This window comes from Caretta caretta, chromosome 23 (assembly GCF_965140235.1).
Source record: "Caretta caretta isolate rCarCar2 chromosome 23, rCarCar1.hap1, whole genome shotgun sequence".
In the NCBI taxonomy this organism is placed as follows: domain Eukaryota; kingdom Metazoa; phylum Chordata; order Testudines; family Cheloniidae; genus Caretta; species Caretta caretta.
The window spans coordinates 12989492-13119259 of NC_134228.1; the positions used below are offsets into that span (position 1 = coordinate 12989492).

General features: G+C 61.7%; 9 protein-coding genes and 1 long non-coding RNA gene across 20 annotated transcripts; 6 read left to right on the forward strand and 4 right to left on the reverse strand.

The window, feature by feature from the left end:
* The first annotated feature begins 15334 nt into the window (after positions 1 to 15334).
* LOC125627921 (uncharacterized) lies at positions 15335 to 17365 on the forward strand. Its single transcript, XR_007354115.2, has 4 exons — positions 15335 to 15410; positions 16001 to 16029; positions 16354 to 16391; positions 17016 to 17365. It is a non-coding gene; the product is annotated as an uncharacterized LOC125627921 (long non-coding RNA).
* An 851-nt stretch (positions 17366 to 18216) lies between these two features.
* LOC125627912 (suppressor of cytokine signaling 3) lies at positions 18217 to 27547 on the forward strand. Of its 4 annotated transcripts, none has more exons than XM_048832521.2 (4): positions 18217 to 18316; positions 21845 to 21944; positions 23760 to 23794; positions 26083 to 27547. In XM_048832521.2, the coding sequence occupies exon 4, from the start codon at positions 26168 to 26170 to the stop codon at positions 26792 to 26794; it is 627 nt and encodes a 208-aa protein (XP_048688478.1). In that variant the 5' UTR covers positions 18217 to 18316; positions 21845 to 21944; positions 23760 to 23794; positions 26083 to 26167; the 3' UTR covers positions 26795 to 27547. The 4 variants fall into 4 exon arrangements, with proteins under 4 accessions (XP_048688478.1, XP_048688477.1, XP_048688476.1 ...); XM_048832520.2 differs by lacking the exon at positions 18217 to 18316 and adding an exon at positions 21292 to 21485; XM_048832519.2 differs by lacking the exon at positions 18217 to 18316 and having other exon boundaries at positions 21559 to 21944; positions 23760 to 23863.
* A 1780-nt stretch (positions 27548 to 29327) lies between these two features.
* On the reverse strand, positions 29328 to 32773 carry RPS9 (ribosomal protein S9). Its single transcript, XM_048832523.2, has 5 exons — positions 32678 to 32773; positions 31589 to 31711; positions 30981 to 31103; positions 30657 to 30843; positions 29328 to 29581 (listed from the first exon to the last, which is right to left on the reverse strand). The coding sequence occupies exons 2-5, from the start codon at positions 31683 to 31685 to the stop codon at positions 29404 to 29406; spliced, it is 585 nt and encodes a 194-aa protein (XP_048688480.1). The 5' UTR covers positions 31686 to 31711; positions 32678 to 32773; the 3' UTR covers positions 29328 to 29403.
* Positions 32774 to 38584: 5811 nt separating this feature from the next.
* LMTK3 (lemur tyrosine kinase 3) lies at positions 38585 to 59796 on the forward strand. Of its 2 annotated transcripts, none has more exons than XM_048832444.2 (15): positions 38585 to 39317; positions 43186 to 43319; positions 43567 to 43717; positions 47905 to 47981; positions 48461 to 48579; positions 49346 to 49433; positions 49892 to 50040; positions 50804 to 50888; positions 51152 to 51273; positions 51823 to 51972; positions 53112 to 55471; positions 55969 to 56291; positions 57100 to 57214; positions 57702 to 57935; positions 58243 to 59796. In XM_048832444.2, exons 1-15 carry the CDS (start codon positions 39230 to 39232, stop codon positions 58257 to 58259), a joined length of 4212 nt encoding a protein of 1403 aa, XP_048688401.2. In that variant the 5' UTR covers positions 38585 to 39229; the 3' UTR covers positions 58260 to 59796. The 2 variants fall into 2 exon arrangements, with proteins under 2 accessions (XP_048688401.2, XP_048688402.2); XM_048832445.2 differs by having other exon boundaries at positions 49349 to 49433.
* Positions 40033 to 42604, forward strand: LOC142069896 (uncharacterized). Its single transcript, XM_075122651.1, has 2 exons — positions 40033 to 42128; positions 42591 to 42604. The coding sequence occupies exons 1-2, from the start codon at positions 40115 to 40117 to the stop codon at positions 42602 to 42604; spliced, it is 2028 nt and encodes a 675-aa protein (XP_074978752.1). The 5' UTR covers positions 40033 to 40114.
* Positions 59797 to 61029: 1233 nt separating the features above from the next.
* LOC125627880 (BAR/IMD domain-containing adapter protein 2-like) lies at positions 61030 to 75703 on the reverse strand. Of its 6 annotated transcripts, none has more exons than XM_048832473.2 (14): positions 75553 to 75702; positions 72730 to 72805; positions 72450 to 72539; positions 71191 to 71252; positions 70725 to 70796; positions 69999 to 70136; positions 68218 to 68370; positions 67634 to 67792; positions 67018 to 67255; positions 66120 to 66303; positions 65755 to 65826; positions 65262 to 65436; positions 64653 to 64696; positions 61030 to 64509 (listed from the first exon to the last, which is right to left on the reverse strand). In XM_048832473.2, exons 1-14 carry the CDS (start codon positions 75598 to 75600, stop codon positions 64437 to 64439), a joined length of 1584 nt encoding a protein of 527 aa, XP_048688430.1. In that variant the 5' UTR covers positions 75601 to 75702; the 3' UTR covers positions 61030 to 64436. The 6 variants fall into 6 exon arrangements, with proteins under 6 accessions (XP_048688430.1, XP_048688429.1, XP_048688427.1 ...); XM_048832472.2 differs by having other exon boundaries at positions 66120 to 66300; positions 67580 to 67792; XM_048832470.2 differs by having other exon boundaries at positions 67580 to 67792.
* A 2248-nt stretch (positions 75704 to 77951) lies between these two features.
* Positions 77952 to 84015, forward strand: LOC125627870 (uncharacterized). The gene is made up of 3 exons (XM_048832448.2): positions 77952 to 78171; positions 79348 to 82328; positions 83657 to 84015. The coding sequence occupies exons 2-3, from the start codon at positions 79645 to 79647 to the stop codon at positions 83817 to 83819; spliced, it is 2847 nt and encodes a 948-aa protein (XP_048688405.2). The 5' UTR covers positions 77952 to 78171; positions 79348 to 79644; the 3' UTR covers positions 83820 to 84015.
* Positions 84016 to 84131: 116 nt separating this feature from the next.
* On the forward strand, positions 84132 to 94416 carry LOC125627886 (neuronal pentraxin-1-like). 2 transcript variants are annotated; one of them, XM_075122414.1, is made up of 6 exons: positions 84132 to 85536; positions 90479 to 90537; positions 91167 to 91375; positions 92987 to 93234; positions 93484 to 93663; positions 93786 to 94416. In XM_075122414.1, the coding sequence occupies exons 1-6, from the start codon at positions 84985 to 84987 to the stop codon at positions 93993 to 93995; spliced, it is 1458 nt and encodes a 485-aa protein (XP_074978515.1). In that variant the 5' UTR covers positions 84132 to 84984; the 3' UTR covers positions 93996 to 94416. The 2 variants fall into 2 exon arrangements, with proteins under 2 accessions (XP_074978515.1, XP_048688441.1); XM_048832484.2 differs by lacking the exon at positions 90479 to 90537 and having other exon boundaries at positions 91162 to 91375.
* An 842-nt stretch (positions 94417 to 95258) lies between these two features.
* CYTH2 (cytohesin 2) lies at positions 95259 to 105134 on the reverse strand. Its single transcript, XM_048832491.2, has 12 exons — positions 104990 to 105134; positions 103520 to 103667; positions 103248 to 103314; positions 102884 to 103002; positions 102517 to 102597; positions 101985 to 102097; positions 101584 to 101732; positions 101245 to 101356; positions 98912 to 98988; positions 98474 to 98545; positions 97238 to 97392; positions 95259 to 96900 (listed from the first exon to the last, which is right to left on the reverse strand). The coding sequence occupies exons 1-12, from the start codon at positions 105006 to 105008 to the stop codon at positions 96813 to 96815; spliced, it is 1200 nt and encodes a 399-aa protein (XP_048688448.1). The 5' UTR covers positions 105009 to 105134; the 3' UTR covers positions 95259 to 96812.
* Positions 105135 to 108775: 3641 nt separating this feature from the next.
* Positions 108776 to 117717, reverse strand: KCNJ14 (potassium inwardly rectifying channel subfamily J member 14). Its single transcript, XM_048832498.2, has 3 exons — positions 117491 to 117717; positions 110327 to 111052; positions 108776 to 109353 (listed from the first exon to the last, which is right to left on the reverse strand). The coding sequence occupies exons 2-3, from the start codon at positions 110951 to 110953 to the stop codon at positions 108820 to 108822; spliced, it is 1161 nt and encodes a 386-aa protein (XP_048688455.2). The 5' UTR covers positions 110954 to 111052; positions 117491 to 117717; the 3' UTR covers positions 108776 to 108819.
* Positions 117718 to 129768: the final 12051 nt, after the last annotated feature.

Genomic DNA, 129768 nt, shown 5'->3' on the forward strand with positions numbered 1-129768 from the left:
CCCTGTCCCATCTCTGTGCCGCATTGCTCGCCTGAGAATAGCGCCGGTCGCTGTTACGCTGATGTAGTCGTCGGATTTGTTGTTTGTATTTTACGTAACCCTTCTGCCCGTCAGAGCTGGCAGCAACAAGGGCTGGGTTCAGTATCTAGGGGATCCATTCCAGTAACACAATGCAAAACCGGCTCGAGCCCCCACCCAGTGACCTGGGACAAATATATACCACCCCCGCTGGGCGCCTCCAAGAGGCAATCCTTCCCCTCTCGCAAGCACATAGTCTGAGTGTAGCAAAAAGCCTTTTAATAACAGAGAGAAACAATGTGGCATTGTGTTGGGGAAACACCACCAACAGGATTCATAACACAACCCATGAGCAAAAAACCCACCCCAAGCAAATTGGGGCGTGTCCTTTCCCTTTGGTTCTTGAGTCCAGCAACCGAAAATCACTCAAAGTCCCAAAAGTCCAACGACCCAAAAGTCTCTGTCCCTGGTCAGGGCAGCCCCAGAGTTCGAAAGTTTATCTGCAGAGTTTTACCTCCCAACCTGGGTGGAGATTGGGGGGGGGTGGTGGTTTAAGGGGCACCTTACGTGGTCCAAAGCTGATGGCCCCACCTCTCCATGGGGCTCCGCTCTGCCAGCCGCCCCATGAGCTGCTCTAGGCATCCGATAAACTGCTCTGCTCCACCAGCCGCTCTGCTCGCCGTCCCGCAGACTGCTCCGCCATATATCTGCAGGCTCCCCCACTACTTAACACAACACTCGGTGATTTCAGCTCTTTTGCAATTTCAGCTTGTAGCAGAGGAGCCTCAGTGCTGGGGCACCATTAGCCCAAAGTGAACTCAGCTCAGCAGCCTGTAACTAGACTCCTAGTAGAATCAAAATTATCTCTGATATTCCACAGTGGAAAGAGGAGGAAGTGCAATTAACATGTCCCCATACCCCCAAGTTTTAACACCTGTCCCCAGCCTTTCTCTATTCACTGAGTTTTGGAACCCATGTCCCTTGCCTAGCGAGTGCTACTTAGTTGATGGCGAGTCCCTGGATCAGAACAAAAGGCCAAGTGCAGTTCCACTGTCCTTGATTCCCATAATCAGAGTAATAACAATTTATTCTTCCTGCCCCAATAACAGAGACACTGGGGATCCCACAGCAGCCAAAGTGACCATTTGGGCAGCTATGGCCTCATTCTAGGCGGGGTGGGTGTGCCTATGCAAATGAGATCGGCCCCTGAAGTTCTTTTCCACAACTTGCCACACCTCAGCACCAGATGTCAGGGTGGAGCTCATCCTGACTCTGCTTACATCCAGAATTCCCTTGGTTCTTGCTTCCCCTCCCCCACTGGGATCTCGGGACCCCCTGACCCTCCCCCCAATAGATGTTCTGCTGCTTCTGCCTGCACCCTGGTCCCTAGGGCCCTGGGCACCGCCCGAGTGTTGGGGGCAGCAGGTGACGTACCAGTCTCCCCCCGGCGCGCATTTCCTGGCTGTGTTTGGCAGTAGCCAAGATACCCCAGGGATGGGCTCACTGCACAGCAGACAGGCCAGGGCAAAGGTACCTGTGGGGGTGGACAGAGGGGTCCTATGGGGACAGGGAGCTGGGGTGGTTCCCTGTTGTGGGGGGCTAAGACCCTGAGGCTCTGATTGTCCTAATCCCCTGGCCTGGTCCTGGGGTGTCTCAGGGGCAGTTCGTCCACCTGGGAGCCCCCTTCCCAGGGACTCTGAGGCTCAGGCCCCTCGGGGCAGCAGGACGCGGTCTCCCTTGAGGGGGTCTGGCCCCAGGGGGGCCCCAGAGCCGCAGTGCCTGGGAGACTCCCAGAGCAGCGCCAGCTGCTGATCTCCCCATTCGCGCCACCAAGTGACTCTTCCCTTCTCCCAGGAGCAGCAGCCCCCCTGGATTTCACCAACGCCAACATCGCCCGCCTGGTGCTGGGCACCGTGGTCCTGCTTATCCTGGGGTTATCCTGGATCTAGCTGTGCAGGGAAGAGAATCTCCCAGGGGATGAACCGCTTCCCCGTCGGGTGCTGAGACTCCAGCACAAACTCCCCTACCCCCCAAACACCCCTGCCTCGGAGAATCCCGCCCTGCAACAGCTCCCGACCTGAGAACAGCTCCCCAGGATTGAAACCTCGATGTCGTGTGTGACGTTTCACTCCATATGTTTATGGAAAAATGCTTATGGGTGTAAATATAATGTAACCGGAATATGCTTTATGCAAAAGGTCTCTTGTAAGGTGTCAAGGTTCCTTCCCCACTCTGAACTCTAGGGTACAGATGTGGGGACCTGCATGAAAACCTCCTAAGCTTACTTTTACCAGCTTAGGTTAAAACTTCCCCAAGGTACAAAATTATTTTACCCTTGGATTTCCACTGCCACCACCAAACTTTATCTGGGTTTACTGGGAAACGTGGTTTGGACACATCTTTCCCCCCAAAATCCTCCCAACCCTTGCACCCCACTTCCTGGGGAAGGTTTGGTAAAAATCCTCACCAATTTGCATAAGTGACCACAGACCCAAACCCTTGGATCTTAGAACAATGAAAAAGCATTCAGTTTTCTTACAAGAAGACTTTTAATAGAAGTAAAGGAATCACCTCTGTAAAATCAGGATGGTAGATACCTTACAGGGTAATTACATTCAAAACATAGAGAATCCCTCTAGGCAAAACCTTAAGTTACAAAAAAGACACACAGACAGGAATAGTCATTCTATTCAGCACAGTTCTTTTCTCAGCCATTTCAAGAAATCATAATCTAACACATACCTAGCTAGATTACTTACTAAAAGTTCTAAGACTCCATTCCTGTTCTGTCCCCGGCAAAAGCAGCATACAGACAGACACAGACCCTTTGTTTTTCTCCCTCCCCCTAGCTTTTGAAAGTATCTTGTCTCCTCATTGGTCATTTTGGTCAGGTGCCAGCGAGGTTACCTTTAGCTTCGTAACCCTTTACAGTTGAGAGGATTTTTCCTCTGGCCAGGAGGGATTTTTAAGGGGTTTACCCTTCCCTTTATATTTATGACATAAGGTATCATTACAAAGCTAATGATCTACTGAGTGTTGTCATCCTATTTATATGACTGTATCATTCTTGTATCTCAAACTAGAAATAGGAAGTTAACTCTGAGGTCCTCTTGTAATTATGGAAAGTGTGGGCCATTAATGGTGGTTTGGAATCTTGATGGCCCCCATTGAGTAGGACAATGGCTGTAGAGGGTTTATTTACCTGCAAGCCTTCTTGTGGACATGGGCACCAGCCTGTGGGAAATGAAGAAGGAGGTCTCACAGGGACATGTGACCATGTCACCTGATACTGGAATCCATCTTAAATCTGGTGCTTTTCCATTTAGCGGGATAGGTGGGTACCCAGAGAGAGACCAAGGATTCCCGCCTTGGGCTAAAGCTATAAAAGGGGGTGGAACAGAACAAAGGCAGTCAGTCGTGAGAAATGCCCTAGTTATCACCTGAGCTGGAACTAACAAGGCCTGTACCAGGGGAAAAGATTGGGCCCAGACTAGGAAGGAGTCTACTCTGTGAAAGAAGCTTTTTGGAACATCTCTGAGGGTGAGATTTACCTGTATTCAGTTTCTTAAATGTATTAGGCTTATACTTGCGTGTTTTGTTTTATTTTGCTTGGTAACTTACTTTGTTCTCTCTGTTATTACTTGAAACCACTTAAATCCAACTTTTTATACTTAATAAAATCACTTTTGTTTATTAACTGACCCAGAGTAAGTGATTAATACCTGGGGGAGCAAACAGCTGTTTGCATCTCTCTCTATCAGTGTCATAGAGGGTGGACGATTTATGAGTTTACCCTGTATAAGCTTTATACAGAGTAAAATGGGTTATTTAGGGTTTGCATCTCATTGGGGTCTGGGTGCTGGAGACAGGAAACCTGCTGAATGGCTTTCAGTTGAAGTCTGCAGCTTTGGGGGCATGGTTCAGACCCGGGGTCTGTGTTGCAGAGGCTGGCGTGTCTGGCTCAACAAGGCAGGGTTTTGGAGTCCCAAGCTGGCAGGGAAAACGGGCTCAGAGGTACTTTCAGCACGTCAGGTGACAGTCCCAAGGGGGTCTCTGTAACCGAACCCGTCACAGTGGGACTTTAGCAGCAGCCGCAGCAATGCCGGCTCCAGCCCAGCTCTTCTGGTTCCTCTGCCTGCGCCCCCACCCCCACCCCCAGGACAGTCACTAGTATCTCCCAGGCCAGCAGGGAGATGCCCAAACCCGGGGGATTTTCCAGCTAGAGACTCGCTCCAGGGAACGGTGCTGGGGCTGGAACAAACCCCGCATTTCACACGGCGCCTGCCACGGCTCCCCTGGTTCCTGCTCTGCTCGGTCTGTAACAGCCGGTCCCAGGGGTCACTGGGGGAGTTTGCCGTGGGGCTGAGCAGGTTGCAGGCTTTGGACCCCGCCCCCGGCCCGTGTTTAACCCTGTTCAGTGTGGGGCAGGGGCTGGGGCGTGTTCTCATCTCAGGCCCTTTATTGCGTCTCCATGAACACAAGGTGCAGAGCCATTTAGCCGCCAGTGCTTCTGGGCCCCCCCTTGGCGGGTGTTTGGGGGGATCCAGATGGAGGGAGCCAGGAGTTTAGGGGAACAGGCCGGGTAGGAGATGGGGCTCTTTCCCGTGTAGGTCCCTCACACAGCAAAGCTGGGGGTGGGAAGCGGGATCATTTTCACACTAGCTCCCAGTTGAGATGGGGCAGGTCCCGCCAGGTGGAAGGGTGGGCGGCATGGAGGCAACGACCCCCCATGGCCATGGGGCGGGATCAAGAGATGGCAGTTCAGGGAGGCACAGGCTGGGGACAGTCTGGATCAGAGAAGCGGGGAGGTTTGGGGGGGGGGGGGCAATCATTTCCACGCAGCCAGCGCCCCACCCTGACAGTCCGGGGGGCCGGATTGTTCCCTCGCAGACTGATATGTCGGCCATTTTGCCAGGGGGCAGCATGAGAAAGAAAGCGGGCGGCCATGTTAACTGAGGCCAGCCAGAGGCTTCCCTCTCTTTGAGAGCAATGGGAGATGGCGGCCATGTCTGGGGGAAGGGAGGACAAGCTGAGGGGCAGAACAGGGGTGTGAGGGGAACCCCCTTCAATGCAACAGCCCTTCTCAGGGGTCCACTCTCTCTCGGGGGTTAGGCCCCTCCAGCTCCTGGAGCCGCACCTCTCCGAGCCTTAGCACGCCTGTCTCTGCCATGGGCCCCCTTGGGGAGTCCCCTCGCTCTGGACCCCCGGAGCCTGCACCTCCCGAAGGGGACGATGCCCCCCTGTTCTCTAGCCCGGAGCGACTCTCAGCCAGTGTAACACAGGAGGATTTACTGAGCATCTGAACCCAGCACGAGAAACTCTCAGACCCCTCAGGCCTGGCCTCCCTCCGCACAGCACATCCCAGTCTCCCCTGCATCCAGGTGGGCTCTGCCTGCTCCCTCCCTCCAGCCCCGAGCCCCCCTGCTTCCCAGCTGGGCATCTGATCTCACCGGACCCAAGCCCCCCTCTGTCCATTGTCTTCTCTCCAGGTAAACAGGGTCGCCAGGGCCCCCTCTCCCCTCTTCTGTCCTCTGGCCCCTCTGGCTGGAACCGGCTGGTCCGGTCACTGGGGCCTCTCTCTGCAGCCCATTGTCCTCCCACTGGCCGGACCCGGCTGTGACTCCCGAGCTGGGCCTCCTGGTCACCAGGTCACCAGTCGCTGGGATCTCCAATCTCCAGGCCATTGGCCGGGGTCCCAAGTTCCGTCGCGGGTCCCCTGTACCAACCAACTCCCTCTCCCATCACCTCGTGAAACCAGTAACACCCAGGGAAGCTGAGTCCCACCCCCGCTGCATGCAAACCATTGGAAAAACCAAGGAAAAACCAAGAAAACCCCCCACTTCCTCACACCCCCCATCTGGGTGAGCCCCGGCAGGGTGCTGGTGCTCAGGGGAAACGTTACCATCCGCTCTGCGGGTTGGTACCAATCCATGAAGTTCTTTCTGTGTAAAGCTGGACACCCACCCCCAGTGTCAGCCAGGAAGATGGAGGGAGCTACACCTGCGAATATTGCTCCATAACGGAACAGACTCGCTGGTCGAATCCCAGCGACCCCATCGAGATGATTGTAGCAGGTGAGGGAGGGCCCTGGCTCCACTTAATGTGTTTACAGGAGTGATACAAGTTTATATCTTATTCTCCTAACTCCAGATATAGAAATAATACAAGCAAACAAACTTTCTCATGACACCATACAAGGGGTATTTAGCGTAAAGCATATTCCAGTTATGGCATATTCATAAGCATATTTCCATAAAACATATGATGTGCAACATCACAGAATGATCTCCCAGCCACTCAGGAACCATTAATAGGGAGGTTCCAGCCAATTTCCACCAGCTCCCAGCCTTGCACCCCAGATCGGTACCATCCTGCCCTGGTCAGAAACCAGTCTGGTGTAAGTTCATTACATTCGCCCCTCTCTCAGTGTGGAGTGGACACACGCTAGCCTTTGTAAATGGAGCGGAGATTTCCCAAGCACTTCAACCAAAACACACTGTTTTAGGTCAAATATAAACCAGATTTATTAACTGCAGAAGGAGAGATTTTAAGTGGTTATAAGGAGCAGGCGCAGAGATCAGATTTGGCTACTTAAGAAATATTTGCAGTCTAAGTTCTACAAACGAAACAGGATTTGAATCAGGCGGTGTCTTCCCCTGACAGATGGTGCAAGCAGGTTACAGATCCTCAGTACACAGACTGGACTCCATCCCAGCCTGGGACCACCCTTCTCCAGTTCAAAGCCTTTGTCCTCCAGATGTTCCTCCAGGTGTTGATTTGTGGGGAAGAGAAGGCCAAGGATTATGTCCCTTCCCCTCACTGATATTTTTTTCCAGTTTGCTGGAAAGATCTTTGCTGTGACCGGGGGATCAGGCAGTCCCCAGTGGTCAAGCAATCTCCATTGTACCCAGTCTCTGGGATGGTGGGTTCTTTCCTTGAGGGGTGTTGATGAGCCACGAAGGGCGTCTGCCTGGTCCTTTGTTGCAGTTGAAAATTGGCTGTGGGCGTCTGCCAACCTCACGCCATGTTTCAGTAGCACACACAGCAATGCTTCATCCCTTCCCCTACAAGGGTCGCACATACAGTGCACCAGGACAGGAATGTTCAAGGGATCAAGACTTTTAAAATGATGCCTCACAAGGCAACTTTGGACCCAACCTACCATAGTTCTATCGCAGTGGTGAACACGGGGGCTCCACGGTGCTACTCTGAGGTACAGATTGTCACCCTGTGATATCACCCTGGCATGACCAGGGCCTGGGAAACAGACTGTGAACTTCCTTTCCCTTGCAGAAGTGGCTGTCTGTGGTGTCCCCTGCCCACAGGGCGAGGTCACTTGTTTCCTTTCACCTTCCCCATTTTTACTTGTTTTTTATGAGTTGCTGTTTAATAAATTGTACGTGCGCTGAACTCTATGTAATGATCCGTGGGACAGGGAAGCATCCGGTGCAAAGAGAGCGCCCCAGAGTGGGGACAACCTCGCCACTGTCCTAAGTGACCACGACAAGACTGGGGGTCGAGCCCGCAGGGATCCAGGGCCCAGCCCTGCCGGGGTTATGAGGCCTCTGCTGCACGGGAGGGAGGAAGGGGAGCCCTCGAGGTCAGGCAGGCCTCTGGGTAAAGGGAGTGGGAGCGAAGACTCAGATCCTTTTGCCAGTCAATCCCACCGGGGCGTGTATAAGCCAGCAAAGTTCCCCACAATAGCGGGACCATTCCCCCGCTTACACTAGGAGCGGGGTCAGCGGCCGCCCTGTCCGTCCGTCCGGAGAGTGAAATGAACCGGTCCCTCCCCACAAAGCCCGGCTGTTCTGGAAACTAGCGGCTCTGCTCCGGTGACTCCCGAAGGAGCAGGGACTTGGAGCCGGTCTGACTCCGGCTGTTGGCCACGGCTGCTCAGCCCCCGTTTCAATAGACAGGCTGGGTTTGATTCCTTGTCCGGGGGTTTAACCCAAAAGCTTTGCCTTTGAATGGCTGCTGCTGGGGGTTTGCCCAGGAGCCGAGTAGAACCAGGGGCTCGGTTTGAAACGAGCCCCCTCCGGCCCCCGGCCTGTGTGACGCTGGCGAGGGAGAGTTTCCAACCCCCCTGAGCCCTCTGGGCCTGTGAGACCCTCTGCAAAGAGCAGCAGGGCTCCGGAAATTTGGGGTATAGGCCGAGGTTGAGAGGGATGTAGGGGTTAGACGGGAGACGGGCTGAGATCAGGGAGGGAGTGGGGACAGGAATATGAGGGGAGACACAAAGGGGGCAGGTGTGTGGGTGCTGGCGACCGGATGGACGTTTCAGAGGAGATGGGAGAGCGGGAGGAGGTGGAAGGGGAATGGGGGAGAGCGGGATGGGGGGATGGGGATGGCTCCCCCCTCACAGAGACGGGGTCGGCGTATGGGGGTGTGTGTGAAGGGATTTGCTTTTCGGCCAAAACTCCAGCTGAGCTGGGGCACCTCTGGCTGGCTGGGAGTGAGGGGGTGAGCCGGGAATGGAGCCCCCTGACCCCCAGCTTTCTCCTGCCCTGTAGCCAATGGTGTATAAACAAAGCCTGTGTCATGTCCCTCTCTCGGGGCCTGGCCACATAACCACTGACAGGGTCTCCTCCAGCTCAGGGGCAGGGTCTCTGTGGGGGCATTAGAAGGTCCCTGGGTCTCTCCTGGCTGGTGACCCGTTGGGGACCTGGGATGGAATTTCTCTTCCTCCTGTTTTCTTTTGAACCTGGTTGATTTTATTCACACTCTGAGAAAAGCCCCTTCGAACCAGGCGTTATGGTGTAAACCCGTCATCACCGCTCAGCTAGGGCCCAAGGGGCAGGAAATCCAGGCGTCCCCCATCGCGCCCACTCCTCACACGGTGCCACGGCTCCTGTCACAGGTGGGCAACTTGGCAGGCTGAGCGGGAAGGCTGCAGAGTCAAACCCTCCAGCACCAGGAAATGCCACAGTTACGGTTTTCTGAACGACCTTAAGTGTGCTCTCTCATGTAGGTCCATTACAATGCCAGCCTTCAATTGCACGATCATGTATTAACATTACCTACATGGGTCACCAGCCGGGCTTGAACCCAGAATGAAAAGGGGATGGAATTTTCATGGCAATCGTGGTCAGTGGCAGATTGAAGACCAGACCTCGTGGTCGCCCGGCTCTCAGCCTGAGGCACCTTCCTCAAGGCTGCAGGGTGCGTTGCGGGTGACCTGTCCCCCCTCTCCACAGAGACACAGACAAGCTGGGAGCTGCATGATGCTTGGCCAGGCTGACGGTCCCTGGGTTTCTTGGGTTTTGAAGGGACCTCTGCTTACTTTCAATGCACTAGATTTCACCTGCAGATTAGAGACCACATGTGATGGACGGAGGAAGAGACGAGACATCGTCGACTTCCTGTAGCAGCAGCCAGCAGCTGAGTTCCTTATTTGGGTCTCGGTGGAGCTGGACACTGGGGTGTTGGCGGCTTGCGGAGGGGCCCCTCACTGCCCCCATCATGGCATCTGCTCTCACCGTCCTCCTCCTTGGTGAGTATCAGAGATAGCCAGGGCTTGTGTCCATGGGGCGGGGGGATCTGAGCCCAGGGCGTGTGTCCATGGGGAGGGGGGAAATCTGAGACCAGGACATGTGTCCATTGTGGGGGTTGTGAGACCAGGGTGTGTGCCCATTGCGGGGGTGGGATCTGAGACCACGGTGTAGGCTCCCACTGTTCTGGGATCTGGTCCCTAATGGCCCATCTCCTTTCCAGGCTGCTGGCTGGCCGGGCGGAGCGGGGTGTCTGGACGTGAGTATCTGTGGGGAATGGAGCAGCTGGGGGAATTTCCACATAAAGGATGAGGAACATGGGTGGGGGTGAGGGGTGCAGATCCCACAAAGGGATGATCCTGTCAGACCCATGCTCCCTTCCACACCCGGAAGTGGGGACTGAGACCTCGCCCCGCTCATTACAGGGATGGGCACCACACAGCGTGAAGTCCCCTGCACTCAAAGCTCTGCCCCCCAGGAAATACACAGTGAAGGCACCAGCCACCCTGCAGCACCCCTGTCAAGGTTCCTTCCCCACTCTGAACTCTTGGGTACAGCTTCGAGCACATGGGGGAGCTGGCCCACGACAGGGGCTCCTGGTGATTAACACTAGTCAGTAATGATTTTGGTTCTGGTTTCCATGGAGCCAGGCAGGGGCTGTATCTGCGCTCAGGGTCTCGCTGGGCTGATCCTCCCCGTTCTGGGATCCCGGGGGTGCTGAACAGGCCCAAATCCCCGGGTCCTGTCCTCTTCCCAGGGATGTCGGTTCCCTGTATAACTAACAACAGACACCAGGGCTCCAGCTTTCTCATCCCCACACCCCGTCCCTTCCAGACGCTGGTTCTATTCCCACAGAGGGAACCAACCTGACTCAGCCGGGAATGACGCCGGCTGCAACCTGCATAGGCAGCTTCGACCCAGGTACCTGTTGTCACGGAGTCACTGGGCGATGCTCTGGATCTGCTCCCCATGAAGCCAGGCAGGACTCTGGGGAAGTCTCCTCTCTGGGAGCAGCCTGTCTGCAGGGCACATAGCTCACCCGGCTTCCACCTTCCTGGGTCTGACCTCGGAGCATTCAGCCTCCTCTGCCCCTCCGTGCGCTTCCCACAGCGAGTCCGCCCAGGTGGGGTCCTGGGGAAGCCAGAGGGTCCTGCCCCCCAACTCCGCAGTCAGACGTGACTCTCAGCCAGCCAGTAAAACAGAAGGTTTATTAGACGACAGGAACATGGTCTAACACAGAGCTTGTGGGTGCAGAGAACAGGACCCCTCAGCCGGGTCCATTTTGGGGGGCAGTGAGCAAGACAATCACATCTGCCCTTCACTCCATGTCCCAGCCAGCCCCAAACTGAAACTCCCTCCAGCCCCTCCTCCTCTGGGCTTTGTCCCTTTCCAGGGCCAGGAGGGCACCTGATTCCTTTGTTCTCCAACCCTTTAGCTCTCACCTTGCAGGGGGGAAGGGCCCAGGCCATCAGTTGCCAGGAAACAGGGTGTCGGCCATTCGCTGTGTCCAGATCCCTGCCCACACCTGCCCTCTAGGGCTCTGCAAGGATCATACACCCTTACCCCACCCCCTAGATACTTGAGAACTGCCGAGGGGAAACTGAGGCACCCCCACACTATTCAGAGGAAACATTAAGAACAGTCCCGCTTCGTCACAGCCTGTAGTGTGTTAAATTGCTCCCCATAGGAATGTGCTATGTACTGTGTACGATTTACAGCTGCCAGTCCTGGTGCTCTGTGTGTAGGACATTCCTACGGGGAGCAATTTAACACACTGCACCTCTCAGTAGCTCGCAGCCCCGCCTCCCAGAGCGCTGGCGGTGCGGTGAGCTGAGGCTGCCGGGGCAGGGCCGGGGGCTAGCCTCCCCGGCCGGGAGCACAAGTGCCAGGCAGGACGGTCCCACAGGCCGGATGTGGCCCACAGGCCATGGTTTGCCCACCTCTGATATAGAGGGTGATGGACAGATCCATGGGGACGGACGGCCACGGGTCGAGGGGATGTGGGTCCTTGGGAACATAGGGCGGTGGGCAGATGGGAGCACGTCTGGTGAGGGATGGAAAGATGGATCAAGATCTTGTCTACATGATAACTGGATCCGAAATGACGAATCCTGTGTGGTTCCCAACCCCCACTGGTGATCTCAGAGTGAGTCTGGGCTGTCGGAATTCGCGCCCCCTGGGTTCATACAGCCCCGTTGGGCAGATGACGAGCTCACCTGTACCTCTGTAGACACAGGGACGTTCCTCCTCCGAAATAGGGACAGCCACGCCCAGACCTGCTCCACAGTGACTCCAAGGGTGAATGGCACCTGGCTGGGGCGGGGACTGTCTCTGTGTTTGTACAGCTCCGAGCACATGGGGGAGCTGGCCCACGACAGGGGCTTCTGGTAATTAATACTAGTCAGTAATGATTTTGGTTCCGGCTGTTGTGCAGCCAGGCAGGGCCTGTATCTGCACTCAGGGTCTTGCTGGCCCGATCTTTCCCATTCTGGGATCCCCAGGGTGCTGAGCTGGCCCGAGTCCCTGGGTCCCATCCTCTCCCCAGGGACGCCAGCTCAGCCCAGGGAAGAGCCGCGATTGCATTTTGGGGGGAGGAGAGGTTCCCTGTATAACCAACCACAGAGAGCAGGACTCCAGCTTTCTCTCCGCTGTGCCCCACCCCTGACAGACGCTGGTTCTATTCCCGCAGGGGGAACCAAACTGACTCAGCTGGGAACGACGCTGGCTCCCACCCGCCCAGGCAGCACAGGACCAGGTACCAGTACTGGGGGCAGGAAATCGCCATCAACCCCCCCAGAAGCAGGTTTGTGCAGCCCAAGGAGCCGCCCTGAGGGGGAGCCACGAGGGGCTGTCTGCTTGGGACAGGGGCAGATCCCCAAAGCGAATGCCCCATCTGAAACCTCCCCCCTCCCCAATTCATTTCATATGCGGGGGGGAGGGTGTCACTGGAAAGATGCCAGATTAGCTTGGTGGGGACAGGGCCTGGGAGAGCTTCCCCGCAACGGACAGCCTCACTCCGGGGGTCCCACAGACGGGGGAGAAGGAGGGAGCTACAGCTGCCAATATAGTACCAAGTGGGACTCGCCCTTCTGGTCCGAGCCCAGCGACCCTGTGCAGCTGGTGGTAGCAGGTGAGGGTCCTGGCTCGGCGTCCCCGCACGCAGCCCCTCCCACAGCCGGACCCTCAGGGGGTCTTGGCCCCAGTGGGATGCTCAGGGCCAGGCTCTGGCCTGAGCCCTGGACCCAGCAGAAGGGACCCCCCCGGTGGGGAGCGGGGACAGAGTCACTGGGGTTCCCCAGCTAGGGGGCAGCAGCCGCCGCTGGAGTTTCAGGGCTGATGGCTCGGAGCTCGGTTCCCTCCCTCCCCCATCCCAGCCCATGCTCGTTTGCATCCCATTGAGGGAACTGACCCAGCTGGGCCCCAGCAGCCGGATCCCCCACCTGCCCATGGAGCCGGCGGGAGAAGGTGAGTGGGAGAAATGGAACAATTCATCCCCCAGGGAACAGGGCTCCCCGCTCAGATGCCCACGGGGCCTTCAGGCCGTTTGGAGGGGGCTGGTCCCTGCAGACAGAACTGATGGGTTCAATTCTTCTATATAGAGGGTGATGGACAGATCCATGGGGACGGACGGCCACGGGTCGGTGGAGATGTGGGTCCTTGGGAACATAGGGCGGTGGACAGATGGGAGCACGTCTGGTGAGGGATGGAAAGATGGACTAAGACCTTGTCTACGTGATAACTGGACCCAAATGTTGAATCCAGTGTCGTTCCCAACCCCCCCCCGGTGATCTCAGAGCGAGTCTGGGCTGTTGGAATTCGCGCCTCCTGGGTCGATACAGCCCCGTTGGGCAGACGAGCTCACCGGTACCTCTGTAGACACAGGGACGTTCCTCCTCCGAAATAGGGACAGCCACGCCCAGACCTGCTCCGCAGTGACTCCAGGGGGGAATGGCACCTGGCTGGGGCAGGATCTCTGTGTCATTTGTCCGTATAGCTCCGAGCACACGGGGCAGCTGGTTCATGATGGGGGCTCCTGGTGATTAATACTAGTCAGTAATGATTTTGGTTTCAGTTTCCGTGGAGCCAGGCAGGGGCTGTATCTGTGCTTAGGGTCTCACTGGGCCGATCCTCCCCGTTCTGGGATCCCAGGGCCGCTGAGCCAGCCCGAATCCCTGGCTCACGTCCTCTCCCCAGGGACGTCGGCTCAGCCCGGGGAAAAGCCACCATTGCCGGTTGCGGGGAGGAGAGGGTCCCCGTATAACTAACCACAGACACTAGGGCTCCAGGTTTCTCACCCCTGTCCCCTGCCCCGACAGACGCTGGTTCTATTCCCTCAGAGGGAACTGACCCGACTCAGTCAGGAGCTTCCACCTGCCCAGGCAGCACGGGGCCAGGTACCGGGGCTGGTGGGGGGTAATCAACATCAAACCAGCCCTGGAAACAATCCCACCTCGGTGGCCCCACAAACTGGGTTGCTATGCTGCCCACTGGCACCACAAAGCCGCCCGTGTGGGGCACAGCTCAGTGCGTATCCCCCTGGAGAACGGCACTGGGGATAATGATCCCGTGTATCCCATCTGTCTGCCTGAGTCTACAGACAGCCCTGGGGAATGGCTCAGAAGCAGGGATCCCCCTTTGCAGGGGTGCTGCCCAGTATGGCATTATCCCTGGAACCTGTGAATGCAGATAGACATGGCGTTAACACTGGAACCCACTGATTCAGAGTGACATATTGCTGACTCTGGAACCTAATGATGGCTGTTCCAATGACAACACCGTTACATCTTCCGCTGCTGATCACTTCACCAGGGCACAGTTCTCCCAATGATCTCAAAGCGCCCTCTCCGGCCAGAAGCCCCCTCCAACTGCCATCCCCCCACCCATATGGTTCCTATGCAGAAGTGAGCTGAAGCTGCTGAGAAATTCCCAGGACAGGGGCAGGACCCGAGGGCAGGGGGGCGGGTGATGCAGGATCTGGGCCCAGCTGGCTTCACAAGCATGGGGCCTGAGGTAGACCCCCCACACACACTCTGCCCCCACCCCAGTACAGCCCTCTGCCTTTGGGAGGGAACCCCCTGACCCCTATTACCCAGAATCCCCTCTGCTCCTGCCCCTCCCCCCATTAGCCCCACAGAATATTCTGCTGTGGGTCCCTGGGTCCTCGAGGGGAAGGCTCTGGGGCAGCAGGTAACGAACCAGCCGCTCATGGCGCTCACGGCCTGGTGCTGCTTCCCAGGTGGATCGGAACCAAGCGCAGCACCGGATCTGACCCGCCGCATCATGGCCGGGGTGAGTGCGGTGGCCGCCGGCCTCCTCCTTCTCCTCCTGGCCTTCCTCTGCTACAGAAGCACCCAAGGAAGTGAGTGCCCCGCCCAGCGAGGGAAGGGTTAAACCCGCTGCTAAGCCGGGCTGGGAAGGGGTCACGGCTTGGATGGGAGATAGGCCTCAGGGGGTGCTCTCCCCTGACAGTGAGAGAGGGTGACCAGATAGCAAGGGTAAAAAATCGGGACGGGGGGGGGTAATAAGAGCCTATGTGAGAAAACGCCCCCAAAATCAGGACTGTCCTCTAAAATCGGGACTTCTGGTCACCCTACAGTGAGAGCGGGCCCCAGACCCCATGGGCAGCACTAGGGGGCGCTGTGTTGCAGTAAGAAGGGCAATGGGGGCACCAGGGGGCGCTGTGCTGCAGGGGGCAGGGACCTGTCTCTAGGGTATCCAGGCTCTGCAGCTGGAGGGGGCGGGGCTCCCCAGGCAGAGTGGTGTGTGGGACTCCCTCCTGGGCCCCCCATCCCAGCTGCCCTATAGGGCTGGGGGGCAGGGCTGGTACATGGGGATCCAGGTCGACTCATGGACGATTTTGCTTCATGTCCCTGCAGGGAAAGGACCAGACCCAAGACAGAGCAGGTAAGACCCCAGCTCTGCGCCTCACCCCCGATCTACCTGCCCCACGACACAGGACTCCTGGGTTCTCTCCCCAGCTCAGGGAGGGGAGTGGGATCTAATGGTTAGATCAGGAGGGCTGGGAGCCAGGACTCCTGGGTTCTCTCCCCAGCTCAGGGAGAGGAGTGGGGGGAGGGATAGCTCAGTGGTTTGAGCATTGGCCTGCTAAACCCAGGGTTGTGAGTTCAATCCTTGAGGGGGCCATTTAGGGATCTGGGGCAAAAATTGGGGATTGATCCTGCTTTGAGCAGGGGGTTGGACTAGATGACCTCCTGAGGTCCCTTCCAATCCTGATATTCTATGATTCTATGATCTATGGTTAGATTGGGGGCGGCTGGGAGTCAGGACTCCTGGGTTCTCTCCCTGGCTCTGGGAGGGAAGGGTTCTGGGAGGGGAGTGAGATCTAATTGATAGATCAGGGGGGCTGGGAGCCAGGACTCCTGGTTTCTCTCCCCGACTCGGGATGGGAAGTGGCATCTAGTGGTTACAACGGGGGGGGGCTAGGAGCCAGGACTCCTGGGTTCTATCACTATCTCTCTCTCTCTTTCTCCCAGGAGGGAGTCCAACGCTGCAGCCACAGTCTGTAAGTCACACATGAGGGGGCAGCCATGGAGCAGGGGGGAAGGGCGGGTGTCCCCTGGCAGGGGCCGTGTCCTGGGGGGGGGGCAGGGTTAATGCTGATGTGGGTGCACCCCTGACTCACTGTGTACCTTTGGGGGCACCCTTGCCACACTCTGTATCTCAGTTTCCCCTGCTGCACCATGGGGCTAGTGACCCTGCCCCACCCCAGTGCGCTGGGGGGCAGGCTGGCCAGCCTGCAAAAGGCTCAGATGGGGGTGGGGAGCTGGGCCCGGGGTGAGGGACCCAGCCACTCACCGAGGTGTGTGTGTGTGTGTCTATTCCACAGACACCCTCATCGGCGAAGGAAAGGAGCTGGATGTCCTGGTAAGTGGCCCCCACTCCTCACCACCCCCCCAGCACCAATGGACCATCCAGCCTCCCCCCGCCCAGCCACCATCCAGCCCTGCACAGGTCCCACTAGAGCCATGTTCTGACGCTGGCCCCCCAGACTCTGCCTGGTCTCTCACCCTCCCCTCCCCCGTGCCCCCTCAGGGCAGACACCGGAGCTGGGGATCAGCACCGAGGCTCCCCCACGAGAGGGGCGGGAGACCCAGAACACAGAGAATAAGAGCCTGACCCTGCACCCCGCAAACTCACCTTGACCCCCTCAAACCATCCTGCAAACGTTTGCATGAGATTTGCGGAGGGTCAGCGGAATTCCATGGGGGGCAGCTGCCAGGGTGGGGGAATTTCCCTCATCTCTGCCCCATGGGGCTCTGTGGGCTGGAGTGAGCGGGCGGGGAGGGGGGGGTGATCCTGGATTCCCTGGGGGGCAGGGGGAAGAGCAGCTCTCAGGAGCCCCCTGCTGGACAGGACAGAGCGTGTCAGAGCAACTGTGCATGGGGGGCGGAGCTGTGGGGGGCATCGCTGCCCCCTAGTGGCTGGGATCAGAACAGTCTGATGTGTGCGGGTTGGTGTTCGCACCCCGTTGCCTCTCTCCCCTCCCAGCCCCAGGAGCCCGACCCCGACTACGCTGAGGTGGACACCCAGGTGCTGTAGGCCAAGCGGGGGGTGTCCGACCCCTGCCCCCGAGCCCGTCCTGCCATCAGCGTGAGCCGGGGGTGCAGGGGCGCCCCCCACAGCGTGAACCCAGGGGGAGTCATCAGAGCGACGGGACAGGGAGCGGCAGCCACCAGGGGGTGACAGATTGATTCCCCACCCCCAGAGAACGGGCTCGGCTTATAGCCCCCCCGTAGCCCTCCCTCCAGCTGGTGCCGCCCCACCCAGCCCCATGGGTGGGGGGCCTGGAGGGCTCAGCGCCATGAGGGGGGAGGGGACACGCCGTGGCAGCTGTTTGTGTTATTTTGTATCCTGTTAATCTCCAGATTTGTAATAAACACAGAACCACAAACCTGCCCTCCCCCGGGCACCCTGCAGCCCCCCTGTACCCGCGCCGGGAGTGTGTGTTTCACCTGGGGGAGGTGGGATCACTCTGGGGTGGAGCGCGGGGGCTGGGTATCCAGGGACCCCTCGCCCAGCACTGGGACGTGACACCTCTGGGGTGGGGTGCGGCAGCTGTTCCACCCAGAGAGTCAATGGCTGCGAACCGGACGGGCCCGGTGACCGAGCTGGCCGAGCGGCACGGGCAGGAGAGAACGGCCAGCCCGGAAGCAGTGTAACCTGGTGCTCCAGCCCCCCGCCCGCCTGGCCCTTCCCCACAGGGGCCCCGGGCCCTGCCGCTGGGCCGACCGGGGAATCCCCGCTAGCTGGGAGCAGTGTGGGGGCTACGACACAGAGCAGGGCATTCCTGGTTCCCTCCAGCAGGGGGCGGCCAGGACACACAAACATATGCCCCACACTCTGACATCCCCCCTGGCAGCCCCTCCCCGCCCTTTGGCCCTTGCAGGGGTGGGGGAGCTGCTCTAGCAGACCCATTCCCATCCCCACTCATGCACCGAGCTGCCAGGCCTCAGCTCCGGGTTGCCAGGTGGCACCGACACCAAGGGCCGAACAGGGGAGTGGGTGGAGAACCCTCGTGGGCAGGGGGGAGGGTGCTTTGATGGCAATGGGGGGGGGCTCTGGGGAGCGACCGGCAGCCCCCCCCCCCCCCCCCCCCCCCCGCCCGGGCGCACGGCCTTTGTTGTGATTGCTGTTTAGCATTCTGCCGTGTGCCTCCGCTAAGGGCTGCTAGGAAGCCGGCGGCCTTACCGGCATCTCGCCTCTGCCAGGAACCAGCTGCTTGTAAACACCGGGCCAGCCAGAAAGCCCGTGGGAGGGCTCCCCTCCCCACGACTGTGTGTGCCACGGGGGTAAGTGGGCCTGGAGCACCCCACACACACCCCCACCCAGAGCAACATACACAGCTCCTCCCTCCACCGATGCACCCCCATCCCCACCCCCAGCAAGGGGCAGAAGGGACCTCTGGGACTGGGCCTCTCTCTTGGGGTGGAACGGGGGACAGGTGGCACCACGGGGTGTCATGCCTGGGGGGTGGGAGGGAGACACCTGGGAGAGGGGCTGAGACCCAGCGTGAAGGCCACAGAACAGGAATAACACTACTGGGTGGGAGCCGGCACCCCCTAGAGGGGAGACGCCCCGTGCCCCATTCCCCACCCCCCTGAGCCAGCCAGTCCCCGCCCTGGGGCCGGATGGGAGCCGGTGCCCCCTAGAGGGGAAAGGTCCCGCGCCCCATTCCCCGCCCCCGCTGAGCCAGCCAGTGCCCGTGCTGGGGCCGGATGGGAGCCGGCATCCCCAGAGGGAAGAGGCCCCGTGCCCCATTCTGCGCCCCCCTGAGCCAGCCAGTCCCTGCGCTGGGGCCGGATGGGGCGTCCCTCTCGCACGCTGTCCTCTGGGGCCCTGTGTGTGTCACTCAGGCTGGGAAATGAAATGAACTCACTGCCAACCAGCTGCAGCCAAAGGGGAACCTGTCGTGGGGGGTGGGGGGTGAGCAGGGTTCCTGCACATGGCGTGGGGAAGGGAGGGGGGCAAGGAGTGAAAGGGGAAAAAGAGAAGAGGATGGGGGTGGGGGCTGGGAGCCAGGACTACTGGGTTCTATGCCCACCTCTGGGAGGGGAGCAGGGTCTAGTCGTTTGAGCTTGGTATAGTGGTTGTGAGAGGGCAGGACTCCTGGGTTCTCAGCCCAGTTCTGCCACAGCTGTGGACAAATCCATTCTCAGTGCCTCAGTTTCCCCATCTGCCCCATGGGGTGAGGGCTCTTGGCTGGCCCCAGGGGAGGGTTGCAAGAGTTGGTGAATTCCCAGCAAAGGGCCATGGGCTGTGTTCAGGCATCCAGCCCGCATCCGGGAGCTGGCGATGGAGGAGACCCAGCGAGGGCTCAGGACCCCCGGGACCTGGCTCTGAGAACAGGCAGCAGGGAGAACTGAGCACCCAGCCAGGTGCTACTGACACCTGTCAATCATCCGTCAACCCACCTACTCCACCATAGGGCTCTGACACCCCCTGGCCACTCCCCAATACCTCAGGGGTGGCCGAACCTCAGTGGGGGGGATAGCAGGGATTCTCCCTCCGGACTCCTGGGTTCTGCAGAGGTTCCCCCAGACTCTCTCTCTGGGGGACAGGGGCCACTATGCCTGCTGCTCTATTGGAGGTGGGGGGATAGTGGCTGGTATTGGAGGGGTGCCCTCCCCCAGCGGGGGGCACCAGCAGGCCCCCAGATTTTAAATGGTTTTTCGTTATATCCCTTGTTCAGCTCCCATCTGGCCACAGTCCAGGGACTGGCTGGCTCAGGGGGGCGGGGAATGGGGCAGGAAGCCTCTCCCCTCTAGGGGGCGCCAGCTGAGATCCAGCCCTAGATCAGTAGATACCAAAAGTCCTTCTTGGGTGACTCGTGTGTGTAATGAATTTGTTGGGTCTCAGCCCCGCTTCCTGGGCACCCACAATGCGCAGCCCTCTCCTCCGCCAGGTGGTTTAGTGGAGCCCTGGAAGGGCCAGGGATACTGGCCCCTTTTTGCCCCCACCCCCCCGTGTGGGGGGGGGACTTCAGGGATGAGATAAAGAAAGAGAAAAATGTGAAGTGCGAAGAAAGAAAGAAAGAAAGAGGGAGAGGGAGGGGGAAGGACACAAAGGGAGAGGGGTAGGACAGAAAGGGGGGAAAGCACAAAGTAGAAGGAGGAGGGGGAAGGAGGTGGGAGAGGGAAGTGGGGCAGGGGGGAGAACAGTGGGGGGGAAGAGCAGAGGAAGGAGGAGGGGGAAGGAGGTGGGAGAGGGGCAGTGGGGCAGGGGGATTGAGGGGAGGGCAGGGAGGGAAGGGGTAGACGGAGGAGGGGGGAAGGAGGTGGGAGAGGGGAGCGGGCAGGGGCGTCGGGGGGGAGCGCAGTGGTGGGGGAGGAGCAGACGAAGGAGGAGGGGGAAGGAGGTGGGAGAGGGCGGTGGGGCAGGGGGATTGAGGGGAGGGCAGGGCGGGAAGAGGTAGACGGAGGTGGGGGGGAAGGAGGTGGGAGAGGGGAGCGGGTCAGGGGGGACTCAGAGGGAAAGGGCAGTTGGTGGGGGAAGGATCAGACAAAGAAGGAGGGGGAAGGAGGTGGGAGAGGGCGGCGGAGCAGGGGGATTGAGGGGAGGGCAGGGAGGGAAGAGGTAGACGGAGGTGGGGGGGAAAGAGGTGGGAGAGGGGAGCGGGTCAGGGGGGACTCAGAGGGAAAGGGCAGTTGGTGGGGGAAGGATCAGACAAAGAAGGAGGGGGAAGGAGGTGGGAGAGGGCGGCGGGGCAGGGGGATTGAGGGGAGGGCAGGGAGGGAAGGGGTAGACGGAGGAGGGGGAAAGGTGGGAGAGGGGAGCGGGCAGGGGCGTCGGGGGGAGCGCAGTGGTGGGGGAGGAGCAGACAAAGAAGGAGGGGGAAGGAGGTGGGAGAGGGCGGCGGGGCAGGGGGATTGAGGGGAGGGCAGGGAGGGAAGAGGTAGACGGAGGAGGGGGGAAGGAGGTGGGAGAGGGGAGCGGGCAGGGGGGGAAACGGGGGGGACAGTGGGGGGGGAAGGGGCAGACGAAGGGGGGGGGGGGTGAGCTCCGCTCCCAGCTTTTGGGAAGGTCTGTGACCGTCCCCTGTGCTCGGGCGGAAGGGTTAACGCCTGGGCTGTGTGTTTCTTGGCGGGGGCGGGGGGTTACGGGACTCCCCCCAGGAGGGAAAGGGGAGGAAAGCCAGCCCTGCCCCCTCCCCGGTGTCCCTCAGCCCCGTGCAGGCAGCGAGGGGGAGGGACCACGGCGAACATCCCCTCCCTTTTACCAACAGTGCCCTGCACACTTCCAGGAATCACCCTGAGCCTGGGGGGGTTAACCCAGCTCCGCCTGCCAATCACAGCCCAGCCAGCCGGCCCCGAGCACCCCCTGTGGCCAATGGGATGGGGATGGGGCCCATTCACAAAAATAAATATGAGACCCCCCCCACCCCCACCCCAGGATACACCCCCCCCCTCCCCAGTCCAGCCAGGAGAGACTCTGGCCGCGTGTCAATTTCAGCCTGAATTGGTGGGGTGGGGTGTGAAATTGACGAGATTAGGGGCCGGGCTGGGCGGGGGAGGTGGGGGGGAAAGACCTTTCCTGTGCCGCCCCCACACACCCCCCCCCGCCCCAGACCCACAACTCCCAAAGCATCCAAGCCTCCTGCTTGTGCGAAAGGGAAAGTGGTTTTTCCTCCTTCCCCCTGCGGTGCCTACCGCGGCTTCCCGGCAGCTCCCCTCTCCAGGGGCCCTGCTCCCTCCCCCCCCCCGGGAGATTGGGGGGCCGGCTGCCTGGCCAGGATGTGCCCCCCAAGGGGGAGGCTTTCCTGTGACTTGGGGGAGTGGAGTTGATTTGCTTTGTTTCCCTCCCCCCCCTCCCCTGCCCAGAGAGGACTCCAGGAATAGCTTCCCTTCCCATCACGCCAGAATAGGTCTACACGGGCGAGCGAAATCGCATCAATCTGGACTGGTTTGGGATCAGAAAGGGGTGAGTTAAAACGGGCGATTATTTCGGGCGGGAGCGACCGTGGGCAGACACTCACAAAAACTACCCACCAGGGGATTTTGCAAGTAGTTTTTATTTTTTGCCCAGGGGTGGGGGGCCTGGACCTAGGGCACCCCTGGCACAACTGCCCCCAAATTTGCCCCGCTGCCCGCTGCCCCCTGCCCCCCGTCACCCATGGAGCAGAGCAGCCGGCAAGACAATGGGACTTTAGGGTACTTTTAGCAACACCCAACTCCCTGCTCCAAGGAGCTGGGGCTGTTAATGAGGATAACAACAATCCTCATTAAGAAGGGGCCTGCCCGGGAGAAATTGGGGGCTGGTTGATTTGAAGGAAGAGCTTTCCAATGCCTGGTTTAAAGGGATTATTTTAAAGTTTTCAGGGGGTTTTGGTTTTTTTTAAGGGCAATTTTTGTCCTCTCCCCCCCCCCCCTTGGACCCTCCTGACCTGTCTCTTTTTGCCACTGTTTTAATTCTGCCATTCCTTAATTGTTAATTGTTAATATCCCACTGATTTGGGGTCAGTTTACACTTGGGGTTTGTTTTTTAACCTTGGTTTTAGGTTAATTATTTGGGGTCAGTTTCTGGGCTGGTTTGGGGGTGGGGGGGTTAACTGGTTTTAAGTTAGTTATTTGGGGTCAGTTTCTGGGCTGCTTTGGGGGTGGGGGGGTTAACATTGGTTTTAGGTTAGTTATTTGGGGTCAGTTTCCGGGCTGGTTTGGGGGTGGGGGGGTTAATATTGGTTTTAGGTTAGTTATTTGGGGTCAGTTTCTGGGCTGGTTTGGGGGTGGGGGGGTTAACTGGTTTTAAGTTAGTTATTTGGGGTCAGTTTCTGGGCTGCTTTGGGGGTGGGGGGGTTAACATTGGTTTTAGGTTAGTTATTTGGGGTCAGTTTCCGGGCTGCTTTGGGGGTGGGGGGGGTTAATATTGGTTTTAGGTTAGTTATTTGGGGTCAGTTTCTGGGCTGGTTTGGGGGTGGGGGGGTTAACATTGGTTTTAAGTTAGTTATTTGGGGTCAGTTTCTGGGCTGCTTTGGGGGTGGGTGGGTTAACATTGGTTTTAGGTTAGTTATTTGGGGTCAGTTTCTGGGCTGGTTTGGGGGTGGGGGGGTTAACATTGGTTTTAGGTTAGTTATTTGGGGTCAGTTTCTGGCTGCTTTGGGGGTGGGGGGGTTAACATTGGTTTTAGGTTAGTTATTTGGGGTCAGTTTCCAGGCTGGTTTGTGGGGGGTTAACATTGGTTTTAGGTTAGTTATTTGGGGTCAGTTTCTGGGCTGGTTTGGGGTTTTTTTAACATTGGTTTTAGGTTAGTTATTTGGGGTTATGGGGGACTGGATGTCTCGATTTTATAAGGACCATGCCAATATTCAGGGCTTTGTCTAATATCCCCACCTATTACCTTCCACGCCGTCACGGTTTTTCACACTTGCTAGTTGGGGCCAGTTGACGGGTTGGGTTTTTTGACATTTAGTGTAGTTACTTGGGCTCACACTGGGATGCCCGGGCCGCGGGTGCCCGTCACACTGGCTCTGGGCCCCGGTACATCCAAAGAAGTGACGTGCGGGAGTGTGTTTCACTGCAATCAATGGGACAAATCCAAGCGGGTGAGGAAATCTGTGCCAGGCTCGAGGCTTTGACCCGGGAGGGTTTGCATGAGCCTTAGGAAAAGGGTTCCCAGAACTGGGCTCCCCGATTTCGTGGAGCACGATGCAGCTCAGGCCCTTCGTTCATTTCATAGGGTCAGGTTTTTTATAAGAGCTTGGTTTGAAATAATCTACCCGCCGGGTTTCTTGTTTTTTAGGCCCAACAAGAGTTCCTGTTCCCCCGGAGCTGGAGGTTTGTTCCAGCCTCAGGGTTTCCTGGAGGAAGTTGGAGCAGGGAGTGAATTTGGCGCAGCCTTAAAATGTTTGTTCCCCTTTGCCCCCACCCCCCCCACACACACACACACAGAGACAAAGTGGGATTTGCTCCCTGTTCTCTGGGGCTGCTGGGCTGGGGCAGCGGCAGGCAGAGAGCAGAAGAGTTTGTGGTGGTGTGTGTGTCTGTCTGTGTGTGTGTGTACATTTTGAGTGGGGAGGATTGTGTGTGTGTGTGTGTGTGTGTGTGTGTGTGTACATTTTGTGTGGGGAGGATTGTGTGTGTGTGTACATTTTGTATGTGTGTGTACATTTTGAGTGGGGAGGATTGTGTGAGTGTGTACATTTTGTGTGTGTGTGTATACATTCTGTGTGGGGAGGTGTGTGCGTCTGTACATTTTGTGGGGGGTATGTGTGTGTGGGTATGTGTGTACATTTTGTATGTGTGTGAGTGTGTACACTGTGTGTGTGAGAGTGTACATTTTGTGTGGGGAGGATTGTGTGTGTGTGTACGTACATTTTGAGTGGGGAGGATTGTGTGTGTGTGTGTGTACATTTTGAGTGGGGAGGATTGTGTGTGTGTGTACGTACATTTTGTGTGGGGAGGTGTGTGTGTGTACATTTTGTATGTGTGTATACATTTTGAGTGGGGAGGATTGTGTGAGTGTGTACATTTTGTGTGTGTGTGTATACATTCTGTGTGGGGAGGTGTGTGCGTCTGTACATTTTGTGGGGGGGTATGTGTGTGTATGTGTGTACATTTTGTATGTGTGTGAGTGTGTACACTGTGTGTGTGAGAGTGTACATTTTGTGCAGGGAGGAGTGTGTGTGTACTGTGTGTACATTTTGTGTGAGGATTGTGTGTGTGTACATTGTGTGTGTGTGTGCATGTGTACATCTTGTGTGGGGAGGGGAGGATTGTGTGTGTACATTTTGTAAGGGGAGGATTGAGTGGGTGGGTGTACATTTTGTTTGTATATGTTATGAGTATGTTTGCATATTTTGTTGGTGTGAATGTACACGTTTTGTCCATGAGTGTGTTCCACACACTCCTCTCTGTGTGTATATATATTGTGTGTGTGTGTTTATGCCTCTCATGCTTTGTGTATAATGTACACAAAGAAACCAGACATACAGGAGATATACATTTATCTTTGTGTTTACCATATCTGTGTGCATTTGTATGTTATACGTGTGTGAGAGGGTGTGTGTATGGGTTGTTGTGAATGCTTGTGTTTGCACAGGTGTGTTTTCAGTGTGTGTATAATTATATGGAATAATATGTTGCGTGTGTAGATCTGCGATGGGGTTTCTGAGGAGTGTGTTATAAGTGTGTGGATGTGGGGGTGGTTTGTTTGTGTGTATATTTTGTGGGTGCGTCTTAAGTGTATGGTGTGTATACAAACACACACAGTGCAGAGCTCATCCCCTCCAGCACGGGGCGGCAGGCGTGCACCCACACACCATAGATTTTTAGGTATGTTCTTCTGTGGGGTGTGATTATGTGTGTGTATCCCTGGTATGCAGAGGTGCTTCTGGGAGTGAGTGTGTGTATGTTTTGTGTGTGTTTGTGTGTAACTGTATGGGGTGCAGTTTGCTGTGTGTTGCTGGCTGGCCACAGTGTGACGTTTGTGTACGTGTGTGTGTGTGTGGTGGACGTTGTAGGTGACTCTAAGGGTATGTTTCTGTGGGGTACATGTGTGTCTGAGCCTGCTTGTGTGCACCTTTGTCGCTGTGTGTGTGTGTGTGTGTGTCCTGCACAGAAATCCCAGCACGCAAGTAAGTGTACACACACCCCTTTACACCTGGAGGTGATTCCAATACTAGACTGGTTAGAGAAGGGGGGCTGGGAGCCAGGACTCCTGGGTTCTCTCCCCAACTCTGGGAGGGGAGTGGGGTCTAGTGGTAAGAGCAGTGGGGGCTGGGGGCCAGGACTCCTGGGTTCTCTCCCCGACTCTGGGAGGGGAGTGGGGTCTAGTGATTAGAGCAGTGGGGGCTGAAGGCCAGGACTCCTGGGTTCTCTCCCCGACTCTGGGAGGGGAGTGGGGTCTAGTGATTAGAGCGGGGGGGGGGTGGCTGGGGGCCAGGACTCCTGGGTTCTCTCCCCAGCCCCAGGGTCGTTAGATCGTGAGGAGCGTTAATAGCCCGTGTTGGATTCTGTGCGAGACCTTGCAGGTACCTGCCCTGAGACGCCCCTCGCTCCCGACCCGCAGCCCCGGGCTCCCCCCCCCCCTTTCCATTGACCCCCCTCCCCCCTTCTCTCCACAGATGATCCCGCGGGAGGGACCCCGGTGAGCCGGAGGACTCAGCGGGGTGGGCGGGGGGGGGAGGAGAATCCGGCCTGGGCAGCGCCATGGTCCCGCTGTGTTGGCCCTGCGTGCGCTGCTGCCCGGACCCCCCGGCCGCCATGAGCCGGCCCCCCGCCCCGCGGCCCCCCGGCCCGTCCTACCGCTACCGGAGCTTCTGCGGGGACTTCGAGCGGGTGGAGACGGCGCTGGAGCGGCTGGAGGCCAGCGGCTTCTACTGGGGCAGCCTGTCGGGGGCGGAGGCCAAGCGGCTGCTGAGCCCCCACCCGCCGGGGGCTTTCCTGGTCCGCGACTCCTCCGACCACCGGCACCTCTTCACCCTCAGCCTCCGCACCGGGGCCGGCATCACCAACCTGCGCATCCAGCAGCGGGGGGCCGCCTTCCACCTGGAGACCCAGCCGGGGGCCCCCGGCCCGCCCGCCTTCGCCTGCGTGGTGCAGCTGGTAGAGCACTACCTGGGGCGGGCCGGGCACCCGGGGGCCCCCTGCTACCTGGAGGCCCGGGGCAGCCGCCCCGAGCCCCTGGCCCTGGCCCGCCCGCTGCGCTGCAAGGTGGCCTCGCTGCAGGAGCTGTGCCGGCGGGCCGTGCGGGCCAGCGTGCGGGCAGGGACGGGGGGCCCCGATCTGGAGGGGCTGCCCGTGCCCCGGGCCCTGCGCAACTCCCTGCGCTGCTAGGGGGCCGCGCCCCAGGCCCTACCGAACTGTCGGCCCAGCGGGAGGGGAGGGGAGCGAGGGGGGACTCCCCCCCCCCCGACGCTCATGGGAGGCGGTGGGGGGGTCCAGGGAGCCTCCCGTAACAGGTGGGGGAGGGGAGGAAACCCCAGAGCAGGACCCCCTCTGGGACACCCCCGCTATTTCCAGCGCAGCGGGAGGAAGACCAGGGAAGGGGTCTGTACCCCACACCCTGTGGAAAACCCAGCACCACAGGGTTGGGAGAGACCGGGGGGGGGGGGGGGCAGACTGGCATCAGCCCCCTGGCAGCTCCGGCGTGTGGGAGAGACGGGACTGGAGGGGGAGAAAGGCCTGGAGTGGATGGGGCTCTTTGGGCCAGGGCTGCGACCCAGGATAAGAACTGGGAGGGGGACACAGGAATTGGTGGGGACTGGAAGCCAGGACTCCTGGGTTCTCTCTCCAACTCTGGAGAGCGGGATCTAGCGATTGGAGGGAGGGGACTAGGAGCCAGGACTCCTGGGTTCTCTCCCCAGCTCTGGGGAGGGCATGGGGTCTACATCCCACCTATAGCCAGAGGAGCCAGAGCGGACCGTGGCCCCGTGTTGGGGCTCCCACCTCATCCCCCGGAGGGCGTCCCGCCAACCTCACGGACCTCGTCTTCCCCCCAGGAGCGCTTGTGGCCCCGTCACTACCAGCCGGGCTGGGCCGTGGGCTTGTACCGCTGCATCGGGACAGAATAAACCTCGGTCTGCTGCACCCTGCCTCCCGCCACTGCTTTGGGGCTGCCTGGGACCCGGGGGATACAGGGGCAGCCCCTCAGAGCCCCCACACCCTAAGAGGGAAAAGCCCCATGAGCCAGCCAAGACCCAGGCCTGGGACCAGAGCCGGGCTGGTGCCCCCCAGAGCAGTGGCTGCAGCTCAGCGCTGGTTGAGGGATCCTCCTGTAAACGGCCCCCCCGGGCCCCACCCCAGGGGCTGCTGCATCTAGAGTTGACCCCGTCCTGACCCCCTTCCGCGCCCGGCTGTTCCCGTAAGGCTCTTGGCACCACATCCGCTGACTCAGGGGAGCAAAGTTACTGAAAGTCGCTCCACGGTTCAGGAAAAAACCCAGCTGCTTCCCCCCCTCCGGCTTTCGTTTCCCCCAGCAGCTGGGCTGAGGGTCAAGGGGCCGGCGTGGGGGGCCCCCAGCTGCACTGTGCCAGTTATCACAGCCCAGGGCTGTTCCCCCAACCCCCCCTTTCCCATCCCTGGCCCAGCTCCAGCCTTTCACCTTCATTTCCCAGCAGGTCCCAGCCCTGGTCCCACCTCCCTCTGGGGGGTGGGGCTCCCCCAGGTGATACAGCACCAGGTGCTGGGGACAGGGCAGGTCTCACCCCTTTCTCCTTAACCAGCCCCCCGTAAAGCCACCGTCCAGCCAGTTGCTTGCTGCCCCGTTTGCTTCTCAGCCAGGCAGGGGCCCCAGCCCCCTTCTCAGGCCGGGAGGACTCCTGGGGGGAGCGAAGAGCAGCCAGACTGGGTCAGACCAAAGGTCCAGCTACCCCTGGACCCCAACTTCTGCCAGGGCCAGGTGCCCCCCAGGGAATTGAACACAACAGGTGACCACCCACTGATCCATCCCGGTGTGCCCACTGCCAGCTTCTGGCACAATAGGAGGGGAGTGAGGTCTAGCTGACAGCAGCCTGGCATCCCCCAGTGCCATGAGGCAGGAAACAGCAGGGCAGGGGTCCCACCTCAAGTCCCTCAGAGAATGGGCCTTCCCCCTCTTCTTGAAGCCCCCAAGGCCATGGCACACCTCCTACCCATGTGCCCAGACCCCAGCACATCTCCCCCCCCACCCCACCCCCAAGCTTGGCTGGGGCAGCATTGGGCCAGAGGGGCTAGGACCCAGAGGACCATTCAGTGTGAGGGAGGGGTACTCCTCTTCACCCCCCCCCCAAATGCCCCAGTCTAACCCCAGAACAGAGGCATCCTAGAAATGTCCCTGAAGCAGCCAGCACCTGGAGAACCCAGCCCAGGGCACAAACAGGCCAAGCTCCTCCCCCAGTGTTGAGCTGGGGGGCAGGGAGAGGGAGGGCCCAGCCATACTGAACTGGGCCCTATGGCCTTTGCAACACAGCCCCCAGCTACTTCCCCTTCCTGCCCCTCCCTGGGAGTAGCCTCCACCCCCATTAGCATCAGCCAGCCACTGATCAGGGTTAACCCTCCAACCCAACCACACCCCCAGTGTGGAAACAGGCAGCAGGTCCATGCCCCAGTTTTATTTCCAAGGGCCGGTGCAGCCTGCAGGGGGGAAGGGCAAGCAGCAGGCAGGACAGGGCTCACTTCCAGACAGAACAAGCTGGGGAAACTGCCTGCTGCAGGGCCCAGGAGACACTGCAAAGGGCCTCCCGCTCACAGCCCAGAGCCGCCCGCCCCGCCCCCCAAGTGAGGCACAAGAGAGGTCTGAGCATTTGCTGTGAGGCTGGGGTCCAGCAGCCCTGATGCCCCAATGCAAGGACCCCACGAACAGTCCAATCCCAGGGCGGGGGGAGTCCAGTTCAGCTCCACTCCAAACTGGTTTATTGAGAGATACAGCAATGCAGGCTGCCCAGCAAGGGGAGCCGCCCAGGCCTTTAATCCTCCTCTTCCTCATCCGCCCCACCAGCGCCACCCTGCCCCTTCTTGGCGTTCTTCCTCTTGACACGGCCAGGCCGGCCGCCCCCATAGGGCGAGCGCAGCGAGAAGTCGATGTGCTTCTGCGAGTCCAGGCGCACGATGAAGGATGGGATGTTCACGACCTGCTTCCGCACACTGGGGAAAGGGAGAGGGGGTGAGGGCAGGCACAGGAAGCCACCTACCCACAGTGCTCTGGGGCAACGGGACCCCTCAGGATTTAACATGCAACCCCTGGGGAAAATGCTCCACCCCTTCGCCATCTCTTAGCTCCTCCCAGACACTCCCCAGAGCCAGCTGCACATCAGCTGCTCCTAGATTCCCAGTCCCCTCCGCCCCACCCTCCAAGCCAGCTCCTGCTGTTACCAGGTGTGAATCCAGAGTCCAAAGAAAAGGGGTGACCCTCTGGATTGATGCTAGGGGAGCAGCGATCAGAAGCCAGCCCTATTCCCACTGCAAAAGAGGAGTGACTCCAGATTGACACCAGGGGAGCCAAGATCAGAACCAGGTCCCACTGAACCAAGCTCCATTCCCAGGTAGCCCTGGGATCCAATCTCCATTGGCAGACCCCTCCCAGCGTGGGGCACGGAGCAGGCAGTGGCTCATTACCTTTGCAGCAGCCCCAAGCGCAGGGGGCTGGTGGAATGGCCTGGCCCTTCGCAAGGTGTACGGCTCTGCCGCAGTGAGCCTTGCCGACATGGGCGGCCCTACCGCCCACTACCCGGAGCGCAGGATTAGACCAACCGGGGGGTTCCCCAGGCCAGAGCCTGCCCCTCTGGGCAGGGGGCTCCATGCACCTCACAGGCTCATCCAGGAGGGCTACACAACACAGCAAGAGCAAAGCTTTAGCACGGGGAGGGTCGGAGCAACAGCCAAACTCCCCACGTCCTTGGGATCAGCTTTGCCCTGGGTCCTTGGCAGGGTCAATCACCGAGAACGGGGCCACTGACCTGCCTGCCACATGGCCCCTCCTCACGAACTCACCAGCCGGGGGAGATACCACCCCAGCAGGTCCAGGTGGCAGAGTCAATAACTGAACCCAGGAGTCCTGGCTCCCAGCCCCCACCCCTACTGTAACCCACTACTAGACCCTCCCCTCCCAGAGCCAGGGAAGAGAACCCAGGAGTCCTGGCTCTCAGCCCTCACCCCTGATGTAACCCACTAGACCCCCCCACCCCCCATACACACAGAGCGTGGCACACAGCTGCCCTACCGGATGTGCCTCTGGCGGATCAGCACCCGGGCATGGTGGATGGACTTGGCCAGCCCCAGCTTGAAGACCTGGGTCTGGAGGCGCCGCTCCAGGAAATCCTCAATCTTGAGGCCAAGGATATAATCCAGCTTCATCTTGCCCTCATCCAGCACCCCGATGCGCACCAGCCGTCGCAGCAGGGCATTGCCTGGGGGAGGGGGGGGGTGGTGAGACAGGAGTCAGATCCCAGGGACCCTGCCCCTTCCCCTCCCAACTTCAGACATCCACTGGGACCAGCTCCCAGCACCCCCCACCATGTCACCCCCCCATATCCTGCCCCCCTACCTTCAAAGAGGCGCTTGGGGTCCTTCTCATCCAGCGTGAGCAGCTCACGGGCCGCCTTGCGGATCTTGGCCAGGGTGAACTTCACCCGCCAAACCTCACGCTTGTTCCGCAGCCCGTATTCACCTGGGGAGGAGCAGGGCTGTTACCAACAGGCAGCCACTTCTGGGGTGGGGCGCAGGGGCTGGTTATATGGGGGACCCCTCACCAGGCACTGGGACACAGTTCAGGACTGTATCCTACTGACTAGAGAGGCAGCAGGTTGAATATTACCTGGCTTAATGGGGTTAAATCTCCTAAAGATCAGAAAACAAATCACTGGGCCATTAATGCTGCATCTAACACAAGCTGCATATGGTGGCACAGCGCCCCCTAGTGCCAGCCCTGACTGCAAGTGAGAGCGCCCCCTGCTGAGTCCCCCCACCCTGCTTCCTGCAGCCCAGCACCCCCTAATGTAGCCCCAGGGCCAGCCCTGACTGCCAAGGGAGAGCACCCTTGACCCACTCCCTGGAGCAGTGCCCCCTATGAGCCCCCCCCACAGCACAGTGCCTCCTGCTAAGCTCCAGCCAGGCACCAGCCTGATTCCCCCCCACCCCACCCCCAAAACTCACCAATGAGCTTCAGCTCCTGGTCGAGGCGGGATTTCTCAAAGGGGCGCCGGGGGGTGACATAGGTCTTCCGGCACACCCAGCTCCTAGCAACGGGCATCGCGACCAAGGCTGTGGGCTCCGGCCCTGCGGGAGAGGCAGAGGGAATGAGCTAGGAAGAGACAGGACAATTCTGCTGCATCCCCAGCCACCCCACAAACCCAGGGTGCAGCTTTTCCCGGGAGAGAACAGCTGTCAGACCAGGACACTCGTTTGGAGAAGGGGGCACATACAGCCCCTGGCATAAGGGTGGGGGATTGCTGGAGCCCGTGGTGGGTGCAATGAAGTCAGCAAAGCTATGAAGCCGGGACCCACAAGCCCTAGGAGGGGGAGTCTTTGTTGGGGATCTGTACAGCACCAAGCGCAGCAGTTACACAACCCACTGCACGGTGCTGCGGACCCAACCCTCGTTACAGGAATCAGGGGCAAGGGTGACACCATGCACGAGGACAGGGGCCCCAGGGCTGCCAGGCCCCTGCAGCCAGCAGAGCCCAGGGCCCCTCCCGTGCCGGGGTGAAGAGGGAGGCGCTGCGGGTCAGCCCGCAGCAAGGCTGGAAGCGACAGGGGCATCTGCGGGGTGTGTAGGGGGTGCCCTGGGGGCCGGCACGGGGGCAGCTTCGGCTCGGGGCGCAGCTGGTCTCTCCTTCGTAGCCCTGTTTGCGAGAACCCCGCAGCGCTCCGGGCGCTTTGCAGGTGGGGAAACTGAGGCACAACAGGGGGAGCCACTTGCCCGACCCCGCTGCACCAGGCGGGGGGGGGGGGGGGGCAGGGAGACGAATCCCGCCCCCACAATGCACGGGGCTGGGGGAAGGAGCCTCCCGGGCCACGTGCTGTGCCCCTCCCCCCTTGCAAACCCCTCCCGCTGCAGCAGCAGCGCGCGCCAGGCCCAGGGGCCGCACGCGCCCGTGTCGCTAGCGCGCCGGCCGCCTCTGCGCATGCGCGCCGGCCCCGCAGAGAGCCCCGCGCTCGCCCCCTCGGCCCAGCCCGGCCCTCCTCCCCCCTGCGGCCGCCCGTCCCCCAGCCCCGGCCCAGCGCGCCCCGCCCTGGCCTCACCTCACACGAACAGCCACAGCGATGGCGGATGAAAAAAAAGAGAGCGGCGTACCCGGGGGCTGCCTTATATAGGGCACGGGAAAGGCTCCGCCCTCCGAAGCGTTAACCAATGGCCGGGCGCCGTCGGGCCCCGATGACCAATGGAGGGGCGGTGCCTCGCGCCACCCGCTGGCCAATGACTGAATGCTCCCGGGGTCATAGAGAGAGACTCCTAGAGGGTCGTACGCGCGTGGGCGAGTGGCTGGGTGTGGCCATTGCTATGTGGGGGTGAACCCTCCTCCCGTCCCAGGGGGGAGCGGCCGCCATTGCTGTGTGGGGGTGAACCCCCTTCCCGTCCCAGGGGGGAGCAGCCGCCATTGCTGTGTGGGGGTGAACCCCCTTCCCGTCCCAGTGGGGAGCGGCCGCCATTGCTGTGTGGGGGTGAACCCCCTTCCCGTCCCAGTGGGGAGCGGCCGCCATTGCTGTGTGGGGGTGAACCCCCTTCCCTTCACTAAGGCAACCCATCTAGAATCTCCCTGCGACCCACTGGTGGGTTGGGACCCCTTGTTTGGGAAATGATTCCCTAGATAACGCAGCCTCTGTATGGCCCGTGCGTCTCTCCCCAGACCGGGGCTAGTCCTGCCCCCCCATGAAACCCACAGGGGTTTTGCTCTAGATTCAGTGGGAGCAGGGTGAGACCTCGTAAACCAGAGCACGACCCGTGGGACCAGGTCCCTGGCTGGCATAAATCGGCCTAGCTCCAGGGAAGTCACCGGCTGGAGAACTGACCCATCAGTGGGCGTTTCCCCGCTGATTTCGGTGGGCATTGCATATGGACCTTGCTTGAATTAATTGGTGCTCGGCGCACCTGGGGCAGACTGATACTGGGGGTGTGATGCGTCCGGGCTGGTTTATTTTAGTTGCCAACCGACCGTGGCCTGTAGATCGTAGACTTGCTCCACCCAGTATGAGCCACAGCCGGTGGGAGGCCAGAGCGTCTGGCATCACATGGGAGGTGCCCTGCGTGTGGTGGGGACCCTGGCATGGCCACCCATGGGGTGGGATTGAGATCAACTTCCAAAGAAAACGTTGGAAGCCGTTGAGTGTATGATAAAAGGAAGAGAGGGGTTGCAAGCACCGGATCCCCCCCATCTCACGCCAAACCTTTCGCAGGGTTTGGGTCTGTCTTAGGGGAAGTTTTGGAGGGAAAAAAAGCAGGAGGAAAAAGGCAGCAGAAAGGAGGGGGTAGAGGGACCATCTCAATGGAAATGGACAGTGGAACTGGAGTGGAGAGAATAATGTTAACGAATCCTCCCGTCCCAGGCCTGGGTCTGATTGCGTGGATTTTATACTGGTCTAGCTGAGATCAGAACCCAGCCCTGCCCCCGCTGCAGTCAGGGGTGACTAGTCTGAAGGGCCATGTGTCTGTAGCCCTTTGAGGTCTGGCCGGTTCCACTTGGCCCGCTCCCCCATCCCAGACACAGCCCGTGGCTGGTGGCCCAGGCTGAGCCGGGAGCCTGTAAATCTCCCTTTTCATTGGGGAAGCTGTAAAGTGCCCAGCCGCCGCAAATGGCAGAGAATTAAGCTGCTGATTTACTGGGTGTTTTTCTCCTAACCTGGTATTTGTGTGAGAAGCCGACTGTGCTGAATCCCCAGCCCCCTTGCTCTAACCACAAGACACCACTCCCCTCCAGAGCCAGGTATAGAACCCAGGAGTCTGGACCCCCAGTCCCCCTGCTCTAACCACTAGACCCCCCCCCGCCCTGCCCAGAGACGAGTGAGATGCAGACAGGCAGTAGCAGGTGGTATTTGTCTGTGTGCAGTCAGTGTGGGGGAGTGGCTGTGTGTGAGGGGGGACGGGTGTTTGTGGCGGCTGTTTTCTTCATGCGCACTTGGGGTGAGGGGGGCGGGGTTTGTGTGTCTCCTATGTGTGTGGGAATGTTTGTGGCTGTGTGTGGGGGCATCTCTGTGGCTGTGCACACTCGGGTCTGTGTGGGTGCATCTGTGTGGGTGCATCTGTGTGTGTTTGTGTGTGTCTCTGGGTGTGTATTTGGGGTTGTAGGTGCATGCATACACATGTGTGTGTGTTTGGGGTTGTCTGTGCATGTGTGCATGAGTATGTGGGGTTGTGTGAGTGTCTGTGTGTTTGTGTTTGGCATGTATATTTGGGATTGTCTGTGCGTATGAAAGTGTCTGTGTGTTTGGGGTTGGATCTCTGTGTTTGGGGTTGTTTCTATATTTCTGCGTGTTTGGGGTTATATCTGTGTGTTTGGGCTTGTCTGTGTTTGGGGTTGTGTGTGTGTGTGTGTATGGTTGGGGTTGTGTGTCTGTGGGGTTTGGAGTGTCTGCATGGTTGGGGTTGTGTATCTGTGTGGTTGTGGGTGGGTGTGTCTGTGTGGTGGGGATGTCTGTGTGTGTGTGTGGTTGGGGGGTGTCTATGTGGTTGGGGTTCTGTGTATTTGTGTCTGTGTGGCTGGGATTGTGTGTGTGTGTGGTTAGGGGTGTGTGTGTCTGTGTGGTTGGGGGAGGGTGTCTATGTGGTTGGGGTTCTGTGTATTTGTGTCTGTGTGGCTGGGGTTGTGTGTGTCTGTGTGGTTGGGGGGTGTCTGTCTCTGTGGTTGGGGATGTGTGTGTCTAGACTGTGTGCGCACGCGAGTCTGCCTGTCTGTGACAATGATGACATCACATTCCTCTCAGCTCCCCCCCACCCCCCGCCTGTGCCCCATCTAGAAACTGACTCAGCTCCCCGGGGTCTCTCAGCTCAGCGATCCCCTGGCGGGGCTGAGCAGTGGGGCTGTGGGTTCTATGCTACCCACTCAGCATCGCGGGGTGGGGGGCTGTGATAGAGGCCAGGGGTGCAAAGTGGGATCCCAGCAGAGGGGGGCTGTGGTGTGGAGGGGAGTGGGATCCCAGTGGAGGGGCTGTGGGGTGGAGGGGGAACCCAGCAGGGGAGGGGGCTGGGAGGGGAGGGAAGGGGGGATCCCTGCTGGTGGGGGGGCTGTGGGATGAGGGGGGATCCCAGCATAGGGGTGCTGGATGCATGAGAGATGTTTGCTCACATTCGGTGCTGGTTCCCTGTGTGTGTGTGTGTGTGCACGTGGGGGTGGTTTTCAACTGCACCCAACACATCTTGCGCCCCCAACCAGGATGACTACTGGCCTGGGACTGCGCCCTCCGCCCCTGCCTGGCTGTGTTGGGGGTGTGTGTGGGTGGCTGTGTGTGTGTGTCTGATGCCATGATTCCTAGGTTCATAGATTCATGGCCAGCAGGGACCCTTGCGATCAGCTCATTTGACCTCCTGTATGACCCCACCCAGGGCGCTGCCCTGAATTCATTCCCGGTTGACGAGAGCAGATCCCCAAAACCAGCCACCTGGGCTGAGTAATTGCCAGGGCAGGAGAATCCACCAGGCCCCTTGGTAACTTCCCCTCCCTCTTCAAAACCCGGCCCCGATTTGCCATCTGAATGCGTCTAGCTCCAACCTCCAGCCGTGGGATCAGGCTCCAACCATCCCTTGCCAGGCTGAGGAGCCCGTGATTAAATATTTGTTCCCCACATGAGAGAACTCTTCTCTGGCCCTCTCGCCGATTGATGGGGCCCTACCAAATTCATGGTCCATGTTGGTCAATTTCATGGGTCATAGGATTTTAAAAATTGTAAATGTCGTGAGTTCAGGTATTCAACTCTGAACTGTCATGCTGGTGTAATTGTAGGGGTCCTGACCCAAAAGGGGGGGTCACAAGGTGATTGTAGGGGGGCCGCGGTACTGGCTACCCTTACTTCTGCGCTGCTGCTGACAGCAGCCCTGCTTTCAGAGCTGGGCCCTCAGCCAGCAGCTGCTGCTGTCCAGCCACCCAGCTCTGAAGGCAGCACAGAAGTAAGGGTGGCGATAACGTCACCCCCCTACAATACCTTGTGACCCCTCCCCATGACCCCCTTTTGTCTCAGGCCCCTCAGCTGGAGAAACGCTGGTCTCCCCCGTGAAATCTCATATTACCTTATGCTGTACCGATTTCACGGGGGAGACCAGATTTCACGGTCCGTGCCACGTTTTCCATGGTTGTGAATTTGATAGGGCCCTATCGACTGAGCACCGTCCTTCTTGGAGTCCAGCCGCGGTCGCACCAAGGCCAAACCCAGAGGTGAAATAAACTCTTCGAGATCCCCCTGTTTGTGCACCCCCAGCTGGCCTTACCCCTTTGGGCCGTAGTGCCCGTGTGGTCAGCTGATTCTCCAACAAGACCCCAGATCTTTTCCAGATGCCGCGTCCTGGCACCGAGTCCCCGCCCAGTCCAATAGCACGGGCCTTGGTTCCTTGCTCCTGGGCAGAGGACTCTGCATTTCACCGAAGCCCAGTGCATGTTTTTTGTGTGCCCCCAGCGATCCTGGTCGCTCTGTCTCGGTGGCCTGTCCTCGGCGGCATTTACCGCAGCCCTCATCAGCGGGTCGTTGGCGTTATCGGCACGGGGTGCTCTGTTTGCTCCCGGATCATTGATAATAAACATGTCCAAGAACCGAGCCTGGTGCCCCCCCACACCCACTCAAGGAGGGTGCCCTGTTTTCAGGGGCATTTGGAGGCCCCTTGCTTAGCTAGTGTGATACACTGTGTGTGTGTTTGTGTTTTAGACTTGGTGTGTGTGTGAAAGAGAGAGAGAGAGACTATGTCTGGGTACGTGAAACTTCACGTGTGTGTGTGATTCTCTGTGAAAGGGAGAGAGAGACTGTGTGGGTATGTGAAACTGTGTGTGTGTGTGACGCTGTGTGTGTGGGGGGCCTTGTGAGTATGCAGGAGCCAGGATGTTTGTGTGACACTCTGTGTGTGTATGAGACATCACATGGACATGTCTGCGTGTGAGGGTGCAGTGTGTGTATAAGCCACGTGTGTGGCACTCTGGGTGTGTATGAGCCAAGTGTGTGTAGCGCTTAGTGAGTGTATGAGGCATGTGTGTGTGACACTGTCAGGGTATGTATGAACTGTGTGTGTGACACTGTTGGGATGTGTACAAGCTGTGTGTGTGTGTGTGTGTGTGACTCTGTCAGTGTGTGTATGAGCTGGGTGTGTCTGTGTGACAGTCAGTGTGTGCATGCAAGCTGGGTGTGTGTGACACTGTGTGTGTGAGCCACATATGTGTGACAGTCAGTGTGTGTGCAAGCCATGTGTGTGTGACAGTTAGGGTGTGTATGAGCTGTGTGTGTGCAAGCCATGTGCGTGTGACACTGTCAGTGTGTGCATGAGCCATGTGTGTATGTGACACTGTCAGTGTGTGTGAAAGCCATGTGTGTATGTGACACTGTCAGGGGGTGTGTGTATGATACTGTCAGTGTGTGTGCGAGCCATGTGTGTATCTGACACTGTCAGGGTGTGTGCAAGCCATGTGTATGTGACACTGTCAGAGTGTGTGTGAGCCATGTGTGTGTGACAGGGTGCGTGCGAGCTGTGTGTGTGTGACAGTCAGGGTGTGTGTGAGCCGTTTGTGTATCTGACACTGTCAGGGTGTGTGCGAGCCGTGTATGTTCGTGTGTGTGTGTGTGTGTGTGTGTGGCCCATTGTGTATGTGACACTGCGTGTGTTTGCACATGACACCTCCACCCAGCTCTCTCCCCACACTCTGGCTTGGGGAATCCCCCGGCGGCTCCTCCCAACACCCTGCACCCCCAAACTCCACCCTCTCCCCAAAATACCCCCCCCAACACACACACACCTTCCCTCCCCATCCCTCTCCCACAGTGCCCCAGTGCTGCTGAGGCTGGTACCAGGGAGAAGGTAACCATGGAGACGCTCCCCCCCTCCATCTCCTGCATCTCTCCGCCCTCCCCCTCTCCCTTCCTCTCTCCTTTCTTTGGGCTTCTGGCCCTGACGGACAGCTCCTAGGCCCAATCAGCGAGCCCGGCGGTGACTGGGGGGGGGGTCTGTCCGAAGGGGGTGGGTCTTGTCTCCATCAATTCCAGCAGCCCCGCTCCCCAGCCAGGCGGATGCCGAAATCAGCCAGCCTCCCATTGGATTTGATCCTCCTTTTCTTCTCCCCTTCCCCTCCTCATCCACTTCCCCGCCCCCCCCATCCCTGGAAAAGGGGGGGAAACCCAGACGTCGGCCGGGATCTCCCCCCCCCCCGCCCCAGTCTTCCTTTCTGCCCTGCATCCCACCCTCCCCAATTCTTCTCTCCCCACTCTATTGTTGGCATGGGCATAGCCCGTGCCTGATCCTTCCTATCGCTTGGCCCCCGCCAGCCCTCCGCTGGGCGGATTGGCCCCTTCCCTCCTTCCCCTGGGGGCCCTGAGGCGGAGGAAGGAAGGAAGATGCTTCGGGATGAAAACCCGGTAGCAGCCCAGGCCAGGCCGGCCCATCTTCCCGGAGATGCGAAGCCGGGGTGCCCTCTGGCCCGGGTCCCCCTCGTCCCGTCGGATGTGTGAAAGCCACCGGGCGCGCCCCCCCTGTCCCGCGCACCTCCCCCGTTTCAGGCGGCGGGGCCCGCGCCTGGCTTCCCTACCCCGGGTCCCCCCCGATCCCTTCCCAGACCTAGGCCATCTCCCCGCCGGTGGCCCCCGCCGATCGATGCCCGCTGAGCCCCGACAATGCTAAGACAGGGGCCTGTCGTCCTGCTGGCCGCCTCTATGTCGTATTTCAACCCGGACAGAGCCTTGGCAGCGCCGCTGGAGAACGGTGAGCCCCGGGCCTGGACGGCCTCCCCGGTGTCTGGGCATGCGGAGGGGACAGATCCCCTGGCGGATCCCCCCCCTCCGGTCCTTCCACCTCTTCATCCCTCCTCTGCTTCCTTCATCCCTTCTGTCGCTGTAACCTGCTTACCATCCCTCCTCCATCCCTTCCTTGTTTGCTCTAACCTGCTTTCCTTTCTTCTGCCATCCCTCCCTTCACTCCCTCCCTCCGCCATCCCCTTCCTTCGCTCCCTCCATCCGCTGTCCCATTCCTCCTTCATCCCTCTGCCATCCCCTTCCTCCTTCATGCCTTCCTTCGCTCCCTCCCTCCGCCATCCCGTTCCTTCGCTCCCTCCGTCCACCGTCGCATTCCTCCTTCATCCCTCCGCCATCCCCTTCCTCCTCCATCCCTTACTTCACTCATTCCATCCGCCGTCCCATGCCTCCTTCCTCCCTCCGCTGTCCCATTCCTCCTCCATCTCTCCCTTCACTCCCTCCCTCTGACATCCCCTTCCTCCTTCATCCCTCCGCTGTCCCATTCCTCCTTCATCCCTTCCTTCACTCCCTCCGTCTGACATCCCCTTCCTCCTTCATCCCTCTGCTGTCCCATTCCTCCTTCATCCCTTCCTTCACTCCCTCCGTCCACCGTCCCATTCCTCCTTCATCCCTCCGCCATCCCCTTCCTCCTTCATCCCTTCCTTCGCTCCCTCATACGCTGTCCCATTCCTCCTTCATCCCTCTGCCATCCCCTTCCTCATTCATCCCTTCCTTCGCTCCCTCCCTCTGCCATCCCTTTCCTCCTTCATGCCTTCCTTCGCTCCCTCCCTCCGCCGTCCCCTTCCTCCTTCATCCCTTCCTTCGCTTGTTCCATCCGCCACCCCATTCCTCCTTCCTCCCTCCGCTGTCCCATTTCTCCTTCATCCCTTCCTTCACTCCCTCTGTCCGCTGCCCCATTCCTCCTTCCTCCCTCCGCTGTTCCCTTCCTCCTTCATCTCTTCCTTCGCTACCTCCCTCCGCCATCCCTTTCCTCCTTCATCCCTTCTTTCGCTCCCTCCCTCCAACGTCCCCTTCCTCCTCCATCCCTTCCTTTGCTCCCTCCCTCTGACATCCCCTTTCTCCTTCATCCCTTCCGTCGCTGTAACCTGCTTACCATTCCTCCTCAATCCCTTCCTTGTTCACTCTAACCTGCTCTCCATACTTCCTTCATCCCTCCCTTCTCTACTTCCCTCTGCCATCCCTTTTCTCCTTCATCCCTCCCTTCGCTCCCTCCCTCCACCATCCCCTTCCTCCTCCAGCCCTTCCTTCGCTCCCTACCTCTGCCGTCCCCTTCCTCCTCCATCCCTTCCTTCACTCGCTCCTTCCGATGTCCCCTTCTTCCTTCATCCCTCTGCCGTCCCCTTCCTCCTTCATCCCTCCCTTCGCTACCTCCCTCTGCCATCCCTTTTCTCCTTCATTCCTTCCTTCTCTCCCTCCCTTCGCCATCCCTTTCCTCCTTCATCCCTCCACCATTCCATTCCTCCTCCATCTCTCCCTTCGCTCCCTCCCTCTGACGTCCCCTTCCTCCTCCATCCCTTCCTTTGCTCCCTCCATCCACCGTCCCCTTCCTCCTTCATGCCTTCCTTCACTCCCGCCCTCCACCATCCCCTTCCTCCTCCATCCCTTCCTTCGCTCCCTACCTCTGCTGTCCCCTTCCTCCTCCATCCCTTCCTTCGCTCCCTGACTCTGCCATCCCTTCCTCCTCCATCCCTTCTTTCGCTCCCTCCATCCACCGTCCTCTTCCTCCTTCATCCCTCCCTTCACTACCTCCCTCCGCCGTCCCCTTCCTCCTTCATCCCTTCCTTCGCTCCCTCCATCCACAGTCCCTTTCTTCCTTCATACCTCCGCCGTCCCATTCCTCCTCCATCCCTTCCTTCGCTCCCTCCCTCCGCCGTCACCTTCCTCCTCCATCCCTTCCTTCGCTCCCTCCATCTGCCATCCCCTTTCTCCTTCATCCCTCCGCCATCCTCGTCCTCCTCCATCCCTTCCTTCGCTCCCTCCCTCCGCCGTCCCCTTCCTCCTCCATCTCTTCCTTTGCTCCCTACCTCTGCCATCCCCTTCCTCCTCCATCCCTTCCTTTGCTCCCTCCATCCGCCGTCCCCTTCCTCCTCCATCCCTTCCTTCACTCCCTCTATCCTCTGTCCCCTTCCTCCTTCATCCCTCTGCCATCCCCTTCCTCCTTCATCCCTTCCTTCGCTCCCTCCCTCCGCTGTCCCCTTCCTCCTTCATCCCTTCCTTCGCTCCCTCCCTCTGCTGTCCCCTTCCTCCTCCATCCCTTCCTTTGCTCCCTCCATCCGCCGTCCCCTCCCTCCTCCATCCCTTCCTTCGCTCCCTCCCTCCACCATCCCCTCCCTCCTCCATCCCTTCCTTCGTTTCCTCCCTCCGCCGTCCCCTTCCTTCGCTCCCTCCCTCCGCCGTCCCATTCCTCCTTCATCCCTCCGCAGTCCCATTCCTTCTCCCTCCCTTCCTTCGCTCCCTCCCTCCGCCATCCCCTTCCTCCTTCCTCCCTTCCTTCGCTCACTCCCTCTGCTGTCCCCTTCCTCCTCCATTCCTTCCTTTGCTCCCTCCCTCCGCAGTCCCATTCCTTCTCCCTCCCTTCCTTCGCTCCCTCCCTGCCATGTCCCATTTCTCCTTCCTTACTTCTGTTCCATCTGCTTTCCACCCCTCCATCGAGCAGCACCTGTTTGCGCGCCCGTCCCCTCCGCCGACACGACCCCATCTCTTTGTGTGTCATTTGGGGGGCTGGGTCGGGATGGGGGTTTCCCTCCCCCGTGGCTGGGTTGTAAGTTTCTCTTCTTAGGTGGCCAGGCCTGTCCCTCCACAGAGCGGCTTAGTCAGCCCCGGGCTAGTGACATGTGTTTGTGTGGCGGCAGGAGGGTGGGGATGGGGTGTTGGGAGTTGGGGTGCTGGTGGGGGGGGTGCGTTATGGATTTTGCGGGGAGGGGAGAGGTCCACATTTTGGGCGGCTGGGCCTGTGGCACCCTGGTATGACGGGAGTGTGTGGGACCTGGGCCTGGTTCCCAGCAAGTTGGTTGAGGGGGCGTGTCTGGGTCCAGTCCCCAGAGCAGGTGTTTGGGGGTGGTTTTGGGTCAGGTTTCGGGAGGGGTAATTTGGGGTACAAGAGCTGTCGGCCTGGTGCCCGGTGGGTGAGTTGCAGGTAGTGTCTTGGCCCGGTTACTAGTGGGGCAGTTGGGGATCAAGGCCCAATTCCTAGTCAGTGATTTGGGGAGGGGTCTTGGCCCAGTTCCTGATGGGTGAATTCGGAGAAGTCTGTCTGCCTGTCCGCGCTCCACATCCATTCATCCATCCCTCGCCCCCTCCCTAAATCATAGAATCATAGAATATCAGGGTTGGAAGGGACCCCAGAAGGTCATCTAGTCCAACCCCCTGCTCGAAGCAGGACCAATTCCCAGTTAAATCATCATTTGCCACGAATTACCATTTCAACGGGGACTGGGCGTTATTTGCCCTGTAACGCCCGGAACTGGTAGCGGTTCCAATGGGGTTTTCCCCACAGAGCTCAATCACGACAGTCCCAGGAATGGGGGAGGGTCCGGACCACTGGGGCATGTTGTGACGGGGGGAAGAGGAGTCTGGGCAGTGGTCTTCAAGAGCGGGGAGGGGGCCTGAATTAACGACCGTGTGGGAGCTATGCAGAAATGAGCTGTTATATCAATAGCTGAGCACAGTGGTCTAACCAGTCCCCCGCCCTGCCCCAGAGGTGGCCGCATCTCAGTGCCATGCAAGGGATCCCTGTATAACCAGCTCCCATGCCCCGCCCCAGAGGGGCTGCATCTCAGCGCCGGGCGAGTTCTTACTCTCATTTCTCTCTCCCCTAGATGGTCTGTCCCAAGGCCGGTTCCCTCTTGCACCCCCATATGCCGTGGTCTTGATCTCCTGTTCGGGTCTCCTGGCCTTCATCTTTCTCCTGCTCACCTGTCTGTGCTGCAAACGGGGCGATGTTGGCTTCAAGGTGAGAGGTGGCTGGGGCTGGGGAGGAGCACAGCTGGGTGTCACAGGGCATGCTGGCCTTTTAAGGGAAAACCACACACCTGGAACACCCCTGTTCTGAGCCCGGGACCACCTGCCTTCCACCCCTGGGATTTGTGGTTCCCAGGCCCTGTGCCTAGAGAGACATAGGCCCTAGAAAGGAGGGGGCAAGTGGAGAGAGACACGACACCCCAGGTCCTCATGCGTCCCTGTCTGCTTGCACCCTGCAGGAGTTCGAGAACCCGGATGGGGAGGAGTATTCAGGGGAGTACACGCCACCCGCCGAGGAGACCTCATCGTCCCAGTCCATCCCAGACGTCTACATCCTGCCGCTCTCTGAGGTCTCGCTCCCGGCTCCCAGCCAGCAGATGCCCAAGACAGGTAGAGGACATGTGTCACGGAGTTCCTGGGCGATGCTCTGGAACTGCTCCCCATGAAGTCAGTCAGGACTCTGGGGTAGTCGCCTTTCTGTGAGCAGCCTGTCTTCAGGACACACAGCTCACACAGCTTCCACCTTCCTGGGTCTGACCTCGGAGCATTCAGCATCCTCTGCCTCTCCGTGCGCTTCCCACAGCGAGTCCGCTCAGGCGGTGCTCCTGGGGAAGCCAGAGGGTCCTGCACCCCAACTTCGCAGTCAGACGTGACTCTCAGCCAGCCAGTAAAACAGAAGGTTTATTAGACGACAGGAACATGGTCTAAAACAGAGCTTGCAGGTGCAGAGAACGGGACCCCTCAGCTGGGTCCATTCTGGGGGGCAGTGAGCCAGACAACCACGTCTGCACTTCACTCCATGTCCCAGCCAGCCCCAAACTGAAAAACCCTCCAGCCCCTCCTCCTCTGGGCTTTGTTCCTTTCCCGGGCCAGTAGGTCACCTGATTCCTTTGTTCTCCAACCCTTCAGCTCTCACCTTGCAGGGGGGGAAAGGCCCAGGCCATCAGTTGCCAGGAAACAGGGTGTCGGCCATTCTCTGTGTCCAGACTCCTGCACACACATGCCCTCTAGGGCACTGCAATGATCATACACCCTTACCCCACCACCTAGATACTTAAGAACTGCCTAGGGGAAACTGAGGCACCCCCACACTATTCAGAGGAAACATTAAGAACAGTCCCACTTCGTCACATCTCTCCCCCCTTCGAGATCGAACTGAGCGGGGTCACTTTAGCCGGTGACCTGGGGAAGTTCGAAGCCACCAACATTCCCATGGATGCCCCAGCATCTCTCCCATTCCTTGGTAGGAGTTACACCAGGCCCTTCCAGTTTCACGCCCTCCCTTAGGTCAGGGGTGGTCGATAGCACTCGCAGGCCGCATGTGGGAAGGTTTATGCAGCCCATGCCCTTTGGCCACCCCAAGAATGTCTCCCCATTGACCATCACCTTCTGCTCCCACTGGAGGTCCGGGGGGCCTGGCCCCAGGAAACTCCACACAGACATATAGGTTGGGGTCAGGAGTGGGAGCCTGTCCACATCCCCAACCATCTGGCTGACGGAGTCTGTGGCCTTGGGACCCAGCAAGGGAGCTAGACACCGGGGCTTTTCCGCAGGGTCCCCTTGGTTCAAATCGCCAGCCTGCTCAAAGGCAGTGAGGTGGGCATCCACACCCCCCCCTCCTTAACCAGGGGCAGCAATTTAGTCTCGAGGTTCCCTGCGGAACTGGCCCCCCGGGATCTATCCCCACTCACCCCGGGGAGGTCCCCTAGGCCTCTCCGCTCCCCCACCGCCAGTTCATGCTGCTGCTGCTTCTGCAGCTCTTTCTCGGGCTCTCGCTGTCTCCCACGGTCCTCTTGCTCTCTCAGACTCAGCTCCAATCCCATCCGTCTTGATCCCCCGATGGGGAACCCGATCGTGAAGACCCTCGTCTGGTCGGGGACAGGAGTCTTGGCGATGCCTGGCTTCCGCTTCAGCTGCTCCCAGATCCTGCTATAGCCCCAGTTGGGGTCAGGAATCTGTTCCTTAGAGCGGTCATCCTCCTCCAGCTGCACGATTAGCTCTGCTTTGGTGAACTTTCCAATGCTCAACCCTCTCTTTTTGCACAGGGTTACAATGTCCTTCTTAAGGAGACGGTGACAGGCCATCACTCCGCTCCTCCCAAGTTGTTGTGGACTCACAGGCCCGTGTGTTCTCAGCTCCCCACGGTTTCCAGGGAGAACCCCTAGTGTGCCAGCCCTTCTCGAGGTCACCACCTCTTTGCCAGGGTCGAGCTGCAGACTCCTCCGCCCCTGAGACTGCTCACTGCAGTCCCCAGGGGGACCCCATTACTGCACAGTACTTCTCGCTGGTCACACACTCCCAGGGGTTAACCGCCCCCCGAAACCGCTCCTTTCTGAGCCTTCAGCAGGCCTGGTCCTCGGCAATCCCCCTTCGTGTTACTGCTCCCCAGTCACTTACTGCAGGAAGCGCCATCCACGGGGTGCAGTACATCCCACCGCTGCCACCAGTTGTCACGGAGTTCCTGGGCGATGCTCTGGAACTGCTCCCCATGAAGTCAGTCAGGACTCTGGGGTAGTCGCCTTTCTGTGAGCAGCCTGTCTTCAGGACACACAGCTCACACAGCTTCCACCTTCCTGGGTCTGACCTCGGAGCATTCAGCATCCTCTGCCTCTCCGTGCGCTTCCCACAGCGAGTCCGCTCAGGCGGTGCTCCTGGGGAAGCCAGAGGGTCCTGCACCCCAACTTCGCAGTCAGACGTGACTCTCAGCCAGCCAGTAAAACAGAAGGTTTATTAGACGACAGGAACATGGTCTAAAACAGAGCTTGCAGGTGCAGAGAACGGGACCCCTCAGCTGGGTCCATTCTGGGGGGCAGTGAGCCAGACAACCACGTCTGCACTTCACTCCATGTCCCAGCCAGCCCCAAACTGAAAAACCCTCCAGCCCCTCCTCCTCTGGGCTTTGTTCCTTTCCCGGGCCAGTAGGTCACCTGATTCCTTTGTTCTCCAACCCTTCAGCTCTCACCTTGCAGGGGGGGAAAGGCCCAGGCCATCAGTTGCCAGGAAACAGGGTGTCGGCCATTCTCTGTGTCCAGACTCCTGCACACACATGCCCTCTAGGGCACTGCAATGATCATACACCCTTACCCCACCACCTAGATACTTAAGAACTGCCTAGGGGAAACTGAGGCACCCCCACACTATTCAGAGGAAACATTAAGAACAGTCCCACTTCGTCACAACATGCTTGTCTCCCAACTGGGTGTGATACATGCCTGGACTGTGGGGATGGGGTGGATTGGAAAACCAGGTTCTTGGTTGTCCAGTGGGAATGGGCTATGTTAGCTTGGTTCTAGGCTAGTCAATGGAGACTGGGTGCCTCTGGTTCTTGGTTAGTCAATGGGCAAGGGGGAGTTCTGGTTCTAGACTAGTCTATGGAGGTAGGGAGACTCTGGTTCTAGGCTTGTCAGTGGGATTGGTGGTACTGGTTCTAAGCTAGTCCATGGGGAGGCATTGGTTCTACACTAGTCAACTGGGATGTGGTGACTCTTATTTTAGGTAGTTGACGAGGATGAGAAAGCTCTGGTTCTAGGCTAATCAACGTGGAAGAGGTTATTCTGGTCAGTGGAGATGGACTGACTCTGTTTCCAGGCTAGCCAATGGGGATGAAATGGCTCTGGAAATAAGGTTCTAAGCTACCCAGTGAGTGTTGAGACACTATGTGTAGACCCACCAGGATCTAGATCAGCCACTAATTATTTATTAGGTCAAAACTAGACCTGACAAAGGGGCTGAAATGGCTGCAGCCTTGAACTAGCATCCGGGACACAATGGCATTAGATGCCACATTCTGGATCAGCAGATAGGGCAAAAGACCACAGACCATGTTCTAGACTACCCAATGAGGACGCAGAGATTCTGGTAACCACATTCTACATTAAACAGTGAAGATTCAGTGACTGGAGGCTGGGATCTAGAGTAGCCAATGGAAATGCAGCAAATCAAGAAAGCAGGTTCTAGACCAACCAATGAGGCAGCAGTGACACTGTAAAGCAGACTCTAGACTAACCAAATGTGGAAGTAATGACACTGGGAAAGAGGGTCTAGACTAACAATGATCTAGCTCTGGAAATCTCTTTATAGACAAGTAATGTTCTAGACTAACTAGTGTGGACAAAGCAGCTCTGGACACCATGTTCTAGATTAGTCTATGACACTAGGGGTATATTCGAAAAAAAGTTCTCAGGCGCAATGACTCTCGCAACCCGATTCTAGACCAGTGAGGTTCTAGATGAGTGGGTGCAGATGAAGCAACTCTGGAAAGCACATTCTAGACTAGCAATCGAGGTGTCCGCTCCATTCGAAGCCATGTTCTAGATGACCCAATGGGGATGCAGCGACTCTGGGAACATGGTTCTAGATTAGCCAGTGATTCTGGAAGCCGTGTTGCGGAGGAGCCGATGACCCAGCCTCCTGGGGGCCTCTGAAGGAGGATTGCGACCCCCTGGTCCTAACCTCTTTCCTGCTAGGAGGAGGGATCGGATGAAGGTGGGTAGAGGGCCATCACGGGAGCTCCCTTCTCCCCAGTGGAGGTGCTGGCAGGGTTCAGCCCCTCCTCACCCTCCTGTGTCCCCTTCCAGACCTAGTGAAGCATCTGGGCTTGAGCCGGCAGCACCTCAGCTACCTGCAGGAGATCGGGAACGGCTGGTTTGGGAAGGTGAGTGCGCCTCCCCTGCCACTTTGCTACCTGCTCCCCGCCCCCCCGGCCTCCACAGGTGTCACATCCAGGGAGAGCCGGTTCCCACCTGTCCCCAGGGCGGGGACTAGCTGGCTCAAGGGGGCAGGGAATGGGGCATGGGGCCTTTCCCCTCTAGAGGACGCCAACTCCCACCCCGCCCCAGGGCGGGGACTGGCTGGCTTGGGGTGGGAGTGGGAATGGGGCTCTGGGCCTTTCCGCTCTAGTGACGGGGAGCTGTTCCCATCTGACACGCCATTTTGTTGCCCCTGTGTGAAACAAGTTTGCGGGGTCTCAGCAGCCCCCACACCAGAGAGGCCGAGGGCTGGACGGGCCTCAGAGACTGCACGCTAATCTTCCCCCCTAGTGGGGGCCCCCCACCACAGGCGGAGGCATGGGGGGGGGATTGGGCCCCACTGGGGTGCAGACCCTGTGGTATGACTGTCAGATCTGTCTCCTAGGTGATCCTGGGGGAGATCTTCTCTGACTTCACCCCAGCCCAGGTGGTGGTGAAGGAGCTCCGGGTCAGCGCCGGACCCCTGGAGCAGAGGAAGTTCCTGTCGGAGGCTCAGCCCTATCGGTAATTAGGGGATGGGGGATCCCCAGAAGTGGCTGCATCTCAGCGCTAGGCGAGGGGTCCCCGTATACTCAGTCCCTGTGCCGCACCCCAGAGGTGGCTGCATCTCAGTGCCGGGCGAGGGGTCCCCGTATACCCAGGCCTCGCGCCCCACCCCAGAAGCAGTCACATCTCAGCATCCTTAGAGCACAAAGATAAGAGGAAACCTGTATCATGCAGTGGTGTGAAAGCAGCCCATGGTGGTCCTGTTTCAACCCAGACTTACTGAGATTGGGGGCAGGGCTTGCCACACCTGTGTTTAAAGCCACAGCGTCGAGATAAAAGTCCCACCGCTAAAAATCACCACACACACACACACACCCCCACGCCTCCTTCCCCAGCCCGTCAGTATGGGAGGATCTGGGAAGGGTTTGGAGGAGCTAGTCACTGGGATCGTCCCCCACCCCTCTCCACTGAGGATCCCACAGCATTTTCCAGCCCTTTGGGAAACTTTCTGCCCCCTGTGGAAAGGGCAGGAGCCTCCCCCCCACACACACACTTTGCGGAGGGGGAAATCGAGGCACGTGGGGGAGGGGCTTGCCCAGACTAAATCATTGTCAGAGCTGCCGAGAGAACCCAGGAGTCCTGGCTCCCAGCCCCCTCCCCACTCTAACCACCAGACTCCCCTCCCCTCCCAGAGCCAGGATAGAACCCAGGCATCCGGGTGCCGCTGTTGCCATGGGGAATGACAGTGCTCTCGCTCTCTCTCTCTGTCCCCCCGGCTTTGAAGAAGCCTTCAGCACCCGAACATCCTGCAGTGTCTGGGGCTGTGCACGGAGACCATCCCCTTCCTGCTCATCATGGAGTTCTGCCAGCTGGTGAGCGCGGGCGGGGGCTGCGTGGGGATGGGGGGGGGCGCAGTGCTGTCCCCTCGTGGCTGGGCTCAGCCCTGTGGGGGTGTGTGGGGGGGGTGTGTGTCCTGATGGCTTTGTGTGTGTGTGTGTCCTGATGGCTGGGCTCAGAATGGCTCTCTTTGTGTGTGTGTCGTCCCACTGCTCTCTGGTGGCTGGGAGCAGAACTCCCCGCTGTGCGTGTGTGTGTCTGTCCGAGAAGGGGAGTGCGCCCTCTCCTGGGGGCAGTGCGCACTGCCGACCTGTGTGTCATAGCCCCATGCTGCCGGAAGCTGGGTGGGGAATCCCCACTCTACCAGCTGCTGTGGGCTCCGAGGTTGCTCCCGGTTGCTGGAGGGGCACGGTGGCCCCCGCGGGGTCCCCGGTGCCCTCATCTGTGCCCCGGCCTGCCTGACCTCCCCCCCATCCCTCCCCCGTTGCCCCAGGGCGACTTGAAGCGCTACCTGCGAGCCCAGCGCCAGGCCGAGGGGCTGACCCCCGACCTGCTGACCCGCGACCTCGGCACCCTGCAGCGCATGGCCTATGAGCTCACCTTGGGGCTGCTGCACCTGCACAAGAACAATTACATCCACAGGTGAGCACCCGGACGCCGGGGTTCTCTCCCGGCTGCGGGAGGGGAGGGGATTCAGGGGGTTAGTGCCAGGAGGGAGGACTGGGGGCCTATCCCACCTCCGAGAGGGGAGGGGGGGTTTAGTGGTTAGAGCAGGGAGGGCTGGGGGCCAGGACTCCTGGGTTCTATCCCACCTCCGGGAGGGGAGGGGGGGTTTAGTGGTTAGAGCAGGGAGGGCTGGGGGCCAGGACTCCTGGGTTCTATCCCACCTCCGGGAGGGGAGGGGGGGTCTACTGGTTAGAGCAGGGAGGGCTGGGGGCCAGGACTCCTGGGTTCTATCCCACCTCCGGGAGGGGAGGGGGGGTTTAGTGGTTAGAGCAGGGAGGGCTGGGGGCCAGGACTCCTGGGTTCTATCCCACCTCCGGGAGGGGAGGGGGGGTCTACTGGTTAGAGCAGGGAGGGCTGGGGGCCAGGACTCCTGGGTTCTATCCCACCTCCGGGAGGGGAGGGGGGGTTTAGTGGTTAGAGCAGGGAGGGCTGGGGGCCAGGACTCCTGGGTTCTATCCCACCTCCGGGAGGGGAGGGGGGGTCTACTGGTTAGAGCAGGGAGGGCTGGGGGCCAGGACTCCTGGGTTCTATCCCACCTCCGGGAGGGGAGGGGGATGGAGGGATTAGAGTGGGGGTGTCTGGGAGGTAGCGCTCTCCCCAGGGCAGGTGTGACACAGGTGGGGTGTCCCCAGGGGAAGCTGCCGGCTGCTGACTGGGGTCTCCCCACGTTCCCCCACAGCGACCTGGCCCTGCGGAACTGCCTGCTGACCTCCGACCTCACCGTCCGGGTCGGCGACTATGGCCTCTCGCACAACAACTACAAGGTGCGAGCCCTGGGGTGGGACGGGGACTGGCTGGCTCAGGGGCGTGGGGAATGGGTCATGGGGCCTTTCCCCTCTAGGGGGCGCCGGCTCCCACCCGGCCCCAGGGCAGGGACTGGCTGGCTCAGGGGGGTGGGAAATGGGTCATGGGGCCTTTCCCCTCTAGGGGGCGCCGGCTCCCACCCGGCCCCAGGGCAGGGACTGGCTGGCTCAGGGGACTCGGGGGGGGTTCCTGCCCGGTGCTGACCCCTCTCCCCCCCGTGCAGGAGGATTATTACATCACCCCCGACCGGCTGTGGATCCCGCTGCGCTGGGCGGCGCCGGAGCTGCTGGACGAAGTTCACGGGACGCTTGTGGTGGTGGATCAGAGCAAGGAGAGCAACGTCTGGTGAGTCCCGCACTGTGTCCCGGCACCCTCTGCCCCCTGCCGAGCCCCCGGGCAGCCGGGGCCGCCCCCAGCCTGAGGGGCAAAGGGTCAGTAAGGGGGAAGCTTTGGCGGGAGCACTGTCTCAGAGCTACCTGTTCTACGTGGCTGTTAACCCGCCCCCGCGCCCAACCCCAGAGGGGCCGCATCCCAGCACCGGGCAAGGGGTCCCTATATAACCAGCCCCCACACCCCACCCCACAGGGGCTGCGTCTCAGCACCAGGTGAGGGGTTCCCATATACCCCCGCCCATGCCCCACCCGAGAGGGGCCGCATCTGAGCACTGGTGAGGAGTCCCCGTTTAACCAGCCCATGTGCCCACCCCAGAGGGGCTGCGTCCCAGCGCTGGGGTCCCGTATACCCAGCCCCTGCACTCCACCCCACAGGGGCCACATCCAAGCACCACACGAGGGGTCCCCGTATACCCAGCCTCCGCGCCTCACCCCAGAGCAGCTGCATCTCAGCGCCGGGCGAGGGGTCCCCGCACTCACCCCGTAACCCTGCTTTGCCCAGGTCCCTGGGGGTGACGATGTGGGAGCTGTTTGAATTCGGCAGCCAGCCCTACCGGCACCTGTCGGACGAGGAGGTTCTCGCCTTCGTCATCAAAGAACAGCAGATGAAGCTGGCCAAGCCACGCCTGAAGCTGCCCTATTCCGACTACTGGTGAGCGCTGGCTCCCTGCCCCACAGCCGCCCCAGCTCCCCGGCAGGTCCCAGCAAGCGGCTGGGTCTGTGGGGAGCTAGCTGGCCATGACCCTAGCCTGGTACAGCCGCTCCAAAGGGCTGAGGACCACCGGACTCGGTGTGCGCCTGACGGGCTCTTCCATCGCTGACAGCCGTGGGTGGTTCCTGGCTGGGCTGTTGCTGGGCCCCATCACTGCTTCATTTCGCCGTTCATCTTGTCCTGCTTTGCTCTGTGTCTCCGGCTGTTGTTTTCTGACTGTTCTTCTTTCTCTCTGACCGTTGTTTTCCGAATGGTCCTCTGCCTCCCTCTCTCTAGCTGTGTTTTTCTGACTGTTCTTCCGTTTCCGACTGTTTTTCTGTCTCTACAGATTTTACTTTCTACTTTTCTGTTTGTTTGTTTTTTCTGGCTGTTCTTCTGTCTCTGGCTGTTTTCCCTTCTCTTGCTCTTTCTGACTTCTGTTTCTCCAGCTGATGCTTCTGACTGTTCTCTGTCTCTTTGGCTGTTATTTTCAGCCTGTTCTCTCTTTGGCTGTTTTCTGACTGTTTTTTTCTGTCTCTCTTGATTTTTTCTGTCTTCTGTTACCAACTGGTCTTCTGTCTCTACAGCTGGTATTTTCTTACTGTTCTTCTGCCTCTCTTCCCAGCTGTTCTCTTCTCTGGCTGTTATTTCCTGACTGTTTTCTCTCTCTCCAACGGTTCTTCTGTCTCTCTCTGACAGGCTGTTTCCCCCCCGACTGTTCTTCTGTTTCTGCCTGTTCTTCTGTCTCTCTCTGAGTTTTTTTTCTGGCTGTTCTGCTTCTTTTTGACAGTTCTTCTGTATCTTTGGCTGTTACTTTCTGACTGCTCTGTCTGTTTTCCAATTCTTCTGTCTCTTTCTGGCAGTTGTTTTCAGACTGTTCTTTCACCTCTCTCCAGCTGTTTCTCTGGCTGTTGTTTTCTGCCGGTCCTTCTGTGTCTCTCTGGCTGTTCTTCGGTCTCTACAGCTGGCTTATTCCTGACTCTTCTCTCTCTCTCCCTCCGGTGCTTCTTCCACCTCTCCAGCTGTTTGTTTTCCGACTGTTCTTCTCTGACTGTTCCATCCCTCCCTGCCCTGACTGCCCCCTCTCCCTCCCATTGCAGGTACGAGGTGATGCAGTCCTGCTGGCTGCCGGCGCCACAGCGTCCCACGCTGGAGGAGCTGCACCTGCAGCTGACCTACCTGCTGACGGAGCGCTGCCATGCGCAGGCGGAGGAGAGTTTCGAGTGGCGCTGGAATGCCCTGAAGCCCAAGCGCTCACCGGCCGCCTCCCCCGCAAGCCGGCGCCGCTCGGAGGAGATCTCGGCCTACCCGCTGCTGGATGGCTTCCAGGGGGCCGACCTGGACGATGTCCTGACGGTCACCGAGAGCAGCCGGGGGCTGAACTTCGAGTACATGTGGGAGAAGGCCCGGCTGGGGCGCTGGAAGGCCGGGGCTGCCCCCTCCAGCAACGGCGGCCTGGCCGTGCCCGGCGCCAACCCCTTCTACGAGGCGCCGGCGCGGCAGAGCCTGGAGACGCCCAGCGTGGTCCCGGTGATTAGCGCCCGCAGCCCCTCGGTCAGCAGCGAGTACTACATCCGGCTGGAGGAGCACGGGGACGGGGAAGGGCCCGAGGGCACTGTCTGCACCCCCAGCCCCGTCTACGAGCGCCAATACGGGGTGCCCGGCTCCCCGCCAGAGCCCCTCTTCCCTTCCGACTGGGACCCCATTGAAGCAGGCCGGGGCAGCCCCCCGCCACCAGCCCGCCGCCGCCTCCTGCCGGAGGGGCCGTCCAGCTGGGCCCCCGGTGCCACCAACCCCTTCATCTCGGCGTCCCGGGAGCCGGTGGGGCGTGGCGCCAACCCCTTCCGGGCCGAGATCCAGGAGACCTCGCTGACGGAGCCGGCGCCAGGGGGCGTCTTCCTGGGGGCGTCGCTCCTGCACGTGTACCGGGGGCTGCAGGAGCAGCAGCACGGCTGGGACTGCGAGGGGCTGGAGGAGCGGGGGGCCGGGGAGACGCTGGCGGGGGACCCCTCGGAGTTCCGCCCCTCGCCCCCCTGGGACCGGGAGCCCTCGCTGATGGAGGAGCAGAGCTCAGCCGGCAGCACGGACGGGGAGGACGCCAGCAGCGGGGGGGGCGGGCGTCGCAACCCCCTGCTCTGCCCGCTCTGCAGCCGGGGCGGGCGGTGCCGCTGCGCCCCGGGCCGGGGGGAGGTCGTGAGCGGCTGGAGCAACCACGCCCCCATCCCCCGGCCCCACCGCGACAGCTACGGCACCGAGGACGACTCCTCCCTCAAGGTGGAGCGGGGCTCCCTGGCCGACTGCCCCATCCTGCTGGGAGAGGGGCCCCCCGGGGCCGGAGAGGGCGGGGCCGGGCCGCTGGCCCCGCCCCCGCCCTCGGCGTTCTACGACCCGCTGATGGGCGCGGCCGTGGTGAGCTACGAACTCCAGGACTACCCCAAGCGGGGGGCGGCCGGGCGGCCGCCGGGCTCGCCCTTCCCCGGCCTGACGGCCGCCTGCTGCAGCGCCATCGTGCCGGTGGAGATCCCGCCCCTGGCCACGCTGGCGGAGAGCACCGACGAGGAGACCATCGCCATCGTGCCCGAGGCTGCGGACGGCTTCGCGGACGGCCCCCAGATCGGCCTGGCCCTGGCGGGCCGGCCGAAGGGCCCGCTGGACTCCGGGGACTCGCTGGACCTCCCCTCCAACGCCAGCTCCTCCGAGGGCTGCAGCCCGGCCTCCCGCTTCTCCTCGCCGGGCCAGAAGTTCCCCGACAGCGGCTACGAGACGGAGAGCACCTTCTCCCCGGAGCTCCTCGTCCGGGAGGCCGAGGAGCGGACCGAGGAGGAAGAGGACGGGGAGCTGCCCGGCCAAGGGGACGCCCCCCAGCTGCCCCCCACGCCCCTCTCGGAGTCCACCAGCGACCTGACACTGTCGGAGGCGACGCCGGGGATGGAGGAGGAGGTGGACGTGGGGCGGGGGCTGGCCTGTTTTTCGGACGGCGAGGCAGAGGGGGGCCAGGGGGAGGAGGAGGTGCCGGCAGCGGGGCAGGGCGGGGGGCAGCTGGCCAAGACAGAGGCCGGCTTCGTGGTGCAGGTGTGCAAGGAGCAGCTGCTGGTGTCGCTGCGGGAGAACATCACCCGCAACCTGCTCTGCAGCTACCGGGACCCAAGGACCCCGGCGTCCGGGGCCCCAGCTGCCAAGGAGGAGGCCGTGATCCGGCTCTGGGCCCTGGAGCCCGAGGGGGCCCAGGGCACCCAAGACGAGGAGGAAGGGGGCAGCGGAGAGGCGGCAGGCGGGCTGCCCCAGGAAGAGGAGCAAGGGGCGGAGAGCGAGGAAGGGCAGCTGGACGGCCAGGGGGCGCCGGAGCTGAGCGGGGAGGCCCCTGTCCCCAGCCCCGAGGGGGCCGACCCGGCGTCTGAGCAGCCGCAGCCCCACTCCGACTTCAGCACGGCGGGGAGCCCAGGCAGTGAGGACATCAAAGGTGGGGAGACGCCAGGGGCCGGGGATGCCATCGGAGGGAGGGGGCAGGGACCGTCTGGGGGGAGGGATGGGGCCATCTGGGGGAAGGGATGGGGACCATCTTGGGGGGAAGGGGGTGCCATCTGGGGGAAGGGATGGGGACCATCTGGGGGAAGGGATGGGGACCATCTTGGGGGGAAGGGGGTGCCATCTGGGGGAAGGGATGGGGACCGTCTGGGGGAAGGGATGGGGACCATCTTGGGGAGAAGGGGGTGCCATCTGGGGGAAGGGATGGGGACCGTCTGGGTGGGGAAGGGGGTGCCATCTGGGGGCAGGGAGAGGGACCGTGTGAGAGGACAGAGGAAGGGAGGTGTGGGGGGGTGGAAGGAGGGAGGATGGGGGTGTGGGGCGGCGGGGACGGTGGCAGGGATGGATGGGGGGGGAGGCGACCCTGACCTCTCAACCCTGACCCTGACCTTTGCCCCCCCTTCTCTCCCCCTGCCCCATCCCCGCCTGCAGCCAAGGTCTCGCGCCTGTCTCTGGCGCTGCCCCCGCTGAGCCTGCAGCCCTTCGCCGGCCCGGGGGGGCGGAAGAGCTGCGGGGGGCTGGCGCCGGAGGAGGAGGGGGCCGGGCGGGGGGCACCGGGGCCGGGCGAGGAGGAGGAGGACGAGGAGGCGCCGGGCGCCGGGGGCGTCCCCATCGTGGTCAGCGACTCGGACGACGGGCGCAACCTGCGTGGGCTGCTCAAGTCCCCGCGCTCGGCCGAGGAGGCTGCCGAGCTGGACCGGAAACGCAAGATGGTGTCCTTCTTCGACGACGTCACCGTCTACCTCTTCGACCAGGTGAGGGCGGGGCCCGGGGGAGGTGGGCGGGGCCGGGGGAGGTGGGCGGGGCCCGGGGGACTGGGGCTGGACCGGAAACGCAAGATGGTGTCCTTCTACGACGACGTCACCGTCTACCTCTTCGACCAGGTGAGGGCGGGGCCGGGGGGAGGTGGGCGGGGCCCGGGGGAGGTGGGCGGGGCCCGGGGGACTGGGGCTGGACCGGAAACGCAAGATGGTGTCCTTCTTCGACGACGTCACCGTCTACCTCTTCGACCAGGTGAGGGCGGGGCCGGGGGGAGGTGGGCGGGGCCCGGGGGACTGGGGCTGGACCGGAAACGCAAGATGGTGTCCTTCTACGACGACGTCACCGTCTACCTCTTCGACCAGGTGAGGGCGGGGCCCGGGGGAGGTGGGCGGGGTCCGGGGGACTGGGGCTGGACCGGAAACGCAAGATGGTGTCCTTCTTCGACGATGTCACCGTCTACCTCTTCGACCAGGTGAGGGCGGGGCCCGGGGGATGTGGGCGGGGCCCGGGGGACTGGGGCTGGACCGGAAACGCACGGTGGTGTCCTTCTTCGACGACCTCACCGTCTACCTCTTTGACCAGGTGAGGGCGGGGCCTGGGGATGTGGGTGGGGCCTCAGGGATGTGGGCGGGTCCTGGGGGATGGAGGGCGGGGCCAGGAGAGCAGCAGGTCGAGTCTGGTGTAGGAAGGCGGGGATAAGGAATAGGGAGGAGCCATGGGTGTGGGGGTGATGGGAAGGGGGCGGGGCCAGGCCGGGAGTGGGCGGGGCCTATGGATTAATTTTCCCCCGTCTGCTCCTAGGAGACACCCACCAACGAGCTGAGCTCACAGAGCGGCCCGGAGGGCGAGGGCGGCACCACCCAGGGCCCCACGGGGCAGCCTGCCCTCGAGGCCTTCCCGCCCGCCGACGGATTCAGTGAGCCCCGCACCACGGGGGTGGGAATGGCTCCCCGGGGGGTGGGCGGGGCTAAGCCATCACCAATTATTTCATGGGCTCATTTGCTTATTTTAAAATGCTCATTTGCATACAGCCATAAACAGCAGCTGCCGGTCGACACCCCCTTGCCAGGGTGCCCCGAGGCGGGCGGCAGGGGAGGAAGCTGAGCCAGGGGGAGGTGGGTGCTCAAGGGGGCTCAGGAGGAGATGGGGGGCTAGACACAGGCCACATATCCATGGGGAAGGGGGCCTTGGCTGCGTTGCCCAATGGGGAAATGGGCGTTGGTCGTGCTAACCAATTGGGGAGGGGACATCAGCCATGCTGACCAATGAGGGGAGGGGAGGTCAGCTGTGCTGACCAATGGGAAAAGGGGCATCGGCCCCAGTGGGGATCCCTCCCTGAGGAGGGGCCATTGGCAGTGGGGTGGGGCTGGCCATGCCCCCTCTCACCCTCCCCCTGCCCCCAGGTGGCAGCTTTGAATGGGACGACGATTTCCCGCTGATGGCCCAGAACCCATCTTTCGTCTCCATGGTGACGGACCCCAGCTCGGGGGCTCTCCCGACGCCGCCCCCCGTGCTGCTCCCAGCCAAGGGGGCAGAGCCCAGCCTGATGGATGCCCTGCGCTTCTCCCGCTTCACCGTCTCCCCCGCCCTCGAGCCCCACCTGGCCCCCCGCGAGGCCGAGCTGGCACCCACAGCCAGTGAGTGAGACGGGAGACCAGGGTGATGGGCCTCTGGGGCTCATCCAGGGACAGGGAGGTGGCGGGATACCAGGGTAGATGGGCCCATGGGGCTCTCCAGGGGCAGAGAGAGGGCAGGATACTGGGGTGATGGGCCCGGCCCATGGGCCTGATCCAGCGGGGCAGGGAGGAGCAGGATACTGGGGTAGATGGGCTCATGGGGCTGATCCAGGGACAGGGAAGGGGCCGGGTATTGGGGTGATGGATGTGTGGGGCTGATCCAGGTCTTTTTGCTCTGTCCTTCTGCTCCTCTCTCTTTCTCTTCCAGACCCCATTGAGAACTGAGGCGGGGACCCACCCCGCAGCAATCAGGGACTCCATGGGGTGGCGCCAGGCCATCGCCCCCCCCGCACCCTCACCCGCTAGCCTGGCTGGGAGACGCATGCGCCAGGCATGTTCTGGGGGACACAGAGACCCATTGGCGCCCGGACGGGGGGGGGCACAGCCAGCATTTTGGGGATCCCTCCCCCCACGAGTGCCCCCACAAGAACTTGCTTCTCTGGACAATTTTTTTACAGTGACTCAGACGATGGGGGGCAAGCAGGGGGGCAGCCAGGCTGCTGAATGTACCTGCCCCACCGTGCCCCTCTCTGCCCGCTTCCCCCCACATGGGAGTTTGCTGTCAAAACTCTGTCTTGTGCCAAATCCAACCTCGAGGGGCAGCGAGCTACGTATCAGGGTGGGGGGCTCAGACTGCCCCCCCCGAGCGGCGTGGGGGTGGGGCCTGGAATTGGTCCCCCTACCGGTTTGTTTAACTCTTTGTGTCTCAAGCAAAGAGGGGAAATGCCCCATAACTCATCAGCAATGGGGGGATCCCCCCAACCAGCCCTGCCCCCCCCCCACACTGTGGAATGTAGGCCCCAAAGCTGCCACCTGCTTCCCCCTCCTGGCACCAGATGCCACCTGATGGATGGACAAGGGGGGGCATCATTATACAGACACCTTCGTGGCCCCCCCCCAGGATATGCACTGACAATGGAGCATCCCTCCCCCCTCCCCTGCAGCTGGAGATCAGCTGGGGCCCTGGGGTTCAGCGGGGAGGGGGAATGGCGGGGTGGGGGGAGATGGTTTGTCTTAAAAGGTCTGACGCTCACTGGTTTGTACTGGGGGCAGAGTGGAGACCCTGGGCTGGGGCAGGCGGCTGCTGGGTTATTACCAGCACTGGAGGGGGGCACCACCGGTTTATACTGGAAGCCTGATGGAGTCCGTGGGGGTTACAGAGCCTTTTGGGGGGAGGTTCACTGGGTATATTTTCTAGTCCGTGGGGCCCATCCCCTGCCTTTTGCCCATTGGGGTGCATGGGGATAGGCTTAGTGAATGGGGCACGGGGCCTTTCTCCTCTAGGGGCTGCCAGTTCCCATCTGGCCCCAGGGTGGGGGGACTGGCTGGCTCAGGGGGGCAGGGAATGGGACATGGGGCCTGTCCCCTCTAGGGGGCTCATCTACCTGGTATCCTGCCCCCTCCCTCACAGATCAGACCCATGGGTCTCTCTAGCCTGGTGTCCTGCCCCCCTGGATCAGACCCACAGGTCCCTTTACCCATGGGTCCCACCCCCTCGCCTAGCCCTATCTGGCCTGTGTCAGAAGTGGGGCTGGGCCTGGATTTCACCGGCACCCTCCAGCGTGCGTTTCTGGATCAGTTTGTCATTAATGGGGGGATCCACCTGCCCCCTCCGGCAAGAACTGAGCCTCCCCCCCACCACCACCTGCCAGGCAGCTGCCAAACAAGGCCGGGTCTGTAAATACGTGGGCATGGGTAGACCTTTGGCCTGCTCCCAATTTGCCAAAATGAACAAAGAGATTAAAAAAGAGTGAATATTAAACCCCAAGTGTCTTCTACCCACGAGCGAGCGAGTCACGAGGGGAGGCTGGCCCCATGGATGGAGGTGGGGTTGGGGGGGCGAGGTGTGTGTGTGTCGGGGGGAAGGAGGCTGTGGGGTGATAGATGGAGGGATCGAGTGCTGCATTGTACGGGATAGCAGGATGGAGTGGTCGGTGGGGGGAAGGATGGATGGGGAGAGGTACATGGGGGGATGGCGGGGGGGGAGATGGCTGGACAAACAGAGCAGGTAGAAGGGATGAGATGGGCCGGCCATGAGATGCTCCCCCCCCGTGTGGGGCAGTTCTCCCAGCCACTGGGGGGCAGCACTGCCCCCCCCCCCAGTTCAGCGAGGCCTTGGGGAGGGATTTAAATTAAACTTTATTAATGGTGGGGTCAGAGGCAGCATTGTCCAAGCTACTGAAGGGCTTGCTCCAGCATCATCCCCCCCCACCCCAGTGCAGGGCCCGGCCCTCCAGCAGGGGGCGCCAGGGACACACACGGCGCAGGACCTGGCCCCTCCAGCAGGAGGCACCAGGGGGACACACACACACACACAGAGCACAGGACCCAGCCCCTCCAGCAGGGGGCGCCAGGGACATACACACAGCGCTGGGTCTGGCCCCTCCAGCAGGGGGCACCAGGGACACACACAGAGCGCAGGACCCAGCCCCTCCAGCAGGGGGCACCAGGGACACACACAGAGCACAGGAGCCAGCCCCTCCAGCAGGGGGCGCCAGGGACATACACACAGCGCTGGGTCTGGCCCCTCCAGCAGGGGGCACCAGTGACACACACAGAGCGCAGGACCCAGTCCCTCCAGCAGGGGGCTCCAGGGACACACACACACACACACAGCGCAGGACCCGGCCCCTCCAGCAGGGGGCACCAGGGACAGCCAGACACACACACACACAGCGCAGGACCCAGTCCCTCCAGCAGGGGGCTCCAGGGACACACACACACACACACACACACAACGCAGGACCTGGCCCCTCCAGCAGGGGGCTCCAGTGACACACACAGAGCACAGGAGCCAGCCCCTCCAGCAGGGGGCACCAGGGACAGCCAGACACACACACACAGAGCACAGGACCCAGTCCCTCCAGCAGGGGGCTCCAGGGACACACACACACACACACACACACACACAGCGCAGGACCCGGCCCCTCCAGCAGGGGGCTCCAGTGACACACACAGAGTACAGGAGCCGGCCCCTCCAGCAGGGGGCGCCAGGGACAGCCAGACACACATGCAGTTTAATATCAGTCTAGGTGTAATTCCCACAGCAGCATCAAGGCTCTAACAGCCACCACCCCCCGCCCCAGCTCACAGCCTGGTGCTGCCCCCCCATGTGCCCAGCAGGGGGTGCTGCCCTCCTCCCAGGAGCGGGGGTCATCCATGGTTCCGTTTGATGCAGTTCTGAATACAGCATTCTCCAGCCATCGTCTTGGGGCGGGGGAGAAGAAGAGGGGTTATAGGGCTCAGCCCCCCCCCCCCCAGCTGTAGGGCTAGGAACGGACAAGGCACTTTTCAGGGTGTCATGGGTTGTTCCCACCCCAGGCAACTTGTGTCAGCTGGAGAGGGCTGGACATAGAGCGGGGTGTGCTGGGATGGATGGATAGAGGGGGCAGGGGATGGACAGAGGGGGTGTGGAAGAAGGGATGGATGGATACAAGGGTGTGGGGGATGGATGAATAAGGGAGTGGGGGGGAAGATGGATGGATAGATAGATAGATAAAGGGGTGGGGGTGGATGAATAGATAGAGGGGTTGGGGATGTATGGATAGATACAGGGGTGGGGGAAAGATGGATGGATGAATAGAGGGGTTGGAGGATGGATACAGGGGGGTGGGGATGAATAAGGGAGTGGGGGGAAGATGGATGGATAGATACGGGGTTGGGGGATGAATAGAGGGGTTGGGGGATGGATACAGGGGGGTGGGGGATGGATGAATGAGGGAGTGGGGGAAAGATGGATGGATAGATACAGGAGTGGGGGATGGATGAATTAGGGGGTTGGGGGCGAAGATGGATGGATAGATACAGGGGTGGGGGATGAATAGATAGAGGAGGGTGGGGGATGGATGAATAAGGGAGTGGGGGGAAGATGGATGGATAGATAGAGGGGTTGGGGGGAAGATGGATGGATGAATAGATAGAGGGGTTGGGTGATGGATGAATAAGGGGGTGGGGGGGGAAACGGATGGATAGAGACAGGGATGGATGGATAGAGGGGGTGTGGGGTGGAAGACGGAAACATACCTATGATCATATTGATGGATGGCATGAGGAAATGGGAATTTGCTGTAATATTTTTGAGACCCATGTTTCCCTCTGTGCTTCGCGCTGCTCCCCTGTGGGGGCCGAAGGGTTACAGAGCCGGCGCCATGGGGGTGGGGCCACGGACCGCAGAGGGTGGGGTGAACGGGGTGTTAAAAGGGCAGCTGGAAGCGACCCCGATCGACGGAGGAACCACATAGCCAACGGGCCCCCGCAAAAGAACAGCAGCGCTGGGGCCAACAAAAGGTCCCGCCGGCCCAGTGGCTTGTTGCCACCAGTGGCCGGAGCCTGGTGCGTCACGGAGAAGGAACAGAACAAGGTGTCGCGTAAGCACCCCATCGACCGCTCCTGGCTTCGGGCAGGCAGAGGTTTAGGGACACCCAGAGCCTGGGTTGCCTCCCTGCCCCACCAGTGCTGGACCCACTCTCGAACCCTGTTCAACTTGTGCCCTTTCCAGCATCCCCCGGCAGGGAGTTCCCCAGGTTGACAGGGCTGCCCTTGGTTTGTTTTCAACCTGCTGCTTGGTCATTTCATCTGCTAAGCCCTGGTTCTCGCCTCATGTGAAGGGGTAAATAGCACGTCCCTGTTCCCCAGCTCCATCCCCGTCACGATTTCACAGCCCTCTCTCACATCCCCCCTTCGCCGTCTCTCCCCCAACCTGAACAGTGCCCGTCCTTTTCATCTCTCCTCAGCCAGAAGCTGTGCCAGCCCCACATCATTTCTCTGACCTTCTCCACACCTTTCCCAACGCTAACAGATCTCTTTGGAGCTGGGGCGACCCGAACTGCCTGCCGAATTCAAGGGCTGGGCGCGCCCTCAGTTTATAGAGCGGCATTAGGGTATTGTCGGTCCGATTCTCCCCCCTTTCCTCGTGGTCCCCAGCCTCCTCTTACGTGGCGTTTGCTGCGACCGATCCTGACTCCACCATCTCTGTCTCGGCAACTCTAGAGCCCTTCCTCACGTGGGTACGGCTGGGACAACGGTTTCCCACGTCGCATTTATCAACGCCCCGTCCCCCTGTCTGTGAGATCTTTTGGGGGGCTCTTCACCGGGCGCTTTGGACTTAATGATCCGGAGTCATTTTGTCTCGTCTGCACGTGTTCGCTCAGCGTTCGCCCCTTTTGCCTTTCTGAGTACGCTGCACAGCGCAGACCCCTGGGGGACCCCCCCGCTCGACCGTGCTCCGGTCTGAAAACGGCCCCTTTCCCCTTTGTCTCCTGTCTTTTCACCAGCCACTGCACCACCAGCCCCCTTCCCCCTGGGCCCGGCCTGCTTTGCTTCAGAGCCTTGTCCAAGGACGCTAGACCCACCCGCCCCCTTGGCCACATGTCAGGTGCCCCCCTCGGATTCCAGCCGCTGGGCGAGAGAGGGATTTCCCTTCCCCACTGACCCGCCTTCCCCCACCTCTCAGCGCCTTCTGCTCTGCCCTCGAGTTTCACCCTGTGGGCCTGGCATTGATGCTGGGCTTAAAAACCAGCCTCCCATTAGCCACCTGCCCCAGTTACATGTTGGACAATTAACCCCCAAGGAGGGGACGCTCCAGCCTGGAGCCCTGCAGGGACAATGGGCCGAGGCGGCGGTGGGTGGCGAACCTCGGGGCTCCCCACATCCGGGCAGCGCTGCCAGGGGGCACTGCAGAGGGTGAGGGGCTCCCCCCAGCGGCTGGCTCGGGCGGGCCAGCTGGGCAGAGCTCCCGGGAGGAAGCAGGGGGGCTGGAGCCCAGGGGCTCAGTCTCTGAACGGGGGAAGGGCACGGGGCCTGGCACTGACGGGTTGCTCCGAAGGACTGGTGAAAAGCTAGGGCACAGCAGCCCCCCTGGGGGAGCTGGGACCGATGGATAGGTGGGAGGGCAGGGGGGCGGATGTGTGCACAGGAGGACAAACAGATGGATGGGCGCATGGGGGGTAGACAGAGGGGATGGATGTGTGTAGGCGGATGATAGAGGGGTGCACGGGGGGATGGACAGATACACACGTAGCCCATAGAAGTGGTCGCTTTAGGGCAGGCAGAGCCCTCAGGAGGCATTTCTGTCTTGGGGGGCAGCCTCTCCCCCTCCCTTCTCTCTCCCTTCCCCCACCCCCACACACACTGGCTCCCCAGGGCCCAGCTCCGTTCCTGCCTCCCCCTCCAGGCATCTCCGGCGGGATTCGAACCCCGACCCCCTCCCCTCCCCGGCCGCTGCGCAATACGGGGCCTGGCTTTTGGGATGCTCTTCTGCAAAGCAGCCACTAGAGAGAGCTGCAGGCTGCATTTGGGGGGGAGGCCCCCGCCAGCTCCTGAGTCCTTCCTGAGCGGGGGGGGGGCTCCTGGCATCTCTCCCCCAGGGGGCTGTCGGCGGGCGAGGCGGGCGCCCTCAGGGCCTCACTGGATCAGCGGGGCCGAGCGGTCATTGGTCACAGTCCGCTTCAGCCTGACGTGAGCGAAGGGGTTAGACCTGGGGGGGGGGAGGGGGGAGAGAGAGAGAGAGAGAGGGCAGGGGTCATGGGGCCTCCATGGCAGTTGTAGGGGGGATAAATCCAGGTGCTAGTTCCCGTGGGGGGGGGGATCCTGATGGGTGGGGGGCCTCGCTGCTCTCACCTGGACGGGGAGGAGTTCAGGGGGCTCCCAAATTCGTTCGCTAACTGGGAAGAGGAAGGAGAGAATCACATTAGCCGGAAGGTGAGGTTGGAGGGGGGGGTTGCAGGGGGCAGGACACGTGGCAGTCACCAGGCTGGCCCTGCAATACACACACTTGCCCCCAGATGGCAGCTGGCAGAGGGGCCTGCAGAAGAATGTGGGGGGGGGTTCCTCAGTGGGACCCCCTTGGTGGCAATTTGGTGGCACTGGACAACCGACCAATGCGCTCCCTGCCTCGGTGCCATGCTGCCGGCCCCCTGCGCCCCCGGCCTGGCTGGCACCCTGGGGGCGGGCAGGCCAAGCGCCACCCACGGAGGGTCATCGAGGCGAAGTGCCCGGCCATTGCAATGGAGCGGCTCCGGAGGGCTACTGCCCCTGGAGGGGTGGCTGGGTGCCGCGGAGGGGAGCGGGGGGGTCTCAAGGGTCGGGGCACGCTCAAGGCTGGGCAGCAGGCTTCAGGGGGGAGGAGACTGGGGGGAGGAGCTGTGCCCCGAGAGGAGCCGAGGGACCCCAGGTCCAGCAAGTGGCCAGCAGGGGGGCACTCACCTGGAAGCTCCTCCCCCAACTCACCTGTGACAGGTCAGGGTTCATCATGCTGTAGGGGCGCTGGCGGAAGGTGCTGGGGCGGGGGGAGGGGGTGTAGCGCAAGGCGTCCCCCCCATGGCCCCCCTCCGGGCTGGGGGCCACGCACCCCGCTTTGTCCAGGGTCCCCGTGCTGCAGCTGTTGAGTTTGCTCAGGGGAAAACTGGGGGGGGGAAGGGGGAGGAGAGGTGGGGGTTAAAACGAGGCCCTGGAGCTGCACAGGTCCCCCCAAAATACTTCCCCCCAGCCCCAATCTCCCCCTCTCTGTGCCCCGCATCCTGCCACCAGCTCAGCACCACCCTCTCCCCATCCCGCTCTGCCCCCTCTCGTCCCCCAGCTCAGTACCACTGCCAGCCCCCCATTTCCCCCCATCCCCTCCAAGCCCCCTGCCTCCCCAGTCCCAACCCCAGCCTCCTCCATCTGTCGCCCCCTACTCCTCCTCTCCCCTCCCACCACGTGGCACACCCAGCCCCCAGCTCACCTGCCATGGGGTTTCTCAGGGGTCTCGGCAGGGGGGACGGGACGGGTGTACGAGAAGGGGAACCAGCCTTTCCTGGGGGTGGGGGGAGCAGAGGTCAGGCAGGATGGAGACATGCCCAGACCCTCCCCACAAAGGGCGGCTGAGGTCACAGCCCCACAGAGGCCTGCGAGGGCCCCGCTGGGACCCGGATCTGGACCAGGGACTTAGAACCCAGGAGCCCGGATCCATCATCCCCGGGTCTGGGAGGGGAGTGGGGGCTAGTGGTGAGGGGGGGCTGGGAGCCAGGACTCCTGGGTTCTCTCCCCAGCTGTGGGAGGAGGGGAGGGGAGAGGGCTAATGGTTAACAAGGGGAGGGGGGCGCTCACATGTGCGTGGCCTCGTTCTCCCCGTAATGCCAGCCGTCCCGGGCCTCGGCCACCAGCAGCGCAATGACGTCGCCCTCCTGGAAGTTGAGCAGGGTGCTGCTCTCACCGGGTGCGTGGGAGAACACGGCCTGCACCCGGCGCCGCTCGACCCACACCCCACTCCGCGGCAGGGTCCTGTTCTCTGCTGGGGGGTGGGAAAAGGGGGGGAGGTCAGGCTGGGGATTCCTTGCCTTCCTGCCCCTGGAGAGGGGCCAAGAGACTGAGAAAGGGGCACACGGGGGATATATGGTGGGGGGTCTTATAGGGGGGCATCGGTTGGGGCTTGGGGTGTCCCAGGGTACACACAAGGAGCCTGGGGGGGCACCAGCGGATAGAGATAAAAGCTGGATTGGGGGGGAGAGGAGAACTCGGGGGGGGGGGGCGCGTTGTGTGTAACTGGCCAGGAACCCGCAGAGCCCCCCCACACAGCCCCAATCTCCCTCCCAGCCCCGGCCGGGTCAGCCCAGGGTATGAAATCTGAACAAGCCGCTCAGCGCTGGACTGTTAATTGGCTTAGTCTGGGCAAAGCGCCCAGACCTGGGGGGTGGGGGTGGGGCAGTTTCCCCCCAGAATGGGGTCACCCTCCCCCCCCAACAACCCCCCACGGAGCCTGCATCATGTGCCAGGGAGGCTGGAAACCAGTGGGGGCTGGGACACCCCCATCTGGGGGCACATGTGAGACGAGCCGGTCAGGCTCAGCTCCAGTAGCAAATGTGTCTGAGCTGGCCAGCTCAGACCAGGGCTGGGCTAGCAGGGGGCTGCGGGTCGGGAGTGAGGGGCACCGGCAGGGCTCGGGGGGGGAAGGGGTGGGCTAGCAGGTGCTGCGGGTCGGCAGAGAGGGGCACCGACGGGCACTTACTCAGCGTGGCGAGGCGGGTCTCCGCAGAGGCTTTGCGGGGGATGGGCAGGGTACAGGAGTAGCTGTCGCTGGCCCTGGGCGGCGGGGGGGTCTGCGTGGCTGGTGCAGGCTGTGGGGCCGGCAGGCCTAGCGGGACGGTGAGGGGCTCTCTGGCAGGCGGGGGCCCCAGGTCACGGGAGCCCCGGGTGCGGTGAGAGTCGCCGTTGGGGAGCGGAGTCGCTTCCTGCAGTGAGACGCGCTGCGGAAGGAGAGACGGGGGGCAGGGGGAGGGGCTCTGCTCACTGGGGATCAGGGACACCCACCCAGCTGGGCTTGGGGACCCAGGAGTCCGAGTCACCCTCCCAGGGGCTCTGCCCTTGCAGAATGAACCCAGGAGTCCGGGTCACTGACCTAGCTGGGGATGAGGACCCAGGACACAAGGTCACTGCCAGGGGGACCCTACCCCTCTCCCGTAGTCCCCAAGTCACCATCCCTGTTCGGAAGGGGACCCAGGAGTCCGGGTCTCTCCCGAGGGGCCCCACCCCCTGGCGACAGCGGCCCTCCCCCATGGGCAGAGACATACGTGGTTGAGGGCCAGCCCCCCACCCCCCAGCAGGGGCGCCAGCTCCGGGGGCACCTCCAGGGGCTGGGGGGCGGGCAGCGGGTCGGAGACGGCGGGCGCGGCGGGGCTGTTGGCCGTCTGCTTCACCAGGGCCAGAGCGCGGTCAGGCAGGCGGGTGGGCTGGACACAGGACTGCTGCCAGCCGGGCAGCTTGGCCCCCAGCAGCTCCTTCACCTGCGGGGGGGGGGGGCAGAGATGAGTGAGGGGGGCGGAATGGGGGGGCCTACACTGCCCCTCGTGCCCACCCAGGGGACCCCCACCCTCTACGGGGCTCCCACTCCCCCCCACCCAGCCCACAGCGCGACCCCCAACCAGGGCCCCGTAGGAACTACACCACTCCCCCCTCCGTCCCCCTAACATGGGGCCTGTGGGGGCGGAGGGATACGGGGCGGAAGGATATGGGGAGTGCGTGACCGCACCCCAGTGGGTGGAGGGATACGGGGCGGAAGGATATGGGGTGGAAAGCCCCCTCCCCAGCAGGCGGAGGGATACGGGGCGTGCGGCCCCCTCCCCAGCAGGTGGAAGGATACGGAGCGGAGGGATACGGCGTGTGCGTGCCCCGCCCCTGGGGGCGGAGGGATACGTGGAGGGCGGCTCACCTTGGCGTGGTAGGCACCGAAGTGCTTGGACACAGCGCACTGGCGATCCACCAGGAACGAGTACCGGCGGCGCTCCTCGGTCAGGGCGCCCTTGTATCCCTCCGCCACAAAGCAGTCCAGCTCGCTCTGCTTGGCGCTCATCACCTCCACATACTGGGAGCGGGGGGAGAAAAGAGTCCCAAGGGGGTATCAGAGCATGGGGGGGGGGGCTGAATCACCCCTATATCAGACCACACCACCTCAGAGTTAGGCCTAGATATCAACCCTGCATCCGACCACAGATAATCCCCCCCATATTGGCCTGACACCCCATATCAAACCCCATATAGCCCTCCACATCAGACCCTGACACCCCACATTGGACCCCAAATAACACCCCACATCAGACTTGGACACCCCATATCAGACCCCAAAACCCCCCCACATCAGACCCTGACACCCCACATTGGACCCCAAATAACACCCCCCATCAGGCCCTGACTGGATTCGGTGGGGGAAGGGTTAACACCCCCCACACACTCCTCTGCCCCCCCCTCCCCGTAGCAGGCCCTGCTGGGGGGAAGGGTTACCACCATCCCCCCCTTGCCTGCCCCACTTCCCCCTCCTCCCCCTGGCAGCCTGTAGAATGGGGGCCGTGACCCCGAAGTAATGGTTCCCCAGGCAATGGGTGTTGACAAAGGGGGGCCTTCCGGAGCCAAGGCGGGGAGTGGGCAGGGGGGAGGGGAGGGAGCAGGCGCCTGACATGCTAATGAGGGGGGAGGGGAGTGAATGGGGGGGACCCTTGAGCAGAGGCGAGGGGGGGGCAGAGAACTACGGGGGGGGCCCAGGAGACACTTGCCAGAAACTCTTCCACTCTGCATCCCCCAATTGTGTCTCCTCCCGCCCCCCATGTGGGCGCCCTCCCCAGCGTTCCCCCCCCCCTTGCGCATTCCACCCCCCCCCCCCCCCGAGTCCATCCACCCAAAGCCCCTTATGGAGATTAGGGTCCCAGGCACCAGCTGGCCAAAGAATGTTAAAACCCTTCGGAGCCGCGAGCCCCTCAGGTCCCCGATCCCGCCCGCGCCCCGAGCCACCGTTCCCAAGACAGCAACGCCCGCCTCTGCCCGCCGGGGGCGCCAGAGAGAGCAGGGTGGGGGAGCTCCTGGCCTCCCCCCGCCTCCAGCGGGACATCCTGCTGCGGTTTCCGGCCGGACGTGACGGCCCCGTGTCTCCTGCGGGAGCCTGGCCGATCCCATTGTTTTCCCAGGCTCTGCCCCTAGCTGCCAGGGGCCCCTTGGGGGGCTGAGGGAGAGGGGGGTTGAGGCCTGGGGTCCTTTCTGCCCCCCCCCCCCAAATCAGCCAGCCCTGGAGGTATCGAGGCTTTGGCCAGTGTCTGTGTGCCCAGGCATGTGCCCGCGGGTGTCTGTCACGTGTGTACCGTTCGTGACATTCCAGCCCGGGGACACCGTGTGTGCCACGCGTGTTAGCGTTTCCCCGTGTTCGAGCGTGTCGGGCTCACGTGTGGGCGTGTTCGGGGCGTCTCCGCTACTGTCTAGCCCAGGCCGAGCACGCCGCGCGTGCGACTGGGCAGGAACATCACCACGTGGGGGGAAGGGGAGGGTCTCGGCCCTGTGGGGCAGACCCCTATCCCAGACCTTGCTCCCAGATTAAGTGCCCCCCCAACCAGATTTACAATCCCCAGCACCTCCTGGTTCCCACCCCCCTGAGAGCCCCTCCCCCTGCAGTCCCCCCTCCCCTGCACCTCATGGTCCCCCCCACCCCAGCCCTACTCCCCCCCTCACCTGCACCTCGCGGTCCCCATATTTCTGGGGGTTCTTGCTGCTCTGGCATTTCTTGCGCAGTTTCTTCAGCTCAGCTTGACACTTCTCAATGGCCTCCACCTTGGCCCGGTGCTCGCTCTGGTACTTCTTCAGGGTAGCCTGCGGGGGCGCCGGAGAGCGGGGCGGGGGGGGGGGGGGGAGTCAGCTCGCCCCAGGGATGGGGCAGGATGGGGGTGGGGAGAGAGGGAACGGGACTTCCCAGGACCCTCAGCAGGGCCAGCTCGGTCTGCGCAGCGCCCGGTACGAAAGGGACCCCCCCACAGATCTCAGTCAGAGGGGTTCTATGCACCGTGATGGGGACCTCCCCCAGTCCCGAGTCACTGGGGCGGGGGGGGAGTGCGGGTGAGTGCAGTGCCCAGTGTGACAGGGACCCCAATCTGTGTCTGAACTTATGAATGGTGCAACTGGAGAAACTGAGGCAGGGAGAGGGCAAACGCCTTTCACGGCCACAATGGGCAGAACCCTTTGGTGGGGGTGGGAAATTGAAAAGGGGAAAATGGGGGTCACATGGGGGGGCTGGGTGGATAGGGGCGCAGGGAGGGGCAGATGCCGGGCTGGGGGGAGTCAGGGGCACCGGGGTGGGTGCAGGGGGGCTGGCAGGCACTGGGGGGGAGCAGGAAGGGGCAGGCACCGACCTGGGGGGGCCCTGCAGGGCTGGGGAGAACCCTATGTGGGGGGGACTCTCACCAGCAGGTACTTGACATCCAGCTCCAGTTTCTGCTCCAGCTGGGCCAGCAGCTCCGAATGGAAAAGCTTCAGCTACAAGAGGGTGGGGGGCACAGAGTGGGGGGGAGGGTGAGAGGGGGACAGTGAACGAGGGATCCCCTCCCCCTCAGTACATCTCCCCCATGATATCCCCCCCCATGTCATCCCAACCCCCTTGGTATCCCCCTCCTCCCCTGGTATCCCGCCCCCCCACCCCGGCCTCGGCTGAGAATGCAGGGTCCCATCCCCACCCCCGACTGTTCTCCGGGAATGAAAAGTTCTGGGTGCAGGGGGGGTCTCGTGGGTGGGGGGGGGACTGAGAAGGCAGCAGGGCTGGGTGGGAGGCACCCCAGGGCTTTGGGGAGGTGGGGAGCTAGCTGGGGAGGGGAACCGATGGGTGGGGGGGGGGGAGAGATAACGCGATGGGGGGCGGGAGGGAGATACTCACAGTTTCCTCCAGCTGCACCTGGATCTGCCGATGCACCTCAGCCATCTGGAACAGGGTGTCCCCTGCGGGACGGGGAAACGACAGGTGTGTGTATATGGGGGGATGGGGGAGCGTTAATCCATCCCATAATCCCCCACGTGGCGAAAGGGCCCATCCCCGTCTGCCCCCCACACCCAAGGCCTCGTGCGCCATTTCCACATGTGTGTGAGCAGGGCCCCCCACCCGTTAACACACATGCCCGGTGCTCACACGCTAGCCGTGGCGAGTGGGGCCGGCTCCCTCCCCCACCGGGTCACACAATGCGGAGGCTTCCTGCCGTCACCCCCACGCTGCCCTACAACTCGCACCCGTTGGTGCACGCCCGCCTCCCGGTTCCTGCCATCTGCGCGCACCCTCACACCCACAACCTGTGCACACCTGCCACGATTTGCACACACACAATCCCCTCTCCAAATTCCCAGACACTCCCCACTGGCTACACCCCCGCACACCCCTCTTCACACGCTGCTCACCAGCCGCACACACCCCTGCTTGCACCCCCCCCATTGTGCACACAACCCCCCATGCATGACACATGCCCCTCAGTGTGCACCCCATTGGCCCACGCCCCCAATGTGCCCCATGGCCCCCTCCCCCAGAGGCAGAGGGACACAATCCCCCCTTCAGTCCCCCTCACTCCACCCCACCACCTATTTGAGCCCCCCCCCCTCTCAACTCCCCCTTCCCTCCGCCCAGGCAGGTCACACCCTGGGGGAGGGGGAATTTGGGCTCCGGCAGCAAAGTGTGTGTGGGGGTTGAAAGGTGTGTGTGGGGAGCTGGCCCCCCAGGCCGTGAAGGGTTAAAACTGGAACCTTGGGCGGGGGGGGGGCGGGGTTGCTAGGCAAGGCGAAGGGAGAGGAAAGGGGATGGCTGGGCCTTGAGCTATGGTAGTGGTGGTGGGGGGGGGCATTTCTCAGGACACATATCTCCCCCCCACCCACCCAGTCTGCAAGGCCGGCCCAGCCCCGGACAGGGGAGGGGAGACAGGAGGAAATCACAGCTTCCAGCAAGAAAACAGCAGCTTCCTGCAGCAGGAAGTCCCCAGCACGGAGACCTGGGGGGTGGGGTGGGATGCCAGGGGCGATGGGCCCATAGTTCTGATCCAGGCGGGCAGGGAGGAGGCACGACACCGGGGTAGATGGGCCTGTGGGTCTGACCTGGAGCAGACGGCCCAGCCCTCTCCCCCCGTCCCACAGCCATGTCCCCCAGGTATCACCTACCCAGTTCCTTGGACCCTTGGCTGTCGCTGGCCAATTCCCCCAGCTTCACCAGGGCGTCGAAATAACCCTTGGCCGCTACGGTCACCCCTGCTGGGACAGAGAGAGCAGGAGGGAGTGAATGACACGGGGCCTTTCCCCTCTAGGGGGTGCCGGCTCCCACCCGGCCCTAGGGCGGGGACCGGCTGGCTCAGGAGAGCAGGGAATGGGGCATGGGGCCTTTCCCCTCTGGGGGGCGCTGGCTGGATGGGCTGGGGGGGTCCGTGGGAAAATCGCAGTTTACCTGAGAGCGCTCGTTGGTAACTCTTCCCCATTGTGACAAAACTCCTCAGGCCGGGGTTGAACTGGTCCAGAATCACCTGCACCAAACAGAGTGGTGATCACAGCTCGTGCTGTCACCAGGCGCCGGGATATGGCCCCTCTGGGGTGGGGCACGAGGGCTGGGTATACAGGGACCCCTCGCCTGGTGCTGGGATGCAACCCCTCTGGGGTGGGGCGCAGGGGTTGGGTATCCTGGGTGGGGGGGTGGCACAGGATTTACATTGCACTTGCATCTGAAGAAGTGGGGTATTCACCACGAAAGCTTAGGCCCAAATAAATCTGTTCGTCTTTAAGGTGCCAGCGGGCTCCTCATTTTTGAAGATTTACATTGTAAGACACCAAGGTATTATATTCCTAAGCAAAGTGACACTTGGAGGGGTGAGTGGGGGGCTAGGAGGAGGAGCGAGGAACGGATCTGGGGAGTGTGTGGAGAGGGATGGATGGGGATGGACGGAGGAGCACATATGGGGATGGACAGATGGACAGGTGGGTGGAGGGGCGAGTGTGGGGATGGACAGGTGGGTGAATGGATGGATAGAGGGACAAATGAGGAGGTGTGTGGGCATGGATGGATAGAAGGGTGGAGGTACAGATGGATAGAGGGGTGGACGGACGCATAGAGGGGTGGACGGACGGATGGAGAGAAGGATGTGTGTGAAGATGGATGGACAGATGGATGATGTGAGGGGGGGACAGACACCGTACTGAGCCCCAGGACTCTGGCACCCCTAATCCCCAGCAGGCGGCAGACGGGGCCAGCTGAGGGCCGATCAGCACCAGGCCCAGCCCAGCAGGAGGGCGGCTGGCTGGGCGAAGGCCCCTGGGCGCTGGGCCGCGGCCGACTGCCCACCCTTCCCCGCCCGGCGCACGGGAGCCCAGCACCAGCTCAGCCCGGATCAGTCGGCTCAGCTCGATGGCTTTGGGGTCAGCGGGTCGGGCGCAAAGACACTGTCCCCCGGGGCGGGGCGGTGGAGCCAGGACCCCTGGGTTCTCTCCCTGTCTCGGGGAGGGGAGGGGGAGGACTAGTGCTTAGAGCGGGGGGCAGAGAGGCTGGGAGCCAGGACTCCTGGGTTCCCAAGCAACCCTACAATGGTAAAGCAGCCTACAATAATGAAGCAAGACATGTAGCAATCGCTAGACATGTAGACGCGGACAGATGGACTGATACCCCTCATGGAAACACTGGAGCCAGAGGGGTGTAGCCGGGGGGCCCTGAGCTGGGGCTGTTCCCTGGCCCCCAGGCCCTGTGGGGGGAGGATCCAAGAGGCATCTGGAGCCCAGCCCGATTTCTCTCGGCTCCCACAGGCTGTTTCCCCGGGAACGAGTTAGCCTTTTAAAAGAATCTGATCCAGCCAGAAATTGCAGTCCCCCCCTGCCCCCGCACATTTAATCCCCAGTCAGCTGGGACAGGGGGCTGGGAATCCACACAAGATGCAGCCCCCCCGCAACAGTGCTCTGCACCCTGGCCCTTTGGGGGGGGTCACATCCCATCCTGGGGGGGACCCCCGATTGGGGGCTGCATGGAGGGGAATGGAACGAGGGGTCCCAGGGCCGGAGCCGTGGCTGGCATAACTGGGGGGAGGACAGAGTGATTAGATTGGGGGACGGAGAGGTGCAGACAGGGATGGAGGGGTGCATGGGAGGATGGATGGATGGATCGAAAGGAGCCGAGACCCCAGCGCCCGACCCTCCCCACGGATGCCAGATGAACCCCTCAGCGACATGGGCAGGAAACCATCCCCCCGACCCCCTCCCTCGCCCCAGCATTTGCGGGTTCATTTTTCCCCTTCGTTCCCTGCTGAGCAGGAACAAGTCCAAGCTCCCGGGGGAATCCTCCGGGCGGAGCTGGGTGACTGAGATCAGAACCTGGCCCCGCTGCAAACAGGGGTGACTCCGGATTGACCCTGAGAGGGAGCTGGGATCAGAACCCGGTGCCATTGCAATCAGGGTTCACTCCGGATTGACACCAGAGGGTCTGAGATCAGAATCCGGCCGCGCTGCAATCAGGGGTGACTCCAGTTTGATGCTGGGATCAGAACCTGGCCCTGTTGCAATCAGGGGTGACTCCAGATTGACCCCACCCCCTCAGGGCTGCCCCATGGGCTGGGGTTAAAACCCATAGCCCCAGAAAGAGCCAGAAGCTGAGGGGACCAGACCCTGGCAACCGACCCATCCCCATCGCTCAGTGGAAGTCTGGGTGAGCGGCAGGGCCCCCAGCACCCCAACCCCCACGGGGAGGCGGAGCAAACGGGGGACAACGGAATCTCAGGCCCCCCACCCCCTCAGGCCCCACTCCCCCCTCACCATCTACCTCCACACATGCACCCTCCACCGCAACCCCCCTCCCCAAAACACTTCCCCAGACGCTTCCCTGCCAGGCTAACAAAGGGGCTCCAGACTCCAGGGGGTGGGGGGAGTGTAGAGAAAAGCTCCAGGCCAGGGAGATGGAGGGAATGCGGGGGGGGGGGGGTATGGCCGGGGCCAGGGAGTAGAATAACTGCGCAGGCAAGGGGGCGCAGAGGAAGCGGGGGGAGCAGGGAAGGGACTAGAGGAGTGGGGGGGAACCGACGGGGGGAGCAGGGAAGGGACCGGCGCGGGGGGGGGGCGGGAGCCGGCGGTGGAGCAGGGAAGGTGCCGGGAAGGGACCGGCAGGGGGGACCCGGAGGGGGAAACTGGTGGGGGGAGCAGAGAAGGGACCTGCAGGGGGGGGGAGCCGGCGGGAGGAGGAGAGAAGGGACCGGCGGGGGAGGGGGGAGACCGACGGGGGGGGGCCCGCAGGGCTCACCCGGTAGACACTCTCCGTGAGCCGGTTGACCTCGTCCGAGCGGGACATGCTGGCGCCGGGGACCGGCCGGGAGCTGGGACGCAGCGAGCCCCGAGGCAAGGACCGGAGGGCGGGGTGGGCAGCACCAGCGGGTGGGGGAGGGCGGAGTTGGGGCTGGGGGGCCAGGGGCTGGGGAATGGGGGGGGGCAGAGTTTATGGGGGAGGTGTGGGAGGGATTCTAGGAGGGGGAGGAGGAGTTGCGGGGAAGAGGGGGCTTCTGGGGGGCGGGGTGCTGCGGGGGAGGAGTTATGGGGGGTGCGGTGGGGGGGCCACTGAGAGAGACAGACAGGAAAAGGTCCTGCCAAAACGCCAGCCTGAAAATAAACTTTCCAGCCAATCAGGAGTCGCCCGTGACCGCCCCATCCTTCCCCTCCCCTCGAAATCTGGGCCACTTTAGCATGAATGGGCGTGGCCTCTTTGGCTCATTTCCATATTTAAAGAGACAGGCTAACGCGCCCCCTCCCCCCCCCCGTGAAATACGCCCCGCCCCGGACGAGACGTGTTGGCTTCACTGGAACCAGCTCGATAGATGGACCCAGCGGCGCTGGGCTGCGGGGAGCGGGGCGGGGGCAGCAGAGGGGGGTGCTGGGCTGCGGGGAGGGGGGCTCTGCAGGGGGCGCTGGTGAGCGGGGTGGGGGGCAGTAGGGGGCGCTGGGCTGCGGGGAGCGGGGCGGGGGAGCAGCAGGGGGCGCTGGGCTGTGGGGAGGGGGGCGGGGGGGCTCTGCAGGGGGCGCTCTGCCTTCTAAGTACTAAGGTCAGTGGCCAAATATGAATGGTCATTGTAACATATGTCTCAGATGCGCAATGGGGACTGGGGGTCAGGAGTGACGGGCACCGCCAGGACTGGGGTGGGGGAGCCCAGGGCTGGGCTGGCAGGGGGCTGCGGGTCGGGAGTGAGGGGCACGGGCAGGGCTCTGCCCTCACCCTCTCTTCCCCCATCTCCACTCCCTGGGTTCCCTGACCCGGTTCCAGACGCCAAGACGTGTCTGCTGAAGCCTCCACTTCCCTGGATTCCTGGTGCCCACCTCACCCCCAGGTCTGCGTGACCCCGTCCCGCCCCCCGGACCTGGCGTTAGCAGCATCTCCCCTCCCTCTCCCCCCCGGGGCTGGCGGGGCTCCCAGGCACGTCCACGGTGCTCTGGGCTCCCCGTTCCCATGGGACTGCAGCCAGCATCTCTCCGGCACCGCAATCTCACAGCCCGGATTTGGATGGTCTCGGGCTCAGCCCGGAGCCTGGGGTCAGACTGCCCCCTGCTGCCCACCCCCTGCCACTGCAGCTCCCCAGCAGTCAGGGTTGGCCTCAATGCCCCAGCATGGTGCGAGGGGCCACTGGGCTGCAGGGAGCAGGGCAGGGGGCTCAGCGGGGGGCGCTGGGCTGAAGGGAGCAGGGCGGGGAGCTCAGCAGGGGGCGCTGGGCTGCGGGGAGCAGGGCGGGGGGCTCAGCGGGGGGCGCTGAGCTGCCGGGAGCGGGTGGAGGGCTCAGCGGGGGGCGCTGGGCTGCTGGGAGCGAGGCGGGTGGCTCTGCAGGGGGCGCTGGGCTGCGGGGCGGGGGGCGCTGGGCTGCCGGGAGCGGGTGGGGGGCTCAGCGGGGGGCGCTGGGCTGCCGGGAGCGGGGCGGGGGGCTCTGCAGGGGGCGCTGGGCTGCCGGGAGCGGGGCGGGGGGCTCAGCGGAGGGCGCTGGGCTGCGGGGAGCGGGGCGGGGGGCTCAGCGGGGGGCGCTGGGCTGCCGGGAGCGGGGCGGGGGGCTCTGCAGGGGGCGCTGGGCTGCCGGGAGCGGGGCGGGGGGCTCAGCGGAGGGCGCTGGGCTGCCGGGAGCGGGGCGGGGGGCTCAGCGGGGGGCGCTGGGCTGCTGAGAGCGGGGCGGGGGGCTCTGCAGGGGGCGCTGGGCTGCGGGGAGCGGGGGGGGCTCAGCGGGGGGCGCTGGGCTGCGGGGAGCGGGGCGGGGGGCTCAGCGGGGGGCGCTGGGCTGCGGGGAGCGGGGCGGGTGGCTCTGCAGGGGGCGCTGGGCTGCTGGGAGCGGGGCGGGGGGCTCAGCGGGGGGCGCTGGGCTGCGGGGAGCGGGTGGGGGGCTCAGCGGGGGGCGCTGGGCTGCGGGGAGCGGGGCGGGGAGCGGGGCAGGGGGCTCAGCGGGGGGCGCTGGGCTGCGGGGAGCGGGGCGGGAGGCTCAGCGGGGGGCGCTGGGCTGCGGGGAGCGGGGCGGGGGGCTCAGCGGGGGGCGCTGGGCTGCCGGGAGCGGGTGGGGGGCGCTGGGCTGCGGGGAGCGGGGCTCAGCGGGGGGCGCTGGGCTGCGGGGAGCGGGGCGGGGGGCTCAGCGGGGGGCGCTGGGCTGCCGGGAGCGGGGCGGGGGGCAGCAGGGCGGGGAGAGGCTCAGTGGGGGTCAGTGACCCCTGTGGGGGAGGGCGCCCCCTTTTGCACACCCTGCGCATACGCCTGGGTGCTGCAATTTCCGCAGCAAGTTTCTGATGGTGTCGGCGCGTTGCACAGTGAGGAAGTAGCGGCCAGCGACGCCCGGAGACAAGTTTTGACTCATCCCAGGAGTCGGGACAGGTGGTGCCGAAAGTCTGAGCTCTGAGATAGCAGGTGAGAGAGAGGCAGGAGGCTGCGGGTCGGGAGTGAGGGGCACCAGCAGAGCTGGGGGGGGGCTGGGGGGGGCAGGAGCTCAGGGCTGGGCTAGCAGGGGGCTGCGGGTCGGGAGTGAGGGGCACCAGCCAAGTTGGGGGTCTGGTCACATAGACATCCCCCCTCCCACCATGCACTTGCAGGCCCCTAGATGCCCCCAATCCCCCCCTCCACCTTCCCCCGGCAGCCCTCAGCAAGGATGGGACAGCTTCAACCCAGACCACGAAGGCCCTTGGGGAGCCCATCCCCCAGCTGAGACCCCCCCCCGACGGCATCCCGGGGGACAGTGTCCCTCGAGGTGCTGGGTCAGAGCCCTGGCGGGGGGGGGTGGCGGCAGTGGGGGGGGGGGGGGTGACGACTCAGTTCCCAGAGCTGGTTTCATTTGCAACCACAAGAAAGGTAGAGCGAAGAGTGGCGGGGGGGGGGGGCAGGGGGGATCAGCAGCTGCGATTTCCTGCCACTAGGGGGCACAATTGCATCCAAAGACCCCCCCCCCCCCAAAACCCCTCCAGCCTGGCCAGGAGGCAGCCATTATCTATGCCCCCCCCCAACAGCCCCTGCTCTGGGACCGGATGGGAGCCGGTGCCCCCTAGAGGGAAAGGCCCCGTGCCCCATTCCCCACCCGCCTGAGCCAGCCAGTCCCCGCCCTGGGGCGGCTGCCAATACTGCCCCTGCTTAGCCCGGATTTAAGCCCTTTCCGGTCATTAGCTCCCTGAGTCCACGGACCTCCGGGCTGCAGAGCGAATTTCCTGTGCCCGGCTTTGCAGAAGGGAAGTGAAATGGAGAAATTACGTCTGACCCCGTGAGGTCACACACAGATGGTGTTAGCTGAGGGAACAGGACCCAGTCCCCCTCTAACCACTAGCCCACCCCTCCTCTCCCTGAGCTGGGGAGAGAACCCAGGAGTCCGGGCTCCCAGCCTCCCCCCTCTAATCACTAGACCCCACTCTCCTCCCTGAGCTGGGGAGAGAACCCAGGAGTCCGGGCTCCCAGCCTCCCCCCTCTAATCACTAGACCCCACTCTCCTCCCTGAGCTGGGGAGAGAACCCAGGAGTCCGGGCTTCCAGCCCCCCCCCCCCCCCCCCCCGCAACTCTAACCACTAGTGACGGGAGTGCAATTTGTTTTTCTCGTTGCAGGTGTCTGTGTGCCGGGTCGCTCGGCTCAGCCCCAGCCGGGGGCAGGAAACGGGGGCTCTTTTAAGGCGCCTGCCATCGGATTGGGGTGGCAATCCTTGGGAGTGGGGGGGGGTGTAGCTAGAAGCCCTGGCCCCAGGTCACTCGCTGCCGGGAGTGGGTGGAGGTCACTGGGTGCGGGGGTCAGCGGGTGGGGTGGGGGGCGTAAGCGGGGCGTGTTCTGTGCTGTGCCAGTCCCAGGCGTGCACACACACAACCAGCAGAGGGCAGCACACACAGCCCCCCCCGCCCCCCTCCGCCATGCCCCTGGCCCTGCCCCTCTGGCTCCTTGCAGCCGTCCTCTGTGCCCGCCATGCCAGCGCCTTCGGCTTTGCCTGGTGCCAGCTGCCCTACGAGCTGCCAGGCTACGCCAGCTGCGCCGGGCACGGCATCACCCAGCTGGGCCCGGCCATCGCCCTGCTGCCCAACTCCACCCTCTGGCTCAACGCCTCCCAGAACGCCCTGCAGGACCTGGCGCCCGCCACCTTCGCCCACCTGCCCCGCCTGCGGGAGCTGCGGCTCGACCTCAACCGCCTCCACGCCCTGCAGATCGGCGCCTTCCAGGGCCTGCAGGAGCTGGAGCTGCTGGACCTCAGCCAGAACCGGCTGGCGGCCCTGGGCCCCGCGGCGCTGGCGGGGCTGACGGGCCTGCGGGTCCTGCTTCTGAGGGGCAACGCCCTGGCCGCCCTGCACCCTGCCGCCCTGGCGGCCCAGCCCGGTCTGCAGGAGCTCCAGCTGCCCCACAATCAGCTCTCCCGGCTCCAGGAGGTGGCCGCGGTCGCCAGCGGCTTGGTCAACCTCTCCCTCCTCAACCTGGACTCCAACCGGATCTCCGCCCCGTGCCCTGGCCCCGGCCTGCTCTCTATGCCCTTCCTGCGGGACCTCAACCTGAGGAACAACAGCATCGCCTGGCTGGACCTCGCCCACTGCTCCCTGCCCAGCCTGCGCTCTCTCAACCTGACCCACAACAACATGAGTCGGCTGGAGGCCGGTTCCTTCGGCGCCGTGCCCGGCCTGGAGGAGCTGAGTTTGGACGAAAACCCCCTCAACATCTCCTACCTCCTGGGCCTGCCGCTGCCCAACCTCACAGCCCTGCACTGGTCCAGCATGCGCCCGGTGCTGGACGCGGACCTCGGGCTGGCCTGCCAGGTCTTGGGGAGCCTGCCGGCGCTGACCACCCTGGACATCAAACACTCCAAGCTCCCGCCGTCCCGGCTGGGCCAACTGGGCGCTTGCACCAACCTGACCTGGCTGGACCTGTCCACCACCCCGCTGAGCCAGCTGGAGGGGGGCGTCTTCCGCTCGTTCCCCCGCCTGGAGTCCCTCTCGCTGGACAAGTGCAAGGTCAAGCGGCTGAAGCAGAGTGCCTGGGGCGGGTCGCTGCCCTGGCTCCGGGTCCTCGTCCTGCGACGCAACCACCTCACCAAGCTGGAAGACCGCGTCTTCCGGCCCCTCGGCAGCTTGGCCCACCTGGACCTGTCCAGGAACCGCCTGACCTACATCTACAAGGGGTCCTTTCTGGGCATGACCTCCCTGAGGACCTTGCTTCTGCAGGGCTGCCAGCTGGCGGCCGTCACCCGCGACACCTTCGCCTACACCCGCAAGCTGGAGACCCTGGACCTGAGTGACAACAACCTCCAGTACATCAAGACCTCTGCCTTCCTGAGCCTCCACCGTCTCCGCACCCTGCTGCTCTCCGGCAACCGCATCCTCACCCTCCAGAAAGGGGCCTTCAAGGGCCTCACCTCCCTCCGCCACCTCTCGCTGGCCCAGAACAGCCTCTACAAACTCTCCCAGGGCTCCTTCCTGGGCCTGAAGGCCCTGGAGACCCTGGACCTCAGCCGCAACCGCCTCCTGGCCTACTGCAAGTACGACTCGCCTGCCCCCTTCGCCAGCCTGCCGGCCCTGCGGGGCCTGGATCTCAGCTCGCAGGAGGCCCGGCCCCCCGTCCGGCTGCCCTCCAAACTCTTCCAAGGGCTGGGGAACCTCCAGGAGCTCAGCCTGAGGGACAACCCCAGCGGCGTCTTCCTCAACCTCTCGCTGGCTCCCTTGGCCAGCCTCCGCTCCCTGGATCTCTCCGACATCTACCCCGGCCGGGAAGGGCTCTTCAGCCTCCGCCCGGGGCTCTTCCGAGGCCTGGGCGGCCTGCGGCGGCTCCAGCTGGACGGCAGCTCCCTCCGGGACCTGCCCGGCGAGGTCTTCTCCAGCCTGGCCTCCCTGGAGTGGCTCTCGCTGCGGGAGAACGGGCTGCGGAACGTGAGCCGGGCCCCGCTGGCCCACCTGCCCGCGCTGCGCTACCTGGACGTGGCCGGCAACCCCTTGGCCTGCTCCTGCGAGAACGCCTGGTTCCAGAACTGGTCGGCGGCGGAGCCGGGGGTCCAGGTGGCCCTGCTGGGCTCCTACCTCTGCCTGGGGCCCGGCGTGAGCCAGGGGCTCTTCCAAGCCCACGATCTCGCCTTCTGCTGGGCGGACCTGGGCGCGGTCTTCTTCGCGGGGTCGTTCGCCGCCACCTTCCTGGCGCTGGCGGGGTCCCTGGCCGGGGCCAAGCTGGGCTGGACCCTGCGCTACGGCTACTACCTGCTGCGGGCCTGGGGCCGGGGCCGGCTGCGGCGGGGCCGGTGGGGCTACCAGTACGACGCCTACGTCTCCTGCTGCCCCGAGGACGAGGCCTGGGCGGTGCGCACGCTGCTGGCCAAGCTGGAGGAGGAAGGGCGGCCCCGGCTCCGGCTCTGCTTCGGGCCCCGCGACTTCGCCCCCGGGGCCTATTACCTGGACAACGTGCAGCAGGGCGTGAGCAGCAGCCGCAAGGCCCTGTGCCTGCTGAGTGCCCGCGCCCTGGAGAGTGAGTGGTGCTCACTGGAGATCCAGCTGGCCTGCGCCCGCACCTACGACCAGGGCCACGACCCGCTGGTCGTCGTCTTCCTCGAGGACATCCCCAACTACCGGTGAGGTTCCCCCGGCGGCTAGCCTGGCCCCACCTCTCCCAGCTGGGGGCGCTGTGGGGAGTGGGAGGGGGGAGCTGGCGGCGGGGGGAGCTCCCGGGGGCGCTGTGGGGAGCCGTGGGGGGGGGGCTGGCAGGAGGGGGAGCTCCTGGGGGCGCGTGGGGAACGGGAGGGGTGCTGGCTGTGGGGAGTGGGAGGGAGCTGGCTGCGGGGGGAGCTCCCAGGGGAGCTGTGAGGAGCCGGGGGGGGGGGGCGCTGGCTGCGGGGGGAGCTCCCGGGGGCGCTGTGGGGAACGGGAGGGAGCTGGTTGCGGGGGGAGCTCCCGGGGGCGCTGTGGGGAGCCGGGAGGGGGGTTGGCTGTGGGGGGAGCTCCCGGGGGCGCTGTGGGGAGTGGGAGGGGGGTTGGCTGTGGGGGGAGCTCCCGGGGGTGCTGTGGGGAGCCGTTGGGGGGGGGCTGGCAGGAGGGGGAGCTCCTGGGGGCGCGTGGGGAACGGGAGGGGTGCTGGCTGTGGGGGAGCTCCTGGGGGCGCGTGGGGAACGGGAGGGGTGCTGGCTGTGGGGGGAGCTGTGGGGAGTGGGAGGGAGCTGGCTGCGGGGGGAGCTCCCGGGGGCGCTGTGGGGAGCCGGGAGGGGGGTTGGCTGTGGGGGGAGCTCCCGGGGGCGCTGTGGGGAGTGGGAGGGGGGTTGGCTGTGGGGGGAGCTCCCGGGGGTGCTGTGGGGAGCCGTGGGGGGGGGGCTGGCAGGAGGGGGAGCTCCTGGGGGCGCGTGGGGAACGGGAGGGGTGCTGGCTGTGGGGGAGCTCCTGGGGGCGCGTGGGGAACGGGAGGGGTGCTGGCTGTGGGGGGAGCTGTGGGGAGTGGGAGGGAGCTGGCTGCGGGGGGAGCTCCCGGGGGCACTGTGGGGAACGGGAGGGAGCTGGTTGCGGGGGGAGCTCCTGGGAGCGCTGTGGGGATCCAAGGAGGGCGCCGGCTGCGGGGAGAGCTCCCGCGGGCGCCGTGGGGAGCGGGAGGGGGGCGCTGGCTGTGGGGGGAGCTCCCAGTGGCGCTGTGGGGAGCGAGAGGGGGGCTGGCTGCGGGGGGAGCACCTGCGGGCGCCGTGGGGAGCGGGGGGGGGCGCTGGCCTTGGGGAGCAGGAGGGTGGGCGCTGGCTGCGGGGGGAGCTCCCGGGGGCGCTGTGGGGAGCGGGAGGGTGGGCGCTGGCTGCGGGGGGAGCTCCCGGGGGTACTCTGGGGAGCAGGAAGGGGGCTGGCTGTGGGGGGAGCTCCTGGGGGCGCCGTGGGGAGCGGGTGCCATGGGCCTTGGGGCTCAGATCTCGGCCTCTTGCCCCCGCAGCCTCTCCCCCTACCACCGCCTGCGGAGGCTGGTGAAGCAGGGCAGCTACCTGCACTGGCCGGAGCAGCCCGAGGCCCAGGCCGTCTTCTGGACCCAGCTGCGGGAGGCCCTGGGGGCCAGCGAGGAAGCCGGGGGGATGGTGCAGTTCAACCTGGCCGAGTAACCCCAGCCGGGGGCTGTGGGGAGAGAACCACACCCCAGCCTCTGCAGCCGGTGCAGTCCGAGACTCCCCTTCAGCCTGGAGCGGTACGAGGACGATGACACGGCGGCGTGTGGGGCTTGTTCCAGCCAGCAGGAGGCAGCGACCCCCACCACAATGTATGTAGGCGCTCTACAGAATAAAGCTGGATTGTTTCCTGTGTTATAGCCAACAGCCCATGGCTTGGGGGGGGCACGGGGGAGGGCTTAACTGGCCCAAGGCCCCCTGGTGCAAATCTGGACTACCTCCAGTGCAGTCAGGGGTGACTCCGGATTGACTCCAGGGGGCTGAGATCAGAACCCGACCCTGCCCCCCGTGCAGTCAGGTGTGACTCCGGATCGACCCTGGGATAGCAGAGATCAGAACCCGGTGCTGTCCCCACTGCAATCAGGGGTGACAATGGATCGACCCCAGGGGGCTGAGATCAGAACCCAACCCTGCCCCCTGTGCAGTCAGGGGTGACTCCGGATCGACCCTGGGATAGCAGAGATCAGAACCCGGTGCTGTCCCCACTGCAATCGGGGTGACAATGGATCGACCCCAGGGGGCTGAGATCAGAACCCGACCCTGCCCCCTGTGCAGTCAGGGGTGACTCCGGATCGACCCTGGGATAGCAGAGATCAGAACCCGGTGCTGTCCCCACTGCAGTCAGGGGTGACTCCAGATCGATCCCCGGGAAGCTGCGCTTGAGTCTGGGCGTGCACCCCCTCCCGCGCCGTGCTGGGGGCTCATCCCCGCTGTCCCGGCGTGTCACTTCCCCTCCCTAAATCCCTCCCAGTTCGTTAGCATCCTTTGAGCTGCCAAAAGCCCCTGACCCCTGCCAGCTTGGCTGTAGGACGCCTGGGTCCCGTTGCCAGAGGCGGAGGGGTGGGGGGAGCTTTGCCACGGCTCCTTAAGCCCATTAACCTGCCTGTCTAATTCCCCCGTCTCCGGGGAGACGGGCACCCTCCGCCCATCACCAGGGGATTTGGGAAATCAAGGCGGACGGGACAGTAGCGGGGGTGGGGGGTGGCGAGAAAAAGAAAAGTCCCAGCTGCTTGCCGAGCCAAGCGGCCGCGGGCACAGATTGTCCGGGCGCCTCCGTGGGAGGAAGGCTGGGGCGGTGGCGAGGGGTCCGGCGGGTGCCGGGATGCGGCTGGCCTGGGCTCTCCTCTGGGCCCTCTGCTGGGTGCCCGGCGGCAGGGGGGAGTATGCCCTGCCCAAGTTCGTCTGCAGCCCCATGCCCCTGGAGCCGGAGACGGGCTGCCAGCAGGCCCCGCAGCCGCGGGCCGGGGGGCACTGGGCGGGCACGCTGGAGGAGGCCAAAGAGACCATCCTGCACCTGCGGGAGACGGTGGTGCACCAGAAGGAGACCATCCTGGACCAGCGGGAGACGGTGCGGGAGCTGACGGCCAAGCTGAGCCGGTGCGAGGGCCGGGCGGGCGGGGAGCCCGGGCTGGACGGGCACGAGGACAACCTGAGCCACGGGCACCGGGAGGGGGCCGGCCGGGAGAACGAGTACCCCCACTTCGGGCACCGCGAGCACCCCGAGTCCCTGGGTGGTGCCGGGAGCGAGGCCGCCTTCCGCAAGGCCAGCGCCACCCCCAACACCATGGAGGACCCCCCCCGGGAGGTGCCCGCCGGCCCCCCCCAGCTGGAGCGCATGCTGGAGTCGCTCAAGGAGAGGCTGGAGCACCTCCAGGTAAGGGGGGGATTGGCCCCCCCAGCCAACAACCCCCCCACTAACCCCCACCAACCCAACCCTCCCATCAACCCCCTCCTCGCTGACCCCCAGCCCCCCCACCATCAATCCCCCTCCTCACTGACCCCCAGGCCCCCCAACCCTCTCATCCACCCCCCTCCTCACTGACCCCCAGGTCCCCCAACCCTCTCTTCAACCCTTCTCCTCACTGACCCCCAGCGCCCCCAGCCATTGACTCCCCCTCCTCACTGACCCCCAGTCCCTCTCCCATTTACCCCCTCCTCCCAACCCTCCCATCAACCCCCCTCCTGACTGACCCCCAGCCCTCCCGACCACTCCCACTGACCCTCACTGACACCCCAGCTCCCCCCACACCCCAACCATTGACCCCCATCCCCTTCCCATGGACCCATCCCACCTCTTTGCCTCCCCCTCTTACCTTCCCCAGTGACCCCAGGCCCCTGCCTATTAACCTCTCCCCTTTGCCCACTGACCCCTATCATCTGCCCCCCCCACCAGTGCCCCCCCTCCACACCCTGGACTCATTCTAGGAGGGGCTGGAGCATCAGCAGATACTGTGGGGCCCCATTCACCCCCCCCCACGCCCCAGCCACCTCCTCCCTAAATGCTGCAGTGGCTCAATGAGCAGCCCGCTCCCCCCCACCCCACCCTATCAGTCCCCAGCTGTCACCCCCATAACCTCCCTTCTCACCCTGCGGCAGGATCACCCCCTATGATAGGGTAGGGTCAGCCCCCTACCCCATCCCCCTGCATCCTTGGCCATTGCTTGCCCAGCCCCTCCCCCATTACCTCAGTTTACACCCCCCACCCCTTCCTCCATCTCAACCTCTCTTATCCCTCCCCCAATTAGGAACCTCATGGCCTGCTGCCCCCACCCCCCTGTGATCACTCGCCCCCACCCCCCTCCCAGAGCCAGAGATAGAACCCAGGAGTCCAGGCTCCCAGCCCCCTGCCTCCGGCTTTAACTAATTAAGTAGAAACAGCCCCCAAATCCGAGCCCGGAGGAATTACCTGATTGATCCTATTTCAAGACCATCTGCCAAGACCCCAGTTAAGACCCCTTTGCCCTTGAATTACTGGGACCGTTCTGGAAGACTAACGTATTCCATGGGGTCCTGGGATGCAGCCAGCCAGTCCCTGCCCTGGGGCCGGATGGGAGCCGGCGCCCCCTAGAGGGGACGGGCCCCGAGCCCCATTCCCCGCCCCCCCTGAGCCAGCCCACCTGCCCTGGAGCAAATCAGAGCTGGCGCCCCCAGAGGGCAAAGGCGCCGTGCCCCATTCCTCAAGGCGCAAGAGACGGGAGTGGGGTCTAGTGGTTAGAGTCGAAGCTCCAAGGCCCGAGGCCGGCCCCCAGCTGGTCCCAGGGCCAGCGTTCAGAGGAACAGCCCAACGCTGCCGGTGAGGGAGAATCCACCGCCCGCCCGGCCCGTCGTCCCGCTGGTTAATTCCTCTCCCCGTGAGAAATGTGCACATTGTTTCCCGCGGGAATGTGTCTCGCTTCCACATCCAGCCCTGGGATCGGGCTCGACCTTCCTCTGCTACAGGGGAGAGTCGGTTACTGAATATTCGTGCCCCACGGAAGGAAGGGCAGCTGGGAGTCAGGACTCCTGGGGTCTCTCCTTGGCTCTGGGAGGGGAGTAGGGTCTAAATGAGGATCAGGCTGCCTGCCCCCCAGCACCGTACAAAGGCTGCTCAGGGGGCATCAGTGGGTTTGGGGCACCTGCGTGGGAGGAGGGGGATGGATTAGCGGGAGCAGCTCGGGTCCCAGACGGAGCATTCAGCTAAATATAAACCCCCTTGGCTTCTTCCTTCCTGCTTGTCCCTTCTTAGCGCGTCTGGGAAGCGTAAACAGCCTGGCTCGTGGGGGGAAGGGGTCAGATTCCCCCCCCCCATGACAGGGGTGTTTGGGGAGGAGATCAGGGCCTCAGCTGGGCACTGGGCCTAAATACCAGGCCAGGCGGGTCTGGGGGGGTCTCCCTTAATGTTGCGTCCGGCTGGGTTAGATCTCGGCTTGACGGCTCTGGCCGGCCTGCCCCCACAGCATGGTGGGAGGGGAGTGGGGCCTAGCGGAGGAGCTTCTCCCAAAATCAGGATTCTGAGGGAAAAAATAATGAAGCAAAGGCTGTGAGGGGAGAAAAAGCCTTGAGTTGCCTGTATAGCAAAGCTCGGCGCCTGGGCAACAACCAAGAGGCCTGGTGGATGAAAGGGAAATCCACGCCACCAATGGCACGCCCTGTTTCCGCCTCAACACGGAAGGAAATGATCTACGCTTTGGGATCAATGGCCTAACAGATAAAGAACAAGAAGGGTTATTAGTTGGAGTCTGCTACAGGCCCCTCAAATCACACTAGGGACCAGAGTGAACAACAACTTATGCCCCCTATAATGTATAGGAACAAAAGCTGCATGATCACTGGGGCTTCAATTTGGGTAATATACTCTGGAGGCCATGTGCTGCCAACACAAAATCATTCTGGGAATTTCTCAACATCTTAGCTGACAATTTCCTATCTCAAATGCTGTAGCCACTGACATGGGAGAATTCTGGATAAAATTTCATCCTAACAGAGAATGAGGAACCGATCACGGAGCTAGACATTAATGATGGCTCTGGTACAAGGGACCCAGGCTTTATGGTATTCATAATGTGCAAACAGAGTAAAGTCCAGAGTCCAAAGCTGAAAATAATTATAAGCCAAATGAGCTGGAAGGAAGAATTTAATCAGAAAAATGTGAATGATCATTGGAAATTGCCTAAGAACACTAAATCAGAAGGCCAAAAACCACAGCTGAGGAAGAAGGCTGTGCTGGTTAACAACACAACCTTAGAGCGGAAGTGAAGGCAGATAGCGAGATTGATAGGTATAACAACTAGAATTTAGGGGAAGCTCATAGTAATGCATATAAATCAGAAGCAACGGGGAGGTTGATAGTAATGAATATAAATCAGAAGCAAAGGAGAAGCTGACAATAATGAATATAAATCAGAAGCAAAGGAGAAGCTGACAGTAATGACTATAAATCAGAAACTATGAATTGTAGAAAATTGATAAGGGAAGCAAAGAGACAGAAGTAGCTAGGTAGTAGTAGCTAACTCCAGCAGAGTTAGGTGCAAAAAGAAGGAAGTGTTTTTAAGTATATTAAATATAAAAAGAATCCTGGCAATGGAATTGGTCCATTTCTAGATGGAAATGGTAGAATTATGAACAATAAAGCAGAAAAGGTAGAATTGTTCAACAAATATTTCTGTTGTGTATTTGAGGAAAAATAGATGATGGCCTATCATATGATACCATACTTTCCATTCCACTAGTATCTCAGGAGGATGGTAAACAGCAGCAACTACAGTTAGACTTTTAAAATCAGCAGGTCCAGATAACTTGCAACCAAGAGTTTTAAAAGAGCTAGCTGAGGTGCTCTCTGCACCATTAATGTTGATTTCCAGTAAGTCTTGGAGCACTGGGAAAGTTGCATAAGACTGGAAGAAACCTAATGTGCCACTATTTAAAAAGCATAAAGCATATGACCCCGGGCAGTTCCAGGCCTGTCGATCTGACATCAATCCCTAGCACGTTAATGGAGTCAAGTATCAGAGGGGTAGCTATGTTAGTCTGGATCTGTAAAAGCGGCAAAGAGTCCTGTGGCACCTTATAGACTAATAGACATATTGGAGCATAAGCTTTTATGGGTGAATACCCACTTCGTCAGATGCATGTAGTGGAAATTTCCAGAGGCAGCTATAAATATGCAAGCAAGACTCAGGCTAGGGATAACGAGGTTAGTTCAATCAGGGAGGATGAGGCCCTCTTCTAGCAGTTGAGGTGTGAATACCAAGGGAGGAGAAACTGCTTTTGTAGTTGGCGAGCCAGTCACCGTCTTTGTTTAATCCTGATCTGATGGTGTCAAGTTAATGGAGTGACTGATACAGGACTCAATAAAGAATTGAAGGAGGGCAATGTACTTAAAGCCAATCAGCACGGGTTTATGGGAAATAGATCCTGTCAAACTGACTTGATCTCGCTTTTGGCTGAGACGACAAGTTTGGGTGCTAACGATAACCGAGTTGCTGTAATATACCGCCACTGCTGGGCGGCGTTTCGCGCGGTAGCACACGGCATTTTGATTAAAAACTCCAGGCCGCTATAAACCAGCACGGCCCACGCAGACGTGGACTAAAAACCGGCCAACGCTAAGTCTCAAAACATGACTGCAAACAGGGCGTCGCCATCGAGCGGGCGTTTCTACTGGGGTCCCGCAAGGATTGGCCCTGGTCCTGAGGCGAGTTAACGTTTTCGACCTGGAAGAAAACGTGAAATTGTCACTGGTGACTTTTACACAGGACACGACAGCTGAGGATGGGGGTTAACTTCGTAAAGGACAGGGCGCAGCTACAGAGCTGGCTGGATCACTTGGTAAACTGGCCGCAAGCAATGTGGGTTTTCACATGGCTCAATGTCCCTGTATCCATCTAGGAACAAATGCTGGCCGGACTCCCAGGATGGGGCAGGGGGCTCTCTTCTGGGAAGCAGGAACTCTGGAAAAGATTTGGGGGTGGGTCGTAGCGGCCAATCAGTTGAACCTGAGCTACCCTGTGTGATGCGAAGGTCAAAAGGGCTAATGGGAACCTGGGAAGCATCCCCAGGGGAATCTCGAGTAGGAGCAGAGAGGTGGTTTGGCCCTGGGGCGACGCTGCGGGGCTCCTGCATCCGGTTCTGGTGCCCCCCCATCCAAGGAGAGCGTTGCTCGGTTGGCGAGGGGGCAGAGAAGAGCCACGGGGGTGATTAAAGAATTAGAAAACCCGCCTTAGAGCAAGAGGTGCCAGGAGTTCCAGCTATTTAGCTCGACAACGAGAAGGGGAAGGCGGGACTTGATCCCAATATGGAGGGGGAACAAATATTTAATAATGGGCTCTTCCGTCTAGCTGAGGACCCGATCTGTTGGCTGGAGGTTGAACCAAGACCCAATTGGACTGGAAATAAGGTGACAGTGAGCGCCATTTACCCAGGAGCGTGGTGGTTTCTCCATCACGGCCACGTTTTCAGTCAAGCGGGGCAATTTCTCTGAAAGGTCTTCCCTAGGAATTATTGCAGGGCAGGTCTCTGGCCTGTATGATACAGGTCAGACTAGGTGAGCACACTGGCCCTTCCTGGCTTTGGGATTTATGACTCTATGATCCAGGAGGGTGGCAGGGGGTGGGATGCTGGGCTAGATGGGCCAATGGGGCTAATCCAGGGTAGCAGGGACGGGGCGGGATACCAGGGTAGATGGGCCCATGGGGCTGATCCAGAGTAGCAGGGATGGGGCGGGATACCAGGGTAGATGGGCCCATGGGGATGATCCAGAGTAGCAGGTATGGGTGGGATACCAAGGTGGATGGGCCCATGGGGCTGATCCAGAGTAGCAGGGATGGGGCGGGATACCAGGGTAGATGGGCCCACGGGGATGATCCAGGGTAGCAGGTATGGGTGGGATACCAAGGTAGATGAGCCCATGGGCTGATCCAGGGTAGCAGGGACGGGGCGGGATACCAAGGTAGATGGGCACCGAGAGGATGATGGGTCTTGCTCACAGTCCCCTCCTCCCACCCCCACCCCCACCCCCCAGCGCAGCCGCAACAGTTCCCTGTTCTCCATCTCCCTGCGTGACGCCCTGCAGAAGAAAATCAGCATTTTGGAGCATCAGATCCAAGAGAAACTCAACGCCACCAAGCACCATGACCACAGCCACGAGGAGCCGCACCATGGCCACGGGGAGCCGCACCACGGTCACGAGGAGCTGCGGTGGCACAAGAACAGGGTCCACGGGCCTCATGAGAAGGGTGAGGGGCAGGGTTGCAGGGGCATCGACAGATGGATAGCGGGTGGTGGTGGGCATCAAAGGATCCAGACTGCAGCTGTGGATGGATGAATAGGACTCGCGGCAGGGATAGACGGGGGATAACGGAATAGACAGATGGGTGGAATTGTAGCTACAAAGCGAGATAGTTGCATGGATGGACTTATGGATGGCTGAATTGATAATTGAATGGATGGATGGAATCACTGATGGGTGAAGCTATGGATGGAGTGTTGAATGGATGGAGGAAATGGTACCTGGATGGATGGATGGATGGAGCATTGAATGGGTGGATGAAATGGTACATGGATGGATGGATGGATGGAGGAAATGAGGGATGGATCGATGGATGGAGCACTGAATGGATGGATGAACTGGTACCTGGATGGATGGATGGAAGGAGGAAATGAGGGATGGATCAATGGATGGATGGAGGAAATGAGGGATGGGTCAATGGATGGAGCGTTGAATGGATGGAGGAAATGGTACCTGGATGGATGGATGGAGCATTGAATGGGTGGATGAAATGATACATGGATGGATGGATGGAGGAAATGAGGGATGGATCGATGGATGGAGCGTTGAATGGGTGGAGGAAATGGTACCTGGATGGATGGATGGATGGAGCATTGAATGGGTGGATGAAATGGTACATGGATGGATGGATGGATGGAGGAAATGAGGGATGGATCGATGGATGGAGCACTGAATGGATGGATGAACTGGTACCTGGATGGATGGATGGAAGGAGGAAATGAGGGATGGATCAATGGATGGATGGAGGAAATGAGGGATGGGTCGATGGATGGAGCGTTGAATGGATGGAGGAAATGGTACCTGGATGGATGGATGGATGGAGCATTGAATGGGTGGATGAAATGGTACATGGATGGATGGATGGATGGAGGAAATGAGGGATGGATCGATGGATGGAGCACTGAATGGATGGAGGAAATGGTACCTGGATGGATGGATGGATGGAGCATTGAATGGGTGGATGAAATGGTACATGGATGGATGGATGGATGGAGGAAATGAGGGATGGATCGATGGATGGAGCACTGAATGGATGGATGAACTGGTACCTGGATGGATGGATGGAAGGAGGAAATGAGGGATGGATCAATGGATGGATGGAGGAAATGAGGGATGGGTCGATGGATGGAGCGTTGAATGGATGGAGGAAATGGTACCTGGATGGATGGATGGAGCATTGAATGGGTGGATGAAATGATACATGGATGGATGGATGGAGGAAATGAGGGATGGATCGATGGATGGAGCGTTGAATGGGTGGATTAAATGGTACATGGATGGATGGAGGAAATGAGGGATGGATCGATGGATGGATGGAGGAAATGAGGGATGGATCGATGGATGGAGCACTGAATGCATGGATGAAATGGTACCTGGATAGATGGATGGATGGATGGCTGAAATGAGGGCTGGCTACTTGAAGGAACAGCTGGAAGGAATGATGATTTGATGGATGTAGCAGTGCATGGGGAGATGGCTGACTGGCTATTGGCCAGAGTCCCCTCTCCCCCAGGGCTGGTTGTGTCTGGCCGCCCCGGCACTGACCTTGTCCCTCTAGGGCACAAGGCGGAGAAGCCAGACGAGGTTTTCCGTGTGGGCTTCCCCCTCCGCACCAACTACATGTACGTCAAGGTGAAGAGGACACTGCATCACGAGATCTTCGCCTTCACTGTCTGCCTCTGGCTCAAGTCCAGCTCGGCGCCTGGTGTTGGCACCCCCTTCTCCTACTCCGTGCCTGGCCAGGCCAACGAGCTGGTGCTCATTGAGTGGGGCAATAACCCCATGGAGCTGCTCATCAATGACAAGGTGTGGGGCTGGGGACTGCCATGGTCAGCAGAGGATGCGATGCTGCAGGGAGCTCAGCAGGGGAGCACTGGGCTGTGGGGCGGGGGGCTCAGCGGGGGGCGCTGGGCTGTAGGGAGCGGGACAGGGGGTTCAGCAGGGAGTGCTCAGCTGCAGGGAGCTGGGCGGGGGGGGCTCCCATCGTGGGTGGGGTTGGTGGGGGAGAGGCGAGCACTACCCTTAACCCTTTCCCCCCCACGCCCCAACCCCCAGGCTGCCACCTTGCCCCTGGCCATCCACGACGCCAAGTGGCACCACATCTGCGTGACCTGGTCGACGCGGGACGGCGTCTGGGAGAGCTACCAGGATGGGGTGCGACGGGGCAGCGGCGAGAACCTGGCCCCCTGGCACCCCATCAAGCCAGGGGGCATCTTCATCCTGGGGCAGGAGCAGGTAAGAGACCCCCCCACACACCCCAGGGCGAGAGCATCTGCTCCAGGGTTAGCCCCCTTGTCGGGTGGCTTGTGCCCTCCCTGGTCTACCCCTGGCCTCTCTGCTCTCCCCCCCCCCCACAGGATACGCTGGGCGGCCGGTTCGATGCCACGCAGGCCTTCATCGGGGAGCTGGCCGACTTCCACGTGTGGAGCCACGTCCTGGCGCCGGGCGAGGTCTACAGGCTGGCCACCTGCGCCGGCCACGCCCACGGGGACATTGTGGCCTGGGCTGAGGGCACCATGGAGCTGCACGGGGGGGTGGCCAAGCTGCCCTTCAATGCCTGCCACTGAGCCCTGGCCCACAGGGGGCTGGAGGCCCGGATGCCTGGGTTCTCTTCAGCTCAGGAAGAGGAGTGGGGGCTAGTGATGACAGCGGGGGAAGAACGGGGGGCTGGAAGCCAGGGCTCCTGGGTTCTATCCTTGCCTTTGGGAGAGAGGGGAGTGGAGTCTAGTTGTGTGAGGGGCTGGGAGGACGCCTGGGTTCTTTCCCCAAGTCTGGGAGAGGAGTGGGGTCTAGTGGTTAGAGCAGGGGGGCTGGGAGACCCCCTTCCTCTCCTGTTGTATACAGCTGTGGCTGTTGGCCTGGGGCTGGCGGTACATACGCGGTGTCCCGTGTCGTGTAGCTCGGCGCTGTTTTATGTAGGATTCGATGCTATTTTCTTCCTCGGAAAGGACAGAATAAACCTGCCAAGGGAGCAGCAGCTGCCCCAGCGCTGTGAGTCAGTGCTTTGTCTGAGTGCGCCAAATACCCAACACGCCCCACCCCAGAAGTGGCCGCATCCCACCAGCGGGCAAGGGGTCCCCCAGTGTTCCCTCTACTTTTTTACCTCAATCTGCAGAATGAACTACAAAACTCATGCGGCACGGGTGGGCCTGAAGGGTTTGGAGCATGGTGGGAGGCTCAGGGCTGGGGCAGAGGGTTGGAGTGTGTGGGGGGTGCAGGCTCTGGGGTGGGGCCAGGGATGAAGGGGTTGGGGTGCAGGAGGGAGCTCAGGGCTGGGGGTGTGTGAGGGCTCCAGCGGGGACTGCAGACTCTGTGGTGGGGCCAGGGATGAGGGATTTGGGGTGCAGGCTGCCCCAAGGAGAGAGGACTCCCCCCAGCCCTGTCTCGCCACAACAGCTGGGGGCCGGGGAGAGGCCCTTGAGAGTCTGCTGCCCGCGCAGCTTAGAGGGAACGTAGGTCCCTGGCTAAAGAGCCCCACGCCCCAGCACCCGGCCCCCGCCGCTGGCTGGAGGCAGGGGGGACGGACAGAGGTCAGCCAAGCTCATGGTGCCACGGGGTGCTCAAATCCTGAAGCCACCTGCATCATCCAGCCCCCCAGCTCAGTGTAATAGAACCCAGGAGTCCTGGCTCCCCGCCACCCCCCTGCTCTAGCCACTAGGCCCCACTCCCCTCCCAGAGCCAGGATAGAACCCAGGAGGCCTGGCTCCCAGCCCCAAACAGGGTTTAAGCTGCTGCTGGTGCCAGGCCAGTTCGGTGCCCTTTCCCCATGCTGGCCCTGGATGTCTGATGCCCTGAGTGGATACCCCCCAGACACCCAGCGGCCCCCTGGCTGTACTCAAGACTGTAGTGTTTTTATTCCGTTGAAAGTTGCATCCATTAAATCCTTAAATAACAATTACAAAAACCTGAACCCGCCCTGGAATCCCGTGGCAGGCCCGGGGCTGGCGCCCGCCCCTCTCTGTCCACACCAGCGCCTGCGGTGGGGTGAAATCCCCCTGCGCCGGGAGGAGGCAGCAAGTCCGGGGGGTCCCAGGTGTGGGAGGAGATGGGTCCCGCCGGCTTGGTCCTGTTGCCACGCAGTTGCCTCTGGGAGCCGACGATCCGGGGGTTCCTCCCAGGACGCCCTGCGGGGGCTGAGCCAGAAAGGTGGGGAGGGGGCCCAGGGATTGGTCCTGGTGCGGGGGCCCCACATCTGCTCCCGGCGGCGCCAGGCCAGGCTTTCCGACGGTGCCTCGCGCTCGTGGCAGGAGAGTAATCAGAAGGACGGGATTCCACAGCAGGCGAAAGCAAAGGGCTTTCGACCTCAGGGGGCGCTCCCCAGCCCCCCCCAGTCCGTAGTGTACGTTCCTGGAGCCCAGAGGGGGTGCATGGAAATAGAGGGGCTCCAGATGGACCCCAAGCTCTAGAGCCAATAGTGTATACATGGGGGTAGGGGGGGCTACCCCCCGTTGGGAAGATTTAAAGATGAGCTGGTGAGGGGCAGGCCACGGGGCGGGCTAAAACTCCCCCTCCACTAGCTGCCCCGAGGAGGGAAGAACTTCAGTTCCCCCTGCTGGCTGCCAGGGGGCGCTGCAGAGGGCCCGTTGGCATTGCCGGTGGGGGGAGGGGGGGAGGAATGCCCCCCACCCCATGCCTGGCATTGCTGGAATACGCGGGGGGGGAAGACCCCAAAGACAGCAGCGCAGCTGCACCAGTGCACCATGGGACCCCGCTAGCCCCTGGTGCTGAGCGCCATGGTGGGAGCACAGCATGGGGGGGAAATTCCCAGCCAGCTGGAAGGGAAGGGGCGGCTGTCTCAGGGGTTGCTAGGCAAGAGCTTATTGCATCTCGGGGCTAATTAGTGTAGAGAGGAGCTTGGCGTCAGCCAGTGAAAATCCAGAGACCCGTGAAGGAAAGTGCTGAGGATACGGAGTCAGGGCCAAGCCGGAGTCACTCCTGTTTGCAGTGGGGGCAGGGCCAGATTCCAGAGTCCCTCCTAATTGCAATGGGGGCAGGGTTGGATTCTGATCTCGGCTCCCTCAGGGTGGATCTGGAGTCACTCCTGATCAGAACCTGCTGCAAGGTCCTGAGCCCAGGGCATGGCAGAGGCCCCCGGCCCAGGCTGCAGCCCCCACGGGCGAGGAAGGGGGTGCTGGCCCATGGTACCCAGTGGCTCCTGGAGAGGGGCTGTATCCCAAAGTAGGGTCCCTGGGGGGAGTGGGGGTGGGGAAGACAGATCCGGCTGGCGGTGCACACAGATGCTGGGGGAGGGGAAGTCAGTGCTGCTCTGTCCGTCTGTCTGTCCGTGGCTGGGCCCCCCCTGGCCCAGGGGGGTGTCAGTTTTAGAGGCGCCCAGGGAGGTGGGTTGGGGGGGCACAGAAAGGCAGCCTGCTGGCCAGCCCAGCTCACGCCTGCTCCTGTTTCTTCTTGACTGAGATGCGCTTCTTGCGGGCGGCCAGCATCTCGTAGAAGGGGTCCACGCTGACGGCAGCCCTGTGGGGAGCGGGGGGTCAGTGGGGGGCAGGGAATCTCGCTGCAGCCAGGTGCCTGCGAGGGGGAGGCTGAGACAGACCCCTGGGCTTGGGGGAGTCACACCATGGGGGCCGCACGGCCCCTCCACCATTGCCGGGAATGCCCCTGCCCGCACATGCCCTGTCTCCCCCCGCCACCAAATGGGATGGATCAGACTTCACCTGCCGCCACCCCCCCCCCCCCATCACAAGCTGGAACCATCCACCCACAATACCCTGGGAAGGGGTTGGGAGCCAGGACCCCTGGGTTCTATCCCCAGCTCTGGGAGGGGGTGGGGGCAGGTGGGGGTGCTCCTCACTTGATGGATTTGATCCATTCGTCCTTCTCCTCCTGCGTGGGGGCCGAGATGCGATAGACCAGGTGGTTCCCTTCCACCACCCGCCCGTCGGCCTCCGTCTTGCAGGCCTTGATCAGCTGGCCCTTGTTGTTGGGAATGTACAGCTCAAAGCAGTTCTGGGGGGAACGGGGGGAGACAGAATCAGCCACGGGCTCAGGTTGCGTCGATTCCCCCCACCCCCTCCCCCCAACCCCAGGAACGATTCGCCTCCCCCAGTACACCCAGGGATGGGCTCAAGCTCTCAGCGGGCTCAGGCCACATCGGTCACACCCAGGGATGATTCCCCCCAGCCCGCAGCGATGGGCTCAGGCTCTCGGCAAACTCAGGCAACGTCAAGTCATTTGTGCTTGAAATGAAAGGTTGGAGTTGAGAGCACAATGCGGGTGGAGCCTGATCTACAAGGGTCAAAAGCTGCAGGAATGGATGGAGGAAAGAAGGGGGATGTGGATGGAGGTGGGGGTGCGTGCATGGATGGATGGAGGGAGGGAGGGGGGGAAGGGGCGTAGGATGGACGGGGGGTGTATGAATGGATGGAGGGAGCGAGGGAAGGGGGGAAGGTGCGTGGATGGATGGAGCGAGGAGGGAGGGATGGGGAAGATGCGTGGATGGATGGAGGGAAGGGTGTGGATGGATGGAGGGGTCAGGTGCGCAGATCGATGGGGGGAGGGAGGGATGGGTAGGATGCACGGATGGATGGAGCGAGGAAGGGAGGGATGGGGAAGACGTGTGGATGGATGGATGGAGCGAGGGAGGGAGGGATGGGGAAGACGTGTGGATGGATGGATGGAGCGAGGGAGGGAGGGATGGGGAAGACGTGTGGATGGATGGATGGAGCGAGGGAGGGAGGGATGGGGAAGACGTGTGGATGGATGGAGGGGCGGGTGCGTGGATGGAGGGAGGGAGGGGGAAGATGCGTGGATGGATGGATGGATGGATGGATGGAGAGGGCGTGGATGGATGGAGGAGGCGGGGGCGTGGATGGATGGAGCGGAGGAGGGATGGGGAAGATGCGCGGATGGATGGAGGGGTGGATGTGGATGGATGGAGGGGGCGGCCGCGCGGATGGATAGACAGGAGGAGGAGGAGGAGGGCGGCCATGAAGGAGAGGATAAGGACAGGCTGACGAAGGACAGACAAGGTGAATATCGGGGGCAAGAAGGCCCTGAGGGGTGGGGGAGCAGGGGGCGCTGCACTCACCGGCTTGCGGGGGTCCTCCACCTCCCGGATGCTCAGGTTCTCCAGTGGGATGATCCCCCGCGGCTCCTTGTCCTGAGTGGGGAACAAAGCTGGAGTCAGGGGAGATGAGGAGCGGCCTGCGGGACTCCCTGCCACTGGCTACGGAGCTAAGTGGGGAGAGCTAGGGAGCCCCAGGCCCAGAAGGGCGAGTGGCAGAAGCCCCTGGGTTCCTGCAGGGGCTGTCTGTGGGGCCCAGCCCAACCCCATAGTGACTGGGGGCAGGGGGCTCACGCAAGGGGCAGGCGATTCCATCACTGACCACTAGGGGAGCGCTTGGGTCTTCCTCTGAAGCCGGCAGCGCTGGGCATTGTCAGAAACCAGGTACCAAGGAGGGGGGGTGGGGGGGGGGCCTTGTGGGCGGACCCCGTGGGGGCTGCTCCGGGGGGCTGGGGGGCTCACCGTGGTGTACTCGAAATAGTACAGGCAGTTGTCCGTCAGAATGAACCAGCGTCTTTTCCATGTTTTCACGCGCCCGCCTGCAGGAAAAGCAGAGATTGGGGGCTCAGTGATGGGGGCTTCTGGGGGGGCAGCTATCGATCCTGTTGGGCCGGTCCACCCAGGGGCAGCGTGAGAAGAGGACCAGGCCTGCCCCAGGGCATGCTGGGATAGACACAGTACCCTCGCCTGGGCACATGGGGGGGGGGGGGGGGGAGACAATTTCAGGCATAAGACCCCACGCAGCTGCCCCTTGACTCCAAGCGGGTGACCCGCAGGGCGGAGGGAAGCCTGAGAAACTGTTGTCACTGGCAGAACTCTCCTCCCAGAGCTGGGGAGAGAACCCAGGAGTCCTGGCTCCCAGCCCCCGCCCCCCCACTCTAACCACCAGGTCCCATTTCGGGGGACCCCGTGTGGCACGACTGTCCCTGAGACAATCCCTCATCCGGGACCTTTGCAACCTGTGCGGAGATTCCAGGGGGCTTCCGGCAACCCCCCTGCCCTCAAGGGGCCAGACCCGCCCCCCCGCACCCAGTTCCAACACTCCGGGGGGTCAGGCGTTGGGGCGAATCTCTACTGCGGTGATGCGGCCCTAACGGGGCGAGGCGCTATTTGGGGCTGGGATCCCCACCCCCCATTCCAGCAGCGGCTTCCCCCTCCGTTACCTACCTCCTGGGGAGGAACGGTGAGACCCGAGCACAAGTGGCATCAGCGGCGTGGGGGGGTGGGGGTGGGGGGGCCGTGGGGGGCGGGAAGGAAAACGGGGGAGGGAGAGAAAGAAAGAGGGGAGCGGGGGGAAGAGAAGAGAGAAGAGAGAGAAAGAGGAAAAATCAGTTATATCAATGTGAGGAGGAAAAAACACGGTCAAATAACACCCCTGCCGCAGGGATCAGCGCGGAGGGGGGGAATCTCGGGGAGGGGGGAGGGAATGTCCTTTTTGCTGGCTGTGGGGGGCCACAGGGGTTTGATACACAAAGCGAGGGAGTGGGGGGGTGGGAGGGCTCTGTCCAGCTTTTCCCTGCGAGGGACAGCACCCATCGTCCCGGATGGCCATTCCCTGCCCCGGGGGCTGGGGATAAGATTAAATAGGTCCCAGGAGTCCTGGAGCCCGGCACTCACCTCTAACCCGCAGCTCTAACCACTAGCCCCCCACTATCCTCCCAGAGATGGGAGGGAACCCAGACGTCCTGGCTCCCAGCCCCCTGCTCTAACCACTAGCCCCCACTCCCTTCCCAGAGCGATGATGGAACCCAGGCGTCCTGATCCCCAGCCCCCTTCCTGGCTCCTGGGAGCTGATCCCTGCTCACCCCCCTCCCAATAGCTCTCTGCTGCCCCCTAGAGGCAGCAAGGGGGTCAGGCCTCAACCAAGGTCCATCCAGGTCTGTACCCACCTCCCTTCCCCATCACCCCCCATAGATCCCTCCGCCTACCCCCCCACCGCAGCGACCCTCCCAGTCTCCAGAACAACCCCACCCAGCTTTGGACACCTCCCCCGTACCCACCTGTGACCCCAATCCCCCCAAATACAGCCTGTGCTTCTGACTGAGCTGCCATGGGGTCCGTGTGACCCCCATCCTGACCCCTCATGGCCCCGCTAGTCTGGGAGGCACCTGCCTTGAACCTGGGGGTGCTGTGAACTGGGATCCCAATGCCTTGGGGGTGGGGGGCTCCCCCTATAGCTGTGTAGCGCCCCCCCGGAACACTCAAGCCTGGGCGGGGGAATTGAGGGGCGGGGTGGTGCCCTCAAAGGCCCCGTGGGGAAGGAAGCAGAGTCAGACTCAGGTGGCCTAGGGGAGGCCCAGCGAGCGGGGCAGGGACAGATGGACACAGACAGGGGCCAACTGAAGGCTGGAGGGGTGGGGGGAGGGGACCCAGGAGCCCTAGCTGAGGCCGGGGTAGGGGGCAGACCCAGGAGCCCTAGCCGGGGGAGATGGGGGGGCGGACCCAGGAACACGAGCCAAGGCCGGGAGGGAGCAGGCGGACCCAGGAGCCCTAGCCGAGGCTGGGGTCTGCGGCGGGGATGGACTCAGGAGTCCTAGCCGAGGCTTGGGAGGGGATGGATCCAGGAGCCCTAGCCAAGGCCGGGGTGGGGGGACGGACCCAGGCATCCTAGCCCGGGCTGGGCGAGGTTGGGGGGCGGGTATTATTCCTGGAGCTGCGGAAGGAAGGTCGGTGCTTTGAGGACACAGCGGGAGGTCGGTGGGACACAGAGAGAGGAGAGCGCAGAGGCATGCAGAGATCGCGGGGGTGGGGATCGGGGAGTGTAGGGGTTCGGGGGGGGGGGTCCCTGCTCTCACCCAGCTTCAGCAGCCAGCCCTCCCGGTCTGGATTGAAGAACGTGTGGGTCAGGTCGTTCCCATCGTCCTCCGGGATCTTGAACGGCTCATTCCGGATGCTGTCGTACAGGTTCTGGGGGGGAAGGGGGTGGAGTCAAAAGAGGCCACGCCCCACTCAAGGGGTGCAGTCAGAATAAGGCCATACCCCCAACGACAACAGTCAGAGCCCATACCCCTTTTCCTGAGGGGTGGAGTAAGACAAGCCACACCCCGTCCTCACCAGCAGGCCAGACCCATGGGCCCATGTACCCCAGTATCCCGCCCCCCGGATCAGACCCCCGCCCGGTATCCCGCCCTCACCCGCAGCAGCTCCTCGGGCAGGTCGCCCCCGTCGTTGATGCCCCGGTTCATAGTGATGAATCTCTCCACCGTGGGTTTGTCCCGCACGTTGGGATTGTGCAGACTGGTGTTCAGCATGATGACGGCGAAGGAGAGCACGTAGCAGGTGTCTGGGGGACGAAGGGGGGACGGTAGGAGGAACGCACCCACTAGACCCCACCCTCGTCCCAGAACAGGGAGAGAACCCAGGCGACCTGGCTCCCAGCCCTCCCCTCGCTCTAACCACTAGCCCCCACTCCCCTCCCTGAGCTGGGGAGAGAACCCAGGCGTCCTGGCTATGAGCCTCCCCCTGCTCTAACCATTACGCCCTACCCCCTTCCCCGGGTCGGGGAGAGAACCCAGGCGTCCGGGCCCCGCGGTACCTGTGGACTGGAAGACGCCGGGGTTGCAGAGACAGTAACGCTGGGCGAAGGCCTCCATCATGCGGTCGATCTTCTGGGCCTCCCCGGGCAGGCGGAAGCTCCATAGGAACTGCCTGGGGGGGGGGGGGGGGGGGACGTAAGTAGGGGACCCGCACCAGCCTCCCCACCCCTGGGATAAAGGGGAGGGTGAGCTGCCCCCCGAGCCCCCTCTCCCCGATCCCGCTCTGCCCCCAAACCTTCCCACCCTCCCCCTCCACATCCCCCTCCCCCAGCCCCCCGATCCCGCTCTGCCCCCAAACCTTCCCACCCTCCCCCTCCACATCCCCCTCCCCCAGCCCCCCGATCCCTCTCTGCCCCCAAACCTTCCCACCCTCCCCCTCCACATCCCCCTCCCCCAGCCCCCTGATCCCTCTCTGCCCCCAAACCTTCCCACCCTCCCCCTCCACATCCCCCTCCCCCAGCCCCCTGATCCCTCTCTGCCCCCAAACCTTCCCATCTTCCCCCTCCACATCCCCCCCCAACCCCAGCTCACCGCAGCGCCTGCACCAGGTTGAGGTCAGTGAACTCGTGCAGGTCGACGAAGGCGTGCAGCACCGCGATGTTAAAGTCCTCCCTGCGGGGGGCGGGGCCGGGGTCAGAGGTGAAATACCCTCCCCCACCCCGGTCTGTCCCCCTCCCCATGAGACAGAACTCCCAGAGCTCCCATCCCTGGCAGAGCCCAATGGCTGCAGCCCCTACCCACAGGCCCACACCCCCCCCGGCTAGTCCCTGATGCCCCCCCCCCCAACACAGCTAGTCCCCAATGGCTCCACCCCCGCCCATCTCCCCCCGGCTAGTCCCCAATGGCCCCAGCCCTTCCCTTCTCCCCCAGCTAGCCCCCGATGGTCCCGCCCCCTCACCTCTCCCCCAGGTAGTCCCCGATGGCCGTCTTGTTGAGCCCCTCCCCCTTGTAGAGGAACCGGGCGATCTCCTCCGGCGTGTTGTGCAGCAGCTCATTCTCCACCAGGAACTGGATGCCCTGTGCCGAGGACCAAGCGAGTGGAGTCAGGTGCCTGACCGCACCCCTTGGCTCCCAGCCCCCCGCCCCAGCCATCACCTCCCCTTCCACCGGGGAAACTGATGCACACGGAGGGAAAGGGACGAGACATATAGCTCAGGAGTCCTGGCTCCCAGCCCCCGCTGCTTTGCCCACTGGCCCCAACTCCCCTCCCAGAGCTGGGATAGAACCCAGGCGTCCTAGCTCCCAGCCCCCTCCCCTCTTACCTTTTTAGGATCCATGTTGAATTTCTTGCGGCCCATCCCTATCTTCCGGTTCCTCTGAAGGGTTTTGCTGTAGGTTGGATGGAGAAAAACCACAGGATTCAGCACTTGGAATAGCCCCAGCAGCGTACAAGTCCATGGTGGGGCAGGGGCTTGGTATACAGGGGCCCAACGCTGAGATGCGACCCCTCTGGGGTGGGACATGGGGGCTGGGTATATGGGGATCCCTCGCCCGGCGCTGGGACGCAGCTCCTCAGGATCAGCACATTCATTACCTGCCCTCATTCGCCTCCAGACCTTCCACCTCATTCATGGCCTCGCTCAGCTCATCCCGCAGCCGCTGGATTTCCACCAGCAGCTCTTGTTTCCGCCGCCGGATGTTCTCCAGCTCCAGCCGCTCCTCGGGGGTCAGGTCCGGGGGCACTGGGATGGAAACCAGAGGTTAGCCTGAGGCAGGAACCCCCTGTTCTAGGAGCGAGGGAGGAAGCGGGATGCATGTGAGTGTTTCTTGAATTTCATGTGACACCTGCAGGGTGAGGTGGGCAGAGGGGCTGTTTATACAGGGATCCCCTGCCCAGTGCAGAGACGCAGCTGCCATAGGGGGCAGATGGGGGGCATGGCCAGGGTGCCCTGCACTGCAGCTATTTCCTGCCCCTGCAGGGCCCATAGGGAGCGGTATTTTTACCAACATGGTTAGACCAGCGCAAAATCTGTGCAAGTTCCAGGCCTTAGCTGTGGCAGGAGGCTGAGAGCTCAGGTTTAGTTGCCTTCCGATGTGACGTCCCAGGGCCTTCCAGGATACCAGCCCCGTCCCATTGTTTATTTGCAGTGCAGGACCACTGCAAGCCCCAGCCCCGGGCCCCACGGCGCCAGGAGCTGTACACGGGTATGTATTATTTGGATCCTGTCGGCCCCTGGGAGCTCCAGCCCCGGATCAGGCCCCACGGCGCCAGGAGCTGTACGGGGGTATGTATTAGTTGGATCCTGTCAGCCAGGGGTTGTACAAACACAGAACAAAGCCCCCTGCCCCAAGGAGCTTCCAATTCATAAATGCTGCTAACAATCCGGGGGGGCGGGCGAAGGACAATGCCGGGGGGGGCAGGGGAGTCAATGGAGAGGGGTGGGCAGGTGGGGAGCAAGTGGTAATGGTTCAGTCCGACACCACCCTCCCCATAGGGGAATAAATGGTTCAGCCCAACCCTTTCCTCCCCACCTCCCCCCAAAAAGGAACCCACTCTCCATTATGAGCATTGGTACAACCCAGCTCCTCCATAAGCAAGAGAATGGTATCGCCCAAACACCGGGAATGGTTCAGCCCAACCCCCCTCTTCATTTCCGGAATGGCACAGCCCAACCCTCTCCTCATTCCCCCTCTGGGAGGGAATGGTTGAGCCCAACCCCCTCCTCAACCCCTCCCACTCTCCATTATGGGAAGCAATGGTACAGCTCACGCCCCATAAGGAAAAGAATGGCACAGTCCAGCCCTACACTGTAAGGGGGCAAGCTACCCATTCGGGGTGGGAATGGTTCAGGCCACCCTTCCCCCCCCCATTAAGGGGAGGAATGGTACAGCCCTGCCACCCCCCCACCAGCAAGAGAATGGTGCAGCCCAAACACCCCTACAAAGGCGGGAATGGTTCGGTTCGCCTAACCCAGCCCCGCCCCCCCCAACAGCCAGCCGTGAATGGGCGGGTCCCCGGAATAGTATGGCCCGCCCCGAGAGTGGTACAGTCCCAGGCCCCTACCATAGACTCCGTCCTCCATGGCGCCCGCACCGGCTGCCGGGGCTGCTCCGGCCCCTCGGCTCGTCCCGTCTCTCCTGCCGCGGCGGCGGCTGCTTCCTCCTCCCGCAGCCGCCCGGCCCGGCACTGAGGAGAACGTCCCGCCTCCTTCCCCAGAACCAACCAATGGGGGAGCGGAATGCCAAGAAACCCGACCCCTGCCCGCTGGGGACAACCAATGGGAGGCGGCAACTCCCGTCTGAACCCGTCAGCTTGTAAGAATGATAGATAGAACAACCAATGGACTCCAGAGGTTTGGTTAAACTCCGCCCACTTCTGAGATTGAGATGTAGATCGACCAATGAGACCCCGCAACGAGTTCAACAGCCTGCCCTATTAGTTATTGACATTCAGACCGGCCAATCAATGCCTAAGATCCAACAGGCTCACCCCCTTGGTTAGATCGACAGCTCAAGCAGCCAATGGGAGTCCGAATAGTCATAATTCACTCACTTTGGCTGTCAATCACTATAAATGACAGACAAGCCAGCCAACAGAAGATCGAATCAGCCATTCCCTGGCCTCCGCCCCTAACAGTGTCCAGATGACAGATTTGAAAGAGAACAATCTGTTACTAAGGGCCTACTGGGGCCTTGGCCGTTGCTAAGGGCCTATCTTTATGAATAATTAATCAGTGTATCGTGAATATTAATGATCCCTTATTAATATTCAGCGTACAGGTGGCATGAGCCCTGCCCCCCCGACCATCCAGGGACCCCGTCACCAGGGCAACCCGGTGTCCCCCTGCGCCCCCCCGGGCCCGGCCCCCCCGGCTACACGGACAGAGACAGACCCCCCCAGTGACACCCCATAACCCCCCTCTGCCCCATAGACACCCCCAGTGACACCCCCATAGCCCCCCCTCTGCCCCATAGAAACCCCCAGTGACACCCCCAGTGACACCCCCTCCCCCACAGACACCCCCAGTGACACCCCCATAGCCGCCCCTCTGCCCCATAGACACCCCCAGTGACACCCCCATAGCCTCCCCCTCTGCCCCATAGACACCCCCAGTGACACTCCCATAGCTGCCCCCCCGCCCCATAGACACCCCAGTGAAACCCCAGTGACATCCCCTCCCCCATAGCCACCCCCATAGCCACCCCCTCCTCCATCCTCCACCCCATAGACACCCCCATGGACACCCCCTCCTCTGACCCATAGACACACCCCCAATAACACCCCCTCCCTCCTCTGCCCCATAGCCACCCCCTCCCTCCTCCACCCTCTCTGTCCCATAGAAACCCCCATAGCCACAGTCTCCCTCCTCCACCCCATAGCCACCCCCTCTTCCCCATAGCCAGCCCCATAACCACCCCCTCCTCCCTTCTCCACCCCGTCTGCCCCATAGACACCCCCATGGACAGTCCCATAGACAGCCCTGCCATGTGCCCGTGAGGCCACCAGGGGGCGATCTGATCTCACTTGCGGGGGTCTCTGCGGGCTCCAAGGGGACCAGCCGGGAACCTAGCTTAGATCCAGGGGCCCCGTCTACCCCCTGGGCTGGGAAAATGGGGGTGAACCCCCCCCAGCTGCAGCTGCCTGTCCCTGGGCTATTCTGAGAAATGGCTATTTTGTGGGGGGAGGCAGAGCTCCCAGGGGTCTGAAATGACTCGGGGCTGGGGTGGGGGGGCGGGGAGGACCACTGGCAGAGCTTTGGGGTGGGGAAGGGCTGGCCTAGAGGGGGGCTGTGGGTGGGAATGAGGGGCACCGGCAGAGCTGGGGGGGCCTAGCGGGGGGCTGTGGGTCGGGAGTGAAGGGCACTGGCAGGGGCAGCTGGCAGCATCTGGCTGGCAGCCTGTGCCCCCATCGCCCTGCCAAGCCCCGTGTCCCTGATGACGAGGGAAGGACCAGGCTGGATGCCCAGGGATGGAATTAGCAGCTGGGGCTGGGGGGGGCTGGGGGAACAGCTGGCCGTGTCCCCCCCCCCCAACACACACTAATCCCCATCTCTGATCTCCTGCCCTCAGGCTCAGGAGGGGGGAGGGCTGGATTTGGACCGGGTCCCTTTCCCCGGGGTCACCCCTTGTTGCGGGGTGGGCCCTATCAGACAGCGCCGCCCCTCCCCCCATCCCATGACCCAAGATTAGGGGCACTCGAGGGGTTATTTTGGGCCTGCCCCTTATCGCCCGGACAAGGTGTGAGAGAGTTGCCCGCGGCGGCGCCGGGCAGGGGCTGGAGTGGGTGCTGAGCACCGAGGTCCCCACACCCTGCCCCATGGATAGCCCGGGCTGGGGGAGGGGGATTGGCCCGGGCTGGGGGGACGGCGGGGGGGGGGGTGGAAGGAGCCAGGCTGGGCGGTGTTAATAGGGCGCACTCTCCCCGGCTCGGGGGCCGGGATTAGTGATTGAAACTCTGTCAGCTTTAGCTGAGCTCCCAGACCTCCTCCAGCTTCCCTGAAACCCTCCATCAGCCCTCCCTGCATCCCTCCATCATCCCTCCTTCCCTCTCTCCCTCTCTCCATCATCCCTCCCTCCCTCCATCATCCCTGCGTCCCTCCCTCCATCCCTCTATCAAACCTCTCTCCATCCATCATCCCTCCATCCCTCTGTCCATTATCCCTCCATCATCCCTCCATCCCTCTGTCCATTATCCCTCTATCATTCCTCCCTCCCTCCCTTTATCATCCCTCTATCATCCCTCCGTCCATCCCTCTATCATTCCTCCTTCTATCATCTCTCCATCCCCCCTCCATCCTGTCTGTCATCCCTCCTCCATTCCTCAACTCTCTCCAAACTTTCCATCACCCGCCCCCCCTCCCGCCGGGAATCTCTATTTCTAGTAAATGGGTTCTGCTGCTGGTTATTTTGGGCATCTGAGTCCTGGCCAGGAACCACCTGAACAGCCCCCGCCCGCCCGCTGCAGGGCTGGGGAGAGGGGGGTCCCTGGGGTGGGGCTTCTGGGGGGGCAGCGTTGGCTGATGGTATGGGAGGGACCCTGTGGGGGCAGCGTTGGCTGACAGGGGAATGCAGGGGGGCAGCGTTGGATGACAGGGTTTGGGGAGTCCCTGGGGGGTAGCATTGGCTGATGGGATGGAGGGGTCCCCGGGGGGCAGCATTAGCTGACGGGGTGGGGAGGGTCCGGGGGGGGGCAGTGACACCCACCAAACCCCGTTCACCACCCAATAATCAGACGGAGCCAATTTCCCTCTCCAAATCCTCTTTATTTCTGTGTCACCAGTTGTCGCTTTGGGGCCATGTGGGGGGACAGACAGGTGGACGGACAGACAGGCGGAGTCAGGATCTGCCCAGTCAAGCTGGGGCTGCTCCTTCCATCCCAGCCCCAACAACTAGCCCCCAACGTCTGCCCCTCCAGCCCCCCAGGAACGGACCCCCCCCAACAAACACCACCCGGAAACTGACCCCTCCCACACCCCAAGGAACTGACTCCCCCAAAAGCCAGTTCGCCAGGAACAACCTCCCGCCCAACAACCAGGCCCCCAGGACCTTCCCAAAACCCAGCCCCGAGAAACTGCCCCCCAACACCCAGCCCCCTAGGAATGGACCCCCCAACAACCAACCCCGGGAACTGCCTCCCCAGCCCCCCAAGAACTGAACCCCCCTGACACCCAGCCCCCCAGGAACTGCCTCCCAGCCCCCCACCAAGAACTGACCCCCAATAGCACCCAGGAGCCAACCTCCAACCCCCAAGGGAACTGCCCCCCAGCCCTTCCAACACCCAGAAACTGACTCCCCCAACCTCGCCTCCCCCCCAGGAACTGACCCCCAACCCCTCTCCATCCAGCCCCACGGAGCGGCGCCCTACGAGCCCCCTTCCCCGCAGGGGCCGTCCCATCACGTCTCCGTGGCCCCGTGGCCGCCCCTGGCCCCGTCCTCCTCCTCCTCCTCCTCCGGCTGCTGCTCGCGCAGGGCCAGCTCGTTGACGTAGCAGAAGGAGGCGCGGGGGGCGCCGGCGGGGCCGGGGCCGGGGCTCTGCTGCCCCAGCTCCCGGGCGCTGCAGCGGGGGGTGCCGGGCACCGGGTAGGTGCGGTGGAAGTGGTGGAAGTCGACCTGGTAGCGCCCGCGGTGGCAACGGGCCAGGACGGGGGCGAAGCAGTGGCCCCAGAGCAGCTCGCCGGGCAGGTAGGAGGTGCGGCACTGCGTGGTCATGGCTGTGGCCTCCACCATGCCTTCCAGGATGGCCACCAGCTCGAAGTCGGCCCGGGCCAGCTGGGCCGGCCCCAGCCCGTAGAAGGGGCTGGTGTCGTCGATCCGGTGCACCACGGTGAGGGGCGAGACCAGGAAGAGGCGGTCGGTGCCGCTGTCGAAGCCCACGTCCACGTCCCGCTGGTCCAGGGGCAGGAACTCGCCCTCAGGGGTCACGCGGGGCTGCGGGGTGGCGACGGGGTGGGTTAGTGATGGGACGGAAGCGGGGAGACCCACCCCCCACCCCGTCAGCTCCCCGTCCTCGGCCACTGGAGCCGTATCCCTGCACGCTTCGGCCCCCTGACCCCACTCCCCTCCCAGAGCTGGGGAGAGAACCCAGGAGTCCTGGCTCCCAGCCCCCTCCCGCTCCAACCACTAGACCCCACTCCCCTCCTAGAGCTGGGGAGAGAACCCAGGAGTCCTGGCTCCTAGCCCCCTCCTGCTCTAACCACTAGACCTCCCCTCCCTTCCCCTCCCCTCCCAGAGCCAGGGAGAGAACCCAGGAGTTCCAGCTCCCAGCCCCCCCCCCGCTCTAACTACTAGATCCCACTCCCCTCTCAGAGCTGGGGAGAGAACCCAAGAGTCCTGGCTCCTAGCCCCCTCCTGCTCTAACCACTAGACCTCCCCTCCCTTCCCCTCCCCTCCCAGAGCCAGGGAGAGAACCCAGGAGTTCCAGCTCCCAGCCCCCCCCCCCGCTCTAACTACTAGACCCCACTGCCCTCCCAGAGCCAGGGAGAGAACCCAGGAGTCCTGGCTCCCAGCCCCCCCCAGCTCTAACCACTACACCCCACTGCCCTCCCAGAGCCGGGGAGAGAACCCAGGAGTCCTGGCTCCCAGCCCCCTTCTGCTCCAACCACTAGACCCCACTCCCCTCCCAGAGCCGGGGAGAGAACCCAGGAGTCCTGGCTCCCAGCCCCCTCCCGCTCCAACCACTAGACCCCACTCCCCTCCCAGAGCTGGGGAGAGAACCCAGGAGTCCTGGCTCCTAGCCCCCTCCTGCTCTAACCACTAGACCTCCCCTCCCTTCCCCTCCCCTCCCAGAGCCAGGGAGAGAACCCAGGAGTCCCGGCTCCCAGCCCCCCCCCCCCGGCTCTAACCACTAGGCGCCACTCCCCTCCCCGAGCCCTCGTCCCCCCCCACGCCCGCCGGCCCCCACCTGCAGCAGCTGGGCGCGGACGTGGGCCTCCACCAGGTGGCTGCGGCGCAGGTTGGCCACGCGCCACATGAGGCAGAGCTTGCCGTCCCGCAGGGCCACCACGGCGCAGCGGCTGAACAGCAGCGTCTGGTTGCGCTTCTTGGGCCTGGCCACCTTGGCCACGACGGCCCCCAGCAGGAAGGCGTCCAGCAGGCAGCCGGCCACGCACTGCAGCCCCACGGCCAGCACGGCCGCCGGGCACGCCTCGGTCACGCTGCGCGAGCCGTAGCCGATGGAGGTCTGGGTTTCCAGCGAGAGCAGGAAGGCGCCCAGCAGGCCGGTGACCTGGGTGAAGCAGGGCGGGCGCGGGGCGGGCGCGGGGCCCAGGTCGCCGTGCAGGGCGGCCACCAGCCAGAAGGCCAGGCCGAAGAGCAGCCAGGAGAGCACGAAGGCCAGGGAGAAGAGCAGGGCCAGCCAGTGCCAGCGGGCGTCCACGCAGGTGGTGAACAGGTCGCCCAGGTACCGCTGGCTCCTCTCCCCCAGGTTGACGAACTCCACGTTGCAGTGCCCGTCCTTCCTCACGAAGCGGCTGCGGCGGGGGGGCCCCCCGTCCTCCTCCTCCTCGTCCCGCAGGGGCTCCGGCCCCATGGCCCGGGAGGCCCCCCCCGCCACGGCTCGGTGCCTCGGCGGGCGCGGGGCGGTTAGCGGGAGACGGCGGCTCGGGGCGGCCCCGGGGTCCTGCCCAGCCTGGAGGGGGCGGGGGAGAGAGAGATGGAGGGGCAGGGTTGAGGAGAGGGGGGTCGTGGGGCTCTGGGGGGGGATGGCAGGTGGCCAGGGCAGGGGTGTGACATGGGGCATGGTGCCCCGCTCTCCCGGATCAGCCCCATCTATCCCGGTATCCTGCCTGCCAGACCCATGGGCCCATCTACCCCGGTATCCCGCCCCATCGCTGCCCCCCTGGATCAGTCCCCTGGGCCCATCTACCGCAGTGTCCTGCCCCCTCCGTGCCCCCTGGATCAGCCACACAGGCCCATCTACCCTGGTATCCTGCCCCCCTGAAACTGGTCCATGGGCCCATCTACCCCAGTATCCCGCCCCTTCCCTTGTCTAAGAGGGAATCAACAGACAGAGTCAGGGAGAGAGGTGTGGGATGGGCTTAAACAGGAGTTTGCGGGTGCACAGAATAGTCCCTGGGGGGTTCTGAGAGCTGTGGAGGGAAAGAGGCCCCAGAAAAGGGAGGGGTTTTGAGAGACACCCCCCGCCCCAGGACCCCATGCTCAGGTCTGGCTTCCTAGGGTGTCTTCCCACAAAAGGCAAATTTATCCCCACCATCGCCATCACCAAGCAAGGACATGGTTCAGTATAACGTCCCCATTCTCCACAAGGGGAAACTGAGGCAGGGATTTGCCTAACACCATACAGCAAGGGAGCCAGAGGTTTCCTGGCTCCCAGCCACACCCCCCCTCCACTGTCCTAACCCCACTCCCCTCCCCAAGCTAGAGGTCAGGCCCAGGATATGACTCTGCAATGAGAATTTGGCAGGGGAGAGGGGCGGACACGTGTCTAGAGACCCCCCGCCCCCTCAGCAGGGACCTGGAATTGCCCTGAGCCATTCCCCCGCCCCCACAGCCGCCACCACCCCGTCCTGTCCCCCACACTAGCTTTCGCGCAGCAGAGGGGAGGGAGAGGGTTGTAAGTGGCATTTCACAACAAAGTCAGTATCTAATCTCTGGCAAGGGATCCAGCCCCTGCCAGCCCCCTCCCCCAGTCAGTCAGTCCCCTGCCCTGGGGTCAGTGCCCCCTAGAGGAGAAAGGCCCCATGCCCCATTCCCTGCCCCCTGAGCCAGCCAGTCCCTGCCCTGGGGCCGGTACCCCCTATAGGGGAACATAAGAACGGCTATACTGGGTCAGACCAAAGGTCCATCTAGCCCAGTATCCTTTCTGATGACAGTGGCCAATGCCAGGTGCCCCAGAGTGAATGAACAGAACAGGGAATCATCAAGTGATCCATCCCCTGTCACCCATTCCCAGCTTCTGGCAAACAGAGGCTAGGGACACCATCCCTGCCCAGCCTGGCTAATAGCCATTGATGGACCCATCCTCCATGAACTTATCTAGCTCTTTATTGAACCCTGTTACAGTCTTGGCCTTCACAACATCCTGTGGCAAGGAGTTCCACAGGTTGACTGTGTGTTGTGTTAAGAAATACTTTCTTTTGTTTGTTTTAAACCTGCTGCCTATTCATTTCATTGGGTGACCCCTAGTTCTCGTGTTACGAGAAGGAGTAAATAATACTTCCTCATTTACTTTCTCTACATCCGTCGTGATTTTATAGACCTCAATCATATCCCCCCTTAGTCGTCTCATTTCCAAGCTGAAAAGTCCCAGTCTTATTAATCTCTCCTCATTTGAAAGCCATTCCAGACCCCTCATCATTTTTGTTGCCCTTCTCTGAACCTTTTCCAATTCCAAAATATCTTTTTTGAGATGAGGCGACCACATCTGCACGCAGTATTCAAGGTGTGTGCGTACCATGGATTTACATAGAGACGATATGAGATTTTCTGTCTTATCATCTAGCCCTTTCTTGATGATTCCCAACACTCTGTTCGCTTCTTTGACAGCTGCTGCACATTGAGTGGATGATTTCAGAGAACTCTCCACAATGACTCCATCATCTGGACCCATGGAAAAGAAGCCCTTGAGGAATTCCACCATGATTTCAACAGTTTCCATCCCACCATCGACCTCAGCCTGGACCAGTCCACACAAGAGATCCACTTCCTGGACACTTCTGTGCTAATAAGCAATGGTCACGTAAACACCACCCTGTACCGAAAACCTACTGACCGCTATGCCTACCTACATGCCTCCAGCTTCCATCCAGGACACACCACATGATCCATTGTCTACAGCCAAGCTCTACGATACAACTGCATTTGCTCCAACCTCTCAGACAGAGACAAACACCTACAAGATCTCTATCAAGCGTTCTTAAAACTACAATACTCACCTGCTGAAGTGAAAAAAACAGATTGACAGAGCCAGAAGAGTACCCAGAAGTCACCTACTACAGGACAGGCCCAACAAAAAAAATAACAGAACGCCACTAGCCGTCACCTTCAGCCCCCAACTAAAACCTCTCCAGCGCATCATCAAAGATTTACAACCTATCCTGAAGGATGACCCATCACTCTCACAGATCTTGGGGGACAGGCCAGTCCTCGCTTACAGACAGCCCCCCAACCTGAAGCAAATACTCACCAGCGACCACACACCACACAACAAAAACACTAACCCAGGAACCTAGCCTTGCAACAAAGCCCGATGCCAGCTCTGTCCACATATTTATTCACGTAACACCATCATAGGGCCTAAGCACATCAGCCACGCCATCGGGTCTCTTTCACCTGCACATCTACCAATGTGATATAGGCCATCATGTGCCAGCAATGCCCCTCTGCCATGTACATTGGCCAAACTGGACAGTCTCTGTGCAAAGGAATAAATGGACACACATCTGACATCAGGAATCATAACATTCAAAAACCAGTCGGAGAACACTTCAACCTCTCTGGCCACTCAGTAACAGACTTAAAGGTGGCAATTTTGCAACAGAAAAGCTTCAAAAACAGACTCCAAAGAGAAACTGCTGAGCTTGAATTAATATGCAAACGAGATCCCATTAACTTGGGTTTGAATAGAGACTGGGAGTGGCTGGGTCATTACACATATTGACTCTATTTCCCCATGTTAAGTGTCCTCACACCTTTTTGTCAACTGTCTAAATGGGCCATCTTGATTATCACTACAAACGTTTTTTTCTCCTGCTGATAATAGCTCCTCTTAATTAATTAGCCTCTTACTCCACCTTTTCATGTTCTCTGTGTGTATATATCTATCTTCTGACTATATGTTCCATTCTATGCATCTGATGAAGTGGGTTCTAGCCCACGAAAGTTTATGCCCACATAAATGTGTTAGTCTGTAAGATGCCAGAAGTACTCCTCGTTCTTTTTGCTGATACAGATGCAGCCGCTGAAGTGGGCTATAGCTCACGAAAGCTCATGCTCAAATAAATTTGTTCGTCTCTAAGGTGCCACAAGTCCTCCTTTTCTTTTTGTGGATACAGACTAACACGGCTGCTACTCTGAAACCTTTCTTGAGGGGTAACAGGTAATTTAGACCCCATCATTTTTATATGCATAGTTGGAATTAAGCTTTCCAACGAGCATTACTTTGCATTGATCAACATGGAATTTCATCTGCCGGTTTGTTGCCCAGTCACCGAGTTTCGGGAGATCCCTTTGTAGCTCTTCGCCGTCCGCCTGCGACTTAACTCTCTTCAGTAGTTTTGTATCATCTGCAAATTTTGCCACCTCACTGTTTACCCCTTTTTCCATGGGGTCCCCCCTGTCCCATTCCCCACCCCTCTGAGGCAGCTGGTCCCCTCCTTGGCCCCCACATCGAGTTTAATCTGGCTAAACTTTCTCCCTGGGCCCATCATCCCCCACTCCCCAGCTCCCAGGCCAGGGCTGAGCGCCCCATAGGTGGGGGGAGGGCAGGAAGGATGGAGCAGGGGCCAGTCTATGTCCCCCCACCCACTGCAGGAGCTTGTGGCCTGAAGCAACGGCTCTGATCAGCCGCCCCGAGTGACCAGGGCAGGGCACCTCCCCCTGGCCAGCCCAGATCTGATGGGTGAGCTAGAGGGGAGCACTTACGCTGGCATGGCTGAGGAAGGTGGGGTGCCCAGAGCCTCTGGCGTGGGGAGGGGGGACCCTGGTGTGGGAGAACAGGAGGGGGGCTGGGCATGGCGAGCACCAGCCTCACGGGCCCATCTACTTGGTACCCCACCCCCTCTCCTGGCCCCCTGGGATCAGCCCCATTGGCCCATCCACCCTGGTACTCCGCCTCCCAGGGACCCTTCTAGCCTGGGATCCCTGCCAATGGGGCTGACCCCCCCCCCCCGCCCCGCCAGGCCCCATAACCCCCGCAGTGCTGGGGAATTGGTTACGTGAGCAGTCCCCAGATAAGCCGGGCAAGTGCCCCGCGCCCCACAGCAAACGAGAACCCCACAGAGTCTCTGCTGGTCTGAGCTGGGGGGAGCCTTTCCCTGCCCCACATGTGGTGGCTGCTGGGACTGTGAGGGGCTGGGCAAGGAGCAGCTGGCACTGCAGCCCCCCCCACAGTCCCCCCCCCGCCCCTCTCATTCAGCCAGTGCCCCCCCAGAACTGCCGCGGCGGGGCGGGGGCGGGGCAGTGCCGGGAGCGGCCTCCAGGCTCTGTCCTTGAGCTGCCGGCTGAAGGACATTTAGCGAAACCAGGCCGGTCCCTGCCGGATCTAGGAGGCCCTGCCCGGCGCAGTGGGGGGTCGCGTCACGGGAGGGAGGCCCCAGGCCCCTGCCCCATCTTGAGGCTGGGGGCAGCAGCACGTTGGTGGCCACACTAAATTGGTGGTTGTATCCCCCTCCCCTGCCCCCCTGCTGGCACCCCATTGGCCTCCTGTTCCCTTCTCCCCACGGGGATCCCTCCCATTGGCCCCCAACCCCCAGCCTGCCCAGTGGATCCCTCTCCCCCCAGCTTCCACCGTCATTGGCTCCCAATCCCTGCTCCCCCATTGTCCATCCACACCCCCACACCCCGCCTCAGCCATCCATCTATCTCCATCCACCCCTCATCCATCTATCCCTACACACCCCTCATCCATCTATCCCCACACCCCTCATCCATCTATCCCTATCCACCCCCATCCATCTATCTCCATCCACCCCTCATCCATCTATCTCCATCCACCCCTCATCCATCTATCCCCACACACCCCCATCCATCTATCCCCACACTCCCCTCATCCATCTATCCCCACACACCCCCATCCATCTATCCCCACACTCCCCTCATCCATCTATCCCCACACCCCTCATCCATCTATCTCCATCCATCCCCATCCATCTATCTCCATCCATCCCCATCCATCTATCCCCATCCACCTATCCCCATCCACCCCTCATCCATCTATCCCCACACACCCCCATCCATCTATCCCCACACTCCCCTCATCCATCTATCCCCACACACCCCTCATCCATCTATCCCCACACTCCCCTCATCCATCTATCCCCACACCCCTCATCCATCTATCCCTATCCACCCCCATCCATCTATCTCCATCCACCCCTCATCCATCTATCCCCACACACCCCCATCCATCTATCCCCACACACCCCTCATCCATCTATCCCCACACTCCCCTCATCCATCTATCCCCACACACCCCCATCCATCTATCCCCACACTCCCCTCATCCATCTATCTCCATCCAACCCCATCCATCTATCCCCATCCACCCCTCATCCATCTATCCCCACACTCCCCTCATCCATCTATCCCCACACCCCTCATCCATCTATCTCCATCCACCCCTCATCCATCTATCCCCATCCACCCCTCATCCATCAAGCCCCATACTCCTCTGTCGAGCTAGCTATAAAACCTTCCTCCCATCAAAAACCTATAGTCCATCCATCCCCCCCCCACACACCTCATCCATAGATCCATCCACCCTCCCCACACATCTTCTACCTCTCCATCCATACATCCATCCCCCAGACCTGATCCATCCGTCCCCCTCCACACCTCATCTGTCCATCCATCCATCCATCCCCCACATCTCCCATATCCATCCACCCCCACACAACCCTCTAGCTCTCCATCCATCCATCTGCCACACCTCATCCATCCATCTATCCATCCATCTATCCATCATCCCCCACACACCTCATCCATCCATCCATCCATCCCCCACACACCTCATCCGTCCATCCATCCCCCACACCTCTCCATCCATCCCCACATACCTCATCCATACATCCATCCACCCTTCCCACAAACTCCTTCTAGTTCCCCATCCATCCTTCCCCCAGACCTCATCCATCCATCCCCCCACACCGCTCCCTCTAGCCATCCATCCATCCCCACACACCCGTGTCCATCTCTCTTGGGCATTTATACCTGCCTGGTCCCTGGTGGTCTCCTTGTCATCCCCAGTGGGGACGGCTCCGATCCCGCCCCATGCCCTGGGGCAGCGATGGACCTGGCAGGGGCACGGGGGGTCAGGACACCCGATGGAGTGGAACCAGCCCCAGTGCCCCTGTCTCTACCACGGGCTCCCCAGCCAGGATCCCTTTACCTGTCCGAGATCAGACTTCCCTTCATCTCTCCGCTGGTGCTGATCCCTTCCCTTCTTTCTTGCTCTCCCTCCTTCCCCCCTTTCCCCTTTCCTTGCTTTTCTCTCACTCCTTCCAGAGACTTTCTCGCTCCCTTCTTCTTGTTGAAGTCGGATGGTCTGGCTGGGTCTTGCTCTCTATCGCTGTGTCACACTCACTCGTTCCTCCCCCCGCCCTCCCCACACACACACACACGTGGGAGTTGCAGACACTTGGCCCCTGGCCCGGCCCTGGGATGAGCTCGCTAAGCTGGGGGGTGGAAGGGTGCGGCTGGGTGGGGGGGGGGGAAGAGAGGGAAGCTGCCAAGTCCCACCCCCAGGTTGAGCAGGATTGGCCACGCCAGCTGCCAGTCTGCATCTGGAATCTGGTTGTAGGGTCGCTAGAGTGAGTGAATGTGTCAGAAGAAAGAAAGAAAGAAAGAAAGAAAGAAAGAAAGAAAGAAAATAAATTCCTCCTTCCCTTCCAACCTTTATCACTTCTTTCTCTCCAGCCCTAGCTCTTTTTTTGTTCTTTTCCTATCCCCAATTTCTCTTTCTTTCTTTCTTTCTTTCTTTCTTTCTTTCTTTCTTTCTTTCTTTCTTTCGCTCTCTGCTGGCTGCTGCTCTGGCTGCCCGGCTGAGAGCAAAAGGCGAATCAATGGATGGAAAGTGCTCCCAGGGGACGGGCTGCATCCTGCGTCGGCTAAACGTCCCAGGCCCCGCTCACTCCTCGGATCGATGAATCGCGGCCCACGGCCTCGCTGCTACCAGAGCCCCACGCCTTGCCTGGCGCCGAGAGGCTTCTGGGGTGGAGCGCGGGGGCTGGGTATCCAGGGACCCCTTGCCCAGCACTGAGATGTGGCCCCCTCTGGGGTGGGGCGCGGGGGCTGGGTATCCGGGGACCCCTCGCCCGGCACTGAGATGCGGCCCCCTCTGGGGTGTGATGCGGGGGCTGGGTATCCGGGGACCCCTCGCCCGGCGCTGAGATGCGGCCCCCTCTGGGGTGGGGCGCGGGGGCTGGGTATCCGGGGACCCCTCGCCCAGCGCTGAGATGTGGCCCCCTCTGGGGTGGGGCGCGGGGGCTGGGTATCCGGGGACCCCTCGCCCGGCACTGAGATGCGGCCCCCTCTGGGGTGGAGCATGGGGGGAATACTGGGGCCAATAAACGCTCCCCTCTCTTTTTCTTTCTTTCTCTGCCCCTCACGCTTTGACTCCCGCCGGAGCCAGGCCTGCAGCTCTGCAGGGGGCCCGGGGTGGCCCAAACCTGCTCCCGAGACCCAGGCAGTGCAAGGCCCTAAGTCTCTGCCCTGGGTTGTGCCCGGAGCCCTGCGGTCTGCAGGCGGCTGTCTCCCTCCTGTGGGCGGATGGGGGATTGGCAGCCACCTGGGTGGGCAGCTTCCCCCTTCTCCTCCCTGCGCCCCATTTCCTAAGGGGAGGGGGCGGGGGTTAATTTCCCCCCCTTGCAGAGTGGGGGCTCATAGGAGTTGTAGTTTTAGTCTGAAGGGGGGGGGTGGGCTGAATTAGAGTCCGGCTTCCTTGTGAACCCACAGCCCCACGCCCATAGAGCCCCCCCCACACACCCATACAGCCCCCTCCCCATGCCCATACATCTTCCCAGGGAGTGGATCTGGACAGGCTGCTAGGAGATGGCTGGGGGGACCCTACAATAACAAACTGGCATGTGTGTATCCCCCTGTCTCCAAGAGACCCTACAATAACAAAACAGTCTGTACAATCCCTTGCTCCCAAGAGAACCTGCAATAACAAAGCAGCCCGTGGGAGACCCTACAATAACAACCCAAAAGCTCCAAACCCCCCGCAATAAGAAACCATTCTGTACACAAACCTAGGCTCCTGAAAGACCCTACAATAACAAATCGGTCTGCGAGCAAGTCCAGTGTCTCTGAGAGACCCTACAATAACAAATCGGTCTGGGAGCAAGTCCAGTGTCTCTGAGAGACCCTACAATAACAAATCGGTCTGGGAGCAAGTCCAGTGCTTCTGAGAGACCCTACAATAACAGACCAGAGTGCACAACCAAGAGCCCATGGGAACCCCTGCAGTGTCAATGCAATCCAGCAACTTGGTTTGGTTTCAAGCATCCGGCCATTTTATTATGAGCACCACAGATGAGCGTTGCAACGGCACCGTATTATGCAGCCACAAAGTCACGTGCAGGCGAAGACAATGCTTGCGAAGCGCTGGCCGAGAAAGGGTGAACTACATCGCGGGGGGGGGGGGAGGGGGCTCAGAGGTGCCCCGGTTAATCCTTATTTACCCTTCCCACCAACAGGAGGAGAGGGGCGGCATTCCAGGAACTCAGAAGGCGGCAGGTTTCAAGCGGAGTCACTGGGGCGTGGCATGTGCCCGGCCTGCGGAACTCACCGCCACATGATATAGCCGAGGCGCCAGAGCTTAGCAGGATTCCAGCGAGGAGCCGGCATTTATTACGAGTATCCACGTGTTGCCATAGCGCCCGGGAGACCCCAGCCACGGAGCGGGACCCCCTTTTGCGGGGCACGATACAGCCGCTGAGCTATTTATATGGGCCCCGAACACCTCCCGAGTTCCACCCATCGGAGCTGCGAGGCAGCTGTAAGTCATGAGAGAGAGGAACAAACTCCCCCCCCCCCTCCCCGGGGCAGGTTACCCCCTCATCCGCCACGAGGTGTGGGTGGCCGCCCCTGAGGGGGCCGCCCCTTGACACTGCCAGAGACGGGCTACCGGATGTGATGGGCCCCCGGGCTGGCCAGCAAGACTTACTGGCGATCCAACACAGGGGTAGGGTTTGTAACCGGGTTTGGGGGGGGCCCTGTTCCGCTGGGTGTTGCACAGACACCCCAAAATGAGGTCAGCACCCCCCCCCCCATGAGATCATGCCAGGTGTGCACTGACCCCCCACCCCACCCCTCGCTTGACTGAGAGCGGGCCCCCATCCTGCGCTGACCGCCCCCCCAGTGAGAGACAGTCCCCGCCTGGGGAGCTCACGGACGGACGATTCTCCCCATTGTACAGAGGGGAAAACTGAGACACGGGGCTATGAAGCGACTTTCCCAAGGCAACACGGGAAATCTGTGGCCCAGCCAGGAAGGGCAGAGCAGACCCCACATCGCCCAGGGATGGCTCAATGCCAGCCCCAAAATACCAGGGTATCAGGGTCACGCCCGGATCCAAGATCGCGGGGCAACCCTATCATTAGTCATAATTATTATTCATTATTAATTAATTCATTAACCTGGGCCTCCACAGTGCTGGGGGCTGAGACGCAGCTGCCTTTGGGGACTAGGTATACAGGGACCCCCTCGCCTGACACTGAGATGCGTCCACCCCTGAGGTGGGGCATCAGGGCTGTTTATACTCACTTTCACGCTAAACTTCCAGTGGGACTAGAACCCACAACTCCCCCTCTGCTGCTAAAGAACCTCCTGGAGGATCCCCGCCTGCTCCTGGCAGTGCGGGGCCAATGACACACAACAGGCAGTGCCGAGGGTGTCCAGCAGGGGGCATCCACGCCCCTCCAGCTGGTCTCCCCTCATGGCACTCCAGTGCATCACAGGGCAATGGAGCCAGGTCTAGCATAGTGTGGGGGCGTCGCCCCCCTGTGGTAAGTGACGGTTGGGCTGCTCCCATGCGGACATCACCAGATGCAGCTGCTGGTGCTTCAGGCCCACAAGTTTGGGGTGGGGGTGGGGGGTCACCTCCTGCTGCTGCTAGTACATCTGTGATGTGGGGTGGGGGACAGGCCGCCCCCTTCTGCCCCCCTCCCCCGGCGGACCAGGGTTTTAAACTCTTAATATATGAATTAAAATGGATATAAAATAATATTAAAATTCTGTCTAAGGGGCTGCAGGGACTCAGGGTGGGCCACAGAGTCACACAGCAGGTTGAGTGGAGTCCTGGCTCCCATCCCTGCCCTGCCCTAACCATTAGACCCCACTCCCCTCCCAGAGCCAGGGACAGAACCCAGGAGTCCTGGCTCCCAGCCCCATGGCCTATCCACAGGACCACTCTGCTCCTCTATTAATGAAACATACGTGTGTCTGACCCTCTCTTCAAATCTCCAGCTTTTTGCCTCAGCCCCATCCACTGGCAGGGAGTTCCGCAGGTTAATTCCATGTTTCCGTGAAATGCTAATTACTGGCTCTGGGCCCAGTCATCTGCCTGCTCAGGCAGTGGTAGCTCAGCAGGGAAAAGGCCGCCCCGACGCCTGGGTTCTGTGCCAGGGCAGCGGGGTATATAGACCCCCATCTGCAGCCTCCACACTGCATGGGGAGGGAGGGGGGGAATGAGATTGAGCCCCACAGGGTTGAGGGGCTGCTGCCCGTGTGCCACCTGCAGCCTGCAGTACCCTCTGTTGCCACACGAGGGCACCACGTGGCAGGGACAAGGGTGCCCAGAGCTGGAGGGGTCGGGGGGCGATGCTCCACGTCCCGGCACCTTCACTGGGCCGGGGCCCAGAGCTGGGGGAAGGGAGAGAGGAAAGAGTGGGTTCAGAACATCCCTGAGACATGCCAACATGCTTAGAACACGCCTAAAACATGTGAACATTTCCCCCCTCCCCTCAACCATTCCAGGCAGGCCATCGACCCAAAACCCCTGCGGCATCTTTGGCTGCGTCCCCACAGGCCCGGGGGTCAGGGCTCGGGCTCGGGCTCGGTCCAGCTGTCCTGGGCTCTGCACCATCACTCAGACAATCAGCACAGCTGGGGACGTGGGGGCGGGCAGGGCTGGGCTAGCAGGGGGCTGCGGGTCGGGGGTGAGGGGCACCGGTGGAGCTGTGGGAGGGGGGAAGCCTGGGGCTGGGCTAGCAGGGGGCTGTGGGTGGGCGGTGAGGGGCACCGGTGGAGCTGTGGGAGGGGGGAAGCCGGGGGCTGGGCTTGCAGGGGGCTGTGGGTCGGGGGTGAGGGGCACTGGTGGGGCTGTGGGAGGGGGGAAGCCGGGGGCTGGGCTGGCAGGGGGCTGTGGGTCGGGGGTGAGGGGCACCGGTGGGGCTGAGTTCTGTTCTGCAGACTCACCTAGGAGAGGAGATAACGGGTCAGCAGAGAAATCAGGAGGGTTGCCCCAAATCCACCTGCAACACAAAGACACCGTGGGAGAGGAAAACATTACTGCTCTCGCCCTCTTCCCCTCCCCGAGCCGGGGAGAGAACCCAGGAGTCCTGGCTCCCAGCCCCCCCTGCGCTCACCACTAGCCCCCACTGGCTCTGGGCTCCGAGCTGAGTCAGCTGCTGCTCTGAGCCACCTACCCGAGTTGCCGGGGGGTTGTCTCCAGGCGCCGCTGGGGTCAGAGCGCTGCCCGTCACTCTGGTTCCTGACCAGGAGGTTCCCAGGACTAGCTGTAGGTGAAAAGCAAGCGTGTGAGAGAGGCCCCATTTGGACAGGGTCAATCCTCCGGTCATTCAGCAGGGGGCGCTCTCTCCCGGGCTGGCCCCAATTCCCCAGGGGGGCGCTGGGCTACAGGGGGAGGAAACAACCAGGAACCACTGGGACAAATTCAAAGAGCTAAACCAAGTGAGGCTCACCTGTGTAGTGCGTCCTTCTCTCCTTACCCTGGGGAACAAGGAGAATATAATCAGGATTGACATCCCCCCCGCTCTAACCACTAGTCCCCACTCCCCTCCCAGAGCCAGGGAGAGAACCCAGGAGTTCTGGCTCCTAGCGCCCCCCCCCCAACCACTTGTCCACACTCCCCTCCCAGAGCCAGAGAGCAAACCCAGGAGTCCTGGCTCCTAGCCCCCCCCCCCGCTCTAACCACTAGTCCCCATTCCCCTCCCAGAGCCAGGGAGAGAACCCAGGAGTTCTGGCTCCTAGCGCCTCCCCCCCAACCACTTGTCCACACTCCCCTCCCAGAGCCAGGGAGCGAATCCCAGAGCCAGGGAGCGAACCCAGGAGTCCTGACTCCCAGCCTCCCAGCTCTAACCCACTACAGCTTCCCCATTTTCTATCTGCTGCCCCCCATCCCCCTCACCGTTGCGTCGAACACAAGCAGGGTGAGATTTATGCAGCTTGTCACAGAGATTCCCCATTCGCCCACGTCCAGCACGGAGGGGAGATGCTGGCTGGGCGGGTAGGTGGCGATCGTCGTGTTCTGGGGGGGCAGAGATGGACCCAGTCAGTGATCAGGGACCTGCCTCCCTCTACATGTCGTGGCCACGTGCCCGGGGACAATGGGCTGCCGTTCATGACCTCTCCCTGGAGTCAACGGGGAATCGCTCTCCTCTGGTTGAGGTCTGGGGGGCTCTGACACACAGCTGGGCAGTTCTGGATCCATCCAGTAGGGGGCAGCAGGGACACACACACACACAGAGACACACAAACACAGACACTCTTTTGTCCCATGTTAGATGCTGCTGCCCCATGCTCCACCCCAGAGACAGCTGCATCTCAGCACCGGGTGAAGGGTTCCCGTATAACCCACCCCTGCCACACCCCAGAGAGGCCGCGGCTCATCAGCTCCATGCTCCGGAAAAGCTCACCCCATACACCCATTGCATCTTCCTGTCTCCTTCCCCGGCGTCCGGCGGGAGGTCAATCCGGTGCGAGGGAGCGCCGGCCTCGCATGGGTAACTGCGCGTCTCCTCCTGGACCGTAGCCACTGCAAGGGTGAAGAAGCCCAGGCGTCGTGGGGGGGCCCTCAAAAGCGATCATGCAGCAGGGAAAGGGGTAAGAAAGCAGGCCAGGGCGCCCCCAGGGACGAGCAGCCAATGGGCATCTCTCCTGATGACTCCCTGGGCGATGCTCTGGACCTGCTCCCTACGAAGCCAGGCAGGACTCTGGGGCAGTCGCCTTTCTGTGAGCAGCCTGTCTTCAGGACACACAGCTCACCCGCCTCCACCTTCCTGGGTCTGACCTCGGAGCATTCAGCATCCCCTGCCCCTCCGTGTGCTTCCCACAGCGAGTCCGCCCAGGCGGGGTCCTGGGGAAGCCAGAGGGTCCTGCCCCCCAACTCCGCAGTCAGACGTGACTCTCAGCCAGCCAGTAAAACAGAGGTTTATTAGACAACAGGAACATGGTCTAACACAGAGCTTGTAGGTGCAGAGAACAGGACCCCTCATCTGGGTCCATTTTGGGGGGGCAGTGAGCCAGATAACCACGTCTGCCCTTCACTCCATGTCCCCAGCCAGCCCCAAACTGAAACTCCCTCCAGCCCCCCATCCTCTGGGCTTTGTTCCTTTCCCAGGGCCAGGAGGTCACCGGATTCCTTTGTTCTCCAACCCTTTAGCTCTCACCTTGCAGGGGGGAAGGGCCCAGGCCATCAGTTGCCAGGAAACAGGGTGTCGGCCATTCTCTGTGTCCAGACCCCTGCACGCACCTGCCCTCTAGGGCTCTGCAAAGATCATACACCCTTATCCCACCTCCTAGATACTTAAGAACTGCATAGGGGAAACTGAGGCATCCCCACACTATTCAGAGGAAACATTAAGAACAGTCCCACTTGTCACATCTCTCCCTCCTTCAAGATCGAACTGAGCGGGGTCACTTTAGCCAGTGACCTGGGGAAGTTCGAAGCCACCAACGTTCCCATGGATGCCCCAGCATCTCTCCCATTCCTTGGTAGGAGTTACACCAGGCCCTTCCAGTTTCACGCCCTCCCTTAGGTCGGGGGTGATCGATAGCGCTCGCAGGCCACATGTGAGAAGGTTTATGTGGCCCGTGCCCTTTGGCCACCCCAAAACCCCAGGGGGTCAAACTGGGATTGGGTCTTTGTCACGGAGTCCCTGGGCGATGCTCTGGAACTGCTCCCCATGAAGCCAGTCAGGACTCTGGGGCAGTCGCCTTTCTGTGAGCAGCCTGTCTTCAGGACACACAGCTCACACAGCTTCCACCTTCCTGGGTCTGACCTCGGAGCATTCAGCATCCTCTGCCCCTCCGTGCGCTTCCCACAGCGAGTCCGCTCAGGCGGGGCTCCTGGGGAAGCCAGAGGGTCCTGCACCCCAACTTCGCAGTCAGACGTGACTCTCAGCCAGCCAGTAAAACAGGAGGTTTATTAGACGACAGGAACATGGTCTAAAACAGAGCTTGCAGGTGCAGAGAACGGGACCCCTCAGCTGGGTCCATTTTGCGGGGCAGTGAGCCAGACAACCACGTCTGCACTTCACTCCATGTCCCAGCCAGCCCCAAACTGAAAACTCCCTCCAGCCCCTCCTCCTCTGGGCTTTGTTCCTTTCCCGGGCCAGGAGGTCACCTGATTCCTTTGTTCTCCAACCCTTTAGCTCTCACCTTGCAGGGGGGAAGGGCCCAGGCCATCAGTTGCCAGGAAACAGGGTGTCGGCCATTCTCGGTGTCCAGACTCCTGCACACACCTGCCCTCTAGGGCTCTGCAATGATCATACACCCTTACTCCACCCCCTAGATACTTAAGAACTGCCTGGGGGAAACTGAGGTACCCCCACACTATTCAGAGGAAACATTAAGAACAGTCCCACTTCGTCACATCTCTCCCCCCTTCGAGATCGAACTGAGCGGGGTCACTTTAGCCGGTGACCTGGGGAAGTTCGAAGCCACCAACGTTCCCATGGATGCCCCAGCATCTCTCCCATTCCTTGGTAGGAGTTACACCAGGCCCTTCCAGTTTCACGCCCTCCCTTAGGTCAGGGGTGGTCGATAGCACTCGCAGGCCGCATGTGGGAAGGTTTATGCAGCCCATGCCCTTTGGCCACCCCAAGAATGTCTCCCCATTGACCATCACCTTCTGCTCCCACTGGAGGTCCGGGGGGCCTGGCCCCAGGAAACTCCACACAGACATATAGGTTGGGGTCAGGAGTGGGAGCCTGTCCACATCCCCAACCATCTGGCTGACGGAGTCTATGGCCTTGGGACCCAGCAAGGGAGCTAGACACCGGGGCTTTTCCGCAGGGTCCCCTTGGTTCAAATCGCCAGCCTGCTCAAAGGCAGTGAGGTGGGCATCCACACACCCCCCCCTTAACCAGGGGCAGCAATTTAGTCTCGAGGTTCCCTGTGGAACTGGCCCCCCGGGGTCTATCCCCACTCACCCCTGAGGGGTCCCCTAGGCCTCTCCGCTCCCCCACCGCCAGTTCATGCTGCTGCTGCTTCTGCAGCTCTTTCTCGGGCTCTCGCTGTCTCTCACAGTCCTCTTGCTCTCTCAGACTCAGCTCCAATCCCGTCCATCTCGATCCCCCGATGGGGAACCCGATCGTGAAGACCCTCGTCTGGTCGGAGACAGGAGTCTTGGCGATGTCTGGCTCCCGCTCCAGCTGCTCCCAGATCCTGCTATAGCCCCAGTTGGGGTCAGGAATCTGTTCCTTAGAGCGGTCATCCTCCTCCAGCTGCACGATTAACTCTGCTTTGGTGAACTTTCCAACGCTTAACCCTCTCTTTTTGCACAGGGTTACAATGTCCTTCTTAGGGAGACGGGGACAGGCCATCACTCCGCTCCTCCCAAGTTGTTGTGGACTCACAGGCCCGTGTGTTCTCAGCTCCCCACGGTTTCCAGGGAGAACCCCTAGTGTGCCAGCCCTTCTCGAGGTCACCACCTCTTTGCCAGGGTCGAGCTGCAGGCTCCTCCGCCCCTTGGACTGCTCGCTGCAATCCCCAGGGGAACCCTGCTACTGCACAGTCCTTCTCGCTGGTCACACACTCCCAGGGGTTAACCGCCCCCCAAAACCGCTCCTCTCTGAGCCTTCAGCAGGCCTAGTCCTCGGCAATCCCCCTTCGTGTTACTGCTCCCCAGTCACTTACTGCAGGAAGCACCATCCACGGGGTGCAGTACATCCCACCGCTGCCACCAGTTGTCACGGAGTCCCTGGGCGATGCTCTGGAACTGCTCCCCATGAAGCCAGTCAGGACTCTGGGGCAGTCGCCTTTCTGTGAGCAGCCTGTCTTCAGGACACACAGCTCACACAGCTTCCACCTTCCTGGGTCTGACCTCGGAGCATTCAGCATCCTCTGCCCCTCCGTGCGCTTCCCACAGCGAGTCCGCTCAGGCGGGGCTCCTGGGGAAGCCAGAGGGTCCTGCACCCCAACTTCGCAGTCAGACGTGACTCTCAGCCAGCCAGTAAAACAGGAGGTTTATTAGACGACAGGAACATGGTCTAAAACAGAGCTTGCAGGTGCAGAGAACGGGACCCCTCAGCTGGGTCCATTTTGGGGGGCAGTGAGCCAGACAACCACGTCTGCACTTCACTCCATGTCCCAGCCAGCCCCAAACTGAAAACTCCCTCCAGCCCCTCCTCCTCTGGGCTTTGTTCCTTTCCCGGGCCAGGAGGTCACCTGATTCCTTTGTTCTCCAACCCTTTAGCTCTCACCTTGCAGGGGGGAAGGGCCCAGGCCATCAGTTGCCAGGAAACAGGGTGTCGGCCATTCTCGGTGTCCAGACTCCTGCACACACCTGCCCTCTAGGGCTCTGCAATGATCATACACCCTTACTCCACCCCCTAGATACTTAAGAACTGCCTGGGGGAAACTGAGGTACCCCCACACTATTCAGAGGAAACATTAAGAACAGTCCCACTTCGTCACAGTCTTCTCCCCAACAAGCTGGCCAAACACAGCCACTTGGTTATAGGACTATTTAACTTTCTTAACAGCTTTCACTTCATCTGAGACCTTCTCAAAGCTCTCCACACTGGATCTTTCAACAGGAAAGTCAGTGGATCCATTCACAACAGAAAATTTCTGGCTGTTAGGAACTGAAACTTTCTTGATTAAATAAGTTTCACACCCTTCAGTTGCAGTAAACTGCTTGCAAAGACTCCATGAGGATTCCTTTCCCTAGGGGCTTTTCTATGCAACAATTCACCCCTCCCAGAAATTCTGCTCTTACCCTCTTCACCTAGGGCTTGCTCTAGAGGGACACTTTCCTGAGCAACAACAGACTCTTTCTGGGTCTCCCTTACATCCAGAATTACCTCTGGCCCATCCGGCGGATTCCTACACAATCCCCTTTCAGGCAAACTTACAGACTTTTAGATAAAAGGTCAGAAGCCTTCTCCTTCCCTTTGCCACACACAAGTTCAGGAATCTTTTCCTTCTTGCTACAGGTTTCCACACCCTCAGTAGGTAACACAATCACATCACCTTCATGCTCTCCTTGTGCCCTGGCTAGGATCTCACCCTGATCAGACAGAGTTGCTACACCCTTTCCAACAACACACGAGCAACAGGCAAAATACAAGAACCAGAATTGTCTGGTCTCTGGGATTTTACATAGACCCTAACTGGATGCAACCTAGTTACACGGCCATTCTCCCGAGCAGACACAAACTTAGGACCATTCCCTTCCTGGACTTTAGCTGAATCCAGAACCAACTCTGAGACAACTGCACGACCCTCAACCATCACAGGCTGAAAGGCCCCTTCTGTCTGCTCCACAGACAAAGAAGAGCCAGACACACTTTCTCCTTTCCCAGACACACAGCTTGGGATCTCATTCCCCTTGTCCCAGCACACAAGGCTGGTCACAGACAACTGCTTGGAGATCAGGGTAGCTCCCTCCATAGGCAAGTCAATACCCCTGACAGACACAGGCACATTTCCTTCACTGTCCCAATTCTCCACCCAGCTAACAGGTACGGTCCAGGGACACTCATCTTCCACTCTCCTCGCCTTCCCACCCTACTGACTGGACAAAGCCATCAGCTCACAAGGCTGCCTAGGCTCATCCAGACTTTCCTTACCAAGCACCTTGCCGCTCCCCACAGATCCCCTGCCCTGCCTGTGTCTCCCCCCACTCAGCTGGGGTCTTATCTCCCCCCTTGCTCAGCACTGCCCTGGCTGTCCCAGTGGGGTAGGCAGCGAGCTCGCTGCTTTCGGGGTGCAAGGGGGCAGGGAGCATCTCTCTGTCCCACCCAGCCCCAGGGGTCTGGTCACAGGCAGGCAGGTAGCCTGAGCCTAGCCACTCCTCCCGCCTGCCAACCAGGTCATCTGCGTTTTCACTGACCATTTCCCTCTCTGCCGATTGGTTCCCTGGATTCAAATTCAAACCCTTGGCTGTTACCGGAGCAGGGCCTGGATCCTGTCCCAAAGAGACACAGTCACCCCACAACAGGGTCTCGCAGCTGGTATCCTGGAGCACCCCAACAACCAGCCAGCCCCACCCCTCCTGGGTCTGCATAGGGATCTGGGCCATAGGCAGGGCGAGGGGCTTCATCCCTGGGACCCTCACCCAGCTCACCCAGCCCCTCAGCCTCTGAGGCTGCATCACCCAGGGCCTGACTCCAGTTCTCTCTGTCCCAGGATCTCACCACCCCAGGAATATCTCCCCACTGACCATCACCTTCTGCTCCCACTGGGGGTCTGAGGGGC

Bases quoted from the DNA above. Each gene is read 5' to 3' on its own strand.
- LMTK3 (XM_048832444.2), top strand. From the start codon at position 39,230: ATGCTAAGACAGGGGCCTGTCGTCCTGCTGGCCGCCTCTATGTCGTAT. The intron at 49,434-49,891 runs GTGAGCGCGGGC...CCGTTGCCCCAG, and splicing joins TCATGGAGTTCTGCCAGCTG to GGCGACTTGAAGCGCTACCT. The intron at 55,472-55,968 runs GTGGGGAGACGC...CCCCGCCTGCAG, and splicing joins AGGCAGTGAGGACATCAAAG to CCAAGGTCTCGCGCCTGTCT.
- RPS9 (XM_048832523.2), bottom strand. From the start codon at position 31,685: ATGCCCGTTGCTAGGAGCTGGGTGTGCCGGAAGACCTATGTCACCCCC. The intron at 30,844-30,980 runs GTAGGGGGGCAG...CCCCTCCCCCAG, and splicing joins CCCCAAGCGCCTCTTTGAAG to GCAATGCCCTGCTGCGACGG. The intron at 29,582-30,656 runs GTAGGGCAGCTG...CCCTTTCCCCAG, and splicing joins ATCCGCCAGAGGCACATCCG to TGTGCGGAAGCAGGTCGTGA.
- LOC125627880 (XM_048832470.2), bottom strand. From the start codon at position 75,600: ATGTCCCGCTCGGACGAGGTCAACCGGCTCACGGAGAGTGTCTACCGG. The intron at 71,253-72,449 runs GTAGGTGATACC...CCCGTCCCGCAG, and splicing joins CCAAGGGTCCAAGGAACTGG to GGGACACCCTGTTCCAGATG. The intron at 68,371-69,998 runs GTGAGGGGGGGA...CCCCGCTCCCAG, and splicing joins ATGGGGACCGCGAGGTGCAG to TATGTGGAGGTGATGAGCGC.
- LOC142069896 (XM_075122651.1), top strand. From the start codon at position 40,115: ATGCCTTCCTTCGCTCCCTCCCTCCGCCGTCCCCTTCCTCCTTCATCC.
- LOC125627886 (XM_075122414.1), top strand. From the start codon at position 84,985: ATGCGGCTGGCCTGGGCTCTCCTCTGGGCCCTCTGCTGGGTGCCCGGC. The intron at 90,538-91,166 runs GTGACAGTGAGC...CCCCCAGCGCAG, and splicing joins CCAATTGGACTGGAAATAAG to CCGCAACAGTTCCCTGTTCT. The intron at 91,376-92,986 runs GTGAGGGGCAGG...TTGTCCCTCTAG, and splicing joins CCACGGGCCTCATGAGAAGG to GGCACAAGGCGGAGAAGCCA.
- LOC125627912 (XM_048832521.2), top strand. From the start codon at position 26,168: ATGGTCCCGCTGTGTTGGCCCTGCGTGCGCTGCTGCCCGGACCCCCCG.
- CYTH2 (XM_048832491.2), bottom strand. The intron at 102,598-102,883 runs GTGAGGGGGCGG...CGCCCCCCGCAG, and splicing joins GGGGACTACCTGGGGGAGAG to GGAGGACTTTAACATCGCGG. The intron at 101,357-101,583 runs GTGAGGGCGGGA...CTTCCCCCCCAG, and splicing joins TGCCCGAGGAGCTGCTGCGG to AACCTGTACGACAGCATCCG.
- LOC125627870 (XM_048832448.2), top strand. From the start codon at position 79,645: ATGCCCCTGGCCCTGCCCCTCTGGCTCCTTGCAGCCGTCCTCTGTGCC. The intron at 82,329-83,656 runs GTGAGGTTCCCC...TTGCCCCCGCAG, and splicing joins GAGGACATCCCCAACTACCG to CCTCTCCCCCTACCACCGCC.
- KCNJ14 (XM_048832498.2), bottom strand. From the start codon at position 110,953: ATGGGGCCGGAGCCCCTGCGGGACGAGGAGGAGGAGGACGGGGGGCCC. The intron at 109,354-110,326 runs GTGGGGGCCGGC...GCCACCCCGCAG, and splicing joins TCCGCGCCCAGCTGCTGCAG to CCCCGCGTGACCCCTGAGGG.